The sequence below is a fragment of the Bufo bufo genome, chromosome 3, assembly GCF_905171765.1.
Source record: "Bufo bufo chromosome 3, aBufBuf1.1, whole genome shotgun sequence".
NCBI lineage: Eukaryota > Metazoa > Chordata > Amphibia > Anura > Bufonidae > Bufo > Bufo bufo.
The window spans coordinates 637,472,137-637,616,315 of NC_053391.1; the positions used below are offsets into that span (position 1 = coordinate 637,472,137).

At 44.8% G+C, this 144,179-nt stretch overlaps 1 protein-coding gene across 1 annotated transcript; it reads right to left on the reverse strand.

Annotated features, from left to right (window-relative positions):
- Positions 1 to 34,380: 34,380 nt before the first annotated feature.
- WASF3 (WASP family member 3) lies at positions 34,381 to 116,407 on the reverse strand. Its single transcript, XM_040426177.1, has 10 exons — positions 116,333 to 116,407; positions 80,763 to 80,824; positions 57,833 to 57,975; positions 52,102 to 52,236; positions 47,950 to 48,103; positions 47,632 to 47,749; positions 47,100 to 47,275; positions 39,382 to 39,639; positions 36,921 to 37,282; positions 34,381 to 34,538 (listed from the first exon to the last, which is right to left on the reverse strand). Exons 3-10 carry the CDS (start codon positions 57,963 to 57,965, stop codon positions 34,381 to 34,383), a joined length of 1,494 nt encoding a protein of 497 aa, XP_040282111.1. The 5' UTR covers positions 57,966 to 57,975; positions 80,763 to 80,824; positions 116,333 to 116,407.
- Positions 116,408 to 144,179: the final 27,772 nt, after the last annotated feature.

The window sequence follows — 144,179 nt, forward strand, 5'->3', positions numbered from 1 at the left end:
CCACTGCTATACCTAGTAGACCGGTAAAAAAAAAAATTTGTCTTTTACATTTTCTGGTGAAATTCACCAATTTCTGGGTGTGATGTACCACTGCTATACCTAGTAGACAGGTAAAAAACAAAAATTCTATAATTTGTCTGTTACATTTTCGGGTGAAATTCACCAATTTTTGGGTGTGATGTACCACTGCTATACCTAGTAGGGCGGTTAAAAAAAATAAAAAATTGTCAGTTACATTTTCAGTTGAAATTCAAAAATTTTTGGGTGTGAAGTACCACTGCTATACCTAGTAAAATAAAAAATAAAAAAAAAAAACATTTGTCAGTTACATTTTACCAATTTGTCAGTCAAATTCACCAATTTTTGGGTGTAATATACCCTACCTCTACCTAGTTGACAGCTTAATAAATTTCAATAATTTTTATTTTACATTATCGGGTGACAATAAACAATTTTTATCTGTCATAGACCCCTGCTCTACCAAGTAGACAGGTTAATACATTTCGGTAATTTTTCTGTTACATTCTTGGGTTGACATTATACAATTTTAGACGTGAATAAACCCCTGCTGTGCATAGGTGACAGGGAATAAAATTTCTGAAATGCTTCTTCAATTGATGCGCGCCGCCTCCTTTGATTCAATGCTTAAACTTAAACAAGTTGTACCACATTTGCACTTCAAGAATTTGTCCCACATTTCCGCTATACTCTTTTGGCCAACATTTGCGCCTCAATAGCTTTTCCCACATTTCCTCTTGACTCTTTTTGCCCACATTTGGGCTTCTTTAATTTGTACAACATTTGCGCCTTGATAGCTTTTCCCACATTTCCGCTTGACTCTTTTGGCCCACATTTGGGCTTCTGTAATTTGTCCCACATTTGCGCCTCAATAGATTTTCCCACATTTCTGCTCGATCCCAAATTTTTAAAATAAATTTATCTCCCTTAAATTTGGTCTCTTTTTCTCACGCTCCCTCTCCGGCGTGGAACCCCGATTCGCGGATAACCGTGATCAGCATGGTAGGCTCAGAAAAGAACATCAAAAGTTGATAGAGAAGATATCCAAATGGATGGTGGATGTCACTGGGGGACCTCTACATAGGTGACAGGAACATAAATTAAAAAGAATTGTCAATTACATTATCAGGTGACATTTTTCAAATTTTGCCGGATAGAAAACCCCTGCTCTGCATAGTTGACAGGGAATAAAATTTAAGACATTCTTCATTAATTGATGCGCGATACATCCTTTCATTCAATGCTTAAACTTTAACCCCTTAAGGACCTAGGACGTACCGGTACGCCCTATTTCCCGAGTCCTTAAGGACCGAGGACGTACCGGTACGTCCTGACTTAAAATCGAAACTCCGGCGCCGCAGGGGTTAATCGGAACGGGATTTCGGCTGAAATCATTCAGCCGACATCCCGTAATAATGCAGGGGGGGGTCATTTGACCCCCCCGTATCGGCGATCGCAGAAAACCGCAGGTCAATTCAGACCTGCGGTTTTCTGCGTTTCCGGTCCATTCGGGTGTCCTGTGACCCGATGAATCGGAAAAAGACTGCGATCGGTGGCATAATTATACACCACCTATCGCAGTCCGAGGATTTGGAGAGGCGGTGCTGGCCCTGGTGCTGAATGCCGCTGTCCAGGGTGCTGATTGGTGCAGGGGAGAGAGGCGCGAGATTCAAACTTCCTGCGCTCCTCTCTCCCCTCCTCTTCCTGTCCAGCACCCTGACCGTGCAGCATCGTCCAGCACCAGCTCCTGTGTCCCCCTAATCGGAATCCATCACCCTCCTGCACCCATCGCCACCCAGGTAGGTTAGGGTCAGTGAGGGAGAGGCACCGTTAGGCAGGGAAAGAAGGGAAAAGTAAGTTAGAAAAAAAAAAAAGCCTCCTCCCCTCACCACCACTTTTTTTTTGCTGCGTGCGCTGACTGACCGGCACTTTTTAGCGTCCGTCCACTGTTAGCGCATCGCCCGCCCCACCACCCCACCACCCCACCGACCGCTGATCAGCGTTGTACCGCTGATCAGCAAGTTTTAACTTTTTTTTTTCCTAACACTTGCCCATTTTTTTGCCTGGACTTTTTAGTACGCGAACACCCATTGCCCCCACACACACGCACATATAATAAAGTTTGCCACACACGCACACCTACACGCACACACACCCATGGCCCACCGGATGTTCTCGGCCGAGGAGGCATACGCCCAGATTGCCTCCGACTCTGAGAGCCCCAGTGAGGATGAGGATGACCCCACATTCCTTTTATCATCCGCATCCTCCTCATCATCATCTGATGACGATGAGCCACCAAGGCGGCGGAGACGCCGCCAGGCGGAGCCAGGGGCCCCACATGCTAGGGATCCTGTGGCCCACCCTAGTACGAGCCGCCCTGGGGTTCGTACGGGTTTCCCGGCCCACCAAATAAGTCCACCGGAGCCCCCTGCCGATGAACTTAGCTGGTGTCCCCCAGTGGACTTTGAGCCTGAGATTCCGGATTTTGCTGGCAATCCTGGAATCCAGATTCCCACAGTGGGGTTTTCTGAAATAGACTATTTTAGTTTTTTTTTCAGTAACTCACTGGTGAATTTGATGGTGGAGCAGAAGAATCTGTACGCCCAACAGTTCGTCGCTCAAAACCCAGGCTCAGTTTTGGCTAGACCCGGTGGCTGGACGCCGGTCAGTGCAGCCGAAATGAGGACATTTTGGGGCCTCATGCTGCATATGGGTCTAGTCCAAAAACCCAGTGTCAGGCAATACTGGAGTGGGGACGTCCTATACCAGACCCCACTGTACAGTATGGTCATGATACGTCACCGGTTTGAGGCCATCCGGAAATGTCTGCATTATTCCGATAATGCAGCATGTCCACCCCGAGGTGATCCTGCCTATGACCGGCTGTATAAGATACGGCCGGTCATCGATCACTTTGGGGCCACATTTCAGCAGGCCTACGTACCTGGAAGGGAGGTCGCGGTTGATGAGTCTCTCGTTGCGTTCAAGGGGAGACTCAGTTTCCGCCAATATATTCCCACAAAGCGGGCGAGGTATGGCGTGAAGCTATACAAAATTTGTGAGAGTGCCTCAAATTTCGTGTGTACGAGGGGCGAGATTCCCGTATTGAACCCCCAGAATGTCCCCCCACTCTGGGTGTTAGCGGGAAACTCGTGTGGGACCTTATGTACCCACTGCTGGATAATGGTTACCACTTGTACGTGGATAACTTTTATACCAGCATTCCCTTGTTCAGGTCCCTTGCCGCCAGATCCACGTTCGCTTGTGGGACCGTGCGGAAAAATCAACGCGGCCTCCCTGCCTACCCCCTCCAGGTACCTATCCCCAGGGGTGAGACCCGTGCACTTACCAGTGGAAACCTGTTGCTGGTCAGGTATAAGGACAAGAGGGATGTCCTTATGCTGTCCACAATCCACGGTAACGGCATCACCCCTGTCCCTGTGCGAGGTACCGCGGCAACGGTCCTCAAGCCCGATTGTATCGTCGACTACAATCGGTATATGGGAGGAGTTGATCTCTCTGATCAAGTCCTCACGCCATATAATGCCATGCGCAAAACCCGGGCATGGTACAAAAAAGTTGCGGTCTACTTGGTACAGGTTGCCATGTACAACTCTTTTGTACTATCCCGAAGCGCTGGCAGCACAGGGACATTCCTCCAGTTCTATGAGGCAGTCCTCAAGGACCTGATCTTTTCGGACCGGGAAAGAGCAGGCCGGAGTACCTTGGGAATTGGAGGCGCCCGGATCGTCCCTGGCCAACACTTTCCAGGTGTGGTCCCCCATACTGGAAAGAAGGGACGAACCCAAAAAAAGTGCAGAGTGTGTCACAAGAGGGGGATACGGAAGGACACCACTACTCAATGTGACACTTGCCCCGATCATCCGGGCCTCTGCATTATCAATTGCTTCAGGGAGTATCACACTTCCATGGAGTACTAAATTTTTATAATCCTCAACAGTCCACTAGAGCAGTGTTTCCCAACCAGTGTGCCTCCAGCTGTTGCAAAACTACAACTCCCAGCATGCCCGGACAGCCTTTGGCTGTGCGGGCATGCTGGGAGTTGTAGTTTTGCAACAGCTGGAGGCACACTGGTTGGGAAACACTGCACTAGAGAACATAAAACACAATGGCTCTCAGACTTTGGAGACACGGAAACAATTTTTCTTTCCCCCAAAAATATTAGTTTTAGAGAAGGCATCCTCAAACTGCGGCCCTCCAGATGTTGTAAAACTATAACTCCCAGCATGCCCAGACAACCTACAGCCATCAGCAGGGCATGGTGGGAATTGTAGTTTTACAATATCTGGACGGCCGCAGTTTTAGGATGCCTGCTTAGTGTCTCCAAAGACTGAGAGCCATACATATTGGGCATCGTCGCGTGCGTAAAAGTCGTCGCTATAAAAATAACTTTTGACCAAACGCCTCGGATGAACGGTGTTAAAAATATAAAATAAAAACTGTGCCAAAACACCCATTTTTGGGCAAAATTTCAATTTGAATCCATTTTGCCGGTAATAAAGCAAGGGTTAACAGCCAAACAAAACTAAATATTTATTGCCCCGATTCTGTAGTTTGCAGAAACACCCCATATGTGGTCGTAAATGGTTATATAGCCGCACGGCAGGGCATAGAACGAAGGGAACTCCATATGGTTTCTGGAAGGCAGATTTTGATGGACAGTTTTTTTTTTTGACACCATGTCCCATTAGAAGCCCCCCCTGATGTAGCCTAGACTAGAAACTCCAAAAAAGTGACCCCATCTAAGAAACTACACCCATCAAGGTATTCAAAAATTACTTTACAAACTATGTTAACCCTTTAGGTGTTCCACAAAACCAAATAGTGAATGTAGAAACAATTTTTGAATTAATTTTTTTTGTTACATTGCCTCTAAAAAGAGTAATATAGAGCAACCAAAAATCAAATTTACCCCAAAAATAGTCCCAAAACAACAACCACCTTATCCCGTAGTTTCCTAGATGGGGTCACTTTTATGGAGTTTCTACTCTAGGGGTGCATCAGGGGGCTTGAAAGGGTACATGGTGTCAATAAACCAGTCCAGCAAAATCTGCCTTCCAAAAACCATATGACGTTCCCCTTCTTCTATGTCCTGCCGTTTAGCCAAATAGTAGTTTACGACCACATATGGGGTGTTTTTGCAAACTACAGAATCAGGGCAACCCATTTTGAGTGTTGTTTGGCAGTTAACCCTTGTTTTACTCCTGGAAAAAATTGATTATATTGGAAAATTTTCCAAAAAATAGAAATTTCAAAATTGTTTCTCCATCTGCCATTAACTCTTGTGGAACTCCTAAAGGGTTAACAAAGTTTGTAAACCCAGTTTTGAATACCTTGAGGGGTGTACTTTCTTAGATGGAGTCACTTTTTTGAAATTTCTATTCTAGGGGTGCAACAGGGGGCTTCAAATGGGACATGGTATAAACAAAACCAGTCCTGCCAAATCTGCCTTCCAAAACCCATATGGTGTTCCCCTCCTTCTATGTGCTACCGTTCGGCCAAACAGTAGTTTACGACCACATATGGGGTGTTTTTGCAAACTACAGAATCAGGGCAACCCATTTTGAGTGTTGTTTGGCAGTTAACCCTTGTTTTACTCCTGGAAAAAATTGATTATATTGGAAAATTTTCCAAAAAATAGAAATTTTTAAATTGTTTCTCCATCTGCCATTAACTCTTGTGGAACACCTAAAGGGTTAACAAAGTTTGTAAACCCAGTTTTGAATACCTTGAGGGGTGTACTTTCTTAGATGGAGTCACTTTTTTGAAATTTCTATTCTAGGGGTGCAACAGGGGGCTTCAAATGGGACATGGTATAAACAAAACCAGTCCTGCCAAATCTGCCTTCCAAAACCCATATGGTGTTCCCCTCCTTCTATGTGCTACCGTTCGGCCAAACAGTAGTTTCCGACCACATATGGGGTGTTTTTGCAAACTACAGAATCAGGGCAACCCATTTTGAGTGTTGTTTGGCAGTTAACCCTTGTTTTACTCCTGGAAAAAATTGATTATATTGGAAAGTTTTCCAAAAAATAGAAATTTCAAAATTGTTTCTCCATCTGCCATTAACTCTTGTGGAACACCTAAAGGGTTAACAAAGTTTGTAAACCCAGTTTTGAATACCTTGAGGGGTGTACTTTCTTAGATGGAGTCACTTTTTTGAAATTTCTATTCTAGGGGTGCAACAGGGGGATTCAAATGGGACATGGTATAAACAAAACCAGTCCTGCCAAATCTGCCTTCCAAAACCCATATGGTGTTCCCCTCCTTCTATGTGCTACCGTTCGGCCAAACAGTAGTTTACGACCACATATGGGGTGTTTTTGCAAACTACAGAATCAGGGCAACCCATTTTGAGTGTTGTTTGGCAGTTAACCTTTGTTTTGCTCCTGGAAAAAATGGATTATATTGAAAAATTTTCCAAAAAATATAAATTTCAAAATTGTTTCTCCATCTGCCATTAACTCTTGTGGAAGACCTAAAGGGTTAATAAAGTTTGAAAAAACAGTTTTGAATACCTTGAGGGGTGTAATTTCTAGAATGGGGTCATTTTTGGGAGGTTTCTATTATCTAAGCCTCACAATATGACTTCAAACCTGAACTGGTCCATAAAAAGTGGGATTTTGAAGATTTCTGAAAATTTCTAAATTTGCTTCTAAACTTCTAAGCCTTGTAACATCCCCAAAAAATAAAATATCATTCCCAAAATGCTGCAAACATGAAGTAGACATATGGGGAATGTAAAGTCATCACAATTTTTGGGGGTATTACTATGTATTACAGAGGTAGAGAAACTGAAAATTTGAAATTTGCTAATTTTTCAAAATTTACGGTAAAAATTGTATTTTTTTATGCAAAAAAATTAACTTTTTTGACCCAATTTTAGCAGTGTCATGAAGTACAATATGTGACAAAAAAACAATCTCAGAACGGCCTGGGTAAGTCAAAGCGTTTTAAAGTTATGAGCACTTAAAGTGACACTGGTCAGATTTGCAAAAAATGGCCTGGTCCTTAAGGTGAAAATGAGCACGGTCCTTAAGGGGTTAAAAGGTTGTCACACTTTTATGCTTTAATAATTTCTCCCATAATTCAACTCTATAATTTTAAATTTGAAAAAATGAATCCTCCCTTGGATGTGGTCTCTCTTTCTCATGATCCCTCTCCGGCGTAGAACCCGGATTCCCCGCCACCCGTGATCACATGGTAGGCGCAGAAAAGAACATCGAAAGTTGATAGAGCAGATATCAAATTGGATCGTGAAGATCACGGGACGTGACGGGTGGGGCAGTATGTGTGCACACGCCTACACGAACTGACTGACAGGGGTCAGCCCTTGCAACTTCTGGGTCTCCAAATTGGGCACATGGCCTGAGCTTGCCCTTTACCCCTTGGAGGTGTTGGCCTGCCCTGCAGCCAGTGTATTGTCTGAACGTGTGTTTAGCACGACTGGAGAGTTATATTTCCCAATGTTTTGGGGTGTACCCTAATTTAAAAAAATATAAATAAATTTTAAACCAAAAAGCAGTGTAGGCTACCTCCTCCTCCTCCACTGCTGCTTCCACCTACACCGCCACATCCACCGCCTCCTCAACCTCCTACTCCATATGGACCTCATCCTCCTAGATCAAGATTATAATTTTTTATTTTTACGTATTTTATGTTATTTAAAGTCATTTCCCTATCCACATTTGTTTGCAGAGCACTTGCCATGCTCTTAACCACATTCTGATGCCATTTGCAGCCCTCTAGCCCTTTGCATGACATTTTTTTAACCATTTTAGTGCTCAAAAGTTCGGTTCCCCATTGACTTCAATGGGGTTCGGGGTCAAGTTCGGGTCCCGAACTCGAACTTTTTTCTCAAGTTCGGCCAAACCCGAACATCCAGGTGTCCACTCAACTCTAGTATAGACTATGCCGTGAGAGCCTCTAACTCGCACATTGTAGGTGTAGGGCAGCCTAAACTGGAATGAGTGGCTCCAATCACATTTATGTAAGAGCATCTTACAGAAAGTTAAATGGTTCTACCATGTTCATCTCCTACGGTTATTGAATAGCAGTCCACTGAATAGAAACATAGAAACATAGAATGTGTCGGCAGATAAGAACCATTTGGCCCATCTAGTCTGCCCAATATACTGAATCCTATTAATAGTCCCTGGCCCTATCTTATATGAAGGATAGCCTTATGCCTATCCCATGCATGCTTAAACCCCTTCACTGTATTTGCAGCTACCACTTCTGCAGGAAGGCTATTCCATGCATCCACTACTCTCTCAGTAAAGTAATACTTCCTTATATTACTTTTAAACCTTTGCCCCTCTAATTTAAAACTGTGTCCTCTTGTGGTAGTTTTTCTTCTTTTAAATATGCGCTCCTCCTTTACCGAGTTGATTCCCTTTATGTATTTAAAAGTTTCTATCATATCCCCTCTGTCTCTTCTTTCTTCCAAGCTATACATGTTAAGTTCCTTTAACCTTTCCTGGTAAGTTTTATCCTGCAATCCATGTACTAGTTTAGTAGCTCTTCTCTGAACTCTCTCTAGAGTATCTATATCCTTCTGGAGATATGGCCTCCAGTACTGCGCACAATACTCCAAGTGAGGTCTCACCAGTGTTCTGTACAGCGGCATAAGCACTTCACTCTTTCTACTGCTTATACCTCTCCCTATACATCCAAGCATTCCCCTGGCATTTCGTGCTGCTCTATTACATTGTCTTCCCACCTTTAAGTCTTCTGAAATAATTACTCCTAAATCCCTTTCCTCAGATACTGAGGTCAGGACTGTGTCAAATATTCTATATTCTGCCCTTGGGTTTTTACGCCCCAGGTGCATTATCTTGCACTTATCCACATTAAATTTCAGTTGCCAGAGTTCTGACCATTCTTCTAGTTTTCCTAAATCCTTTTCCATTTGGCGTTTCCCTCCAGGAACATCAACCCTGTTACATATCTTTGTGTCATCAGCAAAAAGACAAACCTTACCATCGAGGCCTTTTGCAATATCACTTATGAAGATATTAAACAAAATTGGTCCCAGTACAGATCCCTGTGGAACCCCACTGGTAACATGACCTTGTTTTGAATGTTCTCCATTGACTACAACCCTCTGCTGTCTGTCACTCAGCCACTGCCTAATCCACTCAACAATATAGTGATCCTCTACATCATCCTGCACAACATTAGGATTTCTGTCATTGTATCTTACCTTTTTACTGGTCAGCATCATTTCCCTTAAAATTTTGGAGAGGAACTGTATTTTTTTTTCAAGTGTAAAGGAGGGATTTGCTAATATTTTATGTCCATAGTGCCTACAAAAGGTGTCAATGCTTTTCCTGTCTTGCCCTCTATTGGCCAGCTTCCACATATGACGTACCATAGTAAATGCTATCACTTGGGCATGCTGAAACATGCTGAAACCCATCAGATCCATGTGGATGTCAGAGGAAAATCAGGAGGTGCCTGATATACTTTTGGCCTCTTTCACACTGTGTGCGCATTTAACGTATGAACTGGGAAAGCTCCCATAGGCACCCATTGTACTGAAAGAGGCCAAAAGAGTTTACAGTCCTAGGAGACCTCAGAGTGCCATACATGATTTTTATTTATTTTTTTAGGGCAGTCTGAGCACTTTCAATCCGGGTCATATTTATTTGTAACTGCTGGCTGATTCATTAGAGTCGGACCAGAAAATAGTTTCAAGAAACTCACATATCTCTAATTGTCAGCTGTAATCCGGCCAAAATTGACAAGTTCAGTTTTTTTTTAGGGAAGTCTGAGTCTTTCATTCCTTTTCTTAAAGGGAATGTGTCATCAGTAAATGACCTATTGTTTAAATCAAGCTTTTTATGTTACACATATTTTTAGAACTTTGGTGGTTATTTTTGATTTTCAAAGTCACTATTAGAGATGAGCGAATTATTAAAACATTGAATTGAATGTACCCCTTGAGAAGCCACGTTCATACATGTTTGTGGCATCTGATATAAATAGAGTGCAAAATAAAATGATAAAAAAAAAACAACATACTTCCCTCGTCATCTTGCTTGAAGATCTGTCACAAAATCTCACGCGGCCCGTGGTGACCTCATATGTCACCGTGCATGGGATTTCGTGCAAGATCATCAAGCAGGATGATTACTTATACAGAACAGTAAATCAGGGCCCATTATTAGGCCTAGTAGCCAGTGTGGAAATAAGACATGGAAAAAAAAAGTCACAAAAAAAAAAGTTTAACTTGTAAAAGCGCGATTTAAACCACAGTTAATTTTCCGATGACACATTCCTTTTAAGATGGGTGGAAACTTGGCCATCAAAATACAGGCTTGACTTCTTCCGGTTCCGGCGCTGGTATGTGGGGACGTGGTGCATATCAGCCCCGCTCAAGGTGACGGTACAACCTGCCAATTTGTGAATCCAAAAGAAGCAGAAGCCTATCTATGTCTCCTAGAAGATGGGGAAGCAGTAATGAAAGGAACCGAATCTAGACGGAGGACCACAGACGCGTCGCACAGACATCAGGATTGGAACCGTATCCCCACTGGTTCCCAGTCAAGTGCTCGTAATTCTCCTAAAGAGAGGAGACCCTCAGCCAGGCATCATCTTGCCAACTCTTGAAGATTGAAGAGATTGTCCAGCTTGGGGTAGAAGCAAGTCGTTGCGGCTTGGGACATAAGTTGAAGCAATGGCGGTGAGGTTATTGCTGCAAGTACCAGAAAAAAGGAAGGTCACTTAACTATATGTTATTGTCTCACGTTTTCTCTATGTTCTACATGGTTTTCTTAGTTTATTGTATTGTAAGTTTCTGTTTTTTCACTCTGCAATTCTGGGATCAACATGTCTGTGGCTTGGCCGTAGGGGGGAGGGGGGGGGGAGCCCTGCTGGGAGGCGACCCCTTCTTGAGAAGTGACCCTTGTGAGGGGCATCTCTTTTTTTACATGTGTATAAATTCTGGGCCTGGCTCTACCTGCAGCGACGCATCATAAGAATCTTTTCATGGAATATTAAGGGGCTACGCTCCCCAAACAAGCGTATGAAAATTTTGCATCACCTAAAGCGATTGAAGGTAGATGTTGCGCTGCTGCAGGAGACCCATTTACAGAAGGATGACTTTCCTACAATGGAGAAATTATGGGTAGGGGAGATACATGGTTCTGAGGCAGTGGGTAGAAAAGCGGGAGTCTTGATCCTCATAGCGCGTCACCTCTCTCACGTGACCCACTCTGTGGACACAGATAAGGAAGGATGGTACATGTTCATATATCTGGCTCCTTTGGCGATTATAGTTTATGCAACATATACGCTCCTAATCACAATCAGTGAGGTTTCCTCGAGGATGTGAGTCATAAGATACTTAATGATTCTAATCCAAGGAAGTTAATTGGCGTAGACATTAATTTAGTCATGAACACACGGGAGGATAGGAAAAATGACAAAACCCAAAAGAAACAGGTAACATTGTCAGATTTTGCCACTAATACTTCTCTTCAAGACTGTTGGAGACTTTTCCACCCGCAAGATAGAGAGTTCACTTCACGCACTACTCACACGCTCATAACAGCTGGTCTAGGATAGATTATGTTTTCATATCCCTTGGGGTTCTCCCGAGAGTCTCTGACATGGTAATATCGGATCATTCTCCTTTACTCCTAGATCTTACTGACCAGTATCCCTGGGGGAATGAATATATTTGGAGATTCCCTGACTTCCTGTTACGTGATGAAAATTTCCATAAACTACTACAGGGGTGGTGGATGGAATTTGTGGACGATAACAAGGGCCATATTCAGTCGCCCATGCTATTTTTGGAAACTAGCAAGGCGGTACTCAGAGGGCGTTTGTTGGCATACATGTCTTCCATTAGAAAGTTAGCAAGAGAACAATTTCAAAAAGCTAGCGAGTCTCTTCGGTCATCTTATGTGGACTTTCTCTCCGCTCAGACCCTAGAGGCAAAAGGAAAATGGGTGTTGGCGCAGAGGGAGTTTGATAGTTGGGCTGATAAACAAGAAAGTTTCAGGAAAACTAAATTTGACATTGAGATGCACAAGTTTGGACACAAATCAGGACGACTGCTGGCCTCTCTAGCAAAAGGCAGACGCCCAAGGACCCATATACACTGCATTAAGGGGAGGGATGGGGCTAGGGAGCACAGACTGAAACAAATAACTGACCTTTTAGGGGATTATTTTGATCGCTTTTACTAGAGGAGAGAGGGAGATTTGGGAAGGGGCAAGGCGTTCTTAGAAGCTGTATTCCTTCCAAAGATTTTGGAACAACAACTCACAACTTTAAATGCCCCAATTACGGCGGTGGAAATCCAGTCTACTATGAAAGCATTCCCCTCTGGTAAAGTACCTGGCCCTGATGGATACTGTCATGGCGCGGTCTAGGAGGCGGGCAGGTCCCGAGCGTGCACACATCATCAGCGTGTCCAGCGTCGCCCACGCTCCTGATAATACTATGCACGCCCCCCGCGCGTCTATGCGCATTCATGAGAATGGTTTTAGGGCTAAGCGCCGAGCTGATCACTCGGTGCTCGGCTGTGTAGTCTCTGTGGAGTCATGTGACGCTGGCCACGTCACATGACCCCTCTGGCTCCCTATTTAAACAGGCAGTCTGCTGGCCACAGATTGCCTGTTATTTAGGTTCCACCTGCGACTTTGTCTTTCCTGGCGTACTGACCCCCTGCTGAACTCCTGACGATCCTCTGCTGACTCCTTTGGTACTTCACGACTCTCCTGGTATTTATGACCCCGGCTTCTCCTGACTATTCTCCGCTTGCTCCTTTTGTACTTCGTAGCTTTCCTGGTATAGACTCGGTCCGTTCACATTCTGTTGTTTGTCTGGTCTGTCCTCCCTGCACTTATTCCAAGCTAGGGATTCCCGTCCAGTTGTCCCCTGTCATTAGGACTCGCGAGGCAAGTAGGCAGGGCCAGGGGTGAGGGTGGAGCGCAGTGGTCACTTCCCTCCCCCCTGTGTGTGTGTATGCGACCATTACACAATAACAGGCCTACTGAAACCACTGTACCATGAATCCTCTAGTGACCCTGACTGAGCATGTGTCAAACCTGACGCAGATGGTGCAGGAGCTAGGGGAGAAGATTCATTCCCTAGAAATAGGACAAGACACCGCTGCTCCTAAGGCCTCTGGTCCGAACTTGAGCCCTCATATGGAGCCACCGATCAAGCTTCCAGAACCCTTCTCTGGAGATCGGAGGAAGTTTCACTCCTTTAAGGAGAGCTGTAAATTGTATTTTAGTTTACACCCCTTGTCTTCCGGGTCGGAAAGCCAACGGGTAGGCATTATTATTTCCTGCTTACAGAGGGATCCCCAGGAGTGGGCCTTTTCTTTACCCCCTGATGCTAGTTGTTTAACCACAGTACAGGGTGGGCCATTAATATGGATACACTTTAATAAAATGGGAATGGTTGGTGATATTAACTTCCTGTTTGTGGCACATTAGTATATGTGAGGGGGGAAACTTTTCAAGATGGGTGGTGACCATGGCGGCCATTTTGAAGTCGGCCATTTTGAATCCAACTTTAGTTTTTTCAATAGGAAGAGGGTCATGTGACACATCAAACTTATTGGGAATTTCACACGAAAAACAATGGTGTGCTTGGTTTTAATGTAACTTTATTCTTTCATGAGTTATTTACAAGTTTCTCTTTGTTTACAGCCATTGACATGTCGCCGAGGTTAACACGTGAGGAGCTGATAGAAATTGTGTTGATGTCTGGTGAACGCAGTAACCGGGTCATTGCAGAAGATTTCAATGCAAGACACCCTACGAGACCACCCATCTCCCATGCTACAGTTAGCAAACTGCTTGCTAAGTTTCGTGAAACTGGTTCAGTGTTGTATTTGCCAAAATGTGGACGCATGAAATCTGTCTCTAATGAAGAAACATCAGTGGCTGCCCTAGCTTCATTCAGCATGAGCCAACAGCGTAGCACTCGCCGCATGTCACTGGAGAGTGGCATTAGTCGAACATCCCTTCGGCGGATATTAGCTACTCACAAATGGTACCCTTACAAACTCCAGCTACTGCAGCATCTCAACGAGGATGACCCAGATCGGCGCACTGAATTTGCAGAATGGGCAAAACAAAAATTGGAACAGGACCCTCAGTTTACGCAGAATATTTTGTTCAGTGATGAGGCAAACTTTTATGTGAATGGTGAAGTTAACAAACAAAACCACCGCTATTGGTCTGACACTAACCCACATTGGATAGATCCCTCAAAGACTGTTGGAACAAAAAAATTGATGGTATGGTGTGGTATATGGGGTACAAAGATAGTGGGGCCATTCTTCATCAATGGAAACCTCAAGGCCACTGGATATGCGAAATTGCTACATGATGATGTGTTTCCCTCTTTATGCACTGAAGCTGGCACGTTCCCTGAGTTTTTCCAGCAAGATGGTGCACCACCACATTATGGGTGTCAGGTCCGAGCATTCCTAGATGAACAGTTTCCTGGAAAGTGGATTGGTCGTCATGGGCCAGTTGAATGGCCCTCAAGGTCTCCCGATCTGACCCCCTTAGACTTTTATCTTTGGGGTCATCTGAAGGCAATTGTCTATGCTGTGAAGATACGAGATGTGAAGCACCTGAAACTACGGATACTGGAAACCTGTGCTAGCATTTCTCCTGCGGTGTTGCTATCAGTGTGTGAAGAGTGGGAGAAGAGGGTTGCATTGACAATCCAAACAATGGGCAGCACATTGAACACATTTTATAAGTGGTCAGAAACTTGTAAATAACTCATGAAAGAATAAAGTTACGTTAAAACCAAGCACACCATTTTTTTTATGTGTCACATGACCCTCTTCCTATTGAAAAAACTAAAGTTGGATTCAAAATGGCCGACTTCAAAATGGCCGCCATGGTCACCACCCATCTTGAAAAGTTTCCCCCCTCACATATACTAATGTGCCACAAACAGGAAAATAATATCACCAAATATTCCCATTTTATTAAGGTGTATCCATATAAATGGCCCACCCTGTAGAGGGGTTTTCAGGCTCTGGGTACCCTGTATGATGAACCAGACAGGGCACTGGTAGGCGAAACCACGCTGAAAGCATTGGTTCAAGGCAACCTCTCTGCGGAGGAGTATTGCACCCAATTTAGAAGGTGGCGTGTTCCCTCAGAGTGGAAAGAGCCAGCTCTTAAGTGTCAATTCAGGTCAGGCCTATCTGATAATCTAAAAGACCTACTAGTGAGTTATCAGATCCCAGAGACTCTTGAGGAGACTATGACCCTAACAGTCCGACTCGACCGACGTGTGAGAGAAAGACGACAGGAACGACAGTTCTCTTCTCAGGTGCTGGTCCAGTCTGAGGTTTGTACCAGGAGTGGTGTTGAGGTCTCCTCAGAAGAACCTATGCAAATTGGCATGACCAGAGGCGATCAGCGCCGCAGACGTGGGATCTGTTTCTACTGCGGAGATTCTGACCATTGGATCAATCAGGATCCTTTCTGATAAGGCTTCCAAGACAAGACCACCAAGGGACCAGATACTCCCTGTTATTACTAAGAGTAAGCTTTTAGTTCCTATAACCATTTCTCTGGGTTCTAATAAGTGGTCGGGTCAGGCCTTTATAGATTCGAGCTCAGCGGCCAGCTTTATTGACCATGGGTATGCTACTAGACAGGGTATTCCAATTTTTGTTTTACCTACGCCCATCCATATCATGGCCATCGACTCCACTCCCCTGGTAGGGGGTACTGTAAGGTCATGTACCTCAGAGATTTCCTTAGCTGTGGGAGTGGGCCATTCAGAGAAATGTTCCCTGTTAGTCCTGGAGAACTTACCTGTCGAGGTGGTATTGGGGATGCCGTGGCTCCAATTACACAATCCTACGATTGATTGGACCAGAGGGGAACTGGTGAGTTGGGGATCTGAGTGCGGCTCGTGTTTGTCTAGAATACGGGTTGGGTTCTCTGTGGAGTCTGAGGTATTACCCTCAGTCAGAAAAGGAGTATGCTGATGTGTTCTCGTCATCGTCCCCGGAGGCTCTTACTCCCCATAGACCTTATGATTGCGCCATAGTCCTGGAGAAGGGGGCAAGGTTTCCTAAGGGGCGTATTTACAATCTTTCCAAACCTGAACGTGAGGCCATTGAAGATTACATTAAGGAGAGTCTCTCTTAAGGGGCACATTAGACCCTCGGTTTCTCCTATGGGGGCGGGGTTATTCTTTGTTAAGAAGGATGGTGGTCTTAGACCCTGTATAGATTACCGGAAATTAAATAAGATCACTATCCGGAATACTTACTCCCTCCCATTGATTCCGGATTTATTTAACCAGGTATTAGTGGCGGTCTGGTTTTCTAAGATTGATTTAAGAGGAGCATACAATTTAATCCGAATCAAGGAGGGGGACGAGTGGAAGACAGCGTTCAATACCCTGGCTGGTCACTTTGAACATCTCGTTATGCCTTTTGGACTCAGCAATGCCCCGGCTGTGTTCCAAAATTTCATGAAGGATATTCTTAGGGAGTTCTTGGGAAAATTTGTTATTGTATATCTTGACGACATTTTTATATTTTCCCCTGATTTTAAGTCATGTGTTTCATGTTAGACAGGTGTTGGAGGTGTTGAGAGAGAACCAATTATCTGCTAAACAGGAAGGACATGCTCTGACTCCCCACGCCATAAAGATGGATCCTAGCAAGGTTTTAGCAATTAAGGGATGGGTAAGACCATCATCCTTAAAGGCCTTACAACGTTTCCTTGGTTTCGCTAACTACTACCGTAAGTTCATAAAGAATTTCTCAGTAATCGCTAGACCACTGACCAACCTCACTAAGAATGGGGCGGATCTGGAAAATTGGTCTACTGAGGCCTTAGATTCATTTGAAACCCTAAAGGAGGCTTTCAGTAGCGCTCCGGTTCTAACCCAGCCAGATCAGGAAAATACTTTTATTGTGGCGGTGGATGCTTCTGAGGACGGGGCTGGAGCAGTCCTCTCGCAAGGTCCTGCTACCCTAACCTGAGACCTTGTGCCTTTTTTTCCAGAAAGTTTTCCCCCTCTGAGAGAAATGATGACATAGGAAATCGGGAGTTACTGGCCATTAAGTGGGCATTTGAAGAATGGAGACATTTTCTTGAGGGGGCAAAACATTGTGTTACTGTTGTTACCGATCATAAGAACCTAATGTTTCTCGAGTCGGCTAAAAGGTTAAATCCCCGGCAGGCTAGATGGGCATTGTTTTTTTACTCGCTTTAATTTCTCCATCACTTTCAGACCAGGAAGTAGAAACGTGAAGGCCGACGCACTCTCTCAGAGTTTCTGTACGTACCAGCCTACAGAGACTCCACCTGAAATCATTTTACCAGCTAAGGTCTTCCTAGCAGCCTTGTCTCAGGACATCACGACTCTCATCAAGGCTGAACAACACCTAGCTCCGTCGTCCACTCCTACAAATAAGTTGTTTGTTCCCGTACAGCTTCATCTCCAACTGCTGGGTGAGTGTCAGGACTCTGTTTTTTGTGGACATCCGGGCATTGAGGGCACTAAAGAGCTGGTTTCCAGATCATTCTGGTGGCCTACTTTAACTAGAAATGGCAAGTCTTATGTGTTGGCCTGCGAGGTTTGTGCGAGGTCTAAGACCCCCTAGGACTCGCCCGGCTTGGGACCTACGACCCTTACCCATTCGCAGTAGACCCTGGTCTCATATCTCAATGGATTTTATCACTGATTTGCCACCGGCGGAGGGTAAGACTGTGGTTTGGGTAGTGGTTAATAGATTCAGCAAGATGGCTCACTTTATTCCCCTGCCTAAACTTCCGAGTGCGAAGACCCTAGCATCTTTGTTTGTGGAACAAATTGTACGTTTACATGGCATTCCAGAAAATATTGTATCTGACAGGGGTGTGCAGTTTCTGTCCAAGTTTTGGAGGGCCTTCTGTCTGAGATGCCAGATTTCTCTGTCCTTTTCATCTGCTTATCACCCTGAAAGTAATGGACAGACTGAGCGCCTCAATCAGTCGGTGGAACAATTTCTCAGGGCATATGTTGCAGATGATCAACAGTTGTGGGTGAAATACCTTCTGTTAGCAGAGTTTGCTCTGAATAACCGTGTTAATTCCTCTGCTGGGGTCTCTCCTTTTTTTGTAACTATGGCTTTCATCCTCATTTTCTTTCTGGGTCATCCGTCTCCTCGTGTAATCCCGAGGCAGATGAGATCTCCTCAAAACTGTGCACAGTATGGGCTCGGGTTCAATCGAACCTGGAAAAAGCTCAAAATACTCAAAGAGTCAAGGCCAATAGGAAACGTTCCACGGGGGTGAACTTTCAGGTGGGGGATAAGGTGTGGTTGTCCTCTAAAAATCTTTCACTCAAAGTTGCTTCAAAATAAGTTTGCTCCTCGCTTTATAGGGCCATACGAAATCATAGAGGTGATTAATCCTGTATCATTTAGGATAGAATTGCCCGACTCGTTCCACATTCACGATGTATTTCACAAGTCCCTACTAAAAAAAATACATCGAACCTGTTGTACCGTCACAAGCCGCGCCTCTGCCTGTTCTGGTTAAGGATTCTGTGGAGTATGTGGTATCTAAAATTGTGGATGTCAGAAGAGTGCGTAATTCCTTGCAGTATCTGGTGCACTGGAAGGGCTATGGACTCAAGGAAAGGTCTTGGGTACCAGCTAGGGAGGTTCATGCCCCTAGACTGGTTAAGAAATTTCATGAGGATCATAACGAGAAGCTGTCACCTGAGTCCTTGGGTCCGGTGGCCCCGCATAAAAGGGGGGGTACGGTCACGGCGCGGTCTAGGAGGCGGGCACGTCCCGAGCGCGCACACATCATCAGCGTGTCCAGCGTTGCCCGCGCTCCTGATAATACTGTGCACGCCCCCCGCGCGTCTATGCGCATTCATGAGAATGGTTTTAGGGCTGAGCGCCGAGCTGATCACTCGGCACTCGGCTGTGTAGTCTCTATGGAGTCATGTGACGCTGGCCACGTCACATGACCCCTCTGGCTCCCTATTTAAACAGGCAGTCTGCTGGCCACAGATTGCCTGTTATTTAGGTTCCACCTGCGACTTTGTCTTTCCTAGCGTACTGACCTCCTGCTGAATTCCTGACGATCCTCTGCCTGCTCCTTCAGTACTTTACGACTCTCCTGGTATTTATGACCCCGGCTTCTCCTGACTATTCTCTGCTTGCTCCATTTGTACTTCGTAGCTTTCCTGGTATAGACTCGGTCCGTTCACATTCTGTTGTTTCTCTGGTCTGTCCTCTTATTACACAACCAATTGTAGTCAGTCAGACTATAATGAGATAATGGGCTAAACCCTTTAATCAATAATAGACTTCACAGTGAATGGGTAGCTTATTAGGTTTAAAACATAACATTTATTAATGTATATAGATAAAATAATGGGCCCTACTATACTAAACAATTCTTAATAGTTACCACTAGTTACACTAATCTCCTATAAAGGAGATTTTAGTGTAACTAGTGGTAACTATTAAGAATTGTTTAGTATAGTAGGGCCCATTATTTTATCTATATACATTAATAAATGTTATGTTTTAAACCTAATAAGCTACCCATTCACTGTGAAGTCTATCTGGTCTGTCCTCCCTGCACTTATTCCAAGCTAGGGATTGCCGTCCAGTTGTCCCCTGTCATTAGGACTCGCGAGGCAAGTATGCAGGGCCAGGGGGGAGGGTGGAGCGCAGTGGTCACTTCCCTCCCCCCTGTGTGTGTGTATGCGACAGTTACAGATACTCTGCTGATTTTTACAAGGCCCTAAATACTCAGATATCTCCTGTGCTCGCTACACTCTATTCTTCAATAGTAGAAGGACAAAGTATATCTGAACATATGAACACAGCTCTGATTACCCTAATTCACAAAAAAGGGAAGGATCCGGAGGACCCTTCCTCTTACAGACCAATCTCTCTGATCAACCACGATATGAAGTTGCTATCTAAAATTTTAGCCAATAGACTGGCGGTTATCCTCCCTTCTCTAATTTCACCCCAACAAGTGGGATTTATCAAGGGGAGGTCTGCGGTCATTAATATAAGAAAGGTCTTTTTGGCACTTTCTTTGGCTGGATCCCCGAAGTATACTGGGAAAAACCCAGCTATTGTCACGCTGGATACAGAAAAAGCGTTTGACAGTATAGGATGGCAATGGTTAGATCAGGTCTTTGATATTATGGGCTTCAAGGGTCTCTTTCGCTCGGTCTTATCGAGGATATATACAAAGCCCAAGGCCAGGGTCTCTATGGCAGGATTCATGTCTAACAGCTTTACTTTACAGAGAGGAACCAGGCAGGGATGCCCCTTATCCCCCCCTTCTTTTTGATCTAGCGATTGAGCCACTGGCTAGATGTCTAGACTCACCCACAATGTATGAAGGCTTAGCAATGGGCCCTCACAATATGCACTTGGCTTTATTTGCGGATGACATTGTCCTGTTCATGGCGGATCCTATTGCTGATTTAGCCAGAGTAATGCAGACGCTCTCAGCTTTTGACTCGTTCTCTGGATTGCAAATAAACTACACCAAAAGTGAAATTCTCTTGCGAAGTGTGATCTCAGTAGGAGGGGAGACGGAAGTGGAAAACATACCAGTCGCCAAGTCATTTATCAAGTATCTTGGCATTAGGATAGGCAAAACCCTGGAATCCATCTACAGGCAGAACTATGTCCCTTTAATAAATAATATTATAAGTGAGTTACGACAATGGCACAACCGCCCAAGAATTAGTTTGCGCAAGCTAACGCCTCCTAAAGAATTGTGTGGTATAGCTTTTCCGGATGTGAGAGGTTATAATTTAGCTTGTATGGCAAGGCACATTGCTGATTGGATAAATGGCACTGGTTTTTATTCAGCCCTGCCCTTTGAAACTGGTTTCTGTGCTCCCTGGTCCCTAGTGGCTCTATTACACGTGAGATTGATTAACATTCCAGCTTGGATTAAAAACTCTGTCCTCATTAATGATACCATTGCAACTTGGAGAATTCTGAGGAGAAAGTTCTGGTCATCGTACAGGGTAGCTAAACACCTTCCATTATGGAATAACCCAGAGTTTTCACAAGGTTGTACGAATAGTCTATTCAAAGAATGGAAATTAAAGGGAATCTCACAGGTCAAACATTTGCTCCATCCCGTGGAGCCCAGATGGCTTTGGGATTCGGAAGTGATAGATAAATTCTCACTGACTCCTTTTGAAACCATACAATTTGCTCAAGTAAAGGCATTCAAATTTACTACTAGTTCATAAGGAAATAAAGCAAAATATATTGGATAAAACATTGGAGCTGGGGGAGGGAGGACCTCAGTCTCCCATATATACTACAGATTGCGAACTGAAGAACTATTAAACGACAGAGGAGGAGGTTTTCAGAAGTGTGAAGAGCAGTTAGGATTAGTAAATATTACCCAAATGATGCATAAGGGTTTGTTACGAGCTAGGAAGCATATTGTAAACGAGGTATGGAGGGACACTCAGTTGAGAATTATACATAGGGCCATTTTTAGTTTTAATATACCTTCTCACCCGCTCAGACCCGACCGTATAACACACTGTCCCAAATGTCATATGGATCTTTTACATGGACGTGTCCCAAAAGTAAACAGCTCTGGTTTGAGGTGGGTGATATGGTAGAGGAACTGTGGGGGAGGAAGTTGAAATTGACCCCAATACTGTTCCTATTTCACTTTGAAGGGGAAGAAATTGATGGAGGTGGTCTTCCTGATCTTTTCCACTCAATCTGCATGGTTGTCAAACGCTGTATATTACAGCAATGGCTGCGATCTGAAACTCCCACCTTTTACATTATTATAACTCAACTAAAGCAGTTGTTTCATCTAGAACGATTGGCGATCTTTCAGTCAAAGGAACTATCCACTCACAAATTGTTAAAAAAATGGAAACATTTTATTCTCAAATACATGTCGGACAATGAGATTCAATTCATAACCACTTCCCATCTGGGCCATTTGCCCCCTTCCTGACCAGGCCTAATTTTGGTGAGCGCTGTGTATACAGCGATCTAGAAGGCAGGGACACCTGGGCACTGTCCCTGCCTTCTCTAAGGGTTGCCCTGATGTCACTGACAGCGGGCAACCCGATCAGCAGCTGCACGATTAGTGTGCAGCTGCAGTTTCTGAATGGACGTTCTGGAACGTCCATTCAGAAATAGAGAACCACCTCCCGGACGTTTATAGTCTATGGGCGGACGGGAGGTGGATAATGAAACCATTTTCCTTAACAGAATGGTATTTATTAGAACAACTGAAAGGAAGATTGGGCAGGTTACAGGTTCGGGACACAAACACGGTAGGCTAGTTGGGATGCTGAACACGAACCTCTTTGGCTTTTAGTCTACCGCTACCCATACAATATATAACAATTGGGCAGACAGATTGTCAACTGTACTATTGCAATTTCACACATGACGTATGATATTTCTCTCACTTGTTGATCCATTGCTATTGCGAGTGATGTTCTAAGGATGTTGTTGTTATTATTTTTCACAATGTGATTTTCTTAGAGATTTGTTTTAGATCTCTCTGTTCTCTATATAATGTGTTATTGGGTTTGCATACCCATATTGTATTTGCTGTATAATTCAATACCTCTATTTGCCTGCTATTGCATCCATTGGGTGACATGCCCTATTTGTTTGTTTTTAAAAAGATGAAAATAAAAAAAAATTCTAACAAAAAAAAAAAATACAGGCTTGGCAAAAGTGTCTTTCATTTTTCAATCTTGATTTAGAGGCATTTGTCCTCATGTCTCCCCTTACTCGTGCACGAGCGTACCTCTGGACCAGCGTTAGGGCTCATGCACATGAACGTGTTTTCGTTTTTTTTTTGCCGTTACTCCATGTGCATTCCGTTTCCGTATTTCCGTTCCGCAAAAAAATGTTCTATTATTGTCCGCATTACAGACAAGGATAGGACTGTTTTGTTAGGGGCCAGCTGTTCTGTTCTGTAAAATACAGAATGCACACGGACATCATCCGTATTTTTTGCGGATCCGTTTTTTGTGGACCGCAAAATACATACAGTCGTGTGCATCAGTCCTTAGGCTGCTTTAACACAGTCAGTGGTTTCCATCAGTGATCGTGAGCCAAAACCAGTAATGGAGCCTTCACAGACATATGGTATAATGGAAAGATTTGCTCCTGTTTTGTGTTTTTGACCCGCACCTGGTCTTGTCTCATAATCACTGACCAAACACAGATATGTGAAAGCAGCCTTACCTTTTCATGTAACATTGGAGTACACCATGATCTTATACTCAAAAAGTAAGACTTTTCATAGTGTGCTAAAAATATCACTGACTACAAAGGTGTTCTGTAGTAGTGGAATAGCATAATGACCCAAAACCAACATTTCCACCCATGACACATTTTTATTTGTGACATATATTGTTAATCATGTCCATATTTTAGTGATACATTAATAAAATTTGATTTTTTTTACCATTCTATAGTGGTGTGTTTCGCACTCCTTTTTGTTGTGTTATTTTCAATACTGTGGGAGTGTACCCTTTCACAAGAGACCGCAGGTGATTTAACCATGACACATTACTGCAAACCTCCTGTAAGGATCCCTAAAGAATCTGAGCCATTGTGCCTAACTTTCCAGCATCATTCATTCTATCAAATAGTAATTCTAGTAATTCTTGCATTGCTCAATTTTCCTCCTTTGTCTCATTCCCTGCATTTATTGAGTGGGAACATGTATACATTTTTGATTCCCTGTATATTTGGTTTTCTTTGCTGTGGTTTGTGTCCAGTCCTGTAATGTGTCCTCAGTCCTAAAATATTTTCCTGGTCGTTACTGGAAGTCCAAGATACTGACCCCCAACCCTCCACACATCTACCATCAGTCCTCCTCTCGTGATCCAGAGTTCCAAGTTTAATTCCTGGTGTCCTTCATCTTACTGCCTGCACCCAAGGTCTGCTCATGGTGTCCTCCTTCGAGTATCCTGATCCTATTTTTCTTGAATGCGCTACACCTACCCAGGGTTGTTCCTGATCCGACCTCTTTATCATATGTTACATGTACTCAACCAGCATGTTTTTTTATGGACGGAGTTGTCATTTGCTCCCAAAACATACATGCCCAAGAGCAGTCTAGTCTTTCTTACCAAGTGGTGTCTAAACCTGCGTTTCAACGTGTCTGATAACTAAATAGGTGTATAGTCACCTGGATATTAGGCACATTATTGAATACAATGTTCTGAATCGCAAAAGGCTTCTTGTGTGGAGTGCCATCGAATTTTCTTCTAATTCTACAAACTGTTAGGTAGATCTAGGAGTGTTAACATACTGTTGGCTATAGGTCATCATTCCGTATATATGGGATGTCTATGATCCTGGTTCATGTTGGAGAGAAGGCAGCAGCTGCAGAGCTGTTTGTCTACAGTTTGGTCTAAGTGCAAACTCAGCAGTGAACGGTTTTACTGTGTAAATAGCGGCTTGTCGTGTAGGACAGAAGAAAGCAGCAGCTGCAGGCTGTCCACCAGATACACCGTCACTATGCACCGCTGTGTTCTGGGGGATGCAGGATGATGAAGAGTCTGATGGAGTCACAGCTTTATATAAGAGAAGAGGGGCAGTCTGAGAAGAAACTAGTAAAAAACAAAAACACCTCATCCGTATAATATACACATATACTCACCTATAGATAGAGATATAAAATATATATATATATATATATATATATATATATATATATATAGCATCCACGCAGCATGGTAAAGCATCTGCCATATTCCCAATTTTTAAGAGCCAGGCGAATTGTAGCTGATAATGAAGCCCTAGAAAAAACGGTTGACAGCATGGTTGTTAAATTTAAACAACGGGGATATCCGGAGAAACTGCTCATGGAGCAGAAACAAAAAGCGCTGGCTGTGGACAGGGATTCCCTATTGCAGGGTAAGGATAATAGGAAGACGCAAAAAAGAATTACGTTTGTATCCACCTATTCAGAACACAGCGGTGCGATCAATAAGATCCTAAAAAGACACTGGCCAATACTTAGTAGCTGCTTAAAAACGGTACCAGAATTTAGAACATCTCCCCTATGTGCCTACCGTAGGTGTAAAAATATAAGAGATCAACTGGTGAGAGCGGATGTGGGACCTGGGTCCATTGTCAGACAGACAACGTTGGCACCATCTGGCACGGGCTGTTTCCCATGCCTGCATTGTGTCAACTGCAGCCTGATTTGTAGATCTAGGACATTCACACATCCTGACACGGGACAAATTTACCCCATTAAGTTTCACCTTACGTGTGATTCCTCATTTGTGGTCTATGTCTTATCCTGTCCATGCCACCTTCTGTATGTAGGCGAAACTTCCACAGATTTTAAGACTAGGCTGAATAATCACCGTTACACAATCAGAAAGGGACGCAAAGATTTGCCAGTGCCCAGACACTTTGGGTTACTGGGTCATAAAGAAAAAGATCTCAGATGTTGGATCTTGGATCAGGTTCCAATGCCACGGAGGGGTGGAGATCGAGTATCTCTACTCAAAAAAAGAGAAATGCATTGGATCCAGACACTACAAAGTCTGCACCCCAAATATAGATTATAGATATGGTGGAGGTCTGTGATGAGGTTGTTTTGCCCCTATGTTGCATTGGTATGGGCTCCACAATACCTCCTGTGGTTGACAGATTCATTGGTTTTTAAAAAAAGAAAAAGAAAAAACAGAAAATGTAAACATATAATTTTGAGTAATAAATTGATTTTAATATAAATGTAATGGGTAATCTCACTAATTTATGTCACTGACACTTTTGTATTATCTTTCCAGATACATTTGCACAGATGGCACCTCAGAAAACTGATGAACCTGATTGGTGGATGATGAGCCCACGAAAAAATAATTGTGTTGAGACATATATATATTTTTTTCTCTGGATTCCATGCGTATGTCCCCGTTAGGACGAGTTTGTAAAAAATTGGGAATGAGCGATTTATATTTTCCCTTGCTGTAATTTATATTGAGTAACTTATATCTTTTCTCTAGTGTACACTGTCGCTTGTCTTTAATCGTTCTATTTTAATGAGGAGTACCCTCACAGTTGTATATTTAAGCAGGATATGACCCTACAATGCTGACGACACTGACGTGCCGCTGGTATTGAGGTGATGAGTGGATTTAAGTGTACCATTTTGGAAAAGATGGTCACTTATCCACCCTGCATCATGGTGGCATTCAACCACAACAACTGTATGTGCAGAACGAATAGGACGATAAGCGACAGATTGTATGGTCATTTATCTGCTCTGATTCCCTTACCCAATATGGCGGAAAACAGCTTGCCGGAACTATTGCGCATGCGCCGCTATGTGGAGGCATTGATGGGAGAAGGCGGTGACATGTTATCGGGTGCGCCGCTGATGTCATCAGTAGGCGGCACTGTTATGCACCGGTCGGTCTCCCTAGATGACGTCAAACGATTGGGACATGCGCGTTGGTCTCCTGAGGACGCGCTGAGCAGCGCTATTGTATATGTGGGCGCCATCATCCCTCCAGGTAGCGATTCATTAGTCTTCCTTATTTGCACATGTGCACTATTACAGTTGATGCATGAATGACGTATTGATGAGTTACAGATGTAACCAATTATATGTCCTATGGTGTTTTTATACGTAATCTATTGTATTTTGGAGATTTATTGTATGGAATGCACTAGTCACTTTAACAATCATGACCATTATACGGTTTTTGCACATATTTGTACATTGTATATATGTATTATTTTTAAAGCACCAATTATGTTGCTTGATTATATGTATTGGCACACCTTTATATACTGGCTATTCACTGTTCACCAATGCTTGAGCCGAAACGTCGCTTTGCCACCTTATGGGTGAATAAAAACTAACTTTTTTGAAGAAATGCTTGGAGTGCAGTCCGATTTTTTGTCATATATATATATATATATATATATATATATACACACACACACACATATACACACACACACACACACATACACACACAGTGGGATGCGAAAGTTTGGGCAACCTTGTTAATAGTCATGATTTTCCTGTATAAATCGTTGGTTGTTACGATAAAATAGGTCAGTTAAATATATCATATAGGAGACACACACAGTGATATTTGAGAAGTGAAATGAAGTTTATTGGATTTACAGAAAGTGTGCTATAATTGTTTAAACAAAATTAGGCAGGTGCATACATTTGGGCACTGTTGTCATTTTATTGATTCCAAAACCTTTAGAACTAATTATTGGAACTCAAATTGGCTTGGTAAGCTCAGTGACCCCTGACCTACATACACAGGTGAATCCAATTATGAGAAAGAGTATTTAAGGGGGTCAATTGTAAGTTTCCCTCCTCTTTTAATTTTCTCTGAAGAGTAGCAACATGGGGGTCTCAAAACAAATCTCAAATGACCTGAAGACAAAGATTGTTCACCATCATGGTTTAGGGGAAGGATACAGAAAGCTGTCTCAGAGATTTCAGCTGTCTGTTTCCACAGTTAGGAACATATTGAGGAAATGGAAGACCACAGGCTCAGTTCAAGTTAAGGCTTGAAGTGGCAGACCAAGAAAAATCTCGGATAGACAGAAGCAACGAATGGTGAGAACAGTCAGAGTCAACCCACAGACCAGCACCAAAGACCTACAACATCATCTTGCTGCAGATGGAGTCACTGTGCATCGTTCAACCATTCGGCACACTTTACACAAGGAGATGCTGTATGCGAGAGTGATGCAGAGGAAGCCTTTTCTCTGCCCACAGCACAAAAAGTGCCGCTTGAGGTGGGCTAAAGCACATTTGGACAAGCCAGCTTCATTTTGGAATAAGGTGCCGTGGACTGATGAAACTAAAATTGAGTTATTTGGCCATAACAAGGGGCGTTATGCATGGAGGAAAAAGAACACAGCATTCCAAGAAAAACACCTGCTACCTACAGTAAAATATGGTGGTGGTTCCATCATGCTGTGGGGCTGTGTGGCCAGTGCAGGGACTGGGAATCTTGTCAAAGTTGAGGGACGCATGGATTCCACTCAGTATCAGCAGATTCTGGAGACCAATGTCCAGGAATCAGTGACAAAGCTGAAGCTGCGCCGGGGCTGGATCTTTCAACAAGACAACGACCCTAAACACTGCTCAAAATCCACTAAGGCATTTATGCAGAGGAACAAGTGCAACGTTCTGGAATGGCCATCTCAGTCCCCAGACCTGAATATAATTGAAAATCTGTGGCGTGACTTAAAGAGAGCTGTCCATGCTCGGAAGCCATCAAACCTGAATGAACTAAAGATGTTTTGTAAAGAGGAATGGTCCAAAATACCTTCAACCAGAATCCAGACTCTCATTGGAACCTACAGGAAGCGTTTAGAGGCTGTAATTTCTGCAAAAGGAGGATCTACTAAATATTGATTTCATTTCTTTTTTGTGGTGCCCAAATTTATGCACCTGCCTAATTTTGTTTAAACAATTATAGCACACTTTCTGTAAATCCAATAAACTTCGTTTCACTTCTCAAATATCGCTGTGTGTGTCTCCTATATGATATATTTAACTGACATTTTTTTATCGTAACAACCAACGATTTATACAGGAAAATCATGACGATTAACAAGGTTGCCCAAACTTTCGCATCCCACTGATTATATATATATAATATTTTTAAAACCACATGGGGCACATCCCTTTTATAATATTATAAGGATTAGAGACCCTCTGATCAAATTTTTTTTTTTTTTTTTTTTTATGTGTGTATACTCGCTATTCCAGCTGTGGTGAAACTACGACTCCCAACATGCCCACTTGCTTGGCTGCTCTCGGAACCCTCATAGAATTGAATGGAGCATGCTGGAAATTGTAGTCTCACAACAGCTGGAGTGCTGAAGGTTGCTGACGCCTGCGGTACAAAATCTTTAAAAAATTAAAGCACGAGCTTCCAATGTTATAATGGGCTGGTTACTGTGCGAATACCAGACGTTATATAGTGTAATACTGTAAATGTATAAACCTAGAAGACATAAAATACACACAGAGGCACGAGACCTTGACTAAGAAACACATTTATTTCCAATGTAGACCTATCCAAACAATGATTTCCACTTTATACTAATTGCTTAGTACAGTTATTAAATACAGTAAAAATTAGCCCTTTTAACACAACATAGTAAAACCACGGCAGGAATCAGTAGTGACTTGAGCACATTGTGCCATCTGCAGCCATTTTTTGTTTTTTTTTGACATTTCAATCTAAAATAATACACATTCTGAGCAGTAGCAGCCATAATTTCCATTATGAAGACCCCGCTTCACTAGTGATCAGTGATTTAAAGGAAAACTATCACCTATTTTTTTTTTTGTAAGCAAAAAAATTTAAACCAGTGAAACAGTTATTTCCACCCCCCCCCCCCCCAATCTGCTTTTACTTTCTGATTGTAGAGGTTTTCATTTTTATATACATGTTTAACGGGGTAGCCATCTTGCCTGAACTGCTGTTAACAGCTATGCTTTACAGCAGCCACATTGGCCATAGTGTGAGTTTTCTAGGGTGTATGCTCCGTGATGGGTGCAGGGAGGGGGAGGAGGTGAGCTGTATAGATCATATATTGTGAATGGTAGATCCTGTATTATCTATACAGAGATGTTCTCAGTATAATATTAGGCTTAGTGGCTGCTGCAAAAACAGAAGTAATAAAAAAAACAAAAAAAACATTTTTAAATACAGAGGATCACTTGATAATGGGTCGAATCCATTATTTCAGCTGGGGTCCATTACCAGATGTAACCTATTCACCATGGTGGTCAGGGGTGCTGTTTGGGGACACATCACTGCTGAGGGGGTGCACATAACCCTGCCTGTCCATAGACTGACAGGCAGGGACCAGAACTCCAATGACAACAGCCCGGGGAGCCGGGATAGAGCAGCAGGGAGCAGGTAAGTATAGATCACTTCACAGGTACCGCTGCTTGGGGGAATAAAATAAAAAAATCTTGGATAACCCCTTTTACCCTGAAATTGTTTTGAACATTTCATTACCAGGAATTCCATATAATACATATATTCCAGGAATTGCTTCTTTTAGGAGTGGGGGCAGAAAATCCAATTCCCACGTCTACCTCCTTGCAGAACACAGGTGGCAGTTTTCCTGCTCGTATTTTTGGAATGTACTGAGCAGATGGACTGCTGTAATCAGGGCTAGTGTTAGGGTACACTATACAGTCTGGAAGCCAAAATCAGGAGTGGATCATAAAAGAGAGAACATAGAAAGGACAGCTACGACGTCTCCTCTATTTTTAATTCACTCCTGGTTTTGGCTTCCAATATTGCAAGCAGAAACCCGACCATGTAGCCGTATCCCTCAAGAAACGAAGTAGAGCCCCGGCTAGCATTTTTATACCATACAATGCCAATATAGTACTATACTGTATGGTGCCCAAATATGCATTATCCAAATAAAGCACTAACTTAACACCGCCACATAGTGCCCAAAATAATATGCATATTCAATACTACAATATTGAGCGTCTGCATAATACTGAATATTCAATACCCAAATAATATCACCATTTACCACAAGATTATAAGGGGTAGTTGATGGTTAAAATGTAACATCCTGGGAGGTCTTGATCAGTGAAATGATACATGGGGACTCTCAGGTGATGAAGGGGTTATAAGCTAAATCGCTGAAAGTCCCTGGCAGGGGAGGGGTTAATGGTAAAAACTCCTCATGGTCCAGGGCAATGAAGACATTGAAGGGGTTGCTGGATGAAAAATATTCCACATTTTTCAAACCTGCCCCTGGATCTGAATACTTTTGTAATTGCTTGTCATTATGTTGCATAGCCACTGAGTTATTCAGTACAAATCTACCTGTATAGCGCCACCTGCTGGTTGGTCTTTTCCTCATCTCTCTGTCCACCTCACTGGAGGTGTTCGCACATGCTCAGTTTTGGCATTCAACTGGCATCAGCCGGATCTACTATTATAAGCCGTACAGGGAGAGAGATGCAGCAGAAAGGACATGCCCCTTGAAGTGCCAGATTGATATAAATCTAGCAAAGCAACAAATAAGGAGCTCTCTGGATCCATGTGAGGTACAGGGCTGGCTGTAGCCATGTTAGAAAGAGGTTGTCATGTGCTATGTGATGTCTTATTCTCATGTTTTCCATTGATCATGAGATTAATGAGATTCATTTAATTGTATAGTTCCTGGTGTCCCATTCCAGAGAGGGCCCAGGGTCAAAGCAAACTGCATTCTGCTGACAAAAACTCCTTGCGACTACTCGGCAATTCCGGTAATACCTATACTGTATATGGATTTCTAAACTGCTCGCTCATATAAGCCATTCTTTGAGAAAAGTCATTCAACGCATTTCTTCACTAAGAACGAGAAGCATTTGGCAGGAGTTTCTTTAAATGGCAATTACATTGACTGACATGACTGTAAAGTGATTACAGGACACTGATAGAAACAAAACTAAGAATTCAATTAAAACCTATGCTAGTCACCATAAAATTAGTAGTATCAAAGCAATGTAAAAAAAAAAAAAAATCATGATCACAGTATTTCACACTCCACAGGCCTAACACAGTTCTCCAGCTCACAGTTTTAATATGTTTTTTATGGTATAGCATTGAAAACATTATATTGTGCTTTAAAGGGCATGTCCACATATTGGAAAAAGACTCTCGGAATCTGCCAGCGGATTTGCCCTATTCAATGAAGCTAATATGCATGGGACTACTAATTGATTTTTTTCTCGCAATCAAGCTTTCAAATCCTCTCGTGGAAAAATCTATCCCATATGAACTACAGCACAGATTCCCACTGAAAACAATCAGAGGCTAATGTCCAGTGGTTTTTGATGTGGATTTCGACGCGTTTCTAGTGGCAAGCGGCTCATTCAAAATCCACTGTGTGGACGTACAGATATAATTCCTGGCAAAGCTTCATTTAAAATTGTGCTTAAAGCTGGTATCGAGTTACACCGTTCGCGTTAACCCACTGTTGTTGGCGCTTGCCAGATCTGTACCCCAACAGGTTTTAAAGGAATGCAATTAAAGGGGTTAAATAAAATGAGAGAATATAGGAATTCTACCTTCCAGCGCCACTCTTATCGAATGGCTTGGTCTGGTATTGCAGCTCAGTCCCATTGACTTGATGGGGTTGAGGTGTCATACCAGATATAGCTTATGGACAAGAATGGTGCGGTGCCTGGAAGCCTGAAGCCCTATATTCTCTAATGTCACACAACCCATTCGATTGCAAATAACAGATTATATTTCATGTACATAAATCACTTGCCCAAAACGGACAGGCGGCAGAAGCGGCCATTTTGTGAAAACAAGCCATTTATTCCCCGACTTAGAACTGGTAACTAAAATCTACAAATCTGCATAAACCTCTCCCACGGATTGGATGGAAAGTGCAATATGCAGTTAACGCATAGGTTTGTTCCCATTTTAATCCTCTCACTGCTAGAGGTTTCTGGACTTTTTTTCCCCCCCACATACACAAGTTAAAATCGGAATTATAAAATGACAAATAATCACCCAATACTCATATTTTCTGAAAGTAGACACATGAATATTGTAAAAAAAAAAATGCCAGCCAGCACTTTACCATCATTGGAGCCTTCATGCAACTTTGCATCAAATTGTAATTGTTTGTAAAAAAAAAAAAATGCATACAAAATTCATGTTTGTGGCAAAAAGTCACAGAGCCAGAGATGCACCACATGCCATAAAAATAACAGTTCAGGAAGTGGAATGTTCATACATGTCGCTTATGTCTACAGGCACATGTCTACACAAAATCATGAAAACTGAAGACACAAAAAATCTCTGCCACACAGGTAGAGACAAACTAATAAGCCTGGGGGGATTTATCACAAGGGTAATATTTGACGTCAGTTTTGCTTCAGTCTGGATTTGGTGTGGTTGGGACCACATTTATCAAATGTGGCTCACTGGCCCATATTTAGCAACGTGTCTGCGTATAAAATCTGTCTAAAAAGTGGCACAAATTGGGGAAATTTGGCATCCAGCCTAAGCCCCTGTGATAATCAGGTGCAGGTCTAGACACCATCTAAAGGATTAGTAAATCTGGGCTACTGTTAGTAACATTTTTAACCTAACACTGTTTGAGCGTGCCACCTTAAAACTGGAATTTACAACTTTTTACAAAGGTCACAGTGATAAATCTTGAGCAAAACTCATTAACATACCTAACCATGCCCACTTTCCCACCTATATTTTAAAACTGGAGTGAGTGGTGTAAAAATGCAAAAAAAAATAATGCTACATTTTTGTGCAAATACCCCTTTGATAGATTTCTTGTATTTTTCCTTTAATGAAGTCTAATTAAAGGAGTTTTCTGGTCCATTTATATTAGGCCATCAATATCTGAACAGAGGGGGTCCAACTCACCACCCCCCCAATGATCAGCTGTTCTGAAGCACTGTCTACTACACACAATGGATGGAGCTGTTTAGTTCCTGCTGGAGCTACTGCAGGATAGCAGTAGCCAATTAGATATTGATGGCCTATCCTGAGGATAGGCCATCAATACAAAATGACCTAAAAACTTCTTTGAGGTGAAAAATCCACAGTGACAAAGAACCTTGAGACCACTGCAAAAGCATCTGACCACATGAGATCTTTACCATAGTGGAGAACTGAAGAAACAGACAAGTCGCGGTAATGCTTCTAGTTTTCCATGGATGATGGGTGACTAAATCCCTGGCACTGTGCAGCCCTATCCTGACCAGCAACTGACAATACAGAAAGGCCAAATTATCTTCACGTCTATGGCCATCTTTGTGCTTTTGCGTTTTCCGTATTCTGAGACTTTGTGCCTTAGTGTTGTCAGCAGTGGACTGTTAGTTGGAGATATTCTTGAATTTTTACAAAATTATTCTACCACGATAAGTTAATCTTAAACTTACCTGTAAAATACAACTAGAGATTAATGTACAGAATAGACACCTGTAAATCCTGCACTTAATCCTATGCACTTTTCCAGTCATTTACTATCGTAATGTGTCCCTGAGTTTACACTTATATAAAAAAAAAAAAAAAAAAAAAAAGACGCTACAAAATTATGTAATTCTAGGTACATATACTGTACATCTTTCTTCTGCGCAGTCACCGTAGCTAAGGCATGTCCTTGGTACCTACTCATGCTTGCCATGGACTCAAATCTCAGTTTTCCATCCAACTATATCAGCCAGAGAAATTCTGTATGACCAGCTGAATACTCAGAGGGCAAATGGGTGGCGAACCGACAGCTACCCATGTCCTGGTATCGGGCGCGGTTACACCTGCTTGACGGAATCAGTCAGACCAGTCATTTTCATCAAACTCTGAATCGTCCTCAGAGTCGCTGTACTCCACCGCAATGCGCCTGGACAGGATTGTCGCAACATCATTCCCAACTGGTTCTCGTTTGGCTTCCTGTTCACGCTGTTCTTGTACTTTTTTCAGCCGGATTCCTGCACAAAAAAAAAAAAATACACATAACTTACTATGCAAATATATATATGTTGGAGCTCCAAAACAAAGTTTAAATGATGTGTCCAGCATTGCAAGGTCTCCATAAAACCGGAGCAGAGGTTAAATACAAGTACTGCCAATGCGTTTTAAGCTACAAAAGCCCAAATCTAGGGCCAAATCTTAAACGGAACATGTCAGGAGCTTCATGTTTCTGGAAGCTCGGCCGGAATGAAATGCACGCAAAGCTTCCTCCTATGTTTTACTCCGAACCGCTGTGGATTTTAGAAAAAAAACGTTTAATAAATTACCTAATGACTGTGCACAGACTTACAGAGCAGACTTTCAATATTTGCACAGGATACCAAAGTATTTAACACAGATAGAGAAATGGCAAATGAAGTTTAATGTGGAAACAGGTAAAGTCATGTACTAAGTATATAAATATGTAAACCACAATACTAAATACTTCCTAATGGCTTAGGAATATTGGTGGACAGTAAACTTAAAGGGAACCGGTCATCACCTTTATGCTGCCCATACTAACGGCAGAATAAAGTAGAGACAGGTGAGTTGATTTCAGCAGTCTGTCATTAAAAAGTTAAAAGTAAGTGGTTGCCGAGAACCAACATCACAATCATTGCAGACTGGACCTGGAAAAGTCATGGCCACCTGAGAAGAGTCCTGGGTATTCATGAAGTCCTGCTCTCCTGCCCCCATCTGCTGATGACTGACAGTCTTCTACCTAGTTTTCTCCCTTTCTGTCAATCATCAGCAGATGGGGGACCGGGGTGGAGAGCAGGAGATTATGAATAAACAGGACTCTTCTCAGGTAGATTTGACTCTTCTCCAGGCCCGGGCTGCAATCATTATGATGCTGGTTCTCGACAACCACTTACTTTTATCTCATGAGTGACACACCGCTGACATCAGCATTTTTGTTACTAATTTATGCTGCCCTCAGTGAGGTTAGCATAAAGTTGATGACAGGTTCCCTTTAACTTTTGTGACCAATGTCAGGCAGCTGCCACCAAAGCAAATAAAATAATGGGATGCATCAAAAGAGGCATAGATGCTCACAAGTACATTATTGTGCAAATCAGTAGTCAGACCAAAGATGAAATAGTGTGTATTAATCTTAGGTATCTGAAGAAGAAGAAGAACGTAGTTGAACTAGAGCAGATACAGAGGATGGCAACCAAGGTCGTTCAGTGAATGGGTGGATCGCAGTACCAAGACAGGTTATCAAACTTGGGTTTGTTTAGTCTGGAAAAACATGGGCTAAGGCTGTATTACAGATGAGCCTTAGAATTGTCGGGAGGGAAGCGTTCCTTCCCAACAATTGCCTGCTCGTCAGTGGAGTAGACAGCTGCTATTTCATGCAGCGATCTCCTCCACAGTATGGGGAGGAGTGATCGCTAATGCAATGATTTTTGTGCCTGCATAAAAGAGGACATTGTCTGATGAACAAGCGTTTGCTTATTCATCGGCGGCGCTTTTACACAGGCAGATCATCGGTAACGAGCTGTATCCTTTTCCAACATTACCAACTATGTAACATACTTTAAACACAAATGTATACTGGGGAGAAGTGAACGTTGGGTGGCTCCCCACCAACATCTCCCCAATAAGCTTGATTTTGGCAGGTTTTTCCCTATTTCTGTATACGGACAGGCCTGTCAATCAATCTGAGCGAGGTCTCTTCTCCCTGTTCCGGGCTCATTTAAAAAAAAAAATTCTCTGAAGACTCGCAGTGTTTTATAGCAGAACACAGTTGCTTATAAACAGGGATCCTGTTGGGATTTTATACCGCTTGTAGTATAGGCAGCCTAATACTACTGAAAGGTTGCCTTTAACACATCTCAGCAGTAATCCAATAAATTCTCCTAAAACCTCACTGTTTAATCCAGCCTAATTGTAGCCTTCTGCTAACGTATTCTTTGATTGCTTCCATGCTTTTAGCTTTCCTCTATACAGTAATACATGAGGCTAACGTAGAAATGAAAGAATGTAATGTGTATTCCTCTCTGTTCCAGTTCATCTTCTTTCTCACTAAAGGGATGTTTTCTCAAAACCTGAAGATATGAGGGCCAAAAATACAATTGTCCGAAATATGTGAACACAGCCTTAGAAGCACCGTAAATAAATCTGGACCAATTTCAAAGGTCTTCTCCATGGCCCATTTTACGCCATCTGTGTTTTAACTCCATATTGTGTCCACAATACCAAGACTGCAGTGTAACCATGATTTAAGTTTGGTGCAGATGAACCTTGGGAGGTCTGGTGGATGAGGCTATAAATGGGTGATACAATGCTAAAGTAGTCTCAAAAACACCACAAAATTGGCCAAACAGGTTTTGTCATTGGTAAAGACTTTTACTCACCCATCCTGATAGCAGAGAGGAGATCACTACGAGCGTCACTTGTCAGGCCAAGGAGATGTGCACCATCGTGACGTTTTGCTTCTAACACTTTGGCAAAGTGCATTGGAGATGAAGAGAGAGACAGAACTGATGAAGGTGGTCCTGGTGGTGGTGGAGGAGGCCCACTTGAAGCAGAGATGATGATTCCACCCGGAGGTGGAGAAGGTGCATATGGCAATCCAGACAACTGCCCTCCAGGGGATCCAGGGACTGGGTGCTGAAGTGGACTAACAAAAGCAGTTTGAGCTGAAGGAATGACTGGTGGAGGAGGAGGTGGTGATCCAGTGGAATAATATTCCATCATCTGTGCTGGCAGAACCCGTCTGAGGAAAGATTTCATATAAAATTTTAAATTATTAGCCCATTATCTCCCATTTCTCTACTAAGGATTTAGCCTCCGAAGGGTTAGCATTGGTATTAGCACAAACATTCCCAATATATAAAGAATACTTAACAGGTTAAAGTTCATGTTCCTAAAGCGCCATAGTATATTTACAGCACGGGCTTTAGGTTGATTAATAAGCGACCAAGCTGATGAATCTTGTGTCCTCCTGTTATAGAGGACTGCTGGGGACCCAGGAGAAAGGACAGAAATGGTGTTCAGTGCTCCTGTATTCTCTATTTTGACATACTTAGCACTAGATGAGCACTATGCGTAAAACTGAGGCAGCAGAGGCATCGTGTGACTGATATGCCAGTTCTACAAGGCTGACACTAGGTTTAACTAGACCAGTGATGGCTAACCTCCGGCACTCCAGCTGTGGTAAAAACTACGACTCCCAGCATACTCCATTCATTCCTATGGAGTTCTGAGAACAGCCAAGCAAGTGTAAATCTTGGGAGGCATAGTTTTACCACAGCTGGGGTGTCGGAGGTTAGCATCACAGAACTAGACCCAACAGTGCTGTAATAGTAGCAACTGTCACTGCAACTGGGCAGACTTTCCTTGCATTGGGCAGCCCTAACTACAGTGGAAAAGTATAGTGTGAAAAAATTTAAACTAATGTCTAAATTAATAAAAAGAGTAGAAAAACATTAAAAAAAAAATCTTTTTAATACCTTGTAAAAAAAATAAAAATAAAGTATTCTCTCAACCAACATTTGTGATAATGCTAGCCAAGACCTGATTAGACTAATATCAAAATGCTAGACTAACGTAAATGAAAAATCTATTTAAGGGTAGTACCGTATTACTACCAGAAAAAAACTGTTAACATGTAAAAACATCTCATTGTAAATTTTTTTTTTCAAACTACAGATGTAGTTAGCATTATTTTGACTTAACATGTTAAGGCAACAAATACACATTAAAGTAATGCAGCAAATTGCCTGAAAGTGACCATTCTGTATAGCTGGTGTCAAAATAATGCCGGATACATATGTATATGGCTAAAAGTGCTTAAAGGGGTTGTCAGAGTTATTTTTTTGTTCTTTGTATGTTTCTAACTAGGCAAATGTAACAGCTTTACCATGCAGTTACTGCATTTGTAGTTGCTCCTTTCTCAGATTTCACTGAGGGTCACATGACCTGTGATGTCAGCTTCTCTCCCTGCTCTGATGATGTTTCGTGCACAAGCCCGAGAGAGCAGATATGAGTCTGTACACCAGACATCACTGTGCTGGCCACACCCCCCTGCACTGTTGTCTGCTCTCTCCCTGAATTCTTACCCTTCAGCAGCACAGACTCAGGGCTGAAGGCTTTACTGAGTAGCTGCAGGCAGTGAGGAGACAAATGCTGGGCACAGGAGCTGACAAAGGAGTTCTGCAGAGCATTTCACAAGAACAGGTAGGGGGAAGATCCTGTGTGCATCAGCAGTGTCATTATACAGCTGGGACTTGTAGTCCTACACATACAACATGCTTCTGAGTATCCCAGCAGGCAGACTTGTCATTAAAGGCAGCACTTGTATTCACTCCCTTAGCAGAGTAGGGGGAGGGGCAGAGATTGTTGTTATTGCAGGTAAACAAAGGGCCAGAAGAGAACCAGGGAAATTAGGAAATAGATTGCTTGCTTAGCTTAGTTATATATTGCTGCCCATCAGATTTACAGTACTATATATTTTTTTTTCATAACTCGGAAAACCCCTTTAAAAAAAAAAAAAAGGCTAAAATATTAAGATACACCAACATTGTTCATTAAAATAAAACACACTGGGAAAAAAAATCACTTCTCTGGCTATAAAAAAATAAAAAAGTTATAGCCCTTAAACTAACAAATTCAAAATATGGCTGAACTGTGTTAGGTACTGAAGACCAAAATTACCTTTGTGCTGGACGCTGTCCGTACACATTAGATACAAATCTGCCATTCAGCTGTACAAATCACTACATATATTTCTGAAAATTACAGATACTGTACAATGAAGAGCACTAAGATACAACCTTAGATCAGATTGGTTGCATACAGAAGCCTTACCTGCACTCAGCAGAAGTTAGGGGCGGTGGATGCGGTCCATCCATAGTTGATGGTGGTGGTGGCGGCGGCTGTTGTGGTCTACTCAACGTCCCATGTCTTAAAGTGCCAGTTGAGGATCTGTAATCGTGCTCATGGAATTGATTGGTGCCTATATGATGCAGTGATTCTCCTGATCCAACATAAGTTGGGGTCACGGAATGTTGATGCATGGAGTGATTTGGGGTTGCAGGATAGGAGTATTCAGTCAAATCGGATACATGAGACCTTAGGATTAGAGAAAAACAAAATTAGACCATACTAGATCAAAATTCGCTCCATAACGTGAGTATTTAGCATCACACAATGAAAAATATGACATTTGCAGAGTTTTAGTAAAATTAATTCATTTAGTAAACTCCATGACATGCTATTACAAGGACAGACCTAATGATGGTTATGTAGCCAACACACCTTCATGGATAAATATTGGAATTCCAATAGGAAATCATGGAACTGTGGCATGAAGACTCAATGGGGAGAAAAAGAGCATTAGTGAAAGATTGCTTCCACCACAAAGCTAACAAGGTATACTGTGTAGTTCTACCTTTAACTTGTGCTTTAAAGGCTGTGGACACCTTTTACTTTTTTATGATTTATTTAGATGCATTCTGCAGCTTCCACGTATCACAGTAACTTAGCAACTGCAGAATGCTGTTCACAGCAAAATCCAGTAGTGTGGCTGTCCGATGGCTCGTACTCCAGCGCCTTCTCTTCTGAATGACCTAAGCTGATTTATGACCAAATCAAAGTTTAATTTGGTGATAAATCACCTTAGAAGGTCGTTCAGGACAGATTTCACATGTATAGAAGCCAAATGAAGCACATTATTTAAAGGGAATAATGTCACCTCTTCCCAGTGTATGTAACATGACAATGCATTCTAGTTTACCATCACCACCACTGTACCTTTGTTAGAGATAATACTGATTCCGATCGTCGGAAAATGAAGTTTACTTGATATGCTAATTACCCTTCCTAGTGTCCGGTGGGGCATTATTAAAGGGGTATTCTGGTTGGTACAAGTTATCCCCTTTCCATAGGATAGGGGGATAACTTTAAATCAGATGGGGGTCACACATGTGTGCGGCTGCTGCATTAATTTCTATGGGAGTTCCAATGTGAAGTTTAATATTTTTGCTTTAATAAATACAAAAGTATTAAGAGAGTGATACCTTTATAGGCCAACCAGAAAAAAACCTATTGCAAACTTTCAGAGCACAAATGCTCCTTCTTCAGGCTAATTATAAATTAAAGACTGAGAAATAGGCACAACACTAATAGGATGTTACAGCAAAACATGTACATGGGGGGGATGCATAATTAAGATAAGGCTGATCAACAGGTGGACATGGTCAGCGGAGACAATGTAGATTAGGGATTGGGAGTCGAACTGAGGAAGGTGTGAATTTTGTCTAAATAGTGGGTAATAAAACCAGGGGTGAGATTCAGTCCATCACTTAATGACTGGTATGTAGTCATTATTTTAAATTCCCAAGTTTTTTTTGTCTCTATCATTCTTAATGTTCTCTTTGAGAATTAAAACCTTTAAGTCATCCATGGAGTGTCCTGGTCCAGAGAACTGGATTCCTACAGTTTTATCGCCTTTGTGGTTTATCTTAAATTTGAGCAGGTTCATTCTGGATCGCAGTTTCTGTACAGTCTCCCCAATATAAATTCCTCCATTAGGACACCTAGTATAGAGTATCATGTTCACCACATTGGAGGAATCACTCCCTTAATACTTTTGTATTTATTAACATCACATTGTTTTTGTGGGCTAACACGGTACTATGCAATCCTTGCCACACACTATGGGAGTTCCAGAGATAGCTATGTGCGACCAGCCGCTCCCGTCATTTCAGGGGAGCTGCAGGTGGTACGGAGCCCCCGTTCTTATGATCGATTGGGGTCCCAGTGGTAGGAACCCCACGATCTTAAAGTTTTTCCCTAACCTGTGAATAGGGGATCACTTGTACCAACTGGAATACCCCTTTAACTGTCGCAGGAGCCCAAGCCCTCCTCTTGCAAGTGTCCAAGCTCGCCTCCTCCTCAAGTTCTCAGTGTCAAACCTTATGCCTTCATGTCCACCCATGCCATGTGACATCACAATCAGCACAAAACTCAACTGCTCTGCACAGATTTTGGCGAGATGCAGACAGGCAGGAGGAGTTTTGTGCAGATCGTAACATCGCAAAGGAGGGGGCGGCACTGGTAACTTAGGTATCATTGGTTCTCTTTTCCTTTTGTGGACCTATATGAACTAATACCACTGTGTTCTCCTTCAGTAGATGTCGCCTTTTTCCCCTGCACCTATACTGATATATTGATTGCAAGCGGTCTGGCATTTCTCTTATAGGTATTCATGAACTTAAGTAGAGGCGGCCTTGGTCCCTTAACGGAGACGGGCTTAGGCACTTGGAAGGCTAATTAGCATATCAAACAAACTTATTGTTCCCCCCCGACCGTAAACAGTAATATCCCTAACAAGGGTATAAGGCTGATGATGGTAAATTGAACTAGAATGCATTGTCATTTGTTAGATACACTGGAAAAAGGTGGCAGGTTCTCATAAAAACCTATTACAGAAAGTTGTTGCCCCACCCTCCAAAACATATTTAAAGGGTTTCTGTCACCCCAATTTTCGCTATTAAACAGGCTGACATTATAGATGTGAAAATGTCACCTGAATTTAACTCTACATTTCTTTTATTTAAGTATGCCCCCGTTTTTAACTTTTATTATATGCAAATGAGCCTCTAGGAGCAGGGGGGGGGGGGTGTTGCACCTGCTCCTAGAGGCTCTGTTCGCACACCTTATTTCCACGCCCTTCTGTCTTGATAGACAGGGCCAGGCCAGCGTTGGTTCTCCTGCTGGCCCCGTCTGCCGCCGTGTAAATCTCGCGCCTGCGCCGTCCCATTCAGTATTCTGCGCAGGCGCAGTGAGAAAGTCGGCTGCTCCTAGATGTTCATTTGCATATAATAAAAGTTAGAATTACACGAAAACGAGGGGGGGGGGGCATACTTAAATAAAAGAAATGTAGAGTTAAATTCAGGTGACATTTTCACATCTATAATGTCAGCCTGTTTATTAGCGAAAATTGGGGGAACAGAAACCCTTTAAGTCAATAACAATGGGTCAAAAGGTGTCCACAGCCTTAAAAGGGGACCTGTCATCAATAGGAATCCTGACACGTCTGTTATTTCCTTATAACTAGGCCTGAGTGAATAGGGTTTGGATTGCTGCATCTGAACCAGATTATTTAAAAAACGTCGTTAAGAATATCGTCTTCGTTCTACTGTAAAATGTATTGCTTCCGCAGAGTTTTGCTGAAGTTTCAGCAAATATAGCGAGACTTACTTCGTCTCGCCTCTATCACGTGTCACTTCATTTATTCGCATAAATTACTGTATCAGAATACTAAGCCGAACTTCGCTTCGTGCCTCATTAACAAAAGCTGAAGTCAGCTTCGTATTTTGACAACTAAATTGACAACTAGGTGTTACCAGTTGGGGGGGGAAAGGGGGGTCCCTGCAAGTCTGACTTTATCCAATCTGTGCTGACAGTACTACCTTATGTAGCAACACCCCCGTTTCCTAAGGGGAATGAGTAAATCACAGTTGTCAAGTTATTCATACATTTGCAATAGGAATAAGCAATAAAGCTGGTGGTATTACAGAAGTAGCCAGAATCAATCTGATTCAATTATATAATTATAATTACCATGGTGCAGGTTTATAAAGAAACAAAACAAACAAACAAAAAAAAAAAAAATGGAAAAAAACCAACCCATTAATACATGCATTAAATCAATACAAACAGTAGCGTTATCCATAGTATCCAATCAGATCAGAGGCAGACAGCACATAGGAGCAACCGGTAGACGAGAGGACTACTGTTGGAAATAAAAAACTATCAGACTGCACTTAAAAGACTATGTAAATGATTTCCATCCACAGCTTGCAATGGTGGTCCAGGACTAGCATCCCATTCCCATCAAATGAACAATTAGTAAACAAATGGCCCATATGTTTCCCTTTCACAGGGGCCCCATGCTGTCTGTGTCTGCCAGATGACAGCTAAAAGTCAGTTTTTAGGGGTATTTTGCATGTTCCATTACGGCTTTGTTCACATTACATTAATGGCCTCCACTGTGAAAAGCCTCTGATGTACAGTATATGTCAGACGGAAGCCTGCCGCACAGTGGCATCAGTGAAGCGTAAAAAAACTACACAGTGAAGTATGCATTTACTACAATATAAAAAAAAAAAAAATTTCCCTTCCGATATATGGGCATACACGACCAAGTGGAGGCCACAAGGACACTCTTTAGACCCCCATCAGGAAATGGATTCCTATGGATACGCTTAGAGTGTACCCAAGTTGCTTCTCCTGGAGTACAAGCTAAGCAGACATCCCAAAAGTGATGTGAACATAGCCTAAACCAGCACACCACAGACAGAAGCACGCCCAATGCAATAAAATAAATGTAACTAACCCTTCAGTCATTATGTCTCCAGTAAACGTTCATATAGAGTTTCTCTGGGAGAGCCTGAACCATCATGTCGTTACTAGATAGTTAACCCTTCAATATTATGGTAAAGGCATTACTGTAGCTCGTTTCTCACTTACCAGATATAGCTCCAGACCATGGCCACTTGTTGACTGCTAAATTACATGACCATTCCACATAATAATGTCTAGTCCACTATCACGATGGACTTATGGCATTATGACTTCCTTAAAGGAGTTCTGTGCTACTTGGTAGAATCGGCCCTCGACAATAAGCTGCTCACAAGTGTCTCCCTGTAGGGACTACTAGCGATTAGCTGTTATCCAAGGCTGGAAATGCCCCCCGCATATGTCCGGGCCCCTCACACTGATTCTACTTACTTGGCTCCCCGAGCCATTCCTGGTCCCCGCACGGCCACCGCTGCTTCTTCCTATGCGCTGATGAAAACATCCGTTGTCGTGGGGGAGAAGCCAATGGCAGGCAGTGACAGGGACGAGCCTCCATAGCATTGCGGGTGACACTATGGAGGCTAGTCCCAGTCACCGCCTGCCATTGGCTCCCCCCGACACCGGATGTTTTTATCAGTGCACGGGGATAAACAGGGGCGGCCGTGCGAAGCCAGGTAAGTAGAATCAGTGTGAGGGGTCTGGGTGTATAGGGGGGCATTTCCAGCCTCGGATAACCTCTTCAAATCCTCTGCAGCACCACCATGGGAGAAACGGTGCATTGCATAGTTCCCATTAACATCAATGGGTTGTCTGTGTATACAGGATAAGGCAGGTCCTCCAGAGCAAGGCAGTTCAAGACAGATGCACCCAACCTCCGCCCCCCTCCTCGGTAGTGATCAGACATTTGTTTTTTTTGTATGTTTGTATGTTTGTTTGTATGTTTGTATGTTTGTATGTATATATGTGTATATGTGTGTATATGTGTGTATATATATATATATATATATATATATATATATATATATATATACACATACATACATACATACATATACACACACACACACTTTTTTGTCATTGATTCTAGAAAATGTACAAAAATAAATAAAAATGTATTTTTCAATGTTTACACCGGGAATATACAGTTGATGGCTGCCAGCGGCAGGGCTAGAAGCGGTGGTGTGTGGCTAGTAGTGCAATTTATATTTCTTCTCTTTAATTTTGTCTTTATCTCTTACTTTTTATTTTATTTTACACATTGTGCCTCCCATGAGGTCATACAAGACATTTGGAGAGCATTTTAACATTACATTAAGTGGACCGTGCTAAACTAGTGACTGAGTAGAGGAAGGGTGGGCATGAAAATCACAAGTTTTCATCCATAGTAGTGTGAATATGATCCTGAAAGGATACTACAGCTGTCCCTTAGAGCAGAGGGGAGAAGCTTTGAAATAGGTCAAAAGCAGAGAGCACTTCACAGTAAAGCTCTGCCTCCAGTATATTTGCAGGAGCAGAATCTGTCAGAATAGAACTTCATATTCACACAACACTGGATGAAAAGCTCCGCAAAAGGCATGTGTACATCCTTTCTAACTTTTCCTAGTGCTGTCAGCAGTTTAGCATGGTCTAAACTTCTAACAGACTGGCAGAATAATTCAACTGATAATAAAAAGTTCTACAAAAGGTAAGTTTGTACTGCTGTTGCCAGTCTGTACCTAGTACTGTTAATTACATTTATTGAAATAATTTAGTATATTTAAAATTGCTGACAGACTTTGTTAATCTTTTTTTTTTTTAATCACTGATTTCCCCTGCTGGGGCTGAGATAAAAGCCCAGCTATGTGGGAATACAGCCTCTGAAGCATCACTACCAGAACCGATATGGCTCTGCTAAGACCCAGCTGCTCCTACAGTTACCTGGTCATCCCATGATTGCAGAGACTTGAGCAGGAAAAGTTATGGGCACTTCATGAACTGTACACCGCGTTCATGGAGCACAGTATATACAGGGATTAGGACGGCAGGGACAGTAAAAAAAACTGCCTTTGCCTTCTCAAGTGGGCTGTCACTGACAACCAGCTCCTGCAGATGCATGATTATCAGGAATGTCTTTGCAGAATTACATGTGGACCCGCAAGAGGTCCTGTGTTCTTATTATGGAGAGGGGAGAAAGCTGCTGCTAGACTCCTCTACCAGCGGTTTATACCCTGAAAACAAGAGGATCTTTGAAGGCCATGAACACCTTCAGAGGCAATTTTTTTTTTTTCATTTTGGGCTTAACAATCATTTTTCAGTTGGTCTTCATTCAGAGAGATCTAATAACTATAAATATATCAGGTCAATACAGAGATCTCTCCCGTGAGAATGTGACAAACGGGGCCTTCTTTACGTCTAGAAGGTTTCTACACCAACATAGAAGAGGATTCTTTACTGAAAAAGCAATGCGACTATGGGACTTTGCCAGAGGAGGTTGTAATTGCAAACTCACAAGAGAGGCCTGGATGTATCTCTAGGGTAGAATACTGCAGCTCATAGTTAATAAAATTACTATTGGGTTGTAGTACAGATCGATGGTATTGACTGCGCCCATTCCGCTCAGGTAAAAGCTCTGCATAGCACATCGGTACAAACCCTGCACGAATATGCTACGCCAGGCGTTAGCTGAGCAGAGCGTACAGACAGAAGCAGTGATGAATACTCCCACCACCAGTACTGAGCTTGCTGCGCCTCCTATTCCAGCAGTACTGTGGTATCTGTACACCGCTTACATGTTGGCCGGGTATGAGTGAAAAGCGCTATAGACACCCTAAACTATGGGTGCCTACTTTGCCAGTAAAACAGTAAAAATAAATTACCTTACAAAAAAGTAGTTTTAGGGCATTTAGAATGGTTTTGAATAAAGTTAAATAAAAGGTTAGTTACCCTTTAAGGGCCAGTTCACCTAGAAGATTTTGCCACTTCAAAATCCAAGATAAAAACCACTGCAGTTTTCCACTCTGAATGCCATGGACCCACTCATGGTTAAAAAAAAGTATATATTTTATTGGCTCACATTTTACTCTTGGAGCCGTCTTGAAGATAATTAAAAATGAAAATTATACATAATGAAGTGCATAAAAAAAAAGATACCTCACTGGTAGGATCAGTCATTAGATCATTGATATTTCAAACGGCACAGTGCAATGCTAACAATCTGCTGAACAGATCTGATGGAGTTAAAGACAGACCTAGTGTCCGGGGACATGGATCCCTCAGAAGACGCTGCTTGGTATACATTTGGAGACAGCCTGTTGTCAGGCCGCAGCTCTTTGTCATAGGCCATTATGTTCCACTCCTGACGTCTGTTCCTGGCTTTCCTGACTTTTTTCACTTCACGAGTTGTGCCATCCACGCGCTTTTGTTCCTGAGACAGGAAAATGAAATGGGTGAAAATAAAAGTTTATAAATTATAATCATTGCAGCAGAGGTTATTGATTGTAAAGTTTTTTTTTTTTTAATATACTTTCTGTATCAATTCCTCATGGTTTTTAACAAAATTTCTGAGGAGATGCATTTAACAGAAACGTTACTCTCGGGATAAAAATCCGTCCTGGTCATGTGATGGTCACAGGGACAGTGCCGTTATCTGAGCTCCCGCCAGTACCAGATACATGTCCATCATATGACCAGGAATTAACTTTAGTCCCAGGAAGGACATAATGGAAGTTCCCATTTAATAACTGCATAAAAAACGCGAGGAACGGATACCATCACCACTACCTTCTGCCTCCTTTTCTCTTTTCTTTTATCCTCCGTGTCTTGCAGCATCTTCTCCTTCCAAAGGTCAAAGAAATAGGAAGGATCTGTGTAAAACTTCAAGCCATCCTTTCTGTCATCCCTGACAGCACAAAACCAAATTGAAAAGACGTTAATTAATAAAGAAAGAAATCCGGGATATATGTATTATATGGTTTTCCTCTATAGCAGACATTTATGGGTCACGTTCACCATTTTCGTCTTCACCCGGCCCATTTTGGAAGCCCTTTGCCTATTCGATCAAACCTAACTAATCGATATGTCATCAGTGATGTCACTTGCCTGTAAGGGGAGAGTATATTAAGTGGGGGCGGCCTGTCGCAGGTGTTGTAGAGGTCAGTGATCGGGTGGGGAATGCTGTTTCTTGAGACCACTTGCTGGTCTTGGATGGTTGAACTCTTGAAAGCTTTTCGCATGTTAATATCTTGAAGGGAAACTAGAATTGAAGGACCAAGAGTAAACATTAATTCAATAAGACATGGCTCTAAATAAGAAAAACATAGAAAAGTCATAATTGAGCATGTAAAATTCCCATCTTAATAATACAGGTCATCAGCCGTGGTAAATGTGCATGTTCGGTAGCTTTTATGTCCTCAGGAAAAAATGAGCAGCTGCCACCCCCATAATTGCTAATAGTCCTCAATTTCTAATCTCTAATTTTTAGAGACATTCCAGCTCAAAAGTTGTCAGGAGTTGTGGTAGCCGCACACATAAGGGTGGGTTCACATCACGTTTTATGCCTCCATTTGACGTAACGTTAGATTCCTGTCCTACAGTGAGGAGAGAGAACAAGCTAAGTGTGTACTTCTCTCCCTTCGTTCTAGAGATTGGAAGGGGTCTCAGTGCTCAGACCCCCACCAATTTAAACTATTGATATGTCCTTATAACCGGGATCAGCAACCTCCAGCACTCCAGCTGTTCAGAAACTACAACTCCCAGAATGCTTCATTCACTTCTGTGGGAGTTAGAAGAGCAGCCGAGCACGTTTGCATGTTGGGAGTTGTAGTTTCACAGCTGGGGTGCCGGAGGTTGCTGATCCCTGCCCTATAACATTTCAAAAGTTTAAAGAAAGTACAATGCCACTTTAAATGCACTGAAGGCGGGCCCACGCCACTCACTCTGTGCACCCTTGCCCCTCTCTATCTCCCCTTCCCTCTTTCTTGATTGGCAGGACCAGGTTCCTGCAGTCCTCTCACTTGGCCAAGGAGAGAGAGAGGCTGGCAGAGGAAGCAGGGTGCACAGAGTGTCTTTGGCCCGCCCTTGGTGCACTTACCTGCTCATTTGCATACAAGTTGTTTTTCCCCCCACAATGAAGTAGTGGATCACTAAGTGAAAGGTATCAAGACATTCAGCTGAGCGTGCCCTACAAGCCATTGCAGGAGATTTATCAAAGCTGGTGTAAAGGAAAACCGGCTTATTTTCCCCATAGCAATAAATCAGATTGCACCTTTCATTTTCCAAAAGAGCTCTGAAAAATGAAAGGTGGAATCTGATTGGTTGCTATGTTTTCCTTTACACCAGCTTTGATAAATCTCCCCCACTGTGCCTGGTTTAGCAGTGTCATTCCTGGTGCCTTTACCGTTTGTTCAATCTTTTCTGGAGCACATGGTGAACTTGCCTTTCAGGGCGTGACCTCAATGATTACACACTGTCTTGCACCGTCACCTTCCACTCATTCTATATGCTATAATTTCCTTCTCCGTCCGCCCCCAGCTTCCCATCGATAACGCTCGTCTGGCTTTGTACACACTGAATGAGCCAGACTTGCCAGTGGGGCTTCTTTCACCTTCTAATTTCATTTCACAGCTTGAAGATTTCTCCAGAAAGCTTCCTCACCTTCCTCTCCGCAGATGTGAGTCCACCCTGCTGGACTAATCTAAGCTCCGCACTCATGAATTGCTTCTTACAGACACAGATTTCACAGCCAATACCTTTTAGGATCACCCAAGGGGTGCTAAAGTGTACAGGCGATATGCGTAGACCCTACATATGCCCTACATATTGTCCTTCTTTCTCACAGGCAGTAACATCAGGAGCACAGAACATCTTTCCTACCAAGCCCTATGGACATTAATAAAAAAAAAATGGAAACCCCTGGTGTTTCATAAGCCAAAAACATAGATGGAAAAATGTGTGCCCAATTCATTACATGGTGCATGCCTCTTAATACCGAACAGTTTGGTATGTCTAAGGCGGATCCACAAAATACAGCTGCGGCCCATGTGCATCCTACATTTTTCGCGGGACCCACTGTAAGACAGCCTTTCCTTGTACGCAAAACGGACAAGAATAGGACAAGTTCTATCATTTACGGCCTGGCCACACGTATGCAGACAGATGACATCCATGTGTTATACTTTTTTTTTTGACGACCCATAGAAATGAGTGTGTGCAATGTGCAAAAAATGTGGAATCGGACACAGATCAAAAATACGGTCATGTGCATTTAGTGTGTTGCACCAATTGACCAAAGTCATACTCAACTGCTCTGTGCTGCTGCATTCTGGGTCTCTGACTCCATTTAGTGATCAGAGTCCCTGTTGCTACACCCAATGACTATCATCAGTGTCCGTAAATAGCAGGTCACTGCTGGGTCACGTACTGCTTGGGGATGCATCACCACTGAGGCCAGTCACTGGCGGCAGCGGCACACGTGATATCATCTGTCCTGAAATTTACAGGGCAGGGACAATCACTGGATGGAGCAGAGGGGAGCAGGCGAGTATGATTTTTTTCAATAGTCACAACAAGCTCTTGGAGACAGTTACATCCAAAATGCTGAACAACCCCTTTAAAGAAAAAAATTTGAGTCTGTAAAGTCAAAAAAATATAAAGTAGGTGTAGATTTGGGCTAAATTGTGTGCCAATTTCTAGCAGTATTCTTTATGAATCTAAAACTAGGAGACTCTGGCCAATTCCTGCTTTTCTCAGCACTCTCTACTACCGACAACTGTTAGGAAAGGTCGATGGGGGTCTGACTGCTCCGCCTACATTGCAGTGTAATTCCACTTTCCTCTTCCATTCAAGTCAATGGGAAGAAAAGCTGTAATTACCGTACACTGCCCCTACAGTGTAGACGGAACGCAAGTAAACATTGAAGAGGATGCATTGCTTGCCTGAGTGCCACAGCCCCTTCAAACAGCAGTGGGGATGCTGCGAGTCAGATCCCAATGAGGAGAGGTCATCAATATCGTAAAACCGAAATACCCTTTTAAAAAGGTACAGTTTACGCCAAAAATCAATCAATAAATGTGAGCCATTGTTAAAGGGGTTGTGCAGGCAGTATATATTGATGACCTATCCTCAGGATAGGTCATGAATATCTGATCGGTAGGGGGTCTGACACCCGGCACCCCCGCCAGTCAGCTGTATGAAGAGTAGGCGGAGCTCCATGCGAGCACTACTTCCTCTTCATTACACTGGCCATCATCTCGGACGTTTCGGCAGTGCAGTGTAATTACAAGTACTCGCTCCATTCGCCGCTGCTGCAAAGGAGAGGAAATCGAGCTCGTATGCATCACAGCCTCCTCTTGAAACAGCAGATGGGCGGGGGTGCTAGGTGTCGGACCCCTGCCGATAAGATATTGATAAACTATCCCGAGGGCAGCTGATCAATATAAAACCCCTGCACAACCAACCATCAACCAAAGCCCCTAACATCTCAATGACGTAATGACTATGTGGCATTATTTCATGTCTGTACTGATTAAGAGGGCACTAGAGAGGAAGCTGTGCTTTTATTGAACCCATCCAGTGTAAATGGATTGATATGAGAAATGGCACTGATAATAGGGAGGGGGGGGGGGGGGAAGAGTAAAACCTACATAAAAGTTGAGTAACTTGTAAACTGTACTGATCCTGGGTTAGCGCCAGTAACACAGTCGACACTGTCCCACTGCATTATGGGAGCTTAGCTAAACTGCTAGGGGTATATGTCTGTTCATGGTCCGTGCAGGAAAATGTAACGGAATGAATGAATATACAGCTTAATCCTATTTTATGTAAATGAAATCTATATATAAACTAGAAAGTGGTGCTCGAAGGTAGACCTAACCTTTAAAACCCACACACAGCAGGGTAGTGCAACTCATCCCATCAGAAATGACGCGTGGGGCCCCCGGGCTGGTAAGCAGTTTACATTTTGCATTTACATGAACCATAATGATGCAAAAACTGAATTCTCTTAGGTCTAGAGAAGGAAACCTGAGCTGCCATAATATTGGAATAGGCCGTGTGGGAGGAAGCTTGGCTGCTCCAGAAGTTTTTATACAAATTATGGAGACAGTAAGTTGCAATATGTCGCCGGCCAATTAACATGTGATATAGCAACGGCACGCTCTGCTTCCTGGGAAGACAGCGGCGCTCCCCCGCTAGGAGGCAGCTGCTGCCGGGTAATTAATAGCACGCGTGCGTAACACACTTCCAGTCACCCACCCTCTTCCACCGTTGAATCCAGCTGGGTGACTTTGACAGCGAGCCGATCGATTCTGTCTTGAAGAGAATTTGCTCTGATGTAGAAAGTATTCGCCTCATTAAACAACTCGCCAAATATGTCTTCTGCGTGCTTGCCTGCCAAACAGAGAAAACATGTCAACACACACTGGCAGGGACTGCTGATCCGACAGCTGCGGATTTCACCGCCTGAGTCGAGATGTGGACAACGGGACGTGTTAGGTGTGAAGAATGGCATTAACTAAGAAGGCATTAACGCTGAAAACTACGTAAAAGCGGTGCAAGCTGTCACTGCCACCAAACAGGACCCGTCAGCTCTCTGGATGACTTCTTATGGCTAGGTTCACACTTTGGTTTTTGGTTACATTCTGTGTATGCAGCAGAAAAGCTTGACGATTATTCCCACGGTCTCTCACTCACCTGACGGAGGCTCCTCCACTAGGCTGGCATGAGCGGCACATTTTTTTCTTCATAGGAAAGCACTCTCTCATACATGACCTCATTTGGTCACCAGCAAAAAAACAAAAACAAAAAAAGCCATTGTGGCCAATGGGGGATGCATGTCATTATAGGACTATACAGCGGCATACACCAAACCTTCCGATGAGCCTTACTAATCACTTTCACATTCCTCATGCAGCATCTTTTCTCAGAGCTCTGCATTGTGCTGGTCCTCTATTATTACTCCGGGAACTGTAAAATTGAATTGACAACTAGATATCCTCCAAGCACAGTCTGCCACGGTCCAAACGTGCAGGGACTCGCCTTATTGACTAAGGAAATGGTAACTTCACTTAGTTCCAGGAGGAATAATAGAGGAATGGCATAATACAACGTCTGAGAAAAGATTGCATAAGTCATAAGTTGGTGTCACGAGCCGCCTCGTCATCGGTAAACATGAAGGGGGAGATTTATCAAGACAGGCGTTTTCAGCGTCTTGAATTATAAATTAGGCGCATCCCATATCATAATTTAGGCGGATGCTCCAGCAGTCCGGGCGCCTTAACAGAAATCGGTGACAGGTCAGAGCTGCCGTAGACTTCAGGCTTTATTTGCATCAGAAAACTGGCGTAAATGAAGATAAAATTTGTCTCTGATGTTGGTCACAACCCGTTCCAACCCTTGCCACACTCCCTTTTGGAAAAGTGGCGAGAGAGGCTTAAAGAGACACTTGCCACTTTATTTTATTTTTTTAAGTCGCAGACACACAGCTAGAGACTTTTTAAAGCCACTTTTTTGACGCATGAGAGACCATAACTCTCCCCCATATTACAGAACACAGCAGAAAAAATACTTTCCTACAGATGACGCTGTTCATCACATCAGTGATCTCTGTAAACTCACTTGCATTCTTACCCTGTGCTCCAATAAGCCAGCAGTAAAGTGCATTGGGAGCAGAGGTTGCACTACATTTTTTTTCCAGAAGAGTAAAAATACTCCTCTTAACAATTTTGAGGAGTATTTTTAGCCGAGGAGGAGTACAAATTATGCGGTAATAAATATATATATATTCAACGAATGAAGAGGCAGCACTTCCAGTTTTTGGTGATAGGGTGACGACCCCAAACTTTATTCCCAGCAACGTTTCAGCCTTCTCAATGAGGCCTTTGTCAAGCTAAAGAAAGCTTTAGCTTGACAAAGGCCTCATTGAGAAGGCTGAAACATTGCTGGGAATAAAGTTTGGGGTCGTCACCCTATCACCAAAAACTGGAAGTGCTGCCTCTTCATTCGTTGAATATATATCTTGGAGGAGAAGCCTGCCTCTGCGAGGATTTTTTGCACCCAGTGCACAACTTCTGACTGTGCTGCTGCAACATTTGTGGTATTATATAAAAAATACATAGTCCTACATAACTATGAGGCTGCTATTTCTGCAGGGAAACCATTACTAGTCTCTTCTATAAATGTCTTCTGTGCAGAAATAGCAATAAGGAAAATAAAACATAAGACCACTGCCGCCATAACAAAGTGAGATACACCGACCCTGCCACACCCAGGGCCCACCCGACCCTGCCATAAACTGCGTCCACCTGACACTACTTTATACATATTACATACACAGCTCTACCACATGCCCTTTACACAGATGGAACTACTGTGTGCACATTACACACAGAAAACTGTAGACTGGTTACACTGACATAGCCCTGCTTTATACACACCTTCCATACATAAAGTACCTCTGCACTCTACACCAGCACAGTCCTACATGGAGCCTGTGTTCCCCTAACTCCTTCCACACACATGGCTAATCACATGACTGTGACATCAACACAGGTCCTGTAACCACAATGTAGTGTTTAGTCCAGGCACTGAAGCTACTGAAAGTTACGGGCCAGTGCTTTTTCCCTACCCTAACCGCTGGTGAGACTCCCGGCGCATGCGCTGTGTCAGCCGGTGTCCAGCTAACTCTGCAGTGAAATTTCCCTACCCCGTCGTTGTGCGCCTGTGCGGCGCGGCACACCTCCTCACGTCATATTCGGTGCGGCCGGAAGAGACGAGGGTAGGGAAATCTCACGGGGTACGGAAATCTCACGGAACACTGGACCTGGTAGCTTCTGATACAGCGCTCCTGACTAGAAAAAGACCATGCTCAAGTCTTTTTTTCAGGTAGTAAAATGGCCTGAACAGGCGTCTATGACGCTTGTACAGGCGTTATTGCGACCTCTGATGATTGGGAGGACTCCTCTTTAAGTCCTCTTAATGCATTTTACGGCTGGTATGTTGGAGCACAGCTGCAGAATGCAAGCGAGTATGAAGATAAAAATTACATAACTCAGAAGACTATACACTGCTTACTATAGTTTTGGAACTGGCAGATTCCCTTTAAATTACTTGGACAACTACCTTTACACGGCAAAGCCTTCTGTAACCAAGGACATATGACAAAGACTGTGCACAATGTGTAGGATCTAGTGTTGTCAAGTTCGGCGTACAAGGTTCGGGTTATCTAAGAATTCCGTTATGGATTCCGCTACCATGGACCATAACTTATGGCTTATCCCTAGTAGGATCTACTGGCAGCAGAACAGTTAAGAAACGCTGCAGGCAAAAAAACTACTCTCTCTTTATCTGGAGATTAACTTTTATTTTGCAGATCTTCAAAAATCAATGGTAAATCTCCAGCTGATGTGTAAGGGAGGGTTTACACCATATGATCCTGCAGCTGATTGACGGGAAGCGTTCCTTCCCGACAGTCGGCTGCTTGCTCAGTGGAGGGGATTGGTGCATTTACATGCAGTGATCTCCTTCACAGTATGAGGACCAGGGATCGGTATTGTGATTGCACGTCCCCATAGAAAATAATTTGGGCAGCAGATCACAGTTTAGATGGCGTGATCTGCTGCCCAGAAATGATCATTTAGGTGCCTACATGAATGACAGGATCACCCGATAAACGAGCGTTTCACTCGTTCATCGGGTGATTGGCGGCACATTTACACGGGCAGATTGTCAGGAACGAGCTCGATAATTGGCTTGTGTAAATCTACCTTAACGATACAAGACCTTACACAGATCTCTGGTGCTAACCTTTTCCTCTTCCCCTGTGGTGGGAAGTGGAGTACATACCATACACTGGTACACCTAGACATCTGGGCACTGGAACTAGTCATATATAAATAAGGCCTCGTTCACATCACCGTTTCTCCTTTCTCTTCTCCGGCTCCGTTGAGGAGCAGGAGAACGGAAAGGACGGATTCTGCAGATAACCGAGACCTAACAGAGTAACGGAGCCTAAAGACCCCATAGACTATAATGGGGTGCGTTCGGTGTCCGCTCAGAACATGATTTTTGTTCGGAGAATCCATCCTTTCCGGTCTCCTGCTCCTCAACAGAGCCGGAAAACGGAAAGCAGAAACGGCAATGTGAACGAGGCCTAAGGCCACAAGCTCACAACTATTTTTATGGACCACACACAAATCCATTCATTTCTATGGGGACAGCGAGTGCTGTTCCGCATCCGTGCATTCCGCAAATTATAGAACAGGGCTAGACAAATCCCAGGCGCCAGGTCGCCATGGCGATCAGGAATTTGGTCCTGGCGCTTGGGTATTTGTCAGCCTGTTTTCAAAGGTGCCCAGGTGACGGGTGCAGAGGGGGGCCCAATCTGTCCGGAGGCAGCAGGAGTGGAGATGATCTCCATATTTATCTGTATCGCCGTCCTCAGGACAGCGATACAGATGAATAGTGCGGAAGAGCAGGGGAGAGGCGTCTTCCTTCGCCTGTTCCTCTGAAATGCTACAGGCCTAGTGCCTGTAGCCTATCAGAGGCCGGTGCAATGACGTCATCGCGCCGCCTGAGCCTACAGTGCGGGACACAGGCCGGAAGAGGCCTGCATCGCATCACTGACAGCAGCATAAGGTAAGTATATGAGTTTATTGTTTCTATTATTTATAGTATACTGTGGCAAGAAGGGGGGTGGGGGCCCTATATACTGGCACAATATGGGGGGGGGCACTATGGAGAAGAGGGAAACACTATGGGGCCCTATATTCTGGCACAATATGGGGGGCACTATGGAGAAGAGGGGAAGCACTATAGTGGCCCTATATACTGGCACAACAAGGGGGGCACTATGGAGAAGAGGGGAAGCACTATGGGGGCCCTATATACTGGCACAACAAGGGGGGGCACTATGGAGAAGAGGGGAAGCACCATGGGGGCCCTATATACTGGCACATTATGGGGGGCACTATGGATAAGAGGGGAAGGAGCACTATGGGGGCATATACTGGGGGCCCTATGTACTGCATGCATTATTAGGGGGCTCTATGGAGAAGTGGGGGGGGGGAGCACTATGGGGGCATCTACTGAGGGCTTTATGACGCGGCTCTGCCTGGCTCCTAACTTTTTTAGCTGGCTCCTAGATTCCAAGGAAATTTGTCAAGCCCTGTTATAGAACATGTCCTATTTTTGTCGGAATAGGTATTTCAATAATAGGGGCTGAGGAAAGTGTGGCATGCACACGGCCGGTAACCATATTTTACGCATCCACGGTTTGCGGACCGCAAAAACGGCAACAGCTGTGTGCATGGAGCCTTAGACTAGACAAATCTACCACTTATATTCCTGTCTGATCTTAGGAGGGCACAGATGGTAGGACATCCAGTATAAAGCTGTGCTGGCAAACAGGACAATGTAAAGCTATTGAGAATAATGCTGTGACCGGCAGACAGGATCTTGTGTAATCTCATTTAAAGAAACCGTATAAAATTAAAATCCCATCTGACATTGCAGGTTCATTATAGCGGGTCCTGCTGCTGGGAGCCCAGGGCTTGCTTCACATTGCAGGACGCCAGCTGATATCAATGGAGGTGCATGCAGTTCTCTATAAAATGCTGGCTGTGGCCCTCTGCATTAGATGATTAATTGGTGGTTTGGGGGAAGGGATCTGGTTAAATCAGGAGGAAGACCCTTTATTAGGTCAGCGTATATTACAATAGTGCAGTGCTTACAAAGTGTATGTGAAGCATGGCTGGATCGCTGTGGCCAAATCTGCTTACTGTTTTATAGTAAATCCCCGACGTTTTCAGTCGTGCGGCTAGTAAAGGTGAAAAATGCAAAAAACATGCTTCACCTGCACAAGCCGAACTGCAGTAATTCATAGTAAACCTGGTGAAGCACAACCAATGTGTACAGGCGCCCTAAAACGGATAGCGCCTTTACTTAGACCATTACGTCAGCTGTACATGACAGAATGAAGGCTCCTTACTTAGGCTGCTGAGCTGTCGGATGATGGCAGCAAGGGTATTATTGGTCACGCACTCCAGTTCACTGGTGATCCCATCCGGCACCGTTCCCCGGCAGAGGTGCCGGGGTTCTATGTTTCTCTTCACCAAAGGCATGGCTTAGTATCTAAAGGGAAAGAAAGGGGGGGGAGGCATAAGAAAATAATGTCAAAGTCAAAGTAGAAAAGGAAAATGAACCAGCTTAAATGGAAAGTGCGGTCTTCTAATCAAAGCCTCTGCACAGCTAGAACTGGTTTCCGTTGAATCCCAGCAGTGGTTTATGGATCTACACAGAAATCCTTTTTTCAGTCCATTTCTGGCTAGAGTGGGTGAGACGTCTGCTGAAGTATCGGGGGGTTTCATCGATCTCCAGCTGCACGGTGGAGAGAATCTACAAAACACCAGTAACGCACTAGTCTAAAAGTGGTGTCTTATCTACCTATGAACAAAAGGATTAGGCATACTGAAATCCAACCGCCCGATGCTTATGTAGGCAGATGTAAGGGGAGAGGTAGAAGGTCTCCATACACATTAGATAGCCAGCCAGTGCCACCGATATTGGCTGGTTTGCCCGATACACATCTAATAGGCCTTACCAACCAGAACATGATGACACTTGTTCCTCAGGCGTGGTCGTAGTCCAAAATTATGAATTTATTTCAACGTATCTTATTTGTCTCAAGAACCCAATATATAAAATAGGCAGAAGAGGAGTCCGTTACACTGATCGACCCAAAATTGCTGTAAGCATAGAAAGGTCTGTGAATTTGATTCAGCGGAGTTGCCACAATGCCGATCTCCACTGATCTTTGGACCTCTCTGCCACATGACGTGATGTGGTCATGGACAAAATGCTACAATGGCAGGTGTCACTTAGCCACCATGGTGACATGTTGTCTAGGTTGAGGTCACACCACGAGGTAAGGATTGGCACGCAACATCATCGCATAGACACTGTGAACAGGACCAACACAGATCAGCAGAATAGGAGTGACGCAGAATCAGTAAGATAAGCTTACAGTGGTATCAGGCCATCAATTTCAGATCAGTGGAGGTCTGACTCAGGGGCGTTGCTAGGTTAAAACATTCGGGGGCCTGCAGCCCTGATGTTTTGTCCCAGGCCCCGAATGTCCTGTTATTTATGTGGGACTGCATATTGGAGGGGGCAGGACAGCTGGTGTGATGGTATTTACATGGGACAGTATTTTGGAGGGGGCTGAAGAGATGGTGTGATGGTATTTACATGGGACTCAACGGCGGAGGAGGGAAATAATGTTATTTACATGGGACTGTATGATGGAGGGGCTGAGGAATTCTAATTTCTGAGGACAGTAAATGGAGGAATATAACTACAGGGGGCATTATAAATACTGGGGGCACTTCAAATTCCCAGAGCCTGGAGATCATCAGATAGTCCCCTTAGGATCACTTGGGTTAATGCTTTGGATTCTCTAGCACGTCTAGAGGAGCTGGAAGCCGAAGATCAAGGTCTTGGAGTTGCTCACTCTAAACAATGGGAGGCCTGGTACCAGTTCCGTACATCAGCAGGTTTCTCGGGTTGGTTGTCCTCAGGATCTACCACTTAAAATATTCTGTCCAGTCTGACTGCAGTCATATCTTGTATGGACTGCCAGTTCAATCTCATTCCCCCCCCCTCCCTCCTTACCCTTCCCCCTGGATCCCTTGTCTTGTCTTCCCCTGTTCTACTTCATCCATCTAATATTGATGTTTGATAACTCTTTTTTCTATGTACTGACTTGATATGTACTATTGTAATGCCCACATAATACATATACTCAAATGTAACTAGCTCATACTGTATGTTTTCAAATGTATATGGTTTTTCAATAAAAACAAATTGAACCATAAATACTGGGGGCACTTCAGGGCAAGCATTATAATAGTAGGGGGCATTATAAATACTTGGGGCAATGTGGGGGCATTTTATATCCAGGGGACATTAGGCATTCTTATTACTACTGGGGGCTCTATAGGAGGGACTTCTAGATCCACATTATTTCTACTAAGAGCACAATGGGGGCCTTATTACTACTGAGGGGTCTGTAGAGAGCTTTATTGCCACTAGGGAAACAATAGGTGGGGCCTTAATTCTACTGGGGGCTCTGTTAGGGCATCATTAATACTGGAGGGCTCTTCTACTAATGGAGGCACTCTTCTGGAGCGTTATCACTGTTAGGGAACTGTAGGGGGCAGTATTACTAATGAGGGCATTCTAGAAGGGAATTACTATTGGTGGGACTATGAGGAGTACTATTACTATGGGGGCACTCATTTTTCTTCAGGAAAGTATTTGGGGGTAGAGAAAAGTGAGGACGCTAAGATGTCTGTGTGTCACACTCTGCAGAGACGAGGCGCGGCTGAGAGAAGTTGCCCGGACCGAATGGAGATGATGACAGAGAAGATCTACAATCAGAGGAGACGTCACCTGGGAGGCACTGGATGTGACAGGTATGTGCTGCTGTATAGCAAGTACAGCAAAATGTCTTCAGTGCTAGTGTTTCTGGGGGTGGGGGAGTTTGGTGGACTTAGAGAATTGGGCCATATGCATTGGGGCTTTGGCCCCGGATCTTTTGAGAAGACCCTAGCAACGCCCCGGGTCTGACTTAACACCCCACCAATCATCTGTTTGAAGGGGTGCAGCACTTCTGCAAGCACTGCAGCCTCTTCAATGTTTACTGCACATCCTGAAGGAGATTACAGCTTTGTCCTGTTTGCTTGGAAGAAACTGTAATAGCCATGCACAGTCACTACTATGTAAAGGGGCGTCTAGGAAATACTGAAGAGGCTGCAGTGCTCGAAAAACGCTGCAGCCTCCGCCAAACAGCTGATCGGCAGGGATGCTGGTGGCCTATAAAAGGTTTGGTCATCAATGATGTTAGGCTGGAATAACGCAAATCATTTTCTACATAACAAGTTTCATTTATAAATGCTGAACACCCCTTAAAGGGGTTGTCCGGGAATAATTACTTTTTATGTAATGCCCACAGATTCATACTTACCTACTCCACACTGCATCTGGTGAGTCCATATTCTGGTCCAAAGAGTGTTTACATCCAGCACTGCATGGGCATTAGATAAAAAGTAATTATTCCCAGAAAAACCCTTAAAGCAAGCTTTACAGAAAAATGTTATTAGAAGAGCTGTAACCAGCAAAGTAATAAAATGCGAGATCAGTGGACTGGCAGTAAACTTTACAGATATTTGGGAGTCTCACTCCTGAGTCCAAACCACAACTTCCCTTTCCCCGTCAACTTTACTGACAGCATCGCACTTTTGAGCTTTCTGTCTATGGATGTACTTATTGTTGGACCATTGAAAAAAAAAAAAAAGTCAAGCTGCCCCCTGGAAACCTCTGGATGCCAAATTCTGTCCATCCCTGGCCAAAATAGGTCAGGGATGTAAAACCATGACAGGCGGAATTCGTCAGTTTCCACCACAGAAGTTTGCTGTATATCACTAAGATAACTTTCTGAGTGGTGCGGGTCCTGATGCTGCCACTGATTGCAAAAGCTGCACTGTGGCCCATTTAAGGGTGCCTTCACACGCTGCTGCAGCATGGGAAGGCCCCCCTAGCGGGATCTCTTGCGCAGGTGCAAGAGGTGTATAATAGTCCCAATCATTTAAATCGAGCTGTTCCTTGAACATGACCATTGCAATGCATAGGGAGAAATCTGCATCACTGTGATTTGGAGTTTGTTCACACGCACTGCAAATTTGCAGTCATGGATTTTCGTGCAGCAAGTCTGCAGTGTTGCACAGTACCAGCCAAGTGGGTGAGATTTTAAGAACTCACATCCACACGCTACATAAAAAAATCTGCACTGTAAATTGATCTGCGGTGAGAAATTTTAATTTAGTGTCAATTTATGCTGCAGATCCCCCCAGCGGATTTCACTCAGTGAGAGGGTAAAGTCTACGGCCAATGCCACAGTGAAAACTGCATGAAATACTGAATCATGAATATTTACATATTCATGAATCAGCTACAAAATCCACAGCAGACCTTCCCTCTGTATTTTCCATCACGTGTGGGTGTGGACGTACCCTTAAAGTGACATCAGTGGCAGTTGTTTTCCACAGCATCTAAAACGTACCCTAAGAAATAAACACTACCACAAGGAATTCTACCTTCCAGGTTACATTAACACCATCTACACTAAATAATGATTGACCTACTGCTCACTTGCCTAGGTATTGTGTGTGTGCCCTCCCTAGCATAGGCCCACCTCCTAGATTTTAGCAGGGTTCTTCACTCTAGACCCCCTATTTGCAAACAAACTCAAGAGCTGCCTGGTAACTTGGCCACTCTCCTTCTCCAAGCACCAACTAGATTAAAGTATTAAGGAAAGAAGATGCTGACGTGTTAATCCTCTTCTTTTAGACACTCAGACTGAACTTCCACAGATCCAGATGGTTCACAAGGGGGTCTCTTGAAGATGGGAGCTACACTGTGTATACCTTGGGTGCCAGCTGTCTATGATACCAAGTAGCTCTTCCGCATCAAATACACAAATGGCTTTATTGGGATTACAAAAAAAAAAAAAAGCTTCTCTAATTCCGATCAAGCCATAGTTAAAAAAAGATCTTGAGCTGGAAAGCAGCTAATAATAACTAAAGTACTTAGTGAAGGCTGCTAGACAATGGTCCTTAAAATCTGCTATATAGTCTGTTCCTTGAAAATGGTTGGTAAGTAATTTACCATGTCTATGAGAACTTTTTGGGCCTATGGGAAATTGTAATCAAGAATGGACAACTTAATGCTGACTTTGGAGAGCAGGCAGACCACACCTGATGTTTCATTTTTTTTTTTTTGAGACATCAACAGAAAACCCTGAATGGGTTGGCAATGGCATGGCAACCTGACTCCTGGGTTGTGGCTAGATGGGTCTACTTTATGATCAAAAATTCAATAACTAAGAAACATACACCTCCGTAGTCTCCATATGGACCTTGGCTTCAACTCTGAAGACAACAGAATATTCTGCAGCCACAGGGGAATTGTACTGTTTTATTCGGTGGGCTGCTATATTTGGATCTCAACTGAGGGTCCACGGCTGGGTTATACTACTGTGATACAATAATGCTAAGAATGTCTGGTCTATTGAAATTTATAAAAAATGATAACTATTAAAAAGGATGTTGTTGTCATTTTGCCAATTTTATTCTGAAGCTATATGACAAGACTTCTTCCCATTCCTAGCCATTAAACAATAGCCAATGTAAGAAGGTACAAGGAATCATCGTGGATGATAGGTACGTGTCACCGAGGTTCCTGGCCTAGGTGGAGTAAGAGGCAGTTTTATGTGTCAGCAGCAGTTGCTGTTTGACACCTTGGTGCTTAGAATGGCTGTATAGCTGATCCGGGACGGCTCTTACTGGGAGTAGTCAAAGTGCTGGGTGGGTGACTACTCCTCATATTCCAGGCCGGGTTTTGCCAGGCATAAAACCAGCGAGCACTGCCAGGTGCAGAGGATTACCTCCGTCTGACAGTGGAGCTCAGGAGGTCTGTGTGCTGGTATCTGAGGCCTGTGCTGGGCTGGAGAACTTAGACCCGTATGTCAGGGGAACAGGCCGTCTAAAGCCTCTGTTTGAACTTTGAGGCAGAACTGGCACCACTATGACTTTTGTTATGTTAACTTGCCATTGGGTGTAAAGTAACACAAACACTGCAAAAGTGACGTTTTGTTTTTGGCATCATGTGTGAATAAACACTGAAGTTTGAATTATAAACTTGTATTTTGCCTTTGTACTGCGCCCGCTTATCCTAACTACCAGAGCGAATCCCCACACCAGGAACAGAAATACTCTGTCCCCTTCATAGAGGTTAATAACAAGTTAAATTTTACCAGTAGTCTCAATGACACACGTATGAAAATTAGGTCCCCCTGGATCTTATATCACTGGAAGGATCTGGACTAGAGGTCCAGATTGCTGGCACCTGTACCAAGTTATATGTAACTTTCTTCATTTCCAAATCCTTTTGTTTTAGTTACGTGCATACAACCTCATTTGATTCCTTTCCTGTGTACACACCACCAAGGAGTGTCTGTCTTGCCTTTTCAGGGTGATGCCTTATTGCTCCCATCTAGCATTCCTACCCACTAATACCAAATAACACAGCTCATGTAATTTAGGCTACTTTCACACTCACGTTTTGGGCGGATCCGTCATGGATCTGCAAAAATGGATCCGTTACAATAATACAACCGCATGCATCAGTCATGAACGGATCCGTTTGTTTTATCTGTAACATAGCCAAGACGGATCCACCATGAACTCCACTGAAAGTCAATGGGAGACGGATCCGTTTTCTATTGTGCCAGATTGTGTCAGAGAAAACGGATCCGTCCCCATTGACTTACATTGTGTGCCAAGACGGATCAGTTTGGCTCAGTTTCGTCAAATGGACAGCAAAACGCTGCAAGCAGCGTTTTGGTGTCCGCCCCCAAAGAGGAATGGTGATGGAACGGAGGCAAACTGATGTATTCTGAGCGGATCCTTTTCCATTCAGAATGCATTAGGGCAAAACGGATCAGTTTTGGACAGCTTCTGAGAGCCCATGACGGAACTCACAAATGGAAAGCCAAAACAAGAGTGTGAAAGTAGATATATATATATATATATATATATATATATAGCATCAAAGGACGAGGCAGCACTCCAAATGAGGTGAAAGAATGATGGATCTTTTATTCTCCTTGCAACGTTTCGACCGCATTGAGCGGTTGAAACGTTGCAAGGGGAATAAAAGATCCACCATTCTTTCACCTCATTTGGAGTGCTGCCTCGTCCTTTGATGCTATACTTACGATAGCCGTGTGAGCCTGCGGCTGTGAGAATTACCTGCACCCACTTTCACTGGTCTTGTGCTGCTGTGGCCTCTTTTTGTTTTTTATATAAATATAAATATATATATATATATATATAAAAATATAAACAGAAAGGAAAGAAGCAGCACACAAAAAAAAGGAACAAACGGGTGCAAAAATATCCTCCTAAGAGACCTGCGACCAAGATCTCATGTATAGATAATAGAGCAAAAGAAGGCAGCACTCCAGATAATGATGAAAAAGTGGACGGTTTATTCACTCGTCAGCAACGTTTCAGCTCTCTCTATGGAGCCTTTTTCCAGCTGGAAAAAGGCTCCATAGAGAGAGCTGAAACGTTGCTGATGAGTGAATAAACCGTCCAATTTTTCATCATTATCTGGAGTGCTGCCTTCTTTTGCTCTAATATATATATATATATATATATATATATATATATATATATATATATATATATATACACACACACACACACACACACACACACACACACAGACGAGCAAAAGTGTAACAATGTTTTGAACTTTTGACTTTCAGGCTCCATATCTCACCATCTACTATAGCTTAGAACGTGAGACTCCCATCATTTTATAGACAATCATCTTGGCTATCTCATACATAAATTGGACTAGCAACTATTTAGCATATGATTAGTTATGCAGATTCTTGTCATGTAACTGTGATGTTACCATTTTGCTCCTAAAATTCTACATTTTGTAAATCCACCTTTGGCTTTCAACACTGCCTGAATCCTTCTGGGCATGCTTGAATCTGATCGACAGCATGTCTCGAGTGAAATCTGTTCCTAGGTCTCTTTCTACACATTCCCAATGTTGGGGCATACTGGTCGGCTTAGGCTACTTTCACACTAGCGTTTTGGCTTTCAGTTTCCGACATCCGTCATAGACTCTCAGAAGCGGTCCAAAACGGATTAGTTTTGCCCTTATGCATTCTGAATGGAAAAGGATCCGCTCAGAATGCATCAGTTTGCCTCCGATCAGTCTCCATTCCGCTCTGGAGGCGGACACCGAAACGCTGCATGCATCGTTTTTTTCTGTCCACCATGTGGTACGGAGCAAGACAGATCTGTTCTGGCACACAATGTAAGTCAGGACGGATCAGTCTTCTCTGACACAATGGAAAACGAATCTGTCCCCCATTGACTTACAATGGTGTTCATGACGCATCCGTCATGACTATAGAAGACATAATACAACAGAATCCATTCATGACGGATGCATGTGGTTGTATTATTGTAACCGAAGTGTTTTTGCAGATCCATGACGGCCCCGCAAAAAACGCTAATGTGAAAGTAAACTTACTTGGGTACAAATACGGCTTTTTCTTCAACTCTACTTACAAGTATAGACTTCACAGCGGTGGCTCACTCTGGGCGAGATTGTGAAATAGGTGCTGCTAACCCAGATTAGAGGGACACCCACCCTCCAGTAATGGGTATTAGTATAAAAGCTAAAAGTTATGGGCGAGCACACTGCATTTGGACTTGTAAAATTTTATAAAATGTAATTAAAATCACAAAATTTATAAATGGACACGTGTGCAAAATGGTAAGAACTATGGGTATAAAAAGGGCGACATAGTGTTCCAGCAGGACAACAATCCAAAGAATTGAGATTAGCGAAGAAATGGTTCAACGACAATGAAGTAGAGAAGCTGGATTGGCCTCCCCACAGTCCCCAGTCCACAACCTAAATCGAACACTTGTAAGAACAATATACAATAAAATGCAATTAAATACAATGGAAATCTTGAGCAGATCTACCGAAATCTCCATACACACATCAGTATAATTATATTTATTACATATTATATGACCCAAAGTAGAAAATTAGAATAATCACATTTGAGTAAATTTAGCCAACTAAGAGAGGCCATAGGCCTAACTAACTGGGACAAAGTCCTCAAAAATAAAAATACAGCCACAAAATGGGATATCTTTAAAAAACATCCTAAAATCTCATTGTGAGAGGTACATACCGTATGGGAATAAAAGGTTAAGGAACAAAAAGAAACCAATGTGGATAAACAGAACTGTAAAGAAAGCATATAAAACACTAAAACAGGAGGGTAGCACGGAAGCACTGAAAAACTATAAGGAAAAAAACAGAACATGTAAAAAACAAATAAAAGCGGCCAAACTAGAGACTGAGAGATTAATTGCCAAAGAGAGTAAAACTAACCCTAAGGGCTCTTTCACACCTGCGTTCTTTTCTTCCGGCATAGAGTTCCGTCATCGGGGCTCTATGCCGGAAGAATCCTGATCAGTTTTATCCTAATGCATTCTGAATGGAGTGAAATCCGTTCAGGATGCATCAGGATGTCTTCAGTTCCGGAACGGAACGTTTTTTGGCCGGAGAAAATACCGCAGCATGCTGCGCTTTTTGCTCCGGCCAAAAATCCTGAAGACTTGCCGCAAGGCCGGATCCGGAATTAATGCCCATTGAAAGGCATTGATCCGGATCCGGCCTTAAGCTAAAGGTCGTTTCGGCGCATTACCGGATCCGACGTTTAGCTTTTTCTGAATGGTTACCATGGCTGCCGGGACGCTAAAGTCCTGGCAGCCATGGTAAAGTGTAGCGGGGAGCGGGGGAGCAGCATACTTACCGTCCGTGCGGCTCCCGGGGCGCTCCAGAGTGACGTCAGGGCGCCCCAAGCGCATGGATCACGTGATCGCATGGACACGTCATCCATGCGCATGGGGCGCTCTTACGTCATTCTGGAGCGCCCCGGGGAGCCGCACGGACTGTAAGTATACCGCTCCCCCGCTCCTACTATGGCAACCAGGACTTTAATAGCGTCCTGGCTGCCATAGTAACACTGAAAGCATTTTGAAGACGGATCCGTCTTCAAATGCTTTCAGTACACTTGCGTTTTTCCGGATGTGGGGTGTAATTCCGGCAAGTGGAGTACACGCCGGATCCGGACAACGCAAGTGTGAAAGAGGCCTAAAATGTTCTTCAATTATATAAATGTTAAAAAGTATAAATCTGAAGGTGTCGGCCCTTTAAAGAGTAATGAGGGGGGATTCGCAGAGAGCGACGAGGAGAAAGCAAAGCTGTTAAATATTTTTTTTCTCCAGTGTATTCACTGAGGAATATAAACTGTCAGATGAAATGCTGAATGTTGAAATAAATTTGCCATTAAAAGTGTCCTGTCTGACCCAGGAAGAAGTACAACAGCGACTTAAAAAGATCAAAATAGACAAATCGCCAGGACCGGATGGCATACACCCCCGTATCCTAAGGGAATTAAGTAATGTCATAGCCAGACCCTTATTTCTGATATTTGCGGACTCTATACTGACAGGGAATGTCCCACAGGATTGGCGCATGGCAAATGTGGTGCCAATATTCAAAAAGGGTCCTAAAACAGAGCCTGGAAACTATAGGCCGGTAAGTTTAACATCTGTTGTGGGTAAACTGTTTTAAGGTTTTCTGAGAGATGCTATGTTAGAGCATCTTAAAGGAAATAAGCAAGTAACGCCATATCAGCATGGCTTCGTGAGGGATCGGTCATGTCAAACTAATTTAATCAGTTTCTATGAGGAGGTAAGTTCTAGACTTGACAGCGGCGAATCAATGGATGTCGTATATCTGGACTTCTCCAAAGCATTTGACACTGTACCACATAAAAGGTTAGTAGTATATAAAATGAGAATGCTCGGACTGGGAGAAAACGTCTGTAAGTGGGTAAGTAACTGGCTCAGTGATAGAAAACAGAGGGTGGTTATTAACGGTACACACTCAGATTGGGTCACTGTCACTAGTGAAGTACCTCAGGGGTCAGTATTGGGCCCTATTCTCTTCAATATATTTATTAATGATCTTGTAGAAGGCTTGCATAGTAAAATATCAATTTTCGCAGATGACACTAAACTGTGTAAAGTAATTAACACTGAAAAGGACAGTATACTACTACAGAGCGATCTGGAGAGACTGGAGGCTTGGGCAGATAAGTGGTAGATGAGGTTTAACACTGACAAAATGTAAGGTTATGCACATGGGAAGAAATAATGCAAGTCACCCGTACATACTAAATGATAAAACACTTGGTAACACTGACATGGAAAAGGATCTAGGAATTTTATTAAACAGCAAACTAAGCTGCAAAAAACAGTGTCAGGCAGCTGCTGCCAAGGCCAATAAGATAATGGGTTGCATCAAAAGGGGCATAGATGCTCGTGATGAGAACATATTCCTACTACTTTACAAATCATTAGTCAGACCACACATGGAGTACTGTGTACAGTTCTGGGCTCCAGTGAACAAGGCAGACATAGCAGAGCTGGAGAGTGTCCAGAGGTGGCCAACTAAAGTAATAACTGGAATGGGGCAACTACAGTACCCTGAAAGATTATCAAAATTAGGGTTATTCACGTTAGAAAAAAGACGACTGAGGGGAGATCTAATTACTATGTATAAATATATCAGGGGTCAGTACAGAGATCTATCCCATCAGCTATTTATCCCCAGGACTGTGACTGTGACGAGGGGACATCCTCTGCGTCTGGAGGAAAGAAGGTTTGTACACAAACATAGAAGAGGATTCTTTACGGTAAGAGCAGTGAGACTATGGAACTCTCTGCCTGAGGAGGTGGTGATGGTGAGTACAATAAAGGAATTCAAGAGGGGCCTGGATGTATTTCTGGAGCGTAATATTACAGGCTATGGCTACTAGAGAGGGGTCGTCGATCCAGGGAGTTAGCCTGATTGGAGTCGGGAAGGAATTTTTTATTCCCCTAAAGTGAGGAAAATTGGCTTCTACCTCAGTTTTTTTTTTGCCTTCCTCTGGATCAACTTGCAGGATAACAGGCCGAACTGGATGGACAAATGTCTTTTTTCGGCCTTATGTACTATGTTATGTACTATGTTACTATGAGTAAATGATCCGCGATTATTTATTCTTGTATTTTATCACATTTATTTAGGTGTCTAAATTTTAACATTTTATCAATTTTATATTATAACAATTGTAACGAATGTATCGAATACACTTCAAAGAAATAATTTATAATAATCACTGCTATATGAAACTGCAGGTACTACATACTATAAGTATGGGTATATGTTCAACTTTAAAATCAAATAACTCAGACATGCAATTCAAAATAGGAATTCTGTTCATACAAGAAGTTGAGAAAGATGAAAGGAACATACAGCACAAAAAACGCACATGTACAAAAAAGACGCACAGAAAACGCATAAGTCTTGTCTAAGAAGGAAATCCAGTGATCCACATTTTGGTGCCATCTACGAAATAAAAGGCGGAGGCAAACAGGTGATGCGGTACCACTGATGAAGGGAAGGAGAGTTCCCGAAACGCACCTGGCCTGGATCGCACACCTGTAAAGAGGCACCTCCGCATCTACAAGCATGGCCATGCTGTAAAATCGGAATGAAGGACTGTTGATAAGATCTGAACTAAGATCGACAAATTCAAAATATCTCTACCTTCCTATTATATCGGAGCAAAGTTGAAATCCCGCCCGAATTCCCACGAGATCTCGGGTAAGTTGGCTGGAGGAGGAAGTAGCGAGACGCCGGCTGAGTCCCGCGCTGCTCGATCCTCGCTGAAGTAAGACACCAACAGTAAGGAAGGTAAGAAGATTCAATCCACGAATATAACAGCCAACATTTGGCACGGGACTGAAATTAGTGCAATAGCCATTAGATTGTACTAGTGCACAATAGTTGTGAAGTGACAGTATTACTGGAGATTTTTATACAGCAGGATTTGTACGACAAATTTTACCTACCTATCTGCTTGTCTGTATTTCAACTGGAACTGAACAACGGCAGAGCACTTTACCATAGTGCAGTGAGCCAGGCACCGCAACGTGTATTATACAAATAAGGAACTACTCCTATTAACGTATTTAATCCCCGTGAATTTCCACTGTATTTAATTGCATTTTATTGTATATTGTTCTTACAAGTGTTCGATTAGGTTGTGGACTGGGGACTGTGGGGAGGCCAATCCAGCTTCTCTACTTCATTGTCATTGAACCATTTCTTCGCTAATCTCAATTCTTGGATTGTTGTCCTGCTGGAACACTATGTTGTCCTTTTTATACCCATAGTACTCGAGTGTACGAAGTAACTTGTCTTGTAGGATACTCACATATAGCTCAGCATTGAGACCACCATCGATCCTGGTCATGTACCCAATGCCTTTGGCTGTGAAACAACCCTATATCATCAGGCTTCCTCCACCGAAATTGACAGTTCCTTCAATTTCTCGATCCGTTAGCCCCCTTTTCCCTTGTTTCATCCAGACCCATTTGCACCCATAAGTGCCCAGTCTGTTGAATTTCATCTCATTACTCTAAATCACCTGTTTCCAATCTTCTACTGTCCATTATTCATACTTTTTTGCAAACTCAAGCCGACGCTTCTTATTACGATATCGATAAATCGAGGCTTCTTCACCTTTTTTCAGGCCACCATTCTAGACTTGTAATGTGCATCGCACGGTGCTTGCATGGACATCTGTGATCTCAATATTACGAAGCATACGAGCCACCTCCACTGCAGTGTTTGTCGCACCAGAACTGATAGAACTTTAGATGAGCCAAATTGTTGACTCCGATATTTTGCCTGGACATCCACCTCTTGGCTTTGGAATGGATGTATGGACTCCATTTCTTATTCTTCCAAATGTCAAGTCACTCACATGATGATGCAGTTTGGCAATTTTCTTGGCCGAGATACCGCTATCGATGAGCTGGATGATGCCGTTTCTCTTTTCTTGGGAAATCTTCTTCATGGCTGCTCCTGATTTGAACCAGTGACCTTTCGCTTGGGAATCAACCTAATAACACACTGAGCTTTGAGGAAATGTGAGAATAGGTTGTTACCCTTTTGATTATATATAATATAATATATTCCCGTTTGCTTTGTGGTGGGTGACAGATCTGAAATAAAACTCACGTTGGACACCGTACAGAACTCATTAACATATTGTATAATGAGGTCCATAAGGGTCTGTTGCATGTCTCTCACATATTTGCCAAGAAGATAATCTGGCTGGCTCACCAACTGCTTTCAAATAAAGTTACTTGGGAGTCACATAAGCCTTCTTAGCCAATCAATAAGTGGTGAACAAGTGGTGAACCCTTTACAACTCCTTGAAATTAGTTTGGTGGCAGTCAGTAACTGTTATCGCTTAGAAGAGGTCCGTCTAGACCAGGGCTGGCCAACCTGCGGCTCTGCAGCTGTTGTAAAACTACAACTCCTACCATGCCCTGCTGTAGGCTGATAGCTGTAGGCAGACTTGGCATGATGGGAGTTGTCGTTTTGTAACAGCTGGAGAGCCGCAAGTTGTCAATCTCTGGTCTAGACAAAATCCCCTTCAAACTAAAGAACAGTTGGCAATTAAATTCACTTGAATTGGGTACACAAAGGACATGTGAACCATGGTCATGATGTCAATGGGCAAAGAAGAAGCCGTAGCTCTCTCCTGAGTGCCGCAACCCCCCCCCCCATGCCCACAGATCAAAACTGATGACCAATCTTGAGGATAGGTTATCAACACTTAGGTCCCTGAAAACCCTTTGAATCTGCTCATTATGAAGAAGCATGAAAGTATACAGTATAAACCAGACCAGTCTGCAACAGCAACACAGCTCAGTGTATGATGCCATTGACAAGCACATGGGAAGCGCTGGGTCAGGCAGGTGCCTATATGATGTGCTGGTAAGTGCCCGTTACCATGGCGACGATGGGAGGAAAGGACTACAAATTATTGCTTTGGTTCAATGGCGCACACCTGTTAGCAAGAACACTTTACAATGATTTCAGCAGCTTGAAAATAACAGCAACAAATGCCAGGAAAAAACTGCATACAGTATAAAACTTGGAAGACAGAGCTATATCCATAATTCAGATAAAGAGTTTGAGAAGAAAGCACTGCCATGAGCGCCCAGGGCAAGAAAAGACAAAAAGCAGCCTAAATTCCATATCCTACAGATGAGAAGACAGCACGGTACGGATCATGTCTGCAAAGCATTTCCATAATAAATGCAAACAAATGCGTTATATGCAAGGCTGTCAGGTCACCGCCATCGAAGAACTGTATTACTTCATAATCTCTTTCTTACAATCTATACCTTACAGGGGTCTTCTGATGAAAGCCGGGGCCCCCCCAAGCTGCTACGGATGCTACATAAAGTCCAGTACAGCTCAGACGTAGTACACAGCCATGAAACGCCAGCGTGCACGACCCCTCTGACCAAATAAAAATCGATGCATGGAAAATTAGAATTCACGAAGAGACATAAATGTGAAGGCTATGTTCATCTTTGCAACAATTTCGTTTTTCTCTTTTTTTTTTGCCCCAACGCATAAAAAAAATAAAAATGAAACAATTCTGTAAAGTCTGGTCCACAAACATTCTGTTAACTAAATTAAATTAGGTCCATAGCTCTTAAGCGTGCCTTTCTGAAAAAACGGGCATAAAAAACAGCCCCCTTGAATTGTATAGTATGAGGGTTGTAGGGCAGTAAAAATGGACAAAATAGAACATGCCATATTTTGACAGCCGGTATTCATGGTCCATTAAAAAAAACGGACATGTGAGTATAACCTTTGGGGGGAGATTTATCAAGACTGGCGCTTTCTGCACTGCCGGAGGATGCCGTAGATTTCATTGGAAGGTTAGTAAAAAGTAGGGGATAGATAGAAGAAAGCATGATTGCGAGATTACATTGCACAGGATTTGTTTGTGGCCTGTTTCTATGGAGACACATAGGTCTTGTTTTGAGCTGTAGACAGAAAGCAAAATCTGAATATTAGGTCCCGATTGACGGCGTATTTTGTAAATGCAAAATCCGCCAAGTATTCTGCGGCAGAAACCACTTTGACAAAAAGAAAAATGAGAGAGGGTTGATAACCCAAAAAATTTCCCTATACAGGGTCACCCTTGTTAAGATAAAACATAAAAACTTTTACTATTTATGCTAAAAGCAAATACAAGTATGATCCAAACTATCGGGGTACCGCTATCACTCTATTATTGTGTAAAGATCACATCTATCATCTGATATTGGGGAGAAGTGTTTGCTTAAAGTGCACATGAAATTCTGTGGGGGGCGGGAGGGTTAATCCACCAGTGTTTTGGGGCGAATCTGTAGGTATCCAGATTACCCAATACGTCCTAGTGGTCCTAGTGTGGTCTGGCTGCAGGCTACTTATTAGATTCTTCCATAGTAGCAGAGGAGCATTCGATTTTGTGATTGCTCGCTTTTGTCAGCAGTCATACATAGGTGAGGAGATTGACCTCTTCCACTCCTAAAAACTCCCCTTACTCCTTTCTTACACCCCTAAACGGGGAAGGAGTGCGGGGCAGAGGGTACGTTCAGACCACACATACACACTCCTATCAGAACCTAGGTGTGGAGAGAGACCTCTTTCACTGCTAGGATCTCTCCTTCCTCTTTTCTTACACCCCTAAGCAGGGGAAAGAGAAGGGGGAGAAAGCACACTAGAGTTGCCCACACACAAACACTTCTATCAAGAGGTAGATTCTGTAGGTCTGTTAGTTAACAAGCACTATCCCGTGTTAGAGGTAGAATAGCGGTCCCCTGCCTAAAAAAAGGTACCAGTGACCAAACCCTCCCTACATGTTTCACCAGTGTACTGGCTTCATCAGGGGACTTCGGTTTCTGCCGTGGTTTTTCAATGTGAATTTTGCAGACCCTGTTGCGGTTTAGCCCCTGTTGCAGTTTAGCCCAACCGAATGGAGATCCGTTTCAGGGATGAATCTCACAAACGGTTCAAAACGTATCAGTTCAGCCCCAATGCATTCTGAATGGATAAGGATCCGTTTAGAATGCATCAGTTTGGCTCCGTTCCGCCTCCATTCCGCTCTGGAGGCGGACACCAAAATGCTGCTTGCAGAGTTTTGGAGTCCGCCTGGCGATGCAGAGCCAAACGGATCTGTCCTGACTTACAATGTAAGTCAATGGGGACACAATATGGTGCAGTTGAAAACTGAACCGTCCCCCATTGACCAGATGGATCTGCACCTAACGCAAGTGTAAAAGTAGCCTAAACCGCAAGCAGGCACCCGCTATAGTGTCAAGCGGCATCCATATGGACACTGCGCCAAGAAAGGTCATGTCCTTTCTTGACGTGGTCACGGAATCCATGACAAATTCCGTCAGATAAAGACCCTGTGTGAACAGAGCCTTCAAATAATTTCACGAAGATCAAACCTCCTCAAATCCCACAAAATACATGGTACTTACCTTCGACGTTATGCTCCGTTCCTCACTGCTGTGGTATATGCTTCCTGGATCAATGATGTGCCGACTATAATGGAGATTAATTACTGCCGCTGTATGTTACATCACCAAGCCCAAACATATCATACAGATGTACCTCCTCCTGCATCCTGACCAGTCTGTGCTGGAGCTGTGAACCTAGTGCCAAGGGCAGGATCGAAACCCATCCTGGGAGAACAAGCAATTCTTTACAAAAGCACGCTCACCTGCTTTGGATCTCCATTCAAGTACATTCTAAGTTGACGAGTCAAAAGAATAAAAAGAAAATCAAAAAAAGAAAACAGACAGTTCTCCTGAATTATTAACTACTATAGTGTAAAATAATTTATGAGCTATCCGGAAACATCAATCAAGGTTTCTTGAGAAAGGGGAGGGGATCAGAAGAACATGACAGGACCACTCTCCTATGAAAGGTCTTCAGATTCTACTACACAAATCTTATAGGGCTGTATTAACATACAGATCTGTTGCAGAAATCGTTTCCATTCATGTGAACGATGCGGTTTCGCCAAGCACATGGGATGCTGCCAGCTCCATCCAGATGAATGGCGCAGTTACAGAAATTTCTGCAACAAATTAGTGCCCTGTGAATTCACTATAACAGATCTGCGGATATTTTCAAACCACACTGAATTTGAGAATCTCTTATATTTTCCAGTGCCAATATTAAAGGAGGTTGGCCACCTTTTGGGGTTTGTTTTAGTTTTTTGGGCAACCCCCCACCCCCACCCCCGGCAGACCTGCAAAGCGAAGCATACTTAACTGCTCCCCAGCACTAGGTCCCGGCTCCTTCGCTCACCGGCCTTTGCTGTCTCACTTGGGTTACCTGTTCTCAACATCCGCTTTGACCAACCAAGGGGTTATCCATGAAGAGTATTACTATACAAAGAATATTACTGCAATACGAATATATGTAGGTTTTTATGTGCATTGTATTTTTCCTCTCTGATCGCGCCCCATGCTGTCTATCCTTCCGGTTCACCTTCTCCTGCATTCAGAGGTGGAGAGACATGCTCAGTAGCTTCCCTGCTCCCTTCCTCATATTAGTGCTGGCATAGCGATCTTACACAGAAGCAGATGAAACGGTCCAGACACCTTTCATTCATTCATCCCCACTTCTAGATTCATAGACCCATAGCTAGACAGCGGAAAAAGAAATTTTGGAAGGGGCATTAATCAAAGTGCTATATATTATTTATTTAACTCTCAGATATAGCTCTGACCAGGGGCATTGCTAGGGTCTCAAAAGATCCAGGGCCCAAGCCCCAATGTATATGGCCCAGTTCTCTAAGTTGTTTCCCCCTCCCCCACACACCACATTTTTCTGTACTTGCTATACAGCAGCACATACCTCTCACATCCAGGGCCTCCAGGTGACGTCTCCTCCGATGTAGATCTTCTGTCATCATCTTCTCCATTTGGTCTGGATATCTCTGCAGAATATGACACACAGACATCTTAGCTTCCTCCCTTTTTTTATCATCATCCCCCAACCTGGAGTCCCCACGGTGTTATCATGTGCTTGCTGTGCTCCCCAATACCCCCAAATACTATCCTGAAGAAAAAAATTGTGCCCCCCATAGTAATAGTGCTCATCATAGTCCCACCAATAGTAATTCCCTTCTAGAATGCCCTCATTAGTAATACTGCCCCCTACAGTGATAACGCTCCCCAAGGATGCCTCCATTAGTAGAAGAGCCCTCCAGTATTAATAATGGCCTCACAGAGCCCCCAGTAGAAATAAGGCCCCCCTACTGTTCCCCCAGTGGTAATAAAGCTCTCTACAGACCCCTCAGTAGTAATAAGCTCTTAGTAGAAATAAGGCAGATCTATAAGTCCCCTTATAGAGCCCCCAGTAGTAATAAGAATGCCTATAATGTCCCCTGGATTTATAATACCCCTACAGTGCCCCCAGTATTTATACTGCCCCCTACTGTTATAATGCTCACCTGAAGTTCCCCCAGTATTTATAATGCCCCCTGTAGTTATATTCCTCCCTCCACCACACAGTCCCATGTAAATAACATCACCCCCTCCCTTTAGCCCCTCCAATATATAGTCCCATGTAAATAACATCACCCCCTCCCCAGCCGCCTCCAACATGCAATCCCATGTCAACACCGTCCCCTCAAAACTCTGTCCCATGTAAGTAACATCATTCTACCCCACCAGCCACCTTCAACATACAGTCCCATGTAAATAACATCACTGCTTCCCCCAGCCCCCTCCGACATACAGTACTATGTAAATAACATCACTCCCTCCCACAGCCGCCTTCAACATACAGTACCATGTAAATAACATCACTCCCTCCCACATCCGCCATAAACATACAGACTTATGTCAATAACATCACTCCCTCCCCCAGCCCCCTCCAACATACAGTACAGACCAAAAGTTTGGACACACCTTCTCATTCAAAGAGTTTTCTTTATTTTCATGACTATGAATCAACACATGTGGAATTATATACATAAACAAGTGTGAAACAACAGAAAATATGTCATTCTAGGTTCTTCAAAGTAGCCACCTTTTGCTTTAATTACTGCTTTGCACACTCTTGGCATTCTCTTGATGAGCTTCAAGAGGTAGTCCCCTGAAATGGTTTTCACTTCACAGGTGTGCCCTGTCAGGTTTAATAAGTGGGATTTCTTGCCTTATAAATGGGGTTGGGACCATCAGTTGCGTTGAGGAGAAGTCAGGTGGATACACAGCTGATAGTCCTACTGAATAGACTGTTAGAATTGGTATTATGGCAAGAAAAAAGCAGCTAAGTAAAGAAAAACTAGTGGCCATCATTACTTTAAGAAATTAAGTTCGGTCAGTCAGCCGAAAAAATTGGGAAAACTTTGAAAGTAAGGGCAATTTGACCATGAAGGAGAGTGATGGGGTGCTGCTCCAGATGACCTGGCCTCCACATTCACCGGACCTGAACCCAATCGAGATGGTTTGGGGTGAGCTGGACCGCAGAGTGAAGGCAAAAGGGCCAACAAGTGCTAAGCATCTCTGGGAACTCCTACAAGACTGTTGGAAGACCATTTCAGGGGACTACCTCTTGAAGCTCATCAAGAGAATGCCAAGAGTGTGCAAAGCAGTAATCAAAGCAAAAGGTGGCTACTTTGAAGAACCTAGAATATGACATATTTTCAGTTGTTTCACACTTGTTTGTTATGTATATAATTCCACATGTATTAATTCATAGTTTTGATGCCTTCATAGTCATGAAAATAAAGAAAACTCTTTGAATGAGAAGGTGTGTCCAAACTTTTGGTCTGTATTGTACATCCCATGTAAATAACTTTCCTCCCTTCAGCCCTAACATACAGTCCCAGTTAAATAACCACAACTCTCAGCATTGCTCTTCCTTCTCCCTTCACTTACCTCTCCTCATGTAGTAGACATCACCACAGCTTCTTCCCCCAGGACTTCTCCTCTTCACTGCCGTCCTCTCCTGCACTGGTCACATGATGGTGACATCATAGCAGGTCCTTCTCAACCACTGCCTGTTTTACTGGTCACATGTCCTTCAGCTCTTCCAGTGCCTTAGATTCAATTGTATTGCTGTCCTGAGGACGGCAATGCAGTTGTATCTAGCAGGCAGGCAGGACATTCGGGGCCTGGGACAAAACATTAGGGCCCCAGACCCCGAATGTTTTAACCTAGCAACTCCCCTGGCTCTGACATTCTGCAGCGCTTTACAGACATTATCATCACTTACTGTCTCCAGTGGAGCTCACAATCTAAGTTTCCTATCAGTTTATCTTTGGAATGTGGGAGAAAGCTGGAGCACCCGGTAGAAACCCACGCAAACACTGAACAGAGCAGAACATACAAACTCCATGCAGATGTTGTCCTTGGTCCGTTTCAAACCGAGGACCCCAGCACTGCAGAGCACCAGTGCTAACCACTGAGCTGCCCAAATATTATGGGAATCGCTGGGGCTGTGCATGAAAAAGAGCTGCCTGCAGAGCATTACTGGTGTTACTTTATACCAATCCTCTGCATTGGTGGAGGGGAGTATTGGTTCTTTTATGTTTTTAAGACACTCTGACCATGATGCCACCAATTATTGTTTAAATAGACAACCCTTTTAACACTCCCATTGTATCCCTTCAATTAAAGGGCATTTCCAATGATCTAGGCACAAAAACATTACAGGAAACAGTCAAAGTCTCCAAAATAAAATTACTATAGTTGCCCGTTGTCAAGTCTAACGCACCCAACTCTACATAAGCTGCACACTGCATTAATGTCTGTGAAAGGAGGTATGACAGATCCATCTGTATAGACCTATATTGCTGGTTCGTCTGTTTGCCTTCATTTCGCTGGATTTCCTGCCCGTATGCCCCTGTTCGTGTGTTTCCCCAAATACCGATTGGAACTACTGAACGGACGGCCACCCAGGAGAAGAGTGTGCTGCTAGTTAACCCAAATGGCCTCATTGTTCACAAAGGACTTAAACTAACTTGAACTCCTGGTCTAATGCGTGCCATTTTGGGATGTTAAATGTCTGTGTATTGAAAAGGGTTGTGACATTGTATGTTTAAATGGTGATGTCTGTTCTGTTGTCCCCACGTGTGTATTGTGGTTTCCCTCTGTCTTGAGAGATAATGGGATTACTCCTCGGGTCTCAGGGCAGAGAGGAGGAGACCATGATGCATTGTGGGGGATGTATTGTCTCTGTAGTGCTGCATGTCTGCCCTGTGTCAGTCTCCAGTCTGGTCCCCTAGGGGCGTGTCCACCAGATGGAGACCTGCATAAATACGGGTGGGTAGCCCTCAATAAAATTGATTCCTGTTTGACTTTCAAGACGGAGCTTGGTCTCGTTTGTGGAGGGATTTATTATTGGGACAGCGCTTTCGTATATTGCTAGCTGTGGAAGGAGTTCGACTGAATTGCTGATCGGGAGTTGCCACTTCGTATGCTCCATTCGGGAGTTTGGCGATCGGCTGGATTAAAAACTGCATTTCTGGAGAAAGGGGCTTATTCACTAAACGGCGGCTTCATCTACCTGGCGGTGAGTGTCGTAACAGGAGGTTTCCACCGCAAACTGTAACCTCCTCCCTCCGTTATCTCACCAACGAACTATATCACCCAGCATGCCGGGTATGTCTCCAGAGAGCCATCAATGTCTATATATTATTCAGCGTGTGCTTTCAATACTCATATGCATTATTTATGTGCTTTGTACGTTCAGCCAGGGTCCCTTTATAAATGTATTCCTATTTACGGGATTTTACATTCACCCACTGTTTGGACTTACCTTCCAGCTAGAGGAATAGATCCAGTCAGCCATGTTTCAGCACAGGGAGAAGGACAGAAGGTTGGTCTCACAGTGATTGACTGCCAGAGTGAGCAGACAGAGAGTGGAGAAAACAACTTCTCACAGCTAGGGCACATTAACATGTTCAGGATTCGCACCAAAATCTTCAACAAATCTACTAACATTCCACATCCAATGCAAGTAAATCATGAATAGAGGCGCTAGACAGGTCTGACTGAGCTCTGCTGTGGGCCCAGCAGGTGTGATCAACATCAGCTCTCTACACAAATAGAAATTGTGCAAGCTCACCAAGGACAAGTCTTGGCCCTCAAAAAGCAGAAGCCATGGGGACATTGACAGATTCATCAAAAAGACAAGAGAAAAGGACAAGATGGCGCCTGGAAAAAAACCTGCATCCTCCTGCTGGTGAAGTTGGTGACTCAGAGGGAGAAGGAGAGAGAGAGAGATGGAAGGACACAAAAAAACACAACAGAACTTACCGATCTCCAGATCTTTTATGAGGGAGATTTTGGCAGAGGTCGTTGATCCTTTGAAACGTGACCTGAAGGACATAAAGCAAGACCTCAGGCAAGTGGGCGGGTTGAGACACTATAGACAAACCAAGTGGCAATAGTAGACATCAACATGGCTATATCTCACAACTTAGGGTACTTTCACACTTGCGGCAGGACGGATCCGACATGCAGTCAATGGGGACGGAGCGGCGGTCCAGCGGCACGGCAAAATAGCGGCAGGACGGATCCGACATGGTGAACAGCATGTCGGATCCGTCCTGCCGCAAGTGTGAAAGTAGCCTTAGATCATTCATTACCCTGCATCTATTTATTTCTTTTAAAACTCGTTTTATTGAAATATAACAAGCAAAGATTGGCATGTTGCATACATTATACTGATACACTACATACTCAGTCACATTATTACATATGGATCCACTGGTAAGTCACATATTGATCTCTTCAGATTACAACTTCAAATCTCATTAATGTCAATTAACAATAAAGGAGGTACAACAGCAGAGTATTAGGAGTCATCTCTTTTGTGTTGTCTACAGGATACATATGTTCAAAAATGGTTTTACTCTGTAAAATGCATATGTATTGAAGATACCGTCAATGGCGAGGAACACCATGATCCCCAAACCTTCTCAAATTTCTGAGGACATTTTCTATGGGAGAACATAATTTTTTCCCAGGGTATTATTTGATTTACCAAGGCCTTCCATTGAGTGACCGTAGGCGGCCTGTCTGCCATCCACCAGAGAGCAACTGCCTTCCTAGCCATGAAGAGAGTCTCCCTCAGAAAAATACAGTCATAGTGTGATATCGCCTCATTATCAACTACTCTCAAGAGACACTTTTTAGGGCACAACTCTAGGACAACTGGGATCATAGTGGATAGTACTGTCACCACATCCCTCCAAAAATTCTGAACATAGTTACATTCCCACATCAGGTGCCCAAAGCCTGCATCTGGTTGTGCACACCTGTGACACCCGCTATGTGACAATCTGCCCATCTTATATAGTCTGACCGGAGTGAGGTAGCTCCTATGAAGTATAAATAATTGTATAAGTCTATTGTTAAGGGAGGGTGATACCCCTGACGGGGCGTCTAATGACTCATTCCACTCTTTAGTGAGGTTTGGGATGCACTCCCTCCACCTAGGCTCCGCCAGCAGAGTTTGAGCTCATTTTGAGATTCAAGAGATGTGTATATAAGGCCGATATCATGCCCCTGGGGCCTTGGCTTTTAAGAATGCCGATGAGCGGGTAGTTTGAAATGGATTTCTTCAGGGACCTCAGATGCGCCTGAAGTGCATGGCGCAACTGTGAGTATGAAGCTGAGTAAAGGAGAACAGGATCCCATTCTCATATAGATCTTTCAGCGTAAGTACTCCATACCCTTGCCAAATACCCTTCCCCTTGCACTGCATCAACATTGGTAGCGATGGATTATCCCATAATGGCATCTCATCTGGGAGGTCAGCATATTGTTGAAGCTTTGCAGCCTTCCAGACCTGATGTGCTTATTTATGGATAGGCAGGGGATGTCCAGAGATTGCTGTTAAGTCTTCCAATACAGGCCACAGACTAGAAAGCTGCAAACAATATTGTAGGTAATACTCTGAGTTAGGGAGCTCTGCATGTGAAACCCACGATGCCAAGTACCTCAATTGCCCGGCTAGAAAGTACAGAAGAGCTGCCCCCCCCCCTGTTGCCAGCATCTCTGCAGGGTCCCCAGTGTTCATGAGTGTTCAAGTAGATACAAAGCTTTAGGCATTAGTATCATTTTGATTAAGTTTAGTCTCCCCATGATAGATAAAGGTAGAGTCTTCCAGGACTTGAATTTATCTACAAAATGAGCCTCTAAGGGAATTATGTTTCGGTCAAGAGAAAGGCATGGGTCCCTTGTAATGATAACTCCCAGGTATTTGAACTGATCAACTACCATAAGGTTATGGAATACAGAAGGTCATCCTGCAGACCACAGGGGCATAAGGGCCGACTTGGTCCAATTTATACGCATACCTGAATAAAAACCAAAGTGCTCAATAATTTCTATTACCCTTGGCAACGTTGACTCTACTTCATCTATCTATAATTAGGTCATCTATCCTCTCTTCCCTATTATCCAAGGAGACCCCCTTAATCAACGGGTCCCGTCAGATTCTAAGAGCCAGATGTTCTATGGCTAGCGCAAATAATAGGGGTGATAATGGACACCCCTGTCTAGTTTCTCTGTTCAAAGGAGATGTCGGGGATAAGGACACATTAATTAGAATGTTAGCAGTAGGTTTAGCATATATTATAGAAATCCACCATATAAATACTGGGCCAAAGCCAAAGCTTTCTAAAGCTTACAATAAATAAGGCCACTCAACCGAGGCAAACGCTTTGGCCGTATCTAAAGCTGCTAGAGCCCACCTTTTATTACCTGCGTAGCCCTGCGTAGCCAGCCCTCTTTGCGTGACAACCTGCGCTCTTCGTATGTTACTGGAGGTGGATTGGCCTGGGATGAAGCCCGACTGGTTTTCATGTATTATGGAAGTTATTACCTTATTTACCGTAACTTGTTTGCCAAAATTTTAGTTAGTATTTTATAATCCAAATTTAATAAGGATATGGGGCGATACGACCCACACTCCAAGGGAGGTTTGTCCGGTTTTAACAGTATAACGATAGAGGCTTCATATAATGAATCAGGGAGGAAACCAATCTCCAGGGATTTAGAATACACTCTAAGCAACTGAGGTCCAAGTATGTCTATGTATTTAGAGTAGACCTCCAGTGGAATCCCGTCCGGGCCTGGGGATTTGCCTGAGGCTAGCTTTTTAACAGCCTCCTCGATCTCTTCAAGTGTAATTTCCCAGGGCGACTCAGGGGCTTAGGTATCCAGGGTATGAGCCGTCCTACCATCCAGGTCCGCTCATACGGTGAGGAGTTAGGGCTAGGTATAGGGATGCATTAGGAGGTGACCTGCTCCTTTATCCTTGTGTTCAGGCCTAGTTGCTTTCCTTATCCCCCAGTCATCGTACGGTGGGGGGTTTTCCCCACTCCCCACCGTGACAATTGAACTAAAAGGTCTCCTCAGATCAGAATCACTTGGTGCTTAAATGAAACCCCGCTCAGCAACCCAGATCATAAAAAGTACTGTATATAATGAGTACATTAGAAGAATATTTCCAAATGAGTGAAAACCCCTCCCTCTCCTCTAGTATAATTTAGGATGCTCATAAAGCCAACGTAGGGGGTGATTTACCACAATTTCCCTTGGTTCCTATGTAAAGAAACTGTAATTATAGACTACTACATAAAAAACATCTGACACCTGATATGCTACCGCGTCTAGAACACCTTACAGCAGAACTTAAGAATTTATTTAATGCACGAGCAGCTAAGCTTTATCTGTCTTCACAATTCCACTATTACACCCATGGTGATAATATTTTTGAAATTTATAGTCAGATTTAACGGAGGCCCCTCTCCTATACACTCCATTAAATCTGCTTTAACCTACTAAATGGATAGCAGATCAATTTGGCTCATTCTATCACCACCTGTACAATATTAAAGAAAAGCCTTTTCCTCAAGAAACACAGTCCCTGAATCTCCCTTCCCTAACAGAAGAACAATCTTCCACTCTACTTCAACCATTCACCCTTGAAAGAACTAGTAGATGCCTCTGCTCCTCATAAGAGTCCAGGCCATGTATACCTTTGGGGGCATTTTTTTTAGAATTGCACTTTACTCATTTTGGGCTAAGAGTCACTTTATCAATTAGTCTTTATTAAAAATTTTGAGCCGTTCTGTCACAAAGGGTTAACTGTTTTTCTAGCTGTCCTACTTTCACTTTGTGCCAATCATCTAATAACCCTTCTCTCTAGATTACTAAGAGGTCATAAACACATATTTAAGTCACATTCTTATCAGTAAGATCAGAACTGAGCTTCAATGGGTTATTATAATGTCAGAGAGCAGAGATAAGGAGCCCATTAGCTCCCTGCCTGACGGAAAAGAGAGAAGATTAAGATCCTGTAGTAGAGCATCTCAGCTCTGTACAGAGAAAAGGGAGATAAAGATCAACTGAAAAAAAATATGTTTGCCCCAAAAAGTGTACATAGCCTTTAACTATTAGCTACAACTCAACATTATCCTTCTTCCTAAACACTTACAAGTGTGCAACAACACTCTTCGAGGACATCAACTTCCTGTATATATGTTAACAGACCAGATATCTATCATTCCAAAAGAGGGGAAAGACCCAAGTTATGATCCAATCTCATTAATGATCAATGCTTTAAAACTATATTCTAATATGATAGCCATGAGATCGAAGCCCCTCCTTAAATAAATATGGAGTAAGTAGGATTTGTAGTGGGGCAGGAAGGATGCATAAACCCTGCAAGCCTTAAAGGGGTTGTGTCACTTCAGCAAATAGCATTTATTATGTAGAGAAAGTTAATACAAGGCACTTACTAGTGTATTACTATCCATATTGCTTCCTTTGCTGGCTGGATTAATTTTTCTATTACATGATACAATGCTTGTTTCCATGGTTATAAACACCCTGCAATCCAGCAGCGGTGGCCGTGCTTGCACACTATAGAAAAAAGCACCAGTCTATGTGAGCTCCCGCGGTCCTGGCCACCAGAGAAGCTGGCACTTTTTTTTACAGTGTGCAAGTATGAGCACTGCTGCTGGATTTCAGGGTGGTCGTAACCATGGAAAAATGAATCCAGACAGCAAAGGAAGCAATATGGACAATCCCAATACATTAGTAAGTGCCTTGTATTAACTTTCTCTACATGATAAATGCCACTTGCTGAAGTGAGACAACCCCTTTAACCCTTTAAGGACCCATGACGTAACTGTACGTCATGGGTCCGATCCCTAAACATAGCCTTAGCCACAGGGTTTCTGCTATTTTAAATAGCAGAGACCCGCGGCACATGTATGCAATCAGCCATAAGGCTGATCGCATACATCTTACCCTTCAGATGCCGTGGTCAAATGTGACCACGGCATCTGCAGAGACCGAAACCGGAAGTCGTGCGCTTACGGGCCAGTAACAGCTTTCCCCGGCTGAGATCGGGTAAACTGTTACAGTACCTTGCGCTAATTGACCGAAGCCTCAAGCAGGCTTCAGAGTCAATTAGATGTATAAATCAATACAGGCCACTGGGTGGCAGCCTTGTATTGATATAGTGCAAATGAAGTCTTCAAGGATGGCCATTTAGCCATCACTGAATACTATGGGCATACAAATGATTGCCAGTCATGGTCACCCAAGGTGACTTAAAAAAAAAAAGTTTTTACAAATATAAAAACCTAAAAGTTTAAATCAACCACTTCACATATGGGCCATTTGCCCCCTTCCGGACCAGGCCTAATTTTGCAAATCTGACATAGCTCACTTTACGTGGTAATAACTTTGGAACACTTAATTATCCAAGCCATTCAGAGATTGTTTTCTCGTGACACATTGTACTTCATAACAGTCATAAATTCGAGTCAATATATTTCACCTTTATTTATGAAAAAATCCCAAATTTACCAAAGATTTAGAAAAATTCACAATTTTCTAAATTTTTATTTTTCTACTTTTAAAACAGAAAGTGATACCTCATAGAATATTACTTAACATTCCCCATATGTCTACTTTATGTTGGCATCATTTTGTAAATGTCATTTTATTTTTTTAGGACATTAGAAGGCTTAGAATTTTAGAAGCAATTCTTAATTTTTAAGAAAATTGACAAAACCCACTTTAAGGACCAGTTCAGGTCTGAAACGGAAAAACTTTGTTAACCCTTTAGGCGTTCCACAAGAATTAAAGGAAAATGGAGATCAAATATTTAAATTTCACTTTTTTGGCAGATTTTTCATTTTAATACATTTTTTTCCTTTAACACATCAAGGGTTAACAGCCAAACAAAACTCAATATTTATTAGCCTGATTCATGCCATTTACAGAAACACCCGACATGTAATCATAAACTGCTGTATGGGCACACGGCAGGGTGCAGAAGAAAAGGAGCGCCACATGGTTTTGGGAAGGCAGATTTTGCTGAACTGGCTTTTAGATGCCATGTCCCATTTGAAGCCCCCCTGATGCACCCTTACAGTAGAAACTCCCAAAAAGTGACCCCATTTTGGAAACTACGGGATATTTTGTACAGTTTTATTGGTACTATTTTTGGGTACATATGATTTTTTGATCATTCATTTGTCGGGCGGTAATAATTCAGTTACAGGGGGGATCTGTGGCCGACACACTGTTCCAGGGGGGGGGGGGATCTGTGGCCGCCGACACACTGTTCCAGGGGGGGGGGATCTGTGGCCGACACACTGTTCCAGGGGGGGGGGATCTGTGGCCGACACACTGTTCCGGGGGGGGGGGGGTCTGTGGCCGACACACTGTTCCAGGAGGGGGGGGGGGATCTGTGGCCGACACACTGTTCCAGGAGGGGGGGGGGTCTGTGGCCGACACACTGTTCCAGGGGGGGGGGGATCTGTGGCCGACACACTGTTCCGGGGGGGGGGGGGGGATCTGTTGCCGACACACTGTTCCGGGGGGGGGGGGGATCTGTGGCCGACACACTGTTCCCAGGGGGGGGGGGGGGGGGGATCTGTGGCCGACACACTGTTCAAGGGGGGGGGGGGGGGGGTCTGTGGCCGACACACTGTTCAAGGGGGGGGGGGGGGGATCTGTGGCCGACACACTGTTCCAGGGGGGGGGAATCTGTGGCCGACACACTGTTCCAGGGGGGGGAATCTGTGGCCGACACACTGTTCCAGGGGGGGGGAATCTGTGGCCGACACACTGTTCCAGGGGGGGGAATCTGTGGCCGACACACTGTTCCAGGGGGGGGGGGGGATTCTGTGGCCGACACACTGTTACAGGAGGGGGGGGATTCTGTGGCCGACACACTGTTACAGGAGGGGGGGGATTCTGTGGCCGACACACTGTTACAGGGGGGGGGGGGGGGATCTGTGGCCGACACTGTTATATATGTGCCATCCACAGACCCCCCCAGCCCATAACAGTGCCATCCACAGACCCCCCCAGCCCATAACAGTGCCATCCACAGATGTCCCCCATAAAACTGTCATCCACAGATTTCCCCCCCACCGCTCCAGTGATTAAACATGCCCCCTCACTCCTAATATTACCGTACATCCTAAAAGCTTCTGTACAACGCAGGCAGGCAGACGTCACATGCCTGCGTTGCCTGCTTCATTCATAAAGTAGGCGGCGCAGGCACGTGACATCAGGGAGTTACGCTGCCGCCCGCCCGGCCTGCATTCTACAGAAGCGGTTAGGGTGTACATTAATATTAAAAGTGTGGGGGGGGGCGGCATGTTTAATCACTTTTAATTGAATGAGACATTTTATATTTGTATAGTGCAGCACTGGAGCGGCGGGGCCGGAGTACAGTGACTGCACCGCCCCAATTGCCTGCCCCCAGCTCCTCCTCCCGGTCTCTCCCCGCTCGCTCATACATCGCAGCCTGCGATGTAAAAACTTCAGCATTCGCCCCATAAGACGCAGGGGCATTTTTCCCCCATTTTGGGGGGGGGGAGTGCGTCTTATGGGGCGAAAAATACGGTAATTATGCCAATTTTTTTTTTTTTTCATGGTTAAATTCTTAAAATCATGACCTGGTGAATTGTAGACAAACTAATCGATACAATTCACATCTGAGTCCGACTATTTCCTCAGATAAATACGTTCTTTTGACGTGAGATGACGTTAATGATAAAAATGTAGTCCTACATTATACAATAAAACACAGATATTATAAAAAAAAATATGCAGATTTATTGGTTACATGGTTATAAACATACATAAATAAATAAACATAATTATACATGCAAACGAATATATATTCAGCGTTGATATAAAAGCATTACATGTGAGTAGAAATAACTTGTGACATTATAACAAAGCTATTATTTGGTTAGGATATCCAAATAGGAACATAAGTTATACACATTACTTCTGTTCAGAGAAAACCTCATGATATCAAGATGGGTATGTCTAATCCTAGACATCAATATGGAACGCTAAATACATTCCGCCCCCTCTAACCAACTACACATCACATGACTTCCAGAATGGGCAAATCCATTCAAGGATATAACTTAGAAAAGATAGCTGTATCCTTCCGCCCTATCCTGGACTATTTTCACACATATAACTTTGGTAAGAATATCAAGACAAATAACAGGGATCTAGGATCATTGCTAGACCATATCTTAAATGGGAAGGCCTTGAAACAAGTCTTTCCTGTGGGAATCCATCACTTAGCTTGGCGAAGAATGTTATATATATGCAATCATTTAATGCTTTGCTAAATTATGAGTCTTGATTCTTCTGCAGGTAGAATGAAGTCTCACAAAGTCCTAATACTACATCTCAATATGAAGATGATCAATTAATTTATTTATTTGCCAATCTAGATGGTATAATTTCACCCAAACTATCAAATTAGTCTTAATAAATAAAATATCATTCTCTGTGTCTCTTACCAAATCCTAGTAGGAATCTCACTTCTGCTCCTAGGAAAGCTGGGTGGTCCATCATAGCTCATCTCACCATGGCTTACATCTTGATAGACCCCTCTAGAGAGCTCCACTCCCCCCCCCCCCTCTCTCTCTTTTTGTGTGGTTTATGACCACAAACTTATCAGTTAGACACACCTTCCTAGTTTGGAACTTTCCAATCATTGTCGGATGGGCGTGACTATTGATAAGAAATATGACATCATAACCTTACCCAGAATGCACTTTTGCTACTGTTGTAATGTCACCTACTCATAACTAGGTGGCACTGTTGTATAAGCTATTTGCATCATAGTGTAAATGGTTAACTTAAGTCTGAATAAAACGTATTCTCTACATTTGACCTTAGAAGCTTTAATTCAAAGCTATAGGGATTAATTCTGACACTTGTAGCAATTAGAGACAGACCTCTAGGCGTCTCTCTGAATGTTTCTCACACGGTTTATCTATGGACCGTAATTATATGAATGGACCTTGTTTTCTCACAGAGATATCAGAACCTCCTCTGTCATACCAAAGTAGAGTTGTTGCGATACCAATTTTTTGATTCGGTTTCGATACCATGAAAAAGTATTGCGATACTCGATACCACGCGAAAAAAATAAACCAAAAAAAGCCACGTGCATTCCGCATTTTAAAAAATGGCGAATCGCGCAGTTTTTATTAATTTTTCTGTTCCGGCGTTCACCGCATAGATTTTTTAAAATATTTAATTAGTTTGGACTTTTCTGATGTGGCGATATGTAATATGTTTATTATTTATACATTTTATATGTGAAATTGGGAAAAGGGGGTGATTCATACTTAATATTTTGGTGGGGGGTTTTTTTCCCTTTTTTTTTATTTTTTTTTTTACACTTTTTATTTAATAACTATTTCCCCCCTTAGGGGCCAGAACCTGGGATCTTTCATCCCTTGTCCTATTCACCCTGATAGACCTCTATCAGGGTGAATAGGACTTCACACTGTCCCTGCTGCCCTGTGCTCTGTGCACACAGCATCAGGGATGTTACCATGGCAGTCAGGGCTTCAGCAGCGTCCTGGCTGTCATGGTAACTCATCAGAGACCCAGGCTTACACAGCTGGGGCTCCGATCAGAAGCTGCCACTGCACCACCAATGAGGGGGAGGGGAGAGGACCCTGTGGCCACTGCCACCAATGATTTTAATACTGGGGGGGTTGAGAGGGGCCGGCGCACTGTGCCACCAATGATTTTGATGGGATGGGGGGTTGGGGGGGGGGGGGGGGTCACACTGCCCCACCAATGATAATTACCTAATACTTACTTAATACAGGAGGTGGGTACTAGCAGATCAGCGGCAGTTAACCCCTCAGGTGCTGCACCTGAGGGGTTAACTGCCGCTGATCGCAGCTCCCTGTCAGAGGCAGGGTGCCGGCAATGCGATTCTGCTGCCGGCACCCGCCTCCTGTATTATTTGTGGCAGGGGCTGAGGTGTACATTGGCGTGGAGTCGGGAGGGATGCCTATCACCCTCCATGATCTATCTGGCTGAACTGTGCCTGGAGCCAGTGCGGGGTAGGCCTGAATAAGTGGGCCACCCAAGAGAGAGGAATGAAAGAAAGAAGGGTCGGGAGGGTGGGGCATGCAGCGACCGTCCTCAGGGTGAGGACGTGAGGGAAGTTATAGTCAGCAGCCCCGCCCACAAATACAGGCTGTAACCAGCCTTAATACTTGTGGCAGGGGCTGAGGTGTACATTGGCGTGGAGTCGGGAGGGATGCCTATCACCCCTATCTGGCTGAACTGTGCCTGTCCGGGATGAGAGCGGAAGAGCGAGCTTGGGCGATCCGGGATGAGAGAGGCAGCGCGAGCCTGGGCGATCCGGGATGACAGGAGCAGCGCGAGCCTGGGCGATCCGGGATGACAGGAGCAGCGCGAGCCTGGGCGATCCGGGATGACAGGAGCAGCGCGAGCCTGGGCGATCCGGGATGACAGGAGCAGCGCGAGCCTGGGCGATCCGGGATGACAGGAGCAGCGCGAGCCTGGGCGATCCGGGATGACAGGAGCAGCGCGAGCCTGGGCGATCCGGGATGACAGGAGCAGCGCGAGCCTGGGCGATCCGGGATGACAGGAGCAGCGCGAGCCTGGGCGAACCGGGATGACAGGAGCAGAGCGAGCCTGGGCGAACCAGGATGACAGGAGCAGAGCGAGCCTGGGCGAACCAGGATGACAGGAGCAGAGCGAGCCTGGGCGAACCAGGATGACAGGAGCAGAGCGAGCCTGGGCGAACCAGGATGACAGGAGCAGAGCGAGCCTGGGCGAACCAGGATGACAGGAGCAGAGCGAGCCTGGGCGAACCAGGATGACAGGAGCAGAGCGAGCCTGGGCGAACCAGGATGACAGGAGCAGAGCGAGCCTGGGCAAACCAGGATGACAGGAGCAGAGCGAGCCTGGGCAAACCAGGATGACAGGAGCAGAGCGAGCCTGGGCAAACCAGGATGACAGGAGCAGAGCGAGCCTGGGCAAACCAGGATGACAGGAGCAGAGCGAGCCTGGGCAAACCAGGATGACAGGAGCAGAGCGAGCCTGGGCAAACCAGGATGACAGGAGCAGAGCGAGCCTGGGCAAACCAGGATGACAGGAGCAGAGCGAGCCTGGGCAAACCAGGATGACAGGAGCAGAGCGAGCCTGGGCAAACCAGGATGACAGGAGCAGAGCGAGCCTGGGCAAACCAGGATGACAGGAGCAGAGCGAGCCTGGGCAAACCAGGATGACAGGAGCAGAGCGAGCCTGGGCGAACCAGGATGGCAGGCGCGGAGCGAGCCTGGGCGCCCCAGGACGACCGAGGCAGTGTGCGCCTGGATGATCCTGGATGGCAGCGGCAGAGCGAGCCTGGGCGATCCAGGATGACAGAGACCTCAGATGACGTGATAGTGAGTCCAGAAGCAGGGAAGACAGACAGAAGGCGTATGCATGATACCTGAAGAATTCGGGAAGCAGATGAGCAGCTACTTGGCTGATCGGGAGGACTGAATATCAGAGAGTACTGCAGCCCTGTTTGTTTTAAGAAAAGATTGCCCAAAAAGGTACATTAGGAAACCGGAAAATAGCACAGCAACAAACCCCACCACTAAAACAACATTCATGGAGTTAGCTACACTAGAGGGGATAACTTGTGTTACGTCTGTCGGCAGAAGTGGAAGGTGCAGTTTCTAGCCCTGGTCGAGGTGGCATAGAGCGATTGTGCCGCAATTGATTGGCACTTGTGGGTATAGGGGTCCACTGGAGGTACCAACTTAAACTTAACCTGGGCTAGTGGTAGCATAGGTGATGGGAATCAGAGCAGCAGTCCCTGACCCCGCAGCAGTGTCCGCAAGGCAGCACCTTACTGATCACACCGGTGTCTGGTCTCTCCGCTGCGTACTTTTATTTTATTTAAATATTTATTTTTATATATATTTTATTTTTATTTTTTCATCGGAATGGAGAAACAGGCCGGCAAGCCTCGCGCCTGCCGACCATGGCTTCTCGGCTGGAATGTACTGAAAAATAAAAATAGAAAACAACACATGCAATTATACCTAATTACAGTTGTAGCTATCCCCAGGTCCGGTGTACTGAAGAAGTACTTGTACCAATTAGATTTCATTAATATTATTATTTTAAACAGCGCTTTAGGAGAGCCGGGAAGAGAAGGAAGATGAGGGAACGGAGGACCGTGGACGGGGAGCAAGGAAGGATGACAGAGGCAGCGCGGGCCTGGGCGATCCAGTATGACAGAGGCAGCGCGGGCCTGGGTGATCCAGTATGACAGAGGCAGCGCGGGCCTGGGTGATCCAGTATGACAGAGGCAGCGCGGGCCTGGGTGATCCAGTATGACAGAGGCAGCGCGGGCCTGGGCGATCCAGGACGACCGAGACGGGACGAGCCTGGGCGATCCAGGATGACAGAGACAGCATGTACCTGGGGGATCCGGGATGACAGAGGTAGAACGAGCCTGGGCGATCCAGGATGACAGAAACAGCGTGTACCTGGGGGATCCAGGATGACAGAGACGGAACGAGCCTGAGTGATCCAGGATGACAGAGACAGCGTGTACCTGGGGGAAGCATGGAAAACAGACAAAATGACGTGTGCGTGATACCTGAAGAAATTCAGGAAGCTGAGCAGCTACTTGGCTGAACGGGAAGACTGGATATCAGACGGCACTGCAGCCCTGTTCATATTGGAAAAATGTATCCGCACCTAGGTAAAGACAACAAGCTAATAAATTAAGTCCTGAGCCCGAAATGGTATATTAGACAACCGAAAAAACAGCATCTTCCCCCAACCTGGAAAGAGAAGGACCCGTTTAAGGGACATCCCACCCCCCCGCATATGCGTCAGCCAAGCGGAGATGGGCGACCGGAGAACTCCCTGAAGTGCACGGAAGCACCTCCACCTTATGCCCAGGCCCAGAGCATGGGATGGGTCAGAGACCCACCGGAGCAATGCTGAGGACCCAATCCATGAAAAACTCTAAAAAAGCCCCTTTAAAACAAATAATATATGTAGAGCATGCTGCTCTATGGGTAAATACCTATGCAAACAATGAAAACCTGCAAAAGCCCTCCTGAAAATAATTTAACGTTCTTAGGCTACTGTCCATGTTCATTTATGAAACTGTTTGGTAGATAACCTCATTAGAGGGAACGAGAGGCCACAGAGCAGTGCGGCTTTTTACCCCCCAAGAACACACTAGCTAGCTACTGCTATTAAGGCCGTGTGTGGTTTCAAATGAAATATACACACCAATAGAGCCAAAAACCACCCCACTAATTAACCAATAACAAAGATCTTAATCAGTACACATCAATAATGTTAGTATGTCAAAATCAATTACAACAGCAGCATACATATACAGAAAAAGGAAGTTACATTGGTCATGTAGTAAGTAGCTTCATATATCACATGGGCTTAGTACATCATAATAAAGCGCCTAAACCTATCATCTATTCACATGAGTTACATAGAAGCAAGTAAAGTGCATAGTGCAAACCAGAAGGCTAATATAAGTAACAGATATCCCAGGACAATAGGAAATAAAAGGCAGCCGTGCATGCAAACACAAATGGAATCAAATATTACGAAGACAGAGCATAGTCCATAAAGATTGTAAAATACAGACCAGTGTGCCTCCAACCTCGACGAACGTTTTAGCTAATAAGCTTTCTCCGAGCCCGGCCGGAGCGGTCAGCCCTACCTGGAGCGCCATGGACGCCGGCCCTGCCGAAAAGGCCCTAAACAGGAAAAAAAGATCGCACGCTGCGAGGAGGCTTCCCAGGAGCTGAAGGAGAGAGGAAGCCCCGACCGAGCCCGGCTGGGCAGGCCGGACGGACGCAGCCCCCGGCCGATGAAGCTGGAGAGCCGTAACTTAACCGGAAGTGACGGAGCGGGCTGGAGGCAAAAGCATGCAGCGACCGTCCTCAGGGTGAGGACGTGAGGGAAGTTATAGTCAGCAGCCCCGCCCACAAATACAGGCTGTAACCAGCCTTAATACGTGTTAAAGACGTGGGTCCAGACTTTCAGTATTAGGCTACACAGAGCGGCGCCCAGCGATGTCCCAGCACTTACTATTAGTCCTGGGCGCCGCTCTGTTCGCCCGCTGTGCCCCATTACTGTCTCCTCTCCTGCTCCACATGCTAATTATCGGAGCGGTGGGGAGGAGACATCAGCTTCACTAGTGGGCGTTCCTTCTCCCTGGCTGTAGCGCTGTCCAATCGCAGCGCAGGAAGAAGGAACGCCCACTAGTGAAGCTGATTACTATCGGAGGGATGGGGAGGAGACATCAGCTTCACTAGTGGGCGTTCCTTCTTCCTGCGCTGCGATTGGACAGCGCTACAGCCAGGGAGAAGGAACGCCCACTAGTGAAGCTGATGTCTCCTCCCCACCGCTCCGATCGTAATCAGCATGTGGAGCAGGAGAGGGAACAGTAATGGGGCACAGCGGGCGAACGGAGCGGCGCCCAGGAATAATGGTGAGTGCTGGGACATCGCTGGGCGCCACTCTGTATAGGAAAAGTCGTGTATCATTGGTGGCGCTGTGCGCCAGCCCCTCCTCCGCCCCTCTCTTCTCATTGGTGGCAGCGGCAGCACAGGGGGAGGGAGAGACTGCTTCCTTCTCCCCGTGCTGCTGAGGGAACATGAGCGCGCAGAGAGCAGTGCGCTGACTGCGCTCATGTTCAGAGATACTAGACTGCGCAGCAGCGCAGCCCAGTATCGAAAAAATTGAAATCCCGGTATCGTATCGATACCGGGACAAAAGTACCGATTGGGTATCGAAATTTCGATACCCGCAACAACCCTATACCAAAGATGTGATTAATTGTTACAAAACACACATCTTTACAGACACTCTTTTAGAGACGAATATTCTCCTAATGAGAAATATATAATATACTGGATACGTTTGGTCTTCATAACATATAGCAATATAAAGTAATATAAATATATATATATATATATATATATATATATATATATATATATATATATTAGGGGTGCACCGAAATTCCGGCAGCCGAAAATATAGGCCGAAAATGTTACATATCGGCCGAAAATATGGGGTGTGGGATTTGTCACCCACCATCTGCGGGCGGGCGGTTTACTGCATCTTTATTTTACCTTACAATCGTGACGCTCCAGTAACAACTCTGCAGGCAGAGCGGAGGGCGGCGTAACGTCACTTACTCACGTGACGCGCCTGCTCCGCCTCCTTCATTCATAAAGTGGGCGGAGCAGGTGCGTCACGTGAGTAAGTGACGTTACGCCGCCCTCTGCTCTGCTTGCAGAGTTGTTACTGGAGCGTCACGATTGTAAGGTAAAATAAAGATGCAGTGAGTGATGCTGTGAGCAGCAGGGCCGGGGCTGTTATGGGTAGGGGGATCGGTCTATGGCACTGCTATGGGGAGGGGGGATCTGTGCACTGTTATGGGGAAAGGGATCTGTGCACTGTTATGGGGAAGGGATCTGTGCACTGTTATGCCCATAACAGTGCACATACCCCCCCCCCCTCCATAACAGCGCCACCCACAGATCCCCCTCTCCATAACAGCGCCACCCACAGATCCCCCTCTCCATAACAGCGCCACCCACAGATCCCCCTCTCCATAACAGAGCCACCCACAGATCACCCTCTCCATAACAGAGCCACCCACAGATCCCCCTCTCCATAACAGAGCCACCCACAGATCCCCCTCTCCATAACAGAGCCACCCACAGATCCCCCTCTCCATAACAGAGCCACCCACAGATCCCCCTCTCCATAACAGAGCCACCCACAGATCCCCCTCTCCATAACAGCGCCACCCACAGATCCCCCTCTCCATAACAGCGCCACCCACAGATCCCCCTCACCATAACAGAGCCACCCACAGATCCCCCTCTCCATAACAGAGCCACCCACAGATCCCCCTCTCCATAACAGAGCCACCCACAGATCCCCCTCTCCATAACAGAGCCACCCACAGATCCCCCTCTCCATAACAGCGCCAATCATAAAAAAAAAAAAGTATTTTAAAAGTATTTGGGCAAAAAGGCAGTTTCGGTTTTCAGTCAAGGGCATCCTGAATTTTCGGTTTCGGACCAGAATTTTCATTTCGGTGCACCCCTAATATATATATATATTATATATATATATATATCCTACCCTCACTCCGGGCTGTACCTCCCCTGCCCTAACCCCTCCTCTAACTAGTGTAACTGACACCCGGCTCAGTCGCGCGCGCCTGAATAGAAGACAGGGAGGCATCGGGGACGGACGGCGCATGCGCAATTCACTTACAGGATCGCGCTTCAGTCCGCGCGATAGACGGGATCGCGCTGCTACTGAGACCAACGGCGCATGCGCCGCCAGTACAAGCGCGGTCCCGGCGACTGAGCCGGGTGTCAGTTACACTAGTTAGAGGAGGGGTTAGGGCAGGGGAGGTACAGCCTGGAGTGAGGGAAGGGCTACCCCCTTGACTTCCACCGTGACTGCAGGAGCTGGAGACAAGGACTTTATAAGTCGTTTTTTTCATCAATATACATCCCAGGAAAGCGGGACAAGAATGCATTTAAACAGAATGAGCATAATCTATAAGGTACTGGTAATGGTTTATTAGGTGAAATCCTGGTGAAAGGTTCGCTTTAAAGGCAATGAACATCCATCTTGACTAGAATAATTGGATATCAATGTATATACCTATGAAAATGCACAACACATTATAACACTTTATGAGGCAAGGTGACCAAAAAATTGGTTGTTTTAGCACAGTTTTTATTTATTTATTTTTACAGTGTTGACCTGAGGGGTTAGGTCATTTTAGGACATTTTTATAGAGCAGATCGTTACGGACGTGGCGATACCTAATATGTATACTTTTTCTTATTTATTTAAGTTTTACACAATAATAGCATTTTTGAAACAAAAAAATTTTGTTTTAATGTGTCCATGTTCTGAGAGCTATAGTTTTTTATTTTTTAAATGTTTTTCTTATTTCGGGGCTCATTTTTTTGCGGGATGAGGTGACTGTTTTATTGGTACTATTTTGTGGGACATAAGCCTTTTTGATCACTTGGTGTCGCACTTTTTGTGATATAAGGTGACAAAAATGGCTTTTCTTTTACATTTTATTTTTTTATCGTGTTTATTGGACTGGGTGGATCATGTGAAATATTTATAGAGCCGACAATCACGGACGTGGCAATACTAAAATATGTCTATTTTTTATTTTTCACATTTTTTTTTTTTATTCCTTACTTGGGGGAATTTTTTTTTTTACATGTGAAACCTTTTTTTAAATTTTTTTTATATTTTAACCCTTTTTTTTTATTTTTTTTATTTTACGCTTTTCATCCCTCATAAAGGTCATACAAGACCACTGGGGGACATTTAACTCCACTTTTTTTTTTTCCCCACTATTGATTTCTCCTGTAACTGGGGCTGACATAGTAGCCCCAGTTACAGGGGAAATACACCCCCCAGAGAGGCTGTACAGCAGTATACTGCGCTCGGTGAGCGCTGTGTATACAGCGATCTAGAAGGCAGGGACACCTGGGAACTGTCCCTGCCTTCTCTAAGGCCTCTTTCACACGGGCGAGTTTTCAGCGCGGGTGCAATGCGTGAGTTGAACGCATTGCACCCGCACTGAATCCGGACCCATTCATTTCTATGGGGCTGTGCACATGAGCAGTGATTTTCACACATCTCTTGTGCGTTGCATGAAAATCGCAGCAAGCTCTATTTTGTGCGTTTTTCACGCAACGCAGGCCCCATAGAAGTGAATGGGGCTGCGTGAAAATCGCAAGCATCCGCAAGCAAGTGCGGATGCGGTGCGATTTTCACGCACGGTTGCTAGGAGACGATCGGGATGGGGACCCGATCATCATTATTTTCCCTTATAACATGGTTATAAGGGAAAATAATAGCATTCTGAATACAGAATGCTAAGTAAAATAGGGCTGGAGGGGTTAAAAAACAACAACATTTAACTCACCTTAATCCACTTGTTCGCGCAGCCCGGCTTCTCTTCTGTCCATGGTGATAGATCATGTGATGAACTGCGTCATCAAAAGGTCCTATTCCTCACAGATGAAGACAGAAGCGATGCCGGCTGCGCGAACAAGTGGATTAAGGTGAGTTAAATTTTTTATTTTTTTTTAACCCCTCCAGCCCTATTGTACTATGCATTCTGTATTCAGAATGCTATTATTTTCCCTTATAACCATGTTATAAGGGAAAATAATACAATCTACACAACCTTGAACCCAAACCTGAACTTCTGTGAAGAAGTTCGGGTCTGGGTACCACAGAGAAAACACATTGTAAAGTTATAGGGGTCAGAATATGGTTATGAAAAAAATATATATATATTTCCTCAAAAGGTTTAAACATTTTTTTCAGTATTAAAACGCAAGAAAAATTATACAAGTGTGGTATCGTTGGAACCGTACTGACCTGGAGAATGAAGATAACCACATAAATAAAAACCATTATCAGAATTGTGTTTTTTCCCCAATTCTACCCCATTTGGCATTTTTTTTCCAGCTCCCTACTACATGGTATGCAACCGTAAATGGTGCCATAAGAAAGTACAACTTGTCCCGCAAAAAATAAGCCCTCAGGGTCCTTAAGGGGTTAATGACTTCATATACTTCGCCCACTAGAAATCTATGTTATTAGTCCTTCTCGGCTTTTGATTTGGCCCCCTACCTCAGTTTATAAACAGCTATCATGGCCCATGTATAGAGATCCATCACCTAGGGTTTTAGTAAACAGTATATTATTCCCCTCATTCCATATCCGCAACGGTGCCCGTGAGGGATGCCCCATCTCTGCAAGGCTTTTTGTTTGACCGTTGAATCTCTATTACAATAAATAGCTGCCTTTGCTGATGACATTCTAATACTAATAACTACTCCAGCTGTAGTATTCCTGGCAATCGATACTCACATTTTTTTTTCAGTTTATCACATCAAAATAAATTGCAAGAGCTTAATGTAACACTGGACCTTCAGACCAGCAAGACACTGGAGTTAATCAATCCATTCCTATGGTCGAGTAATTCCATTAAACTGCTTGAAGTTAAACGGGTATTCCCATCTGAGACAATGTGGGCATATCGCTAGGATATGCCCCAATTAGGGCTGAAACGATTACTCGATTGAATCGAGTAATTTGACACAAAAAAATCATTGATGCAAATTTTTTGCATCCAGGATTCGTTTGGGTCATGTGACCACAGAGCGGGAGTGAGGGGCTTGCTACTACTCACTGCTCACCGGCCCGCGAGCTGCACTGTCCTCCTGACACATCGTCAGGACATAGTACACGCATACATGCACTATGACCTGACGCTGCGTGCCATCAGGACGACAGTGCAGCGCGCGGAGAAGAAGACAGAGGAGTTGTAGAGCGGTGTCCCTACAGGAGAGTTAAGTATTAAAGGGTTGCTGGAGACTAGGAGCGGAGATGGTGGCACTGGGGGAGCTGAGGGCACGCTGGTATTGGAGGGGATGATGGCACTGGGGGGAGCGGGAATTGAGCTGATGGCATGGGGGGGATCTGATGGCACAAAGGACTGATGGCACGGAGGTGGGATGACATTTTATAAAAGAAAACTTTCTTTTTATTAGTTTACTATTAGAGTACTCAAATAATTGTTGGATCAATCAATAGATTACTAAAATAATCGATAGATGCAGCCCTAGCCCCAATTGTCTGATAGGTGCCTGGAGGTGGGACCCGCACCTACACTGAGAACAAAGCCCCAAAAGTTATGGAGGGCGCACTGCGAATGCGGAGCCGCCCTCCATTCATTTCTTTGGGGAGCCACCAAAAATAGCCGAGCACTGGCTCGGCTATTTCTATTGGCCCAGAGAAATGAATAGAAGCAGTGGCCGTGCAAGTGTGGTGCGCTCCCATTCACTACTACGGGGAGAGCGTTTGGTGTTGGCCACCACCTTCCCAGCTCAGTTGTCGGTGTAGGTGCGGGTTCCAGAGGTGGAACCCGCACCTATCAGGCAATGGGAGCATATCCTAACGATAAACCCCCATTGTTTCAGATGAGAATACCCCTTTAATATTATATCCAAACCCTCGATGCCAAATAAAGAAAATTTCCAAGATCTACCTCATCAAATTAAATATCTCTTAGGCCCCTTTCACACGAGCGTGACGGATTAGGTCCGGATGCGTTCAGTGAAACTCTCACTATTTTGCAAGCAAGTTCAGTCAGTTTTGTCTGCAATTGCGTTCAGTTTTTTCTGCGTGGGTGCAATGCGTTTTGATGCGTTTTTCACGCGCGTGATAAAAAACTGAAGGTTTACAAACAACATCTCTTAGCAACCATCAGTGAAAAACGCATCGCACCTGCACTTGATTGCGGATGCAATGCGTTTTTCACGCAGCCCCATTCACTTCTATGGGGCCAGGGCTGCGTGAAAAACGCAGGATATAGAACATGCTACGATTTTCACGCAACGCAGAACTGATGCGTGAAAAACAGCGCTCATGTACACAGCCCCATTGAAATTAATGTGTCAGGATTCAGTGCGGGTGCTATGCGTTCACGTTCCGCATTGCACCTGCGCGGAAAACTCGCTCGTGTGAAAGGGGCCTTAGAGGCACATTCCCTTTACCTCGTGGTTCGGCACTTCCATAAAGTGTTGTATTACATGCAAACTCTTCCTATACACCTGCTCTAAGGTTATTTTATTCTCAGTCCCAGGACTTCTCACCACTACTTTATTCAACTGAATAAAAAGGATGGGCTTGGTCTACCAGATTTTCTCCTATAATATAAAGCTATTCAAGAGGTACAGAGTCTAAAATGGTGAACCCACAGACCGACTAGATGTCCAGACAGAATATCATCCTCTATAATAAAATCCCTGTGTGTGTGCCGATTAGTGAAGTGCGCATGCGTGGCGCGCCGGCCAATCAACACACAGGGCTCCGCACGCACCGCCCACACCTGCTCGCTGCTGTGCCCAGCTCCGCCGTGCCTCCCTCTCTGGCTTCCTCTGCAGCCGAGTCACACCCCTGGATCTGGGCCCTGCAACCGCCGTCTGCCACAGCATATCCTTCACCGGACACACCTGCGCACTGGACAGAGAGTGGCCCTGTACCTGCTGAAGCATCGCATCCTGGAGTTCATAGAACTCCCAAAGAGCCTGGGAGCACTGGGGACCTCTGATTCTGGACCCCGGGTATATGTCAGCACAGGGGGCACATGTTAGTCCCCACAGCGGACGCATCCTCCTCGCTCCTATTTTGCCCTAACCCGGCCCACCAAAAAGTCAGGAAATGGCCGCACAGTAGCAAGTGAGGGAAGCTATCACAGGCAGGGAGCATTACACACGTAGTACACTCCAACCCCCATCATTGTATACATATTACACTCCAACCCCCATCATTACACTACAGTCCTCATTGGAGTGTAATGTGTGTGTAATGATGGGGATTAGAATGTAATATTATATTACACTCCAACCCCCATCATTACACATATATTACTAATATATGTGTAATGATGGGGGTTGGAGTGTAATATATGTGTATAATGATGGGGATCCCAGGGTATGAGTCGGGTGCAGAGGAAGCTGGAGGCGGAGGAGGAGTCACGGTGGAGCTGGGCACAGCAGCGGACAGTTGTGGGCGGCGTGTGGAGCGCTGTGTGCTGATAGGTCCCCGCGCCGCGCATGCCCAGTATTACAAACGGCACTCACACAGGGCTTTTATTATGTAGGATGATGGGGGCTGGAGTGTAATCCTACATAATAAAATCCCTGTGTGATATGTATACAATGATATGGGTTGGAGTGTAATACGTGTGTAATGCTCCCTGCCTGTGATAGCGTCCATCACTTGCTACTATGCAGCCATTTTCCGACTTTGGTGGGGCAGGTTAGGGGGAAATAGGAGCGAGGAGGATGCGGCCGCTGCGGGGACTAACATGTGCCCCCTGTGCTGACAGATACCCAGGGTCCAGAATCAGAGGTCCCCAGTGCTCCCAGCTTTATCCACCCAGGCACTTTGGGAGTTCTATGAACTCCAGGATGCGATGCTGCAGCAGATACAGGGCCACTCTCTGCCCAGTGCGCAGGTGTGGGCGGTGCATAAGGGTGTCCGGTGAAGGATACGCTGTGGCAGGCGGCGGTTGCAGGGCCTGAATCCCGGGATGTGAGTCGGCTGCAGAGGAAGCCGGAGGGGGGGGGGGGGGAAGCATGGCGGAGCTGGGCACAGCGCACATGCACACTTCACTAATCGACAAACGCGCCACAGGCACCAGCCACAGTGCCAGGAGTCTCAGCCACCAGCCACAGTGCCAGGAGTCTCAGCCACCAGCCACAGTGCCAGGAGTCTCAGCCACCAGCCACAGTGCCAGCAGTCTCAGCCACCAGCCACAGTGCCAGCAGTCTCAGCCACCAGCCACAGTGCCAGCAGTCTCAGCCACCAGCCACAGTGCAAGCAGTCTCAGCCACCAGCCACAGTGCAAGCAGTCTCAGCCACCAGCCACAGTGCAAGCAGTCTCAGCCACCAGCCACAGTGCAAGCAGTCTCAGCCACCAGCCACAGTGCAAGCAGTCCCAGCCACAGTGCAAGCAGTCCCAGCCACCAGCCACAGTGCAAGCAGTCTCAGCCACAGCCAACAGTCTCGGCCACCAGCCACAGTGCAAGCAATCTCAGCCACAGTCACCAGTCTCAGCCACCAGTCAGTGCCATTTAATATAGACTGTTCCTACTAATGTGTATGCACTAATGTTCTTGCGCCCGTTATTGTAATGGGCTTAATGTCTAGTATGTCTATAATACCTTTGAGATCATTACTGCTCTTCCAGCCGTGATCTTAAATATTACTCATATTACCCCCTACAGTATCTATGAATACAGTGAAGGTGTGGAGAGCAGGACTGATCCAGGCTGTCTCTCCAGATCTCCCTACTCAGATACGAGATGTTCTATGGGACTCTTCTACCTTTTTTAGATCAACCCTTACTGATGACAATAAACGCATCACACTTCCAATAGAGGACTGGTCCCGTGATAACAGACCATACTTGTTAGAAGTCTTGAAGGCCTGTCCAAAATTACACTCTTTGGCGACCTTACAAAGTTATCATCTGCTACACAATATTAAACAGATACTGTAGGACATCCTCCATCAAAACCCCCTTCAAGCACCTCTTCTGCAGATAGATGTTTCAGGGCGATTTCCCTCATCAGTGCAGTGTAAATTAGGCCAGTACTCTCTGTTCTGCACTGGCTTATTTATTATCCAAGTCATGTCTCAAGGCCTGTTTAAAAGGTCAAACATTGACTTTATTAGAGGCATAGCTTGCTTACAGCTCATTTGCATACATTCATTGGAATAGGATTGTTTTGGTCCCAAGCCCATAGATTCTTGCAAGCTCTATTCATATAAATGGGATGATCACTGAAATTTTTGCACCAAATTTGCCACCCACTACATTTTATCAGCACAGACTGACAGTCCGCGGGGAAACGCGCACCTGTGAATTCACTAGTTACTTTAAGGCTCCATTCACACGACCGCAAAATGGGTCCGCATCCGTTCCGCAATTTTGCGGAACGGGTGCGGACCCATTCATTCTCTACGGGGACGGAATGGATGCGGACAGCACACAGTGTGCTGTCCGCATCCGCATTTGCGGTGCGCGTCCCCGATTTTGGGTCCGCAGCTCCGCAAAAAGATAGAGCATGTCCTATTCTTGTCCGCTGCTTGCGGACAAGAATAGGCATTTCAATGGGGGTGCCGGGCTGGTGTGTTGCGGACCCGCAATTTGCGGACCGCAAAACACATACGGTCGTGTGAATGTAGCCTAAAAGGCTTCTTTCCGCTTTCTAGATACTGATGACCTATCCTCAGGGTAGGTCATCAAATCGGTGGGTGTCTTACACCCAGCACCATAACTGATCAGCTGCTTTCAGAAGGTGCTGGAACTGGAAAAAAAAAAAACACAGTGGCCAGAGGCGGAAGCCTCAGTCCAGGGCTGTGCTGGAATACTGCATCTCATGATAGGCATGGCCACCACACAATGGACAGAGCCTTCAGCTTTCGGTTCTGGCACTGGCTGACCATTGGGTGCTGGGTGTTGGACCCCCACCAATTTGATACTGATAACCTATCCTGAAGATAGGTCATCAATATCTAGAGACCAGAGAACCCTTTAACAGGTTAGCGATCAGTCTGGACGCTGTGCGTTCTACATTTAGACTGCAACCAGATGTAAAAATTGCTCTTTCGAATGAGCCTTTAGGGTGAGGCCACACATAGTGGGCAAAAAGTGCAACAGCATGTGAATCGACGAGGTTCTGTAATGCTTGTTTTTTGGGGGACCATACTTGGGCCGCGCTATGTGGACTCTCCCTAACTGCACACAAGGATTCAGTACACTTTTGGAAAGAAGTGGTAATCAGAAGGACATGTCTCCCTACACTAGCTCATCCACCATACAAAAGCTCTGGAAGGATCAATTACAATTATTTATAGCATCAAAATTAGCACAGCTGGATAACGTCCAAAGGAAAATCTATGCCCAAGCCTATGATTACTGAAAAAGACCTTGTATGCAGACACCAAAATTACACATTACATTTGCTGACAGCAGGCTAGGTATCATCCAGGAACACCAATGTATATGGAAGCTGGCAATTAGTGGTTATTCTGTCAGATGATGCTGAGGCAGCTGAAAGGTACCGCAATATCAATGTGCCACGCCTTGCACACCACTGCCAGCACAGCGCTGATCAAACAGGATCTTATGGCAGCTTTTGCCATTCAGCGCTTTGGCCGACTCATCCGAAGAAGTGCTAAGAATGAACAAGATGTAATTGCAATTCGTGTGGGTGTCACTGCTGAAGGAAGCCATGAGCTGAAGGTGTCTGTGATCGGAAAGGTCAAGAAACTCAAGGAACACATGCAAGAAATGTCAAAGTGATGGATTCAAAGAATTCTGCGCTATCTGGAATGGTTTGCATTCAATGACTCCCAAAGGACAATGCAGATCTCCACCGTCACCCATCCAGTATCCAATCGTCACCCGTCCAACATCCAATCTACAGCTCTCCAATGGTCACCCATCCAACATCCAATCTACAGCTCTCCAATGGTCACCCATCCAACATCCAATCTACAGCTCTCCAATGGTCACCCATCCAGCATCCATTCTACAACTCTCCAATCGTCACCCATCCAGCATCCATTCTACAGTGCTTTAATCGTCACCCATCCAACATCCAATCTACAGCTCTCCAATGGTCACCCATCCAGCATCCATTCTACAACTCTCCAATCGTCACCCATCCAGCATCCATTCTACAACTCTCCAATCGTCACCCATCCAGCATCCATTCTACAACTCTCCAATCGTCACCCATCCAGCATCCATTCTACAGCTCTCCAATGGTCACCCATCCAGCATCCATTCTACAACTCTCCAATCGTCACCCATCCAGCATCCATTCCACAGCACTCCAATTGTAATCCATCCAACATCTAAAACTATCAGATTCCAGTTATCTTCCATTGACTATACAAACACCTAAATATCTTCACAATGCCCTCCCCACTTCTCTTTCCACAAACATCTATGGGCAGCAGGTAACCTGATCCCTCAGTGAGCTAGTAATATGGCCCATCTCTTAAAACACAGTTAAATGGGTTTACCGGTAATTATATGGCATGTAATGCCCACAGCCTGCCTCCTGAAAAAGAAGATTCACTTACTTGCTCCATTCCGCTTTGCTCTGTCTCCATCTTCTGGTCTCTGTCTTCTTCTGCCGATGCATAGGCATGGTCACATGCACCACTCCAGCCGATGACTGGCTTCAGCAGTAATGTGGCCGCAAGCAGCAAATCACGTCATTGGCTGGAACAGTGCATGTGAAGGTGACCATGGCCAGCTGGATATAAACAGTGCAGAGGCCAGAAAATATATACCATAGAGGCAGCGCGGAGGACCAGTGTTAGGCCTCTTTCACACGGGCGTCACATGTGAGGGCCGGATAAGATGCGGGTGCGTCGGGGGAAAATGCGTGATTTTTCCGCGCGAGTGCAAAGCGTTTTAATGCGTTTTGCACGTGCGTGAGAGAAATTGGCATGTTTGGTACCCAGACCCGAACTTCTTCACAGAAGTTCGGGTTTGGGTTCAAGGTTGTGTAGATTTTATTATTCTCCCTTATAACATGGTTAGAAGGGAAAATAATAGCATTCTGAATACAGAATGCTTAGTAAAATAGGGCTGGAAGTTTTTTTTTTTTTTAACCCCTCCATCCCTAATTTACTTGTTATAATGTAACCATGTTATAAGGGAAAATAATAATGATTGGGTCCCCATCCCAATCATCTCCTAGCAACCATGCGTGAAAAATCGCACGGCATCCGCACTTGCTTGCGATTTTTACGTAGCCCCATTGACTGCTATAGGGCCTGCGTTGGGTGAAAAACGCACAATATAGAGCATGCTGCGAATTTCACGCAACGCACAAGTGATGCGTGAAAATCACAGCTCATCTGCACAGCCCCATAGAAGTGAATGGGTCCGGATTCAGTGCGGGTGCAATGCGTTCACTTCATGCATTGCACCCGCGCTGAAAACTCGTCCGTGTGAAAGAGGTCTTAGACTACCGAGTGACCGCCGAGAATAGAGCAAGTATAATTATCTTTTTTTATTTTTTTTAAGGTATTTAAGGGCTTGTCTGAGACTTTCCTGGGGACACTCTCACTTTAAAGGGGTTTTACAGGCTCCTGACATTGGATATTATTGACCTATCCTAAGGATAAGTCATCAGTCAGTGAGGGTCCGAGACTCTGCTCCCCCACCAAACAGCTGTTCCCTGCAGCTTCCGGCGCTGGAACTGGCACTGTGCATGGAACAGGAAGGACAGCTGCATTCCATGTGGTGGTCGTGCTGGATTACTGCACCTCAGCTACCTTTGAAGTGAATTGGAGCAGAATTGTGGTAACCCGACACAACTGCTACAATTTGAATGGAGATGCCCTTCCAGTTCCGGAGGCTGCAGGGAACAGTGGTTTGGTGGGGGAGCGGAGTCTCGGACCTGCACTGATCAGATATTATCCTCTGGATAGGTCATCAGTATCTGATTAGTGAAGGCAACCCCCGCCAATCAGCTGTTCAGAACTCGCAGTAGCGCCACCGACTTCTCCCTGCACCAAGCACAGCTGCGCCTAGGCCATGTGACCGGAGAACATGATGTCACATGACCTAGACTAAACTGAGAGAAGGCCGTGGCACTACTGCGAGCGCCGGTATGTTCTCAAACAGCTGATTGGTGGGGGTCCCGGGTGCCGGACCCCCACTGATGACCTATTCAGGAGGATAAGTCATTAGCTAAAAAAAAAATTGGGAAAAAACGTTAAGGCAGTGAATTGAGGTTGAACGATCAACTCAGGAGGAGAAATGGGGGGGGGGGGGGGGGGTGAGAGGAAATGGCTAATAAGTGAACAGCTATATTTTTTTCTGATAAGATATATTACAAAATTTCTTAAATGTGTTTGTACTATTAATTTATGCCAACGTTGTTGAAATCATAGTTGCCATTTAAAGTATTATTCCAGTTTCAGCAATTGAAGCAAAATTGTGTCACTTCAGCAAGTGGCATTTATCATGTAGAGAAAGTTAATACAAGGCACTTACTAATGTATTGTGATTGTCCATATCGCTTCCTTTGCTGGCTGGATTAATTGTTCCATCACATTACACACTGCTCATTTCCATGGTTATGACCACCCTGCAATCCATCAGCGGTGGTCATGCTTGCACGCTATAGGAAAAAGTTCCAGCCTCTCTAGTGGGCGAGACCGTGGGAGCGCACATAGGTTGGTGCTTTTTCCTATAGCATGCAAGCAGGGCCGTCTTTAACGTCGGGCAAAAGGGACAGCTGCCCCGGGCCCAGTTGCTTCTGTGGCAACCGCATCACTACCCGGCGCCATTCACTATAATAGGGACCGTCGGCGATCCAACCGCAACCCAGCATGGTCCTTCAGTATGCTTCTCGGCATGTTTGCCAGATTGCCGCCGGTCCCCATTATTGTGGATGGGGCCGGCAGGTGTCAGGTGGAGTCCGGCAGGGCAGGATCCAGACATTTCTGGCAGGCCGCTCCCTGCCAGGACAGCCTTCCGAGGATGCAAACCTGTCCTGAGCATGTGATGCACTTGCCGTTACAGTACAGTTGCACCTGGGCACCAGTCACGTGACCTGACAGATTGGTATCCACTGAAAGTAAACACGGAAGGTTTCCACTGAATGACAGCAAGCAAAGATCTCGAATTAGGGAGGAATGGTATATTTGAAAAAATTTACTTTTTTAAAATATCCTTTATTTGCTTAAACAGGAATATTACTTTAAAGGCGCCTATTATCAGAAGGCGAGCAGCGTGCCCGCTCATCCTCCTCCTCCTCCTCCCCAGGAGCTGCATACTGCAATAGACAGTCTACATCCTGTGCCGACTCCAGGAGGACATGGCTGCTGGCAATGGTAACCGGCACAACCAACTTATTAATTATAATTAGCAGGATTTACGGGCTGGCAGGATACAAATAATGGATGACTGCTCAGTCCCTCATCGGGGACATAATCTCTTTCCAATTAGGAATTCTCGAGGCAGCAGAGGCCCCTCTACTCCACCAGAAAGGAGCAGAACACGTATCGGAAGAAGTTTATCTCTTGTTCTCACCAATTATGTAAATGTAGAAGGACGTGAATACCATGAGAACAATCAGTAGCTAAAACCAGGGAATATCGTGGGAAAACCAGGGCACTTTATTATTCCTCCTGTCATCTCAAGTGTTGCTACTGAAAGGGGTTGTACAGGTCGGGCAAAAGATTATAAAATAGTAAGAGAAACTTACTTTACTCATCGATTCCTCTGCAAGCTCCAGTCCTGCTGTTCCGATCCCCACCACTGGTCTCCATTTATTTGGCTGTGGCACCCATGTGAACGCTGCAGCCAGTCACTGGCCTCAGAGGTATATGTCACAAAACCATAAGGCCAGAGATTGGCTGCAGCGGTCACATGGCTATACAGCCATACAGCCACATCACCACTGCAGTCAAGTAAGTGGACTAGCAGGGAGGATCAGTGGCACTGGATTTAGAGGGGTTGTCCCATGAAAAGTATTCTCTATATTTCAAATCAGCTCCTGGATCTGAATAGTTTTGTAATTACATGTAATCAAAAATGTAGTATAACCGCCGAGTTATTCAATAAAATGTATCTGTATAGCGCCACCTGCTGTTTGTTCGTTTCCTTATTGCTCACTCCACATCAGTAACATTGCGGAATGGTCACACATGCTCAGTTCCAGCTGTCAACTGACACAAGCTTTATTGCCGTCGAAGCTGTGCCAGTTACAGGGACGAAGCTGCAGCAGAAAGGACACACCGCCTGAGCTGTGATTGGGAGAAACCTGCAGCAGAAAGGAAACAACCCCCTGAGCATGGAAGCACCTGCTGAGCTGCCAGCTTGAAATAAATCTAGGAGAACAATTGGAGCAATGAATGGGGAGACCCCATACGTCAGTCTAGATCCCTCTACACCGGGGTGAGATGCACCTAATTTATTAAAGGGTTTCTGTTCCCCCAATTTTCTCTATTAAACAGGCTGACATTATAGATGTGAAAATGTCACCTGAATTTAACTCTGCATTTCTTTTCTGTTTTCGTGTAATTGAAATTTTTAATAAATGCAAATGAGCCTCTAGGAGTAGGGGGGACGCTGCACCTGCTCCTAGAGGCTCCGTTCGCCCACCTCATTTCCACGCCCTTCTGTCTTGATTGATAGGGCCAAGCCAGTGTTGGTTCTCCTGATGGCCCCGTCTGCTGTGTAAATCTTCCCGTTCAGTATTCGGCGCAGGTGCAGTGAGATAGCGAAAATTGGGGTGACAGAAACCCTTTAAGCATTCAAGACACTGGAAACTGAAGTCTACTCCAGCTAGAAGCTGGCATATACTTCAACTATAATTTATCCAGAAATAATAAATCCAGTGTGCATCGATAAGCCCCACCTCCTATATCAAGCCACACCCCTTTTCTAAAAAATTATTGTGCACAAGTGGGGTGTCCCATAATTTGCGACTTTTTCCCCCCACAACTATTGCAGAGCAAAAGCAATAGTAAATGTCCCCCACAATGTTGAAATTCATACATCTAAGAGGGTTTCCGAAAAGTACAACACTGATAACCTATCCTCAGTAGAGGTCATCAATATCAGATCGTTGGGGGCTTGAAGGAGCCCTAGACAAAGGCGAGTTCTACTAGAATAAAAATATCATACACAGCATGCCCAATATGAAAACCCGCCAACCACTGGAGATACTGAGCTCTGAGAATCGACCCCCACCCTGTAGTTCTCCAGCTCTTGCAGTACAACTCCCAGCATGTTGGAGCAGCAAGCTGGAGACCTTTCAGTGTCTGAGAGCAGGAAAAGGTCACTTTGCCTTTGGAGTTGGATCACATCTTCCCTTTTGTGTCTTTATGGTGCTTTTAGGGGACCTTCCACTGGAATCTACCCACATGGTCCTCTGCTGTTCCATGCAGTACTGCTCATACATGATGGTCGCCCCACGAGGGCACATGGAGCAGATTTACCAAGAATTTGGCCACAGAATTCACTTGCTGGCCTCTGGATTATTTGGTCACACTGTGCACCACACAGCTATGCGGTATTGACGGCCATAGATTGCAGCTATAATTTCTGCCAATTTTCTAGCATAAATTATTATAAGGCCTCCTGCACACGACCGTATGGCTTTTTCAGTATTTGGCGGTCCGTTTTAAACGGATCAATTTTTTTGTGTCAGTAGTGTTTCCACTTCCATTTCGTTTTTCCGTTTGTGATCCCTTTTTTGTGGATCGGAAACGGAAGCAAACAATAATGTTTAAACAGTAAGTACATAAAAAAAATTGGGCTGGGCATAACATTTTCAATAGATGGTTCCACAAAAACGGATGCGGAAGACATACGGATGCATTCCGTTTTTTTTTTTTTTTGGCGGAACCATTGACTTGAATGGAGCCACGGAACATGATTTGCAGGCAATAATAGGAGATGTTTTATCTTTGAACAGAAATATGGAAACTGAAGGCATACGGAGTACCTTCCGCTGTTTTTGTGGACCCATTTAAGTGAATGGTTCCACATATGGACCGCAAAAGAAACCCGCAAAAACAGAACGGAAAAAGAAAATGTGCCAAGCCGAGGAGGCCCAGCCCTTCTGCTAAGCCCTAGCCAAATGCTGTGAGCAGCGGAAAATCCCCAAAAAGTTTCTGCTTGCGCACAGATTCGTGATTTTTGTGCACATTAATAAAGTCTGATAAATTCTGCAAATTATAGAACATGCCCAAATTATAGAACAGAAATAGCGATTTCTATAAGTGACCAAGGAAAGTGAGGGATGCACACGTCCAGTAACCGTATATTGTGGGGATCTGCAGTTTGTGGACCGCAAAATACATATGTTCGTGTGAATGAGGCCTTACTCCGAGTCATCATTTGACAACTCATGTGAAGCGCTTATCTCTGAACTTCTGACAGCTTATAAGCACTTACTTAAAGGGGTGGTCCGCTTTATTTATATTGTTCACCTTTCCTCAGTTGCGACGGCGAGCAGGTAAACAATGAAGAGAACTCAGGGCTCGCACGAGCATGACCTTCTTTACAAACTGCTGATCGGCGGGGGTGCCGGGAGTCAGACCCCCACCGATTTGATATTGATGACCTATCCTGAGTATAGGTCATCAATATAAATAAAGTGGACAACCCTCTTAAAAGGGTTGTGCAGTGATTGATATTGAAGACTTATCCTCAGGATAGGTCATCAATATCAGATCGGCGGGGGTCTGACTCCCGGCACCCCCGCCGATCAGCTGTTTGAAGAGGAGGTAGCGCTCCATGTTAGCGCCGCTTCCTGCTCTTTACACTACGCAACATCTCCTGTGGAGCGGCTGCATAGTGTAATTACAAGTACTCGCTCCATTCAAGCAAATGCACTTCCGAAACAAAGTGCAGTGTAATGAAGAGGAAGTGGCGCTTGTTTTCAGCGCTATCTCCTTATCAAAAGGCTGATTAGTGAGGGTGCTCAGTGTCAGACCCCCGCCGATGAGATATTGATGACCTATCCTGAGGAAAAGTCATCAATATATATCGCTGCACAACCACTTTAAGTCATATTCTTATGAGTTTGATAAGAATTGAGCTGAGTGTTTATGAGCTGTCAAGAGTTCAGACATAAGGGCTTCACATGAGCCATCAGCCGAGTTCCTTGAGGGGAGAGTGTAAACAGAAAGCCTGGTACCTCTGCAAATACACTAAACTCAATGCTGTACAGAGAAAGGGGCTGAAAATGTTTATAAAGCCTCGTTCACATCACCGTTCAGCCTTTCCGCTCTCCTGCTCCGTTTAGGAGCAGGAAAACGGAAAGGACGGATTCAGCACATAACTGAGCCAAACGGATCCTAAGGACCCCATAGACTATAATGGGGTCCGTTAGGTTTCTGCTCAGAGGAAGATTTTTGAAGCGGAGACAAAAGTCCTGCGTGCACAACTTTTGTCTCCGCTCCAAAATCATTTTCTGAGCGGAAACCTAAAGAACCCCATTATAGTCTATGGGGTCCTTAGGATCCGTTTGGCTCAGTTATGTGCTGAATCCGTCCTTTCCGTTTTCCTGCCTTGAGAGCGGAAAGGCTGAACGGTGATGTGAACGAAGCCTTAAAGACCATTTGAAAAAAATATTTGTAGCTCAAAATGAGTACAAAACAATAATAATAATAATAATAATAATAATAAAAGTTGTGCCCAGTTTGCATCAGTTCCGACAGACATCAGTTATTGTGATGGGCGAAAAAGTCCTGCCCACTGACAACGGATGCAAACTGAGCACCACAGACGCTCAGAATAAGGCCTCAAGCACATGATCGCATGTATTTTGGGGTCCGCAGATCTGCAAAATATGGATACCAGCTGTGTTGCACCCACATTTTTTGCGGACCCACTGACTTCAATGTGTCTGTGGTCTGCATTTTCTGGCCAAGTACAGGTCATGTTCTATCCCTTTGCAGAATGGACATACGGATGTAGAAAGTACATGGATCATCCACTTTTTTTCCTGATCCGTATGTCCGTTACGCAAAAAGATCAGGGTCCGTCTAATTTCTTGCACATTTCAATCCAACGCATTACCAGCCCGGCCATAACCAGCCTGACTTTACTCCCCGGCCGGGACGTAATGGATTTGAAATGAAATATTAATGGCGTGCAACTGATTTTGGCGCGGTGACAGGTTGCATTTTGGCAGATTTATCTGCGGTGTACCATTTTCAATTCCCCTGGCTTCTGAGGCTGTAGCGTCAATGATACTCTGGGCACCTGCTCCACCAAGTCCACGCTAAAAGGATTTCAGCTCCGCCAAAACTGCCCGCACGCATCAAGTAATGCAGCACCCTTTCCATGCACGCCCGCTCAAGCCTTTCCTGCATTAACCCTTACACAACTGCTGAATAGCGCTAGCCCTCAATTCCCTATAATCGCTTGGACCCGACCAGGTTTCATCTTTCCAAATCCCAGCTTATCATCCGCCACAGACTGATGGGACAGCTGGACGACCAGCGAGAACTGCCTGCTGGACACATGGCAGGAATTCCTGAGGACGCAGCGCGGACAGGGGAGAGTGCTGCAGCCGGACCGAGTCGCCCAGAGACAATTGAGCAAAGAGGCGTGAGATCCCTGCGAGGCTCATTCCTCACCAGACTATGAATGAGCAGAACGTGCTGTCTGCTCCCTATTCACACACACAGCTCAGGCTTTCCATGCTCCCAGCAAAAAATGCCCTTCACGTAGTCGGCCAGGGCTGCCAAGCTCAAACCCCCCCCCCCCCCCCCCTCCAAAAATCAATAGGACTGAATACAGTATGTGCAGTGCTCCATATGTGACATTATGTGCAATGGCTGCAAAAGGGAAATTCCTCAGGCTTAAGTTACCAGTGCTGCGAGATAAAGGGGGGGAGGGGATGCTGGGAGCTGTAGTCCTTGATCTCAGCTCCCAAAAAGTCTTACATCCCAACTGCAGTAATGTGCCTCGGACCTATAGGTGCTACTTATGGTCAAGTTCACACGAGTTGGATTTGCTGAGAAAAATTTCTGCAGCAAATATTGAAAACAATTTTGCAAATTTGATGTTGCAGTTTTTATGCGGATTATGCAAAATAATAAAAGAAAAGATAAGAAAAGACCAGTGACTTTCAACAGATCCGCAGGTAACCCCCAGCAATGGAGTTGCTTGCCGATTTTGCCTTTCCCATTTAGGCCTCCTCCTGTTTACGGGCCGTTTTTTGCATTACGTATACTGAGCCATTCATTTCAATGGTTCCGCAAAAAAACGGAATGGACTCCGTATGCATTCCGTTTCCGTATTTCCGTTCTGTTGAAAGATCGAACATCTCCTATTACTGCCCGCAATTCATGTTCTGTGGCTCTATTCAAGTCAATGGGTCCGCAAAAAATCGGAACACATACGCAATGTACTCCGTATGTCTTCCGTATCCGTTCCGTTTTTGCGGAACCATCTATTGAAAATGTTATGCCCAGCCAAATTTTTTCTATGTAATTACTGTATGCGGTATATGCCATACGGAAAAACGGAACGGAAACAAAAAAAACTGAAAGGATCCGTAAAAAACGGTCGTGTGCAGGAGGCCTTAAAGGGGTTGTCCCATCTGGGCATTTAAGGCAGGTTGGATAGGTACAGGTCCCACCTCTAGGGCCCATCGCCTTCACAAGAACAGGGGTCCACCGTGAGTATGCAACGTAGTAGCAGCGTCCTCTCCGTTCAGCGCGCATGTGCGGGGTGCGCCCCATTCATGGTTGGACCCTGTTCTGCGGTCCCATCTCTGCACATTTATGACCTCTCTGATGGACACAATTCACAACAAATCCACTGCAGAAATTAACATGCCGCAGATCGCAAAATCCACACCGCAGGTCATTTTTCCGCATGGAAATTGCGCTAAAAATCCCATCGACGAGCCTGGTACGGTACTGTTCTGGGAATACTGCAGGCTTCGTTCTGGATACAGACCCCCATCCACAGCACCACAATCAGGTATCCCATTGTTAATACGAACATCCCCTTTAAATGTTACATTAGTAACCATAACAACCTCCCAGAAGTGTTACAGGAGGGATTCCCCCCAGTCAGGACCACCACAGGCACAGAAGTTACAATGTCACTTGTATCAGCCATCACAATGGACACACAATCACTGACAGCGCAGACCGTACTTAACCCGTGAATGGCCGCACTGAGTACACCCGGGACATGGAGGTTACCAGCCAGAGGCCTAGCACAGCGGCCACTACAGCATCCCCCCCCCTCCCTCGGGGGGGATTAATAATGTACAGGCGACCTTGCTGGGGATGGAGGGCACCAATTCACAACACTGTTCACACTGAGTAAAATGATAACGCACCGTGCTGCTAGCTGTCCCCGGCCGCGCTCTCCCGCCTCAGGGTAGGATAACGGTGCCGCTGGTCCGTGTCCTCCCCCCGGTAATCCTGCTCTCCATCACTGTCCTCAGCGCTGGCCGCTCACACAACGGAGTTGCTCCTGGTATGTATGACGTCACTGGAAGAGGCGGGGACTCGTGGTCTTCTGGGCGGGGCCTCTGGGATTACTGAGGAAACATCCGTGCACGTTGGAGACAGAGGTGGTATTTACGTGGGACTGCAAGCTGGAGGGGGCTGCCTGCAGACTATTTCTCATTTTCACGGTGTCAGGTTCTATTTAACCCTTTAATGGCCAAGAAATGTTGCATTATTTTCTAATGGCACCATATGCAATTGCACAAAATGTGGTGGAAAGCGGGGAAAAAAATCCAAATGGTTCTTCCAATGTCCCTGAAGGTCTGATTATCACAGGAGTGAAGCAGCAGCAGCAGCAGCACGGTATTTCTTCTGTTCAGGAGTACATCTGCTCTCCTCTAGTGTCATACCTAGTATGCACAACACTACTACTACTACCCCTGTAGTCTGAAATCTATATAAAGGGTATCACACCAGGCAGGGCCCCCTCCAACCCTTCTCTAGTACAGGGATAGTGATGTCACAGTACAGGGAAAATAAACACAGTGATGTCACAGTGCAGGGATAATAAACACAGTGATGTCACAGTGCAGGGATAATAAACACAGTGATGTCACAGTACAGGGAAAATAGACAGTGATGTCACAGTACAGGGATAATAAACACAGTGATGTCACAGTACAGGGATAATAAACACAGTGATGTCACAGTACAGGGATAATAAACACAGTGATGTCACAGTGCAGGGATAATAAACACAGTGATGTCACAGTACAGGGATAATGAACACAGTGATGTCACAGTACAGGGATAATAAACACAGTGATGTCACAGTGCAGGGATAATGAACACAGTGATGTCACAGTACAGGGATAATAAACACAGTGATGTCACAGTACAGGGATAATAAACACAGTGATGTCACAGTGCAGGGATAATAAACACAGTGATGTCACAGTACAGGGATAATAAACATAGTGATGTCACAGTACAGGGATAATAAACACAGTGATGTCACAGTACAGGATAATAAACACAGTGATGTCACAGTACAGAGATAATAAACACAGTGATGTCACAGTACAGGGATAATAAACAGTGATGTCACAGTACAGGGATAATAAACATAGTGATGTCACAGTACAAGGATAATAAACACAGTGATGTCACAGTACAGGGAAAATAGACAGTGATGTCACAGTACAGGGATAATAAACACAGTGATGTCACAGTACAGGGATAATAAACACAGTGATATCACAGTACAGAGATAATAAACACAGTGATGTCACAGTACAGGGATAATAAACACAGTGATGTCACAGTACAGGGGTAATAAACACAGTGATGTCACAGTACAGGGATAATAAACATAGTGATGTCACAGTACAGGGATAATAAACACAGTGATGTCACAGTACAGGGAAAATAGACAGTGATGTCACAGTACAGGGATAATAAACACAGTGATGTCACAGTACAGGGATAATAAACAGTGATGTCACAGTACAGGGATAATAAACACAGTGATGTCACAGTACAGAGATAATAAACAATGATGTCACAGCACAGATATAATAAACACAGTGATGTCACAGTACAGGGATAATAAATATAGTGATGTCACAGTACAGGGATAATAAACAATGATGTCACAGCACAGATATAATAAACACAGTGATGTCACAGTACAGAGATAATAAACATAATGATGTCACAGTACAGGGATAATAAACACAGTGATGTCACAGTACAGAGATAATAAACATAGTGATGTCACAGTACAGGGATAATAAACACAGTGATGTCACAGTACAGAGATAATAGACACAGTGATGTCACAGTACAGGGATAATAAACACAGTGATGTCACAGTACAGGGAAAATAGACAGTGATGTCACAGTACAGATATAATAAACACAGTGATGTCACAGTGCAGGGATAATAAACACAATGATGTCACAGTTCATGGATAATAAACACAGTGATGTCACAGTACACGGATAATAAACACAGTGATGTCACAGTACACGGATAATAAACACAGTGATGTCACAGTACAGGGATAATAAACACAGTGATGTCACAGTACAGGGATAATAAACACAGTGATGTCACAGTACAGGGATAATAAACACAGTGATGTCACAGTACAGGGAAAATAGACAGTGATGTCACAGTACAGATATAATAAACACAGTGATGTCACAGTACAAATATAATAAACACAGTGATGTCACAGTAGAGTTATAATAAACACAGTGATGTCACAGTACAGAATAATAAACACAGTGATGTCACAGTACAGGGATAATAAAGATAGTGATGTCACAGCACAAGTATGATGAATAAAAAATGGAGGGGCGCTCCCTAGTGTAATACCTAAGGGACTCTCAGATGGGTTGTACAGGTGGGTACACCTTACTAGTGATGATCGAGCATGCTCAGCACATAGCGGTATTCGGCCGAGTACCGTATGTGCTCGAGCGCAATGGTCGAGTCTCCTCCCCGCACGTTTCTTGGCTGCTACGCAGCCAATAAACGTGCAGGCCGATACTGGCACGCACTGTAATGCCATTGTAATGGCATTACAGTGATTGGCTGGCCGGAACGTGTCATCAGTTGCTATAAAGGTACCCGATGACACGTGTTTGGCTCAGTGTTAGTCAGGGAGAGCTGAGCATAGGAAGGGAAAGACAGTATAGGGAGTGTTATTGGAAGATTTTTATTACAAAAACTGTTCAGAGACCCAAAAGTTATTTTAAGGACTATTGTGTATGACAGCAGAAATATAGGTTTGTAGCGCTACCTGCGCTAAATTGCTCAGTCTTAGGGAGAGCGGTGCATAGGAAGGGACAGAGTTTAGGGAGTGTAATAGAAAAACTTTTCAGAGACCCGAAAGTCCTTTTAAGGACTATTGTTAGTGTTGAGCGAACTTCTGTTTTAAGTTCGGCATCTAAAGTTCGGCTTCCGGTTAGCGGAGAATCCCGATATGGATTCCGAATTCCGTTGTGGTCCGTGGTAGCGGAATCAATAATGGCCGATTATTGATTCCGCTACCACGGACCACAACGGAATTCGGAATCCATATCGGGATTCTCCGCTAACCGGAAGTCGAACTTTAGACGCCGAACTTAAAACAGAAGTTCGCTCAACACTAACTATTGTGTGTCACAGCAGCAATATATATTTTTAGCGCATCCTGCGCTTAATAGGCCACTGCGGACAGTTAAATTATCTGCGCCACATTAGCTGCGCCACATCTCCAGTGTAAAGTGTGCGCATCCCAAAAATATCTGACATCCAGTGTACTTTTTCAATAGACGGCGTCCGCTGCGGACAGTGACATTAGCTGCGCCACATCTCCAGTGTAAAGTGTGCGCATCCCTAAAATATCAGTGACATCCAGTGTACTTTTTCAATAGACGGTGTCGGCTGCGGGCAGTGACATTACCAGTGCCACATCTCCAGTGTAAAGTGTGCATATCCCTAAAATATCTGTGACATCCAGTGTACTTTTTACGTAGACGGTGTCCGCTGCGGACAGTTAAATTATCCGCACCACATCTCCAGTGTAAAGTGTGCACATCCCTAAAATATCAGTGACATCCAATGTACTTTTTCAATAGACGGTGTCCGCTGCGGACAGTGACATTACCAGTGCCACATCTCCAGTGTAAAGTGTGCGCATCCAAAAATATCTTTGACATACAGTGTACTTTTTCCATAGACGGTGTCCGCTTCTGACAGTGACCTTACCAGGGCCACATCTGCAGTGTAACGTGTGCGCTTCAAAAATGTATCTGTGACATACAGTGTGCTTTGTCAGCTTTGCAACCATACTCCCCCCGGAACCCAAAGACTTTGGTTTCCTGGAAGCTGCTCGGCGGATCATGGGAATAACGCCGCCGGATCGACAGTCATCGTTTATGGTTCGAACTACGACAGTATCTGATCGTCTTCGAACCTCCGACTTTCATTTTTGATTAATGAAAACATTCTTGGTAAATGCTTTCGCTTTGGTTCGTCTTGCGCCGGTCCAAGAATTTCACCTCTAGCGGCGCAATATGGATGGCCCTGGCCGTCCCTCTTAATCATGACCCCAGTTCCGAAAATCAACAAAATTGAACTGGAGTCCTATTCCATTATTCCTAGCTGAAGTATTCAGGCGACTCGGCCTGCTTTAAACATTGTAAAAAAATATGTAATGGTCAACTAAGCAGCAGGCACTCTCCCATAATTTTTTTAAATGGTAATCTCAGCAGCAGGCCCTCAACCATAATGTTTTAGAGGGTCAGCTCAGCTGCAGGCCCTCGCATATAATTTTTTAAAGGGTCAGATCACCTGCAGGCCCTCGCATATACTGTTTTAGAGGGTCAGCTCACCTGCAGGCCTCACCTACAATCTTTTATAGGGTCAGCTCACCTGCAGGCCTCACCTACAAACTTTTATAGGGTCAGCTCACCTGCAGGCCCTCACCTAATTATACCTAATAGGTAATTTGCCTGGTACCCGTGGTTGGTGCTGAAAATAACATCGAATGGATCGTCGCCGTCACGGGGATGTGCGATCGGGCCCAGGTTATCTAGAGTCACCAAAGCGGCAGCAGGCCCTCACCCATAATGTTTTAGATGGTCAGATCAGCAGGCCCTTGATCCAAATGTTTTTGAGGATCACCAGCAGGCCATCCATCATAATTTTTCAAGGCTGTGTAGGATGCCCTCCTGTATGTGTAACAAAGGGTGTATTTGGAGTGCCGGTTCCTTGTAATTTTTGGCAGCCCTTTCACTTAGTGCATAGGCTTTATGAGTGTAGGAGTCCCACTACCTGAACAATTGTACCACAATGTGAATGAGGCCCTCCTTTATGTGATATACAGGATGTATCGGAGTGCCTCTTCCTTGTAATTTTTGACAGCAGTTGCACTTTATATACAAGTAAATATACAGGAAAGAATGTTTCCTAACAATTTTTCCTCCGTCTAAAATCTATTTTATCTTCGGTTTTGTGCGTATTATTGTCAGTCTGTAAAAGTGGCGTACCACTCGGACAACATCGTTCCCAGCAGCGACCTACGAGTACAAGATGCATCCAGACATCCTCCCAATGCTGTTTCCAAACCATTTCGGTGGTGTTTCCATAAATTTCTCACCTTTTCCTATGAACCAGGCACCCTCCCCTCTTCAGAGCAGGGGGTGTCTGGTTTAATGCTCGGGTTCTCCCATTGACTTCCATTAAACTCACGAGCTCCCTGATGTGTTCGGCCCGAGCACGGGAGCACTATGGTGCTTGATTAACACTACACCTTACCGAATAGTGTTGTGCAGACCAGGTACAACACTAGTGAAGACTGAAGTGTAACCAGGCTGCTGCGCTTGTTTGTCAGATATATCACAGGGGAGTCCAGAATAGACAATGAAGGAACTCACGCTCAAGGATAGAGCAAAAGAAAAAACACACCCTGCACTGACGGCTTCAATAAAAAGTTTATTAAAAAATATACAAACAAAAAATAAGTATTACTTATGCCTTTGTGGCAGACTGCTACCTTCATCAGGCTATGGGGTCCGTGTACAAACAGGCAAAAGCATGGTGCACATCTTGAGGGGGGCTCCATTATCTGCTTCATGACAGGATTGCTCAGTGCAAAGAGATGTTTACAGCTTCCGTTGAGTTCAATGGTAATTATGTAAATTTCTATGCACTAACCGCCCCCTCATGGTGATAGCTGTTGCAGTTTTGTCATATATTGTGTTAGGGGAAGCACATAATTTCCCGCTGTATGGGAGAGACTTAGTATATTTTTTATACCAATTGTCTGGTGTAAATACATGGAGAAATATGGGCTGCGGGAGGATGCGACTAATTTGGATGCATGTACCTCATCTTAAATTACCGTATTTTTCGCTTAATAAGACGCACCCGATGATAAGACACACCCCAGATTTTAGAGGAGGAAAATAAGATTTTTTTTTTTTCATCAGACCTCCTATCAGATCCTCAGATCCGACCCCCATAAATATCAGGACATCACATCAGCCCTCCATGTCAGACCCCCAACAGACCTCAGAACAGCTCTTTTCTTTCAGACCTCAGATCAGCCCTTTTCTTTTAGACCCCCATCAGACCTCAGATCAGCCCTTTTCTTTCAGACCCCCTTCAGACCTCAGATCAGCCCTTTTCTTTCAGACCCCCATCAGACCGCAGATCAGCCCTTTTCTTTTACACCCCATCAGACCTCAGATCAGCCCTTTTCTTTTAGACCCCCATCAGACCTCAGATCAGCCCTTTTCTTTTAGACGCCATCAGACCTCAGATCAGCCCTTTTCTTTCAGACCCCTATCAGACTAAAATAAAAAACTTCCTTACCTCTACTGCGCTGCGGCTCCGCTATGGGTCCGGCTCCCCTGTTTTTTCCGGCCTGCGCTGCACTGTCACCTACGTCCTGATGCTGTACGGGGTGTAAGGGATTAGGTCTCCTGGGTAGACAGGCACAGTTTAGCAGGCACACCGAAGCAGTTACAGTCCACACGGCAGGAACTTCGTTTAACTGACCTCAGCCAGTTTTATTGTCAGGTTGAGGTACAGAACATAAAATATAACAAACAAAAATCCTAAGCCTGTCCGGCTCTAACTATACAGCATGAAACCTCCCTGACCAAGTGCCGGCCTAATACCAAGCACCCAAACAAAATAGCAAAGTCCGTACCTCTTGAAGTGCTCTCACAGGCTCCATGCAGGTAACCTGTTCCCAGGCTGAGAGAGCTGTGTCTGCTTTCTCAGCCTTATATCAGGCTAGCACACCCGAGGAGTAATTACCTGACAGCCCAAAACCCGGACTGTCCGGATGGAGTGGGGCCCTCCCTTCTCTCCCCACTCCAGCAACACAGGCCCTAAAAACAGGTTTTATGCAGACCCGAATTGCAAAGACCTCTCCTGAACATTTCCCTGGTTGCTTTTAAATGACAGAAGTGAGGAACCTTGGGCACACATAGACCCCGTCCACTACTTCTCCAGATACTCTGTCACATATCCTCCCCCCTGTTTCAGACCCGGGGCTGGAACACATCTGGACATCAGACAATGTACCCGCGACAAGGCATCTGCATTTCCCATTTGGGTCCCTGGCCTGTGCTTTACGGTAAACTGGTACTCTTGTAGGGCTAAGAACCATCTTGTTACCCTCCTATTTGTTTCCTTATTCTCACACATCCATTTTAAGGGAGCATGATCCGTGACCAATTCAAAGTGACGGCCAAGCAAATAGTAGCGGAGTGCTTCCAGGGCCCATTTAATAGCGAGGCACTCTTTTTCCACAATTGCATACTTTTGCTCATGGTCATTAAGTTTCCTGCTCAGATACAGTACAGGGTGTTCTTCCCCACCCCGTACCTGTGACAGTACTGCCCCCAGTCCCACCTCAGACGCATCTGTCTTTATGACAAACCCTTTCTTAAAGTCTGGGGTTATCAGCACTGGCTGGGCACACAGGAGGGTTTTTAGAGTCTGAAATGATTTTTCTGCCTCTTGTGACCACTTGACCATGACAGAGTCTTTCCCTTTTGTCAGGTCCGTTAATGGGGCTGCAAGGGAAGCAAAATTAGGTATAAATCGCCGGTAATAACCTGTAATCCCCAAGAAGGCACGGACTTGCTTCTTGTTTACCGGTTGAGGCCATCTTTGTATGGCTTCGATTTTGTTTAACTGGGGCTTTACTAGGCCTCGGCCTATGATATAACCTAGATACTTCGCATCTTCAAGACCAATGGCACATTTTTGGGGATTGGCTTTGAAGCCTGCCTCCCACAGTGAATTGATAACCCCCTGCACCCTAGGTAGATTGGATTCCCAGTCTGGACTTTGGATGATGATGTTATCCAGATATGCGGCTGCGTACCGTCTGTGGGGTGTTAATATCTTATCCATCACCCTCTGGAAGGTTGCAGGGGCTCCATGCAAACCAAACGGCAAGACCACATAATGAAACAACTCATCAGGAGTGGCAAAGGCAGTTTTCTCTTTGGCCTCATTTGTCAGGGGAATTTGCCAGTATCCCTTGGTTAGGTAACATAGTAACATAGTAACATAGTACGTAAGGCCGAAAAAAGACATTTGTCCATCCAGTTCGGCCTGTTATCCTGCAAGTTGATCCAGAGGAAGGCAAAAAAAACCTGTGAGGTAAAAGCCAATTTTCCTCACTTTAGGGGAATAAAAAATTCCTTCCCGACTCCAATCAGGCAATCAGAATAACTCCCTGGATGAACGACCCCTCTCTAGTAGCTATAGCCTGTAATATTATTACGCTCCAGAAATACATCCAGGCCCCTCTTGAATTCCTTTATTGTACTCACCATCACCACCTCCTCAGGCAGAGAGTTCCATAGTCTCACTGCACTTACCGTAAAGAATCCTCTTCTATGTTTGTGTACAAACCTTCTTTCCTCCAGACGCAGAGGATGTCCTCTCGTCACAGTCACAGTCCTGGGGATAAATAGATGATGGGATAGATCTCTGTACTGACCCCTGATATATTTATACATAGTAATTAGATCTCCCCTCAGTCGTCTTTTTTCTAACGTGAATAACCCTAATTTTGATAATCTTTCAGGGTACTGTAGTTGCCCCATTCCAGTTATTACTTAAGTTGCCCTCCTCTGGACCTTCTCCAGCTTTGCTATGTCTGCCTTGTTCACTGGAGCCCAGAACTGTACACAGTACTCCATGTGTGGTCTGACTAATGATTTGTAAAGTAGTAGGAATATGTTCTCATCACGGGCATCTATGCCCCTTTTGATGCAACCCATTATCTTATTGGCCTTGGCAGCAGCTGCCTGACACTGTTTTTTGCAGCTTAGTTTGCTGTTTATTAAGGAGTTTTCTGTTTCCTTCCTCCCAGCTGTTCCTCCTCCGTTTGATTTCCCTGCCTTTATATTCCCCCTCCTCCTATTGTAGGTGTGGATTATATTTCTCATTTGGGTTGTAGCTCTTGCTTGAGTATCTTCCCTTGTATGCTATCCTTTCACTGGACCTGTGTTCTGCTGCAGCAAGTACTCCGGATATTGCCAGCCTGTCTTTGGATCCGTCTTCACTGCGGCTGCAGCCCTTCAGCTAAGTGTGCAGACATTGCTGTGTATCTGTGTGTTTTCTGACTGGATCCGAGGCGACCACGGTTCCCTCCATATACTGAGCAGGGCACCGGTGGCCGTGCCCCTTCCACTATTGTAGGGGTTACAGTGGTCATCAGTCTTAGGTACGCGGGCATGCCTCCTTCCACCATTTGGATCCGGGCATGGGCTTAGCAGCATAGGGAGAGCTTTTGAGGGTCTGACAGGGGTCACCCTTTATCCTCCCTAGTTTGGGTCCGGTCAGTAGCTCTATTTTCTGTGCATGCTCTTGTTGCTCACATACAGCCGTGACACTGGCACTCTTCCCTCTACCCCGCTTTCTAACTGTTACCCAGCTAGCTACCTCACTTTCCTCAGCCTCCTCTCTGTCACCCTCCCCCTCATCTACCCCAAAGAGTGCTTGCTCGGTGAGAAGCAAACTCTTTTGCAAATTGTCAATGCCTCTCAGTGTTGCAACTTGCTCGTTTAGAGACTCGATTAGCGATTCCAAACGGGTAATTTGCTCACATCTTGAACAAAGAAATTCACCCTGGAACGGCTGTTCCAGGACTGCATACATCATGCAAGATGTGCACTGGACTGCGTTGTCAATTGTGCAACACATACTAAATGGGGATTACACCACAAAAGCAAAAAGTACAATACAATGTAGTAATAAGAAACTGGCTAATTGCAGTCCCCCACTGAAGTCCCTGAATCTAAAGTCACTTAATCTTAAGTCACACACTTAATCAACCACGCGTCGCGGTCAAACTCACGTTATATATCTCCTTATATAAATATAAATGCAGCTCAATACACCAGCCTGGTTTGTTTCCCCTCTGGACTCAAAAAGGTCTAGAGTGGTTATATACCCTGCATTTCCGAGCCTGTCAATGAGCTCATCAACACGGGGCATTGGGTAAGCGTCAAACTTAGATATGGTGTTCAACTTCCGGAAGTCATTGCAAAACCTCCAGCTGCCATCTGGTTTAGGGATCAGAACTATAGGACTGGACCACTGGCTATGGGACTCTTCAATTACCCCAAGTTCCAACATTTTCCTCACCTCTTCAGAGATAAGCCCTCTCCTGGCCTCTGGTATTCTGTAGGGTCGCAGCTTAACCCTTTTCCCTGGTTCTGTAATGATGTCATGTTTTATGACAGAGGTGCGACCTGGGATCTCTGAGAAAAAATCCCTATTCTTAAAGAGGAACCCCTGCACTTCTACCTTTTGTGTCTTGGCCAGGGAGTCGGGTACTGTTACCTCTGGCAACAGGGGCTTCCCAGAGCACCGCTGCTCTGGTGGGAAGGAGGTGTCAGCCGCAAGTGATAGTCGATCTTTCCACGGTTTTATAAGATTGACGTGGTATATTTGCTCAGGCTTCCTCTTACCTGGTTGACGGATTTTATAGTTTACCTCATTTACTTTCTCTATCACCTCAAAGGGGCCTTGCCACTTAGCCAGGAATTTACGCTCTACCGTAGGGATCAGTACCAGAACCCGGTCACCCTTGTGCAAAGGTACCTACTCTGGCACTGCGGTTATACACCCTTTGTTGTGCCCCCTGAGCCTGGGCCATATGTTCTCGTACAATAGGCATCACCGCAGATATACGATCTTGCATTTGTGCCACATGTTCTATGACACTTCTATAGGGGGTAGCTTCTTCTTCCCAAGTTTCTTTTGCTATATCTAGCAGACCCCTAGGGTGGCGACCATATAGCAACTCAAATGGGGAGTAGCCTGTAGAGGACTGAGGCACTTGACGGATGGAAAACATAAGATAGGGGAGAAGGAAATCCCAGTTTTTCCCATCTTTGTCTACCACTTTTTTAAGCATGGCTTTTAGAGTTTTATTAAATCTCTCTACCAGTCCATCAGTCTGTGGATGGTAGACAGAGGTACGCAGCTGTTTAACTTTGAACAGTTTACATAACTCCTTCATGATGCGTGACATAAAGGGGGTACCCTGATCTGTTAGGATCTCTTTTGGTAGTCCCACGCGACTGAACACCTGCACCAACTCTTTAGCTATGGCCTTGGATGACGTATTACGTAAGGGTATAGCTTCCGGGTAACGAGTAGCGTAGTCCATGATTACAAGAATATGTTGGTGGCCTCGAGCAGATCTTACAAGGGGCCCCACCAGATCCATGGCTATTCTCTCAAATGGTATCTCAATGATTGGTAGAGGTACCAGGGGACTACGATAGTGTGGCCTAGGAGCCGAAATTTGGCACTCGGGGCAGGTGTCGCAATAGTCTTTAACATCTTTATGGACCCCAGGCCAAAAGAACCTTTGAAGGACTCTGTCTGTAGTCTTTTCAGCTCCCAAATGCCCCCCCATAAGGTGACCATGAGCAATATCTAGTACCGTTCGTCGGTACACTTTAGGAACCACCAGTTGTTCCACCAGATCCTCTCCCCTTTTTACCACTTGGTACAATAAGTCATGTTTCACAGCCATATGCGGGAAACAAAGTCTGCCGTCCGGTTCCACCAGTTTACCATCAATAGACTTCACATTTTCCCTGGCTCTAGTAAGGCTGGGATCTTTTAATTGCTCGGCACCAAATTGCTCTTTCCGTACTGCCAGGTCTGGCAAATTGTCATTAAGGGAGTCTTCCCTCTCTGGACTGCTCTGACCCTCTTCTATCCCATCACTATGGTCAGAGACCTCAGGCTCCCCCACCATGACAGACAAGGGAAACGATTCACCATCAACAGAAGTCTCTCTTAAATACCCACACCTCTCGGTACCCGGTGGTAGGTCATCTCCTTCCTGACAGGCATTTGAAAGTTTATGTTCCCATAGCTGCCAGAAATGTGGGAAATCCCGCCCCATGATGACATCATGCATTAACCTAGGCACTAAACCAACCATAAATTTTCCTGCCCCGAACCGGGTATTTAGATCTACCACAGCAGTGTGATAATTACGGGTGTCTCCATGTATGCAGGTTACTGCAATGGCTTTCGTTTGCCATTTCCTGGGGTTTACCAAATCCGTTTTTACTAGGGTGACCAGACTGCCTGAGTCCAACAAGGCACTCATCTTTACATTCCACCGTAATAACACACATTTGTTTCTCCCCCCCAGTATTTGATAAAGCCACACACGCAGGCTGAGCATACAGTGATATACAGTTTATATATGAGGCATCACATTGCATTGGTTCACCATACATTGGGCAATTGGCAACAACATGACCTGGCATTTGACATCTGAAACATTTTATTAAGTCCCTATTAAGTCTCTTATAGGCCACAGACCTCCCTGGCACGGCTTGCCAGCTTCTAGAGCCTGGGCCTCCAGTCTCTCCACTTGCACCCACAGATATATCACTTCTGCCAGCCCCCTTTTCCCTTAGAACAGTCTTACCAGGTAGTCCTGGAGATCTCCTCTGGGGGGCGCTGTGGCAGACTCAATAGCTCCTCTGCGGATGTGTACCTCTCCACCATCTCCACCATCTATCTGGTCAGCATTCTTGGGGTCACCATGGCTCACCCACTTGCGCAAGGTAACGGGGAGGGCCCTTAAGTACCGGTCCATCACAACCCGTTCCACCATCTGAGGGCCTGTCAGGAACTCCGGCTGCAACGACTTCTTGGTCAGGTGTATGAGGTCGTGCATTTGGGAACGTGGAGGTTTATCCATACTGTAGTCCCAGTTGTGCACACGCTGTGCACGGACCGAAAGAGTAACACCAAGGCGTGTAAGGACTCCTTTTTTAGCATAACATAGTCCATAGCACCATGATTCTCCAGGTCAAAATATGCCTTTTGGGGTTCTCCTGAAAGGAAGGGGGCCAACAATCCGGCCCACTGTGCCTTTGGCCAACCCTCTCGCTCGGCAGTCCTTTCGAAGGTGGTCAGGTAGGCCTCCACGTCATCTGCGGTTGTCATCTTTTGCAGAAAGTGACTAGCCCTTATGGCGGCATGAGGGGCCTCTGCCATACCTGGGACCCGTCCAGCGACACTGGTAAGTTGCTGCACCACAACTGCTAAGGTCTCTCGGTCTTTTCTTTGCGCCTCTTGTGCAGCCTCCAGTTGGGCCGTCAGCCTGCGGCTGGTTTCCTCAAGCGCCTTTTGCTGTACTAGGGTAGCCTCCCACTGCACTCGGGTAGCCTCCTGTTGAGATGCAACAGCTTGCAACATAGCTTTAACCACATCCTCCATTTTCCAAGAGGCAGAAAACAGTCTTTGGTGCAGCACAAAAATGGACTCTGTTCCTTTAAATGTTCAGTTTTTTTTTTTTTTTTCTTTCTTATGCCAGAATTTGGTGTGCCGGCATCCTCCACCAAATGTAAGGGATTAGCAGGCACACCGAAGCAGTTACAGTCCACACGGCAGGAACTTCGTTTAACTGACCTCAGCCAGTTTTATTGTCAGGTTGAGGTACAGAACATAAAATATAACAAACAAAAATCCTAAGCCTGTCCGGCTCTAACTATACAGCATGAAACCTCCCTGACCAAGTGCCGGCCTAATACCAAGCACCCAAACAAAATAGCAAAGTCCGTACCTCTTGAAGTGCTCTCACAGGCTCCATGCAGGTAACCTGTTCCCAGGCTGAGAGAGCTGTGTCTGCTTTCTCAGCCTTATATCAGGCTAGCACACCTAAAGGAGTAATTACCTGACAGCCCAAAACCCGGACTGTCCGGATGGAGTGGGGCCCACCCTTCTCTCCCCACTCCAGCAACACAGGCCCTAAAAACAGGTTTTATGCAGACCCGAACATTGCAGAGACCTCTCCTGAACATTTCCCTGGTTGCTTTTAAATGACAGAAGTGAGGAATCTTGGGCACACATAGACCCCGTCCACTACTTCTCCAGACACTCTGTCACAGGGGTCAGAACAGTGGAGCGCGGGGCTTAGCAAGAAGACCAGGGAGGGGGAGTATCGGAAGCGCTTGCAGCACTTATTCCCCACTCCCGGCTCCTAATGCATACTAGTATTCGCTTTATAAGAAGCACAACCATTTTCCCCCTACTTATAAAGTGAAAAATACGGTAGGCACATCCTCTGGAAGTTTTTCTGAACCTAGTGTGAAATCTACTCCAGTCTCTGGCTGGAATAGATTTCAGACATCATTTACACCTGGAAAAAGGCATAAATGTTAGTGAATTGTCCAGGGCCGATGGCCTCCCCTAAGGTGAGGATAGCATAAAAAAGGCCCGTGCAACAAAATGCTTTTAAAAATTGTAAAACATGGTCTTGCAACTTTTTTACACCAAAAACTGGCATGGGGTTCAGAAAAAGCGCTATATTTATAAAGTCCCTTTTTAACTTTTTCAAACAAAGAAATTGAGGAAAGTGGGCAAGAGTGACTTTTTTTATTAAAACATTCTTCCATGAATATAAAAAAGGTAAGTTTGTCAGAAATCTTCCCTAGGGCTCCTACTAAGTTCTCCTATGGGGCCCTATGACATCTGAGTATGCCCCCTGCCTCATACACATGGTATTGCCATGCGCAGGGCTTGTATGGACATCCGTGCTACAGGTCCTTCAGCGCTCTGGGGGGTCATTTATCAAACTGGTGTAGAGTAGAACTGGCTTAGTTGCCTATAGCAACCAATCAGATTCCTCCTTTCATTTTTCACAGTTCCATTTGTTGTGCATTTTCATACGTATTAAGGCAGATTGCCTGGATTTGTGGGAGGGGCTGAGGTCCGCCTCCAGCCTATTTAGGGCACTCCCCTTACCTGGCTCCTGCATCATTGAGGTCTGAGCTTTTGAGAGAGGAGGTCGCGTGTGGAGTGTCTGGAGAGTTGCCTGCGAATCGCTAGAAGTTCTGGGAGTTTTTCGTTGCCATCAGTTCTGGATTTGGAGCATTTCGGTTCTATTTTTCCGGCTTCACTCGGTTCACTGTGGGTCACGTTTGCCCGTTAAACTGCGAGTCATCCATACGGTGCAGCCGGGGCCTCACGGTTGCCCCTGTACCGGTTCAATTCATTTCACCAAACGCTGCACCAATGTCACTGTTTTCTCGTACAAGTCACCAGTATTTCATTTCTGTCACGCCTTGTTCATGCACAAATTTGTCTACACCGTACCACTATTCCGGTCAGCACCCCTGCGGCAGGCATGCAGTCGTTCCTGGGAAATCCCCATTTCTTTTCATTTCACCAAACGCTGCACTAATGTCACAGCTTTCTCGCCCAGGTCACCAGCATTTCATTTCTGTCATGTCTCGTTCACACATAAATTTATCTGCACCGTATCGCCACTCCGGTCAACACCCCTGCGCCATGCAGGCAGTGGTTTCCGAGTCATCCATACGGTACAGCCAGGGCCTCACGGTTGCCCCTGTACCGGTTCATTCATTTCATCATACGCTGCACCAATGTCACGGTTTCTCATACAAGTCACCAGTTTTCATTTCTGTCACGCCTTGTTCATGCGCAATTTGTCCACACCGTACTACGATTCCGGTCAACACCTCTGCAACATGCGGCATGGTTTCTGGCCTAATCCGCCATTTCTGTTTCATTTCATTCATGGACGCTGCGCCAATATCACGGATTTCTCAGTCACCAGCATCTCATTTTGTCATGTCTCGTTCAAGCAATCCCACAGAAACAACACTGCGGTCAGCACCCCTGGGGTCCAGGCTCGTTCCCCATTTCTTTTTCAGTCCATATCACCCCACAATCACCCACATTCATGCCCCCCCCTCCTCATGTTCATGTGCACGGCTGCAGGAGCACAAATGCGTATGAGTCATTCATACGGTACAGCAGGGCCTCACGGTTGCCCCTGTACCGGTTCATTTCATGTCATCAATGCGCACCAATATCACAGGTTCATACAAGTCACCAGCATTCATTTCTGTCACACCTGTTTCATGCGTATTTATTCACAAACCGCACCACCATTCCGGTCAACAGCTCTGGCAGCATGCGACCAATGGTTCCTGGATTAAATCCCCCTTTTCTGTTGTTCTTTCACACACTGCACCCATGTCACGGCTGCTCGCAGCAATCACCGGCAGCTCATTGCTCATGCCTATTCTGGCGTCTCCCCACAGGACCGTCACTCCGGTCAGCTCCCTGATGGTTCCAGCCCCATTCCCCATTTCTGGTTTATTTCAGTTCACCACTCAACATCCAACATTCATTCAAGCCAGCCCAGGTTATTGTTCCTGGGTTTTCCTCCCATTCCAGTTCAACAAACCACCCTGCACTCACTTACATTCATGCCCCCCCCCCGTTTCATGTCACAGCAGGGCCAAAAAATCACACACTTGCTCACATGACCTTGCGCAGCTGAAAAGGCCACACTGCTCACACCCTCCCTCATGGTCAGCACCGCCGGGCACGCACGCTGCTTCAAGGCGACCCCCCCCCCCCCCCCCCCCCCCCCCCGCTGCCTCCGGTCCCATTCCGCCGATCCTCCTGCCGTGCTGCCGATGGCGGCCGGCCGCGTCTCTGCGTTTGGTCTGCGCACGCGCGGCCGGGGTACTGCGCATGCGCGGCGGTGCCGTCGGCGCATGCGCTGTGTCCCGGCGGCCGTCCGCCGTTGTGGCTGTTGCAGGGTGCCGCCGCCGGGTCTGTCCGACCTCCTGACTGGCCGGCGGAGCCCTGGGCCAGTAGTTCAGCGTCATGCCCCCACCCACACAGGCTGCACAGTCCAGGGGGCATCCAGCCTGTTTTGCCTTGCACACAAACCCTCCTTGTTAAAACACCCCACCGCCATCAGGTCAAACAGCCCCCACACATAAACATAAACCCACCACTTTGCCCCAGGGCCAAAAATAAATAAATAAATAAATAAATAAATAAATAATAAAAAATATATATATATATATATATATATATATATAAAGGGAAACCCGCCATATAGTCCATGGCCATACGTTCCACCATAAAAAAAAAAAAAAAAAAAAACGGGAAATCCATACAGGCCGCACGATCACACGCTCCGCCACGTAATAAATCACAGGCCTCATTTCGCACATCACAGGCGCTGCATTATTGCATATTCACGTTATGATCCTCTCGGGTCATGCTAATGTTTATACCACAGTCCACTCTCGTCATACTACTTTCTGTTACCAGGTACGTACACCTGCTCTTAAACGATTTTCTCCTTACATTTCGGATGGTCCCGTTACTAAAAAAAAAAAAAAAAAAAAAAAAAAAAAAATGGGGGGAGGAGTTATCGTCTGGTTACTAATAAAGGAAAAAAAAAAAAAAAAAAAACCGAATTAGAGGACACAGACCAATACGTTCCATTGGATTGCAAACGCGCATTTCCACTTGTGCATGGCCAGGCGCCACGCGCTGGTCTCTTCTCACACCAGGCGCAAGCTATCATTTCATGAACAACCGTCATGATCCTCCGGGTCATGCATATGTACCATGTACATTGTCACATTTCATTACACTATTTTATGTCTCCCCTCCCCCTCTTTTTCAGGCGGTCAACCTATATTGTATTTTGCACTACCGTGTATCCGGAAAATACCACCAGGTACGTTCACCTGCTCATTTAACAAAAGTCTTCCTTACATTTCGAATGATCCCGTTAGGGTCAGCGTGCTGGCTTTAGGGGCACCATCATCCCACTAGGTTACCCCCTTCTTGGCTTCGCCAGCAGTTAGTGGTCCCGCGAGGCCGACACCCCGCCTCAAACGTACAGAGGCACCCGCCCAACGCGCCACCTCGTTAGTAAGCCGCCTCGCGTGTTGCATAGAGAGGGCCTCACCTGTCACTCCCTTCCCCTAGTCCTGTCTTACAGTCACCGAGAGGCCAACGCTCCTGCCACTACCACAAGTGGCCTCATTAACCCCTCGCGCCAAATCATAGGTAGAGCCTCTCAAGCCGCTTGGCAATTAGCAGGGCCTCATCTGTCACCATGCAAGTATAATTTTTTCGCCGTCCGGCCTAGCTAGCCAGCACGATCCTGTGTTTCCCCAAGCTAATCAACTGTTTTGTTTTACTATGTCTCTGGAAGGGAAAGAGAACTTCTCCCTACCTGGCACCCCTGCTAGATCCGTCACTGCTACCCAGGGAGACGGTCTAGCCAGTCCAGCACCCATCAGATCCTGGGCAATCCCGCGCATAACGATTGAGTCAAGGTGACGGCATGTTCCCTTGCCCGCCACGGCGAGGGAAGCAGAGCTTTTCCGGCTGCTGCGCACGCCAATCGATAACAGGGAGGCAGGGGAGGACCTAGCCAGTCCAGCACAGGGGATATACATACCATGCTGTCCTCCCTAAATGTCATCCATGTCTAAAGTCAACGCCAGGTTGGAGAGGCTGGAATCGGTCACTGCGACCCTCTCCTTGGCGGGGCCACCACCGGCAGCGTCACCGGCCGGATTGCCAGTGATCACGTCGACCGTTAGCCTGGAGGACCAAGAAGTCAGCCCGACACACATAATACCGGAGGAGGAACCGGGGGTACCCATCGCCACCAAGAAGACAGAAGGGCCAGACACGGTCATCACCTTTCCTGGGTACCCAGTTGGATTCAGCCAGTTTGCCATCCGGGAAGATCCAGGACATTCTCGCCCACATAGGCAACTACCTTCAACTCCGCACCGGCAACCGCAAAGAACTGCAGTCCCTGCTGGGCTCCCTGATCTTTGCTATGCGCATCCACCTCAGTGTCGCTCATTTATATCACGGCTCCTGCACCTCTCCCCTTTTCCTACACGACTCGCACAGGTTGTCCCTGGATGCCCACGCTGCAGGCAGGTCTGGGCATGTGGGGGAGATTTCTGTCCACCTGGAATGGCGGGAGCTTGTTTCTCCCTCAGCCGTCGGACTCTTCCCCCTCTATCTGGTCAGATGCGGCATCTACCACAGGCTTCGCGGCCATTTTTGGGAACGATTGGCTGTGGGGCAGCTGGCCTCCTGCGGTCCGGGGTTTGGAAGGATTCTCCACTGCCTCAGCGCTTTTCAAGATCTACCCCATCGTGGCGGCGGCCGTAGCATGGGGTCATTCATGGGCAACATGTCGGTCCGGTGCTATTCAGACAACCATACGACCTGCCAGTTCATCAACAGGATTGTTCCAAATCTCTCACAATCGTGAGGTTTCTGCGGAGACTTCCTTGGTTGGCCGCTTGCAATATTTTCTTCTTGCATTGTTTCCATGTCCCGGGGGTGGGCAATACGGCAGCTGACAGTCTGTCTCGCGTCAAATTTCAGGCATTTCATCAAGCTCTCCCATCAGCGTTACCCACGGCCTCCATCACTCCATTATTTCAAACAGCTCATTCTGGATTAGAAGGCATCATGCGGCATAGCCAGTCTTTGTCCCGCTTAGCACTATCAGACGATACACATAGAACATACGACAGAGCGTTCACACTATTCAACAGGTCCTGTTGGAACACAACATCACGCACCCCTTTTTGTCATGACGTCTCTTCCGGGTTTGGCTTCTTTTTGCCACCTCAAACTCATGTCATACAACACCATCAAACCATATCTCACTGGCATTTCAACATCATATGCTAATCATACACCCCAATAACATCAGCTTCATGTCCTCGCACCAGATCAAATCCATACTCAGAAGTATTCAGGAAACGGAACCCGCACGTCCAGCCCAGAGGCTACCCATAATCAATCATATTTTCAAAGCATTATCCGACTTACTGGACGCCACGCCTCTTGAAACAGATACCAACTCCATCATCAATACGGCATTTACTTGACCTTCTACGGATTCCTGAGTTCCGGGAAATTCATTACAGCCTCCACGACCCGAACCTCACCTTGTCTTCTTGTCTCCCACTTGTCAAAACACATGGGTCACTACATCCTGTCCTTACCTCACTCCAAGAATAGTCAGCACTTTCATATTACCCCACGCACAACAGATGGTGTCCAGTCAGGGTCCTGGTCCTGGATGCTCACAATCAGCGTCACAAGTTCTACCCTCTCAACCGCTACTTCAACTACATGGTTCGGTACTCACCACCACCACCTTCATGACCCATGTCGGGTCATCCCTCACACAACTAGGCCTCAACGCAGCCAACTACTCAGGGCACTCCTTTCGCATTGGAGCCACGTCCACGGCCTCCAGTGCCAACATCCTCACTCATGGCATCAGGGGATTGGGGCGCTGGGAGTCATCCGCTTACGCGCAATACATTCCCCAATCCAACACAAGAGTTTAAGAGTGGCTTTCCAAAACATGTCGGGTTAAGCTATTGATACATCAATTGGCTACAATAAACTGGTTTATTTCCATTTTTGCCCTCTTCTTTCTCAGGCCTACCTCATCCTCGGTTTCGGCACACCACAACCGACTGCACTCATTCCCTGCTTTCCCAGGGCTCTTCACTGTACTACCGTAAGCCCCTTACACAAGTATTAAGGCAGATTGCCTGGATTTGTGGGAGGGGCTGAGGTCCGCCTCCAGCCTATTTAGGGCACTCCCCTTACCTGGCTCCTGCATCATTGAGGTCTGAGCTTTTGACCCTCCCACCACTCCACTCATTTACAACTCATTTCTTCCATATCTTTTCCTTGGGTAGGCCCTCTTCTTTCTCAGGCCTACCTCATCCTCGGTTTCGGCACACCACAACCGACTGCACTCATTCCCTGCTTTCCCAGGGCTCTTCACTGTACTACCGTAAGCCCCTTACACAAGTATACAATATTATCTAATGACATTATAATCAAAATGAATGCTCATCTTAGGGGTGGGCGATATAGACGATATAGGCGATATGCGATATAAATTTGTGCCACGATTTGGATTTTGAGCATATCGCCTATATCGCTGGACCGCGATATGATCGCGCTCTCTGCGCGCACCATCTTCTCCTGAGCCGGCACACTGGGCACAGTGGAGAAGGAGAGAGTCCCTCCCTCCCCACTGTGCGCGGCTGCCGCTGGCCACCAATGACAAAAGAGGAGGAGGGGAGGGACTGATAGTAAGTCATTGAGTTTTCACGATCTCAGTGAGCGCGTGAAAACTCAAATCCGATGGTATATTCTAACCCCCAGGCGTTCCCATGGTGACAGGGACGCTTGCCTGGGGGTTAGACTATACAGGGCCACGCCGCTGACAGTAGAACATTTAAAAACTAATCAGTAACTTTAACTTTATTCATTGGTGATCTCTTTACTGTATACCTTACTAGGTCTTAGCTCCGGTAACAGCAGGCAGTGCGGGCGGGCGGCGCTCACTCACTGACGTGACACGCCTGCTCCTCCCACTAGGCGGCGCAGGCGCGTGACGTCAATGAGTGAGCGCCGCCCCCCGCACTGCCTGCTGTTATCGGAGCTAAGACCTAGTAAGGTATACAGTAAAGAGATCACCAATGAATAAAGTTAAAGTTACTGATTAATTTTTAAATGTTCTACTGTGAGCGTCGGGGAGGGGGGGGATCTGTGGATGGCACCGTTTAGGTGAGGGGGGGTGTCTGTGGATGGCACCGTTTAGGGGGGGGGGATCTGTGGATGGCACCGTTTAGGGGAGGGGGGGTGTCTGTGGATGGCACCGTTTAGGGGGGGGGGGGGTCTGTGGATGGCACTGTTTAGGGGAGGGGGGGGGGATCTGTGGATGGCACTGTTTAGGGGAGGGGGGATCTGTGGATGGCACTGTTTAGGGGAGGGGGGTGATCTGTGGATGGCACCGTTTAGGGGAGGGGGGATCTGTGGATGGCACCATTTAGGGGGGGGGGGATCTGTGGATGGCACCGTTTAGGGGAGGGGGGGATCTGTGGATGGCACCGTTTAGGGGAGGGGGGGATCTGTGGATGGCACCGTTTAGGGGAGGGGGGGATCTGTGGATGGCACCGTTTAGGGGAGGGGGGGATCTGGGGATGGCACCGTTTAGGGGAGGGGGGGATCTGTGGATGGCACCGTTTAGGGGAGGGGGGGATCTGTGGATGGCACCGTTTAGGGGAGGGGGGATCTGTGGATGGCACCGTTTAGGGGAGGGGGGGGGATCTGTGGATGGCACCGTTTAGGGGAGGGGGGGATCTGGGGATGGCACCGTTTAGGGGAGGGGGGAATCTGGGGATGGCACCGTTTAGGGGAGGGGGGGGATCTGTGGATGGCACCATTTAGGGGAGGGGGATCAGCTCCCTGCTGCTGTGTGCACAAAGCACAGGGCAGCAGGGAGAGTGTAAAGTCCTATTCACCCTAATAGAGCTCTATTAGGGTGAATATGACAAGGGTTCTACGTTCTAGCCCTTAAGGAGACTAATAGTTATTAAATAAAAAGTAAAAAAAAGTTTACACTCGCCCCCCAAATATAGAAAACAATATATCGCGATATATATCGCATATCGCACATGCTTAAAATTATATCGCAATATAGATTTTAGGCCATATCGCCCACCCCTAGCTCATCTCATTGCCTTTAAGAATAAGATCAGCCTGAACCAAAGTTATATTATATGGCTGAAAAAAACCAAGATGAGTTCATGGCAAGTTCAGTTTATATAAAAAAAAAATTATAATTGTGAACATAAACGGACATTGTATTAAAAGTTAGTGCTAAAGATATGAGACCATCTGTTAAGGAGTAAGTCAACTCCCTAAAACATGTCGGTCTGGAGGGAACAAGGTTACTTGATAAGGACTCATGTCCTTATCGCACACCTGCTGTATGAGGTTCAATTTATATATTCATAATTATATTATACATATATCTCTGCATGGTATATTTAGTTTACAACATATGTTAATCAATAATTCATATAATGTGTTATCTATGTGTAACAATGTATCGATTTATATATAGGTTATACCATGTATTTACCATTTAGAAGGTATTGTAGAAGGTACAGAAACAAGTAAGTTTATGTTAATTGGGTTTCTGGGAGAAGTAAATGCCATTTTAAAATAATAGTTATTCATGGATGAAGATAAGTGAAATGTACAAGTTCCGATGCCAAGCATCAAAGCCGCTATATAAAATTTTCATCAAGTCAACCTATATTTCAAAAAGATAGGAGAAGACAGTCAACTCCAACAAGTCCAGGATATAGGTAATTAAAAGTGTCAGGAAAAGACCTTCCTCAATGATTTATTTAGAAAGGTCAACGAGGTCCTGTGAAAGTATTATTAGATATTTAATTTTAATGCTTAAAAGTTGGGATGTTCATCTACAGTACCGCAGTGCCATCTGGAGGCAGATGGACAACATTATATTATTTCATTATTTGTTCTATACCATATTAGGAGTTGAGATAACGTCATGATGTTATTAGCATGCGAATACACCCACCCTACCTGATTGGGAATCCCTAATCTAAAGGGGATGATTCTTAGATAAGGGGGGGAATAATTACTCGTGTGCGGAGTAGCATGGGAGTTAGCAAGAGAAAAAAAAGAGGCTAGCAAGAGAAAAGGAGAAGTGGAGCTCTCTAGAGGGGTTTATCAAGATGAAAGCCATAATGAGATGCGCTATGATGGACCACCCAGCTTTCCTAGGAGCAGAAGTGAGATTCCTACTAGGACTTGGTAAGAGATACCAGGGTGGATTTGATTTAAATCAAAATGATTTAAATCACGATTTAAATCACTAGTCAGTAAGGCTTGATTTAAATCATAGTTTTCTACATAAAGACTAATTCTTGCTGGTATAACTTATAATATGCAAGTAGATGAAGATTTAAACAACTTTTCATATTAGTTTGATTAGGTTGATTCTGCATTCATAGGTTTGTAGAAGTTAGGATTAAGGTATTTTTCTCAACTCTGTTTACGTTATAACATTTTTGCTGTGAAGAAGAGTCATGTGATCTCTGCTGAGTCAAATTCAGTTTTGAGAACTGCAAAAGTAAACCAAGCATCTGTGATAATATCTTGTAGGCAGAGAAACTGCCCAATAATCTTACAAAAACATTGACATTGTGAATGGATTAATGGAATTTATTTACCAAAAAAATTACACATATAGAAACATAGAATGTGTCGACAGATAAGAACCATTTGGCCCATCTAGTCTGCCAAATATACTGAATACTATGAATAGCCCTTGGCCCTATCTTATATGAAGGATGGCCTTATGCCTATCCCATGCATGCTTAAACTCCTTCACTGTATTTGCAGCTACCACTTCTGCAGGAAGGCTATTCCATGCATCCACTACTCTCTCAGTAAAGTAATACTTCCTGATATTACTTTTAAACCTTTGCCCCTCTAATTTAAAACTATGTCCTCTTGTAGCAGTTTTTCTTCTTTTAAATATTCTCTCCTCTTTTACCTTGTTGATTCCCTTTATGTATTTAAAAGTTTCTATCATATCCCCTGTCTCGTCTTTCTTCCAAGCTATACATGTTAAGGTCCTTTAATCTTTCCTGGTAAGGTCCTGCAATCCATGTACTAGTTTAGTAGCTCTTCTCTGAACTCTCTCCAAAGTATCAATATCCTTCTGCAGATATGGTCTCCAGTAATGCGCACAATACTCCAAATGAGGTCTCACTAGTGCTCTGTAGAGCGGCATGATCACCTTCCTCTTTCTACTAGTAATGCCTCTCCCTATACACCACAACATTGTGCTAGCATTTCCTGCTGCTCTATGACATTGTCTGCCTACCTTTAAGTCTTCTGAAATAATGACCCCTAAATCCCTTTCCTCAGATACTAAGGTTAGGACTGTATCACTGATTTTATATTCTGCTCTTGGGTTTTTATGCCCCAGGTGCATTATCTTGCACTTATCAACATTAAATTTTAGTTGCCAGATTTTTGACCATTCCTCTAGTTTTCCTAAATCCTTTTCCATTTGGTGTATCCCTCCAGGAACATCAACCCTGTTACAAATCTTTGTGTCATCAGCAAAAAGACACACCTAACCATCGAGGCCTTTTGCAATATATATTAAACAATATGGGTCCCAGAACAGATCCCTGAGGTACCCCACTGGTAACAAGACCATGGTCTGAATATACTCCATTGACTACAACCCTCTGTTGTCTGTCCCTCAGCCACTGCCTAATCCATTCAACAATATGGGAGTCTACGTACAGCCTTATTCTACATAATTAAAAAAAATAATCTTTATTTCATGATGGAATAACCTTTGGATGGTAATATATTTTCCTCAAAAAGCATTTTATATAAAAAAAAATCTGATTTAAATAAAAAAAATCTGATTTAAATAAAAAAAATCCGATTTTTAAAAAAAAATCATTGATTTTTATCCACCCTAAGAGATACAGAAAATGATATTTCATTTTATTAAGACTAATTTGATAGTGTGGGTGAAATTATACCATCTAGATTGGCGAATAAATAAATGATTAAATAAATTGATCATCTCCATATTGAGATGTAGTCTTAGGATATTGTGAGGCTTCATTCTACCTGCAGAAGAATCTAGACTCATAATCTAGCAAAGCATTAAAAAATTGCTTTTATATATACAGTACAGACCAAAAGTTTGGACACACCTTCTCATTCAAAGAGTTTTCTTTATTTTCATGACTATGAAGGCATCAAAACTATGAATTAACACATGTGGAATTATATACATAACAAACAAGTGTGAAACAACTGAAAATATGTCATATTCTAGGTCCTTCAAAGTAGCCACCTTTTGCTTTGATTACTGCTTTGCACACTCTTGGCATTCTCTTGATGAGCTTCAAGAGGTAGTCAGCTGAAATGGTCTTCCAACAGTCTTGAAGGAGTTCCCAGAGATACTTAGCACTTGTTGGCCCTTTTGCCTTCACTCTGCGGTCCAGCTCACCCCAAACCATCTCGATTGGGTTCAGGTCCGGTGACTGTGGAGGCCAGGTCATCTGGCCCAGCACCCCATCACTCTCCTTCATGGGTAAATAGCCCTTACTTTCAAAGTTTTCCCAATTTTTCGGCTGACTGACTGACATTCATTTCTTAAAGTAATGATGGCCACTCGTTTTTCTTTACTTAGCTGCTTTTTTCTTGCCATAATACAAATTCTAACAGTCTATTCAGTAGGACTATCAGCTGTGTATCCACCTGACTTCTCCTCAACGCAACTGATGGTCCCAACCCCATGTATAAGGCAAGAAATCCCACTTATTAAACCTGACAGGGCACACCTGTGAAGTGAAAACCATTTCAGGGGACTACCTCTTGAAGCTCATCAAGAGAATGCCAAGAGTGTGCAAAGCAGTAATCAAAGCAAAAGGTGGCTACTTTGAAGAACCTAGAATATGACATATTTTCAGTTGTTTCACACTTGTTTGTTATGTATATAATTCCACATGTGTTAATTCATAGTTTTGATGCCTTCAGTGTGAATCTACAATTTTCATAGTCATGAAAATAAAGAAAACTCTTTGAATGAGAAGGTGTGTCCAAACTTTTGGTCTGTACTGTATACATGTACACTCACCTAAAGAATTATTAGGAACACCATACTAATACGGTGTTGGACCCCCTTTTGCCTTCAGAACTGCCTTAATTCTACATGGCATTGATTCAACAAGGTGCTCATAGCATTCTTTAGAAATGTTGACTCATATTGATAGGATAGCATCTTGCAGTTGATGGAGATTTGAGGGATGCACATCCAGGGCACGAAGCTCCTGTTCCACCACATCCCAAAGATGCTCTATTGGGTTGAGATCTGGTGACTGTGGGGGCCATTTTAGTACAGTGAACTCATTGTCATGTTCAAGAAACCAATTTGAAATGATTCGAGCTTTGTGACATGGTGCATTATCCTGCTGGAAGTAGCCATCAGAGGATGGATACATGTTCTCATTCTGTTTACGCCAAATTCGGACTCTACCATTTGAATGTCTCAACAGAAATCGAGACTCATCAGACCAGGCAACATTTTTGGAGTCTTCAACAGTCCAATTTTGGTGAGCTTGTGCAAATTGTAGCCTCTTTTTCCTATTTGTAGTGGAGATGAGTGGTACCCGGTGGGGTCTTCTGCTGTTGTAGCCCATCCGCCTCAAAGCTGTGCGTGTTGTGGCTTCACAAATGCTTTGCTACATACCTCGGTTGTAACGAGTGGTTGTTTCAGTCAACGTTGCTCTTCTATCAGCTTGAATCAGTCGGCCCATTCTCCTCTGACCTCTAGCATCCACAAGGCATTTTTGCCCACAGGACTGCCACATACTGGATGTTTTTCCCTTTTCACACCATTCTTTGTAAACCCTAGAAATGGTTGTGCGTGAAAATCCCAGTAACTAAGCAGATTGTGAAATACTCAGACCGGCCCGTCTGGCACCAACAACCATGCCACGCTCAAAATTGCTTAAATCACCTTTCTTTCCCATTCTGACATTCAGTTTGGAGTTCAGGAGATTGTCTTGACCAGGACCACATCCCTAAATGCATTGAAGCAACTGCCATGTGATTGGTTGACTAGATAATTGCATTAATGAGAAATAGAACAGGTGTTCCTAATAATTCTTTAGGTGAGTGTATATTGATAGAACATTCTTCGCCAAGCTAAGTGATGGATTCCCACAGGAAAGATTTATTTCAAATCCTCTCCATTTAAGATCCTAGATCCCTGTTATTTGTCTTAATAGTCTTACCAAAGTTATATATGTGAAAATAGTCCAGGATGGGGCGGAAGGATACAGTTATCTCTTCTAAGTTATATCCTTGGATGGATTTGCCCATTCTTGAAGTCATGTGATGTATAGTTGGTTAGGGGGGCAGAATGTATTTAGCATTCTATATTGATGTCTAGG

What these genes read in the sequence shown, in the direction of transcription:
- WASF3 (XM_040426177.1), bottom strand. Translation starts at nt 57,965, where the DNA reads ATGCCTTTGGTGAAGAGAAACATAGAACCCCGGCACCTCTGCCGGGGA. An exon ending in GGATTCAACGGTGGAAGAGG is followed by an intron (nt 48,104 to 52,101) that starts GTGGGTGACTGG and finishes CTTCAATTCTAG; the next exon opens with TTTCCCTTCAAGATATTAAC. An exon ending in TCCATGTCCCCGGACACTAG is followed by an intron (nt 39,640 to 47,099) that starts GTCTGTCTTTAA and finishes TCTAATCCTAAG; the next exon opens with GTCTCATGTATCCGATTTGA.